The 144,179-nt window shown below is 46.5% G+C and overlaps 2 protein-coding genes, 1 long non-coding RNA gene and 1 pseudogene across 6 annotated transcripts; 2 read left to right on the forward strand and 2 right to left on the reverse strand.

Annotated features, from left to right (window-relative positions):
• The first annotated feature begins 3,202 nt into the window (after window positions 1-3,202).
• LOC116462744 (rho GTPase-activating protein 21-like) lies at window positions 3,203-4,593 on the forward strand (annotated as a pseudogene).
• A 24,249-nt stretch (window positions 4,594-28,842) lies between these two features.
• Window positions 28,843-79,121, forward strand: TVP23A (trans-golgi network vesicle protein 23 homolog A). The gene is made up of 8 exons (XM_032144758.2): window positions 28,843-28,958; window positions 29,277-29,356; window positions 72,665-72,809; window positions 74,235-74,324; window positions 74,920-75,048; window positions 76,563-76,691; window positions 78,020-78,079; window positions 78,880-79,121. The coding sequence occupies exons 1-7, from the start codon at window positions 28,950-28,952 to the stop codon at window positions 78,077-78,079; spliced, it is 642 nt and encodes a 213-aa protein (XP_032000649.1). The 5' UTR covers window positions 28,843-28,949; the 3' UTR covers window positions 78,880-79,121.
• LOC131382380 (uncharacterized) lies at window positions 47,510-52,006 on the reverse strand. The gene is made up of 3 exons (XR_009211806.1): window positions 51,720-52,006; window positions 48,620-48,846; window positions 47,510-47,709 (listed from the first exon to the last, which is right to left on the reverse strand). It is a non-coding gene; the product is annotated as an uncharacterized LOC131382380 (long non-coding RNA).
• On the reverse strand, window positions 79,006-104,190 carry NUBP1 (NUBP iron-sulfur cluster assembly factor 1, cytosolic). Of its 4 annotated transcripts, XM_032144754.2 has the most exons (11): window positions 104,146-104,190; window positions 103,963-104,067; window positions 100,743-100,876; window positions 95,232-95,300; window positions 92,135-92,167; window positions 91,115-91,205; window positions 89,870-90,024; window positions 86,413-86,523; window positions 86,021-86,123; window positions 80,322-80,405; window positions 79,006-79,313 (listed from the first exon to the last, which is right to left on the reverse strand). In XM_032144754.2, exons 1-11 carry the CDS (start codon window positions 104,162-104,164, stop codon window positions 79,255-79,257), a joined length of 963 nt encoding a protein of 320 aa, XP_032000645.1. In that variant the 5' UTR covers window positions 104,165-104,190; the 3' UTR covers window positions 79,006-79,254. The 4 variants fall into 4 exon arrangements, with proteins under 4 accessions (XP_032000645.1, XP_032000646.1, XP_058290064.1 ...); XM_032144755.2 differs by lacking the exon at window positions 92,135-92,167; XM_058434081.1 differs by lacking the exon at window positions 80,322-80,405.
• Between the last annotated feature and the right edge of the window lie 39,989 nt (window positions 104,191-144,179).

A 144,179-nucleotide genomic window follows, 5' to 3' on the forward strand; every position in this document is an offset into this window, starting at 1 on the left:
TGGTAGTGCAAGCCTGTAATCCTAGCTACTGAGGCTGAGGCAGAAGAATCGCTTGAACCTGGGAGGCAGGGGTTGCAGTAAGCTGAGATGGCACCAGTGCACTCCAGCCTGGAAGACAGAGCGAGACTCCATCTCCAAAAAAGGAAAGAAAGAAAGAAAGAAACAAAAGAAAAGAAAAGAAATGAAAAGAAAAGAAAAGAAAAGAAAATGTCTGTGGCCGGGTGGCTCTCACCTGTAATCCCAGCACTTTGAAAGGTGGAAGTGGGAGGGCGGCTTGAGCCCAGGAGTTCAAGACCCACCTGGGCAACATAAAGAGCCCTAATTTCTACCAAAAAAAAAAAAAAAAGTTCAAGTCCTAACTCTCCATACATGAGCAAACTTAATTCGAAATAGAATATTTGCAGATTTCATTAAGAATCTCAAGATGAGATCATCCTTGATGTAGATTTGACACAGGTCAAAATCCAACGACTTGTGTCCCTATAAGGAAAGTAGAGGTAGATTTGAGACACAGGAGAGAGAGGAGAAGGCCATGTGAAGATGGAGGCAGGGACGCCCGGGGTGGTGGCTCACACCTGCAGCCCCAGCACTTTGGGAGGCCGAGGTGAGAGGATGGCTTGAGTCCAGGAGTTCCAGACCAGCCTGGGCAACACAGAGAGACCTCGTCTCTACAAAAAAAAATTCTAAAAATTAGCAGACACGGTGGTGTGCATCTGTAGTCCCAGCTACTCTGGTGGCTGAGGATCGCTTGAGCCTGAGAGGTCGAGGCTGCAGTGAGCTATGATCGTGCCACTACACTTCAGCATGGGTGACAGAGAGACCCTGTTTCAAAAAAAATAACAAGTCTCCAGCATTTCATTTTGGGGAAATTGGGTTCAGTTCATGCTGGTCTCTCTTCCCTGTTGCAATGGTTTTACTGAATGAAATCTTCTTCAGTGCATTAGCTAGTGGTGGGCTCTGTTTATCTTTGATGGACAGAGCCAGAGGTATAAAAACAGCATGCTCATTCTCCTCCACCTTCCAATATCCTGTCTGGGCCCCGCATTGGCCAATGGGAGCCTGTGGGTGGTGGGCACCACAGCTGCCTGCTGACTGGGGCTGTTATGGTCAGCGCCTGTGCAGACGGCAGGTGGGGAAGGGAAGAGAAGGGAGGGGAGCCCCTCTGGAGGCAACAGAAGCTAGCCAGCACATCCTGCTTCCTGGGGGCTTCTCGTGGCATCAGCAATAGTCTTGTCATGACTGTCCCTTAAAACATTCCAAGGCTGGGTGCGATGGCTCATGCCTGTAATCCCGGCACTTTAGGAGGCTGAGGTGGGCGGATCACTTGAGCCCAGGAGTTTGAGACCACCCTGGGAAACTCGGCAAAACCCCATCTCTACAAAAAATACAAAAATTAGCTGGATGTGGTGGTGTACTACTGTGGTCCCAGCTACTCGCGGGACTGAGAAGCGGAAGGATCGCTTGAGCCCAGGAGGTCAAGGCTGCAGTGAGCCAAGATTGCGCCACTGCACTCCAGCCTGGGTGACACCGCAAGACCCTGTTTCCAAATTAAAAAAAAAAAAATCGAAAATGTCTCACTTCTTCTGGGCAATGTGCTCTGAACTTCCAGCTTAGGTCTCAGGACACACCTAAGACACAGGGGCTCTCCAGGTGGGTTCTAATGTCAGACAAAGACATGCATGACCCTGCCTGTTGGGTCATACGGCTGGCAGGATGGCTCTGAAGGCCTCATGTGTGTCTGGCCTGTGCTTAAATCCCAGCCAAGGGAAGCAGCTGCCCAGTCCCAAGGCCTGGCTTTCGGTTTCAGGCTGCCTGTGGTCACACCAAACTCAGGGACTCTAGAAAATATTTTCCTGGTTCTGCAGCCTCTGGAAACCCCCTAAAATTCCCAGCAGGTGGGAAGGTGCAAGGGGCTGTGAGGAGGAAGCCCCAAAGGCCCCAGCCCCCACGCTTCGCTGGGGTGCCTCTCTCCTTCTAGGATCTGGGAATAAGGTTTCTCTTCTGACGTCCTCAGCCTGGCCCTCCTGCCAGCCTCCACCCCTCACCAGGAATGGAGAATACTCATTTATTTTATTTATTTATTATATTTATATATAATTATTTTTTATTTTTACAGACAGCATCTCACTTTGTCGCCCAGGCTGGAGTGTAGTGGCATCATCATAGCCCACTATAGCCTTGAACTCCTGGGCTCACGTGAACCTCCTGTCTCAGCCTCCCAAGTAGCTGGGACTATAGACATGCACCACCAAGCCCAGCTAATTTTTTAATTTTTTGTAGAGACGAGGTCTCACTCTGTTTCCCAGGCTGGTTTCAAACCCATGGGCTCAAGCAATCTTCCCACTTTGGCCTCCCAACGTGCTGGGATTACAGGTGTGAGGCATCGTGCCTAACCTGGAGAATATTTAAAATCCAGAAAGGAAACAGAAACTGTGCTATTAGGAGGCAGGACAATGGTTCCTCTGGCAGGGGAGTGGCTGGAAGTGACTGACCCCCACAGGGGCTTCTGGGGGCTGCAAACATCCTGTTTCTTGGTCTGGATGCTGGATCTCCGGGGGTGTTCAGTTTGTGAAAATGCATTGAGTTGTACATTTATGATTTTGCACTTTATATATGTTATGCTATTGTTTTAAAAATGTACTTTTTTTGGATAGAGTGAAGCTTTGGAAAATAGCCTGCCAGTTTCTCAAAAGGTACAAAGGGAGCTGGGCATGGTGACTCACACCTGTAATCCCAGCGCTTTGGGAGGCTGAGGTAAGAGGATCATTTGAGACCAGGAGTTGGAGATCAGCCTGGGAAACATAATGAGACCCCCATCTCTACAAATATAAAATTAGCTGAGCATGGTAGTGCACTCCTGCAGTCCCAGCTACGTGGGAGGCTGAGGCAGGAGTCCAGGAGTTGGAGGCTGCAGTGAGCTGTGATCACACCACTGTACTCTAGCCTGGCCAACAAAGTGAGACCCTCTCTCTATAAAAAGAAAAAGAAAAAAAGAAAGATATTCTAAAATTGACTGTGGTGAAGCTTGGACAACTTTATTTGTATACTAAAAGCCAGTGGCCGGGCACAGTGGCTCACACCTGTAATTCCAGCACTTTGGGAGGCTGAGGTGAAATGATGACTTGAGCCCAGGAGTTCTAGACCAGTCTGGGCAACACAGGGAGACCTCATCGCTATAAACAAATTTGAAAAGTTAGCAGACATGGTGGTCCAGCTACTCGGAGGTGAGGTGGAGAATTGCTTGAACCCAGGAGGTGGAGGTTGCAGTGAGCCGAGATCGCGCCGCTGCACTCCAGCCTGGGTGATAGAGTGAGACTGTCTCCAAAAAAAGAAAGAAAAGAAAAAAAGCCATTGAATTGTACACTCTTAATGGATGAGTTGTATGGTATGGGAATTATACCTCAATAAAACTGTTAAAAGAAACTCAGCAGGGCATAGAAACAAAACATAGTGAGTTTTTGGCCAACGTCAGCACCATCACCTCAGATTATTCCACCACATCGTCTGCTACATACATGACCAGCCTGAACTCCAGGAGACTGAGCCCTGAGGTGCAACAGTGGCAGAGAGCAAGGGGGACGAGGCAGACGACGAGAGAAGCGAAGTGATCAGCGAAGGGCGGCCTGTGGAAACCGACAGCGAGAGCGAGTTTCCCATTTTCCCCACAGCTTTGACTTCAGAGGAAAACTGCAAAAAGTGACTAAGAGCAGCTGGAGAAATTCTGAATGAAGTGAAGTAAGTTGCACCGAGGGAAGTTTAACATCAAGTTGAGATAGCCGGAGACAGCTCTTCAGTTCCCATAAACTCATCGAATGTCATATTCTCTCCAGGAAAAAATCAGCTAGATTCAAGTCAGACAGTGGAAGTCTAGGAGATGCCAAGAACGAGAAAGAAACACCTTCATTAACTAAACTGTTTGATGTTATGAAAAAAGGAAAGTCAACTGGGAGTTTACTGACACCCACCAGAGGTGAATCCGAAAAACAGGAACCCACATGGAAAACGAAAACAGCAGATCGGTTAAAACTGAGACCCAGAGCCCCTGCGGATGATGTGTTTGGAGTAGGCAATCACAAAGCGAATGCCGAGACTGCTAAAAAGAAAAGCACCCGGCGCAGACACACGCTAGGAGGGCACAGAGATGCTACTGAAATCAGCGTTTTGAATTTTTGGAAAGCACATGAGCAGAGTTGGGAGAAAGAATCTGAACTTTCAGCTCTAAACCGGTTAAAACCAAAATGCTCAGCCCAGGACCTTTCCATCTCAGACTGGCTGGCCAGGAAATGCCTACACACGAGCACCTCTGACCTTAGCAGAGGGGAAAGCGGAGATCCCCAGACAGAGAACCCAAGGGCACGAGAAATAGCCACGACCGACACACCTTTGGCTTGTCAGTGCGACACAGGCAGTTCTTCCAGCACCTTGGCTTCAACAAACAGGCCCCTTCTTTCCATATCACCGCTGTCACCTGACGAAATAAACGGAGAAAGCTTCCAGAACGTGAGCAAAAATGCTAGTTCTGCAGCCAATGCCCAACCTCATAAACTGTCTGAAACCCCAGGCAATAAATCACAATTTCATCCCTGTCTTTAAATTAGTGGGGTTATGTCCACTCTAGCAAGTAAAAAGCTACTGTTACACGTTCCAGTAACTCTGTCAATATTTTCTTGTACCAGAATTGTTATTATGCAGCCTTCATTTGGGCTGGTTTCATCATTTTGCACGTAAAATAGCTTTACAGTGCATTGCTACAGCCAGAAGAACATATGTATATATTTAAAAATGTATCGGATAGTCATATACAAATGAGCGAGGCATTTGTTGCAACTTACTACATAGAATATACCCCAAGTCACTGAAGAAAATCGCTGGCATTAGTGTGCAGCAAATTTGTTCTTTTAGTTTCATCACAAACAGAAGTGCTTCATCATAAAAATACATTTGTTTTTTAGGGTGCCATATTGTTAAAATTAGACAACTTACATTGAATAAATGAATGTGTTTTATCGGTAACACATTTCATTACATTTACCAGTTTTCACACAGGTGGATACAGAACTTCCATTCTTTAGTCATTCCAGGGGGATCTGAGTTTTATATTCAAACGTTTAATACAGTTTTTGAGTTTTGCGTGACTTGAATTTTTAATCTTTCTGTAAAATACATAAGTTAAATGAACATATTAAGTGTGTATCTTTTCTTCAGATACCAGATATGATAGAAATGTTGTAACATAGGTGTGTAGATAGCGGATCCTGGATGGAACGGGCTTCTTTATCAAGAAGAATATAATTCTGCATAAGGACTTAATGAATCCAAACCTGTGTCAAGCCTGTGTGCGTACCCAATTAAACACTGGAAATAAAAATCATTTTGGTGACAAAAAACAAGAAAAAAAAAAGACAGAAATTCAGCAGGGCATTAGCATTAGAAAGAATACCAGACCAATCCGAATGAATGCCAGACAGATGGCCCCACCCACAGGGCTGCGCCGGTGCCCACCAGCTGGGCTCCAGCCACCGGACCAACATAGACAGTCTGTTGGCTTCCCAGGCTCAGGAATACTCCAGATCATAACCTGGTGCAGAGAATCTTGAAGGCAGGAAGTACAGGCAAGATACAATGCAATCCTTGGGTTCCCTAGAAACAGATCCTGAGATAAGGATGTGGGTGGGAATAGTTTATTTGGGGAGGGATCCAGGAAGGAAAGGAAGTCAGAATAGGGGATGAGCAACTGAGGCTCAATCCCACTTTGGGGCGAGGCAGATGGGGCATTTATCCTCCACCCGGACCATCACTGCGGGGGGCTGCTCCTGGGGCATTCACTGCCTCCTTCTCACCCTGGCCCCGGTGGATGGAGCCCACAGGTGCAGAGTCACAGCTTGCCTGGGACATTGGGCATGTGCTGGATTTCCGAGTGCCAAGGAATATGGGCAGGGCAGCCCCAACTCCACCTTACCTGAGCAGCTCTCAGGTGCTGTGAAACCCCGAGTAAGTCCTGGCCCCCACAGGCCTCAGTTTTCCCTATCTGGAAAGTGAAAGTGATGAGAGCAGTGTTCTCAATGGGGCATTTGGCCATGTCTGGAGACATTCTGGGTTGTTACAGCAGGGAGGGAAGGTGTGTCTGGTATCTAGCGGGTGGAGACCAGAGATGCTGAATCCTACAGTGCACAGGACAGAATTTCACAACATAGAGTTACCCAGCCCAAAATGTCAGCAGTGCCTCAGCTGAGAAACCTGGGCTAGGATCCAGCCACCGCGGCCTCCCAAAGTGCTGGGATTACAGGCGTGAGTTACCGCGCCCGGCCGAGAAAGTCTAAGAATGATTTTCAACTTGAACATGCGAAGCTCTGAGTATATCCCAGAGAAGGCTTATGCCAACCTCATGCCAGTCAGGGGCCACTGCTCCTGTACCACTGAGGGCCCCAGGCTGCCCCTCAGAAGCAGACGAGCCCGGGCTCCCTGGCTCCAAATCTGCTGCAAGCCTCTCCTGGTTCTCCTGTACAACACTGGGATACCCCTCAAGAGCTGTGGGAGCAGAAGCCAGGACCATCCTAAAGGCCTGGAGGCAGCCCTATAAGTCCTCAGTCCTCAACCCAAACCCTCAGATTTTTAAAAATAGATTCTACTTTTTAGAGTAGTTTTAGGTTCACAGCAAAATTGAACAGAAGTTAGAGGCTTCCCTTGTACACCCTCCCCCAAAACATGCACAGCTTGTCCCATTCTCCACATCCCTCTCCAGAGTGGAACATTTGTTACAGCTGATGAATCTATATTGACACATCATCACCCCAAGTCCGTGGTTTACATTAGGGTGGATGAATGTGCTCCAGGTACATTCTTTGAGGCTGGGCCAATGGGTAATGACATGAATCCACCATTACTGTGCCGTACAGAGGTTGCACTGCTCTAAAAATCCCCCGTGCTCCACCCATTTATTCCTGTCTCCCCTCAACCCCTGGCAACCACTGATCTTTTTGCTGTCTCCGTAGTTTTTCCAGAATGTCATAGAGTTGGAATCACACAGAGTATGGCCTTTTCAGATTGGCTTCTTTCACTTACTAAGATGCATGTAAGTTTCCTCCATGTATTTTCATGGCTCGATAGCTCATTTCTTTTTAGCACTGAATACTATTCCATTGTCTGGATGTACCTCGGTTTTTATCCATTCACCTGCTGAAGGACATCTTGGCTGCTTCCAAGTTCTGACAATCATGCATAAAGCTGCTATAAACATCCATGTGTAGTTTTTTGTGTAGACATGAGTTTTTAGCTCATTTGGGTAAATGCCAATGGGCCTGATTCCTGGGTTGTATGGTAGGAGTATGTTTATTTTATTAAAAACTGCCAAGCTGTCTTCCAGAGTGGATTCACCATTATTGCATCCCCACCAACGATGAATGAGAATTCCTGTTGCTCCAAAGGGGGGAGGTACTACACACTTTTAAACAACCAGATCTCGCAGTAACTCACTCACTCACTCACTATCAGAAGGACAGTACCCACGGGATGCTGTTCATGAGCACCCATTCATCAGAAACTGCCCCCCGATCCAATCACCTCCCACCAAGCCTCACCTCCAACACTGGGGATTACAATTCAACATGAAATTTGGGTGGGACACAGATCCAAATCCTATCACAGCTGGACTTAAGTCCTAGCTCTGCCACTTACCAGTGGGACCTTGGTCAAGCTGCTTAACCTCTCTGGGCCCTGGGAGAAGCAGCACAGTGCAAAGTAGCACTTGTGTTTTGGGGTGTCTGCCCATGTAGCTCTTACATTGGGGCACCTATGGAAACTACCATTTTTTATGCTTAGTATCTTAATACTGATGTCCTTTTGTCTTGGTCCATTTCATGTTGCTATAAAGGAATAACTGATGCTGCGTAATTTACAAAGAGAAGAGGTTTGTTTGGCTCATGATTCTGCTGGCTGGAAGTTCAAGACTGGGCATCCAGTGAGGGCCTCAGCCTGCTTCCACTTGTGGTGAGAGGTGAAGAGGAGCATGTGTGTAGAGATCGCATGGACAGAGAAGAAGCAAGAGTAGGGGCAGGTGCCAGGCTCTTTTTAACAACCAGCTCTCTTGGGAACTAACAGAACAAGAACTCGCCCCATGGGAGGGAGAGATCCATCCCCATGCCCCATGCCCTAAACACCTCCCATTTGGCCCCACCTCCGACATTGGGGATCAAATTTCAACATGAGGTTTGTAGGGAACAAATATCCAAGGCATAGCACCCTTTTCCCACTGGCAGTCCTGAGAGCCTCTCTTCGTGCCTAGTTTCTACTCCTCTGTACCCTGGGTGAGTGCTTATGTCTTTAAGGGGCTTCCCCATGCATGAGTCATGGAGCCAATGTCTTAAGCCAAACGATCTCAAACACAACACCACAGTGGACGAATATCCATCTACCCATTTTTTGCATGATTCAAAATAAGGTAAGATACAGGTATGGCTGCTGTGACAAAGGCCAATGAGAGACAAATGTATTTCTTTCTTGGGTAACAGTCCAAGTATCAGCTATTTAGAACAGATAAGGAGGCTCTATAGTGCAGGGTCTCAGCCTCCCTCTCTTTCGTGGTTTCCCAATCTTTATTCATGACTCGCACCTCATGATTCAACATGGCTGCTCCAGCTCCTACCATCACAATGGCATTCTATCAGAGGGAAAAGTATAATCCCAAAGTGGCACAACTTACTTTATTAGCTTTACTTTACATGACCATACTCACTGCAGGGGAGGCCAAGAAGGGCGATCTTTAGCTGATAGGACCATGAGCCAGCCAAAAATCCTCATCTGATGTAAGAAGATATTAGGGTCAGCTGGTAGTTTTGCCCTACATAACAGAACAGATAAAAGTTTAATTTTATTCATGTGGTTGGATGAATACTCAGACCAAGGGGTGTGAGGAAAAGGCCCTCAAATCCCCAACAGAGTAATGGGCAAGAGGCTGAAGTGAGACAGAAGCCTGTTTGGAAAAGCTGTCAATGTTTTCTTTTGTTCAATCAACTAACAGGCATTGAGCATCTCCATTGTGTCTGACACTATAGCAGACACTGGGTGTGTGCAGTGAGGAAAGTGGGTGAAAAAGCTTGGTCGTTCCCAGCTGACATGGTGATCAATTTCTTGCATGCCTTTAGTATTTTGCCTCTGTTTACTGAGCACCTAATATGTGCCAGGCCTGGGTAGGGGATAATGAAGCGGAAACAAATCCAGCCTGACCCCAAAAGACTCTCACAATGAATAGGCACTGCCCACAAGCCACATGGGAAAGCCCAGCTCCCTCTGTTAGAATCACACCTGCCTGGGGTGGGGTGGGGGTGAGGAAAGGAGGAAGGATGGCCTGATCTTCGTCAGCTTCAGTTGCCTGAGCCGTGGTTCCAATCTCACCCCCATGCTGTCCGTCTGTGGCCCTTTCCCCTCCTCTGATGTTCAAGGTCTAGAGCAGGATTCATGGCCCTCTCCTCAAGGCAGTGGGGATCTCAAGAGACTTGGACCTCTAGAAGTAGCCAGGGCAGGGGTGTGGCTGGCTGGTCTGTTATCCAGGTGGCATGGGGAACACGTAGAGTGACCCACTCATCCTGGTTTGCTTGGACTATCCCAGTTTTAGCACTGCAGAACCTGCCTCCTGAGAATCCCCTTGGTCTGGGGAAACTAGGAGAGTTGGCCACCCTAGAACCTTGGATTCTGTCTGGGCCCTCCCCTGCTCTCCAACTTCTAAACCAGTGGTTCCTCACCCTGGCCGCACATTGGCATCTCCTGGACAATTTTTTAAGAATGCTGCTGCCTGGGTCCCCCTGCCAGATGAATTCATTCAGAGTTCAGGGTTGAGGCTGGGTGTAGATCTTGTAAAAACAAAAACAAAAACAAAAAAAGCTCCCGGGGATTCAAGGTGGAGCCAGGGTGTGAGCGCCTCCTTGGGGATGGGGCCGAGCCAGGAGATGGTGGAAGGTAGATTTTTGTTTTCTAGCTCCAGTGAGAGCTGAGGAAGAGTGGAGCAGGAGCACTGGATTGGGGTTCATTGACTCCTTCCTTCACCCACTCATTCATTCATTGATTCATTGATTCATTCATTCATTCAACAATTATGTACAGGGGACCTGCTATGCATCAGGAGCTGTCCTGGGGCTGGGGACATGGACTAGGGGAAGAGGGTGATCAAGTACCTGTTTTCAAGAAGCTCACATTCGAGTTGGGGAAACACATAGTCAACAAGTAAGTCGCCTGGATACTTCCAGATGAAGATGGGAAGGAACTTGATGGAGTGATGTGTTGGATTAATGGGGGTACATCAGCTCCTGAAAGTCATTGGTTGGGTGCAGCATCTGGGGGCTTCACCACTCCAGACCTTTGGCCTTGACTGTTGGGTCTTGAGGCTTCTAGAAGACAGAGACAGCTCCCAGGCAGAGTCCCAGGTGTTTGCCAGAGAGTGAGTGTCATAAGGTCCTAGTGTGGCACCAACCGTGGCTCCTCCAGAAAGTGACCTCTGAGCTGCCACCTGACGGACATGGAAGAGCTGGCCATGTGATGAACATGCCAGGGCATGTGGAGGGCATGCCAGGCAAGGGAGATGGTGAGGGCATAGTCCCCAAGGCGTGTGGAGGGTGTGCCAGGCAAGGGAGATGGCAAGGGCATAGTCCCCAAGTCAAGTTTGGTGCATTCCAAGAACAGCCACCAAGGACGGTGGGCAGTGTGGCCCGGGCTGGAGAGGAAGACAGAGTGGCAGGGGCTGAGAGCGGGGGAGAAGTCGCCGGGGCCAGGCCATGTGGCGCTGACATTCAACTGGGTAGGCAGGGAAGCCTCTAGGAAGTTTTGAGCAGGCATCTACAGGATCCAGTTACTTCCGGGCGACAAGCTCACTTCGCGTGTGGTCTGGATACGGGATTGTAGGGAAGGGCACAAGAGGAAAGAGGAGAGATGGTCTCACCCCCCTGGATGTCCTTGGCCAGTCCCTTTTCTTCTCTGAGATTCAGCCGCTTATCTGGAAAATGAGGCCAAGAAGCCCCGCTCCATGTGCTTCAGAGGGTCATTTCAGCTGTGCACAGTGGCTCATGCCTATAATCTCAGCATTTTGGGAGGCCAAGGTGGGAGGATCACTTGAGTCCAGGAGTTTGAGACCAGCCTGGGCAGCATAGCAAGACCCTGTTTGTAAAAAAAAAAAAAAAAAAAAAAAAAAAAAAAAAAAAAAATTTTTAATTAGCCGGGCTTGGTGGCATGCACCTGTGTAGTCCCAGCTACTCGGGAGGCTAAGGCAGGAGGATCGCATGAGCCCAGGAGGTCGAGTCTGCAGTGAGCTGTGATTGTGCCACTACACTCCAGCCTGGATAACAGAGTGAGGCTCTGTCTCTAAAAAAATAAAAAATAAAAGAAGGGTGTTTGGTGACTCCCATGAGTGGAAGTCCCCTGGCTACAGTTGGATGAAAGTCTCCTGGCTGTGGCAGAACACAGGGAGGGGGCTTGACACCACCCTTTGGGTAGAAGTGGCCATGCCTGGACCCACCAAATGCAGACTGGGGCCTTTCTCAAGTTCTCTGCTTTGTGGTTGGGTTTTTCCAAGTGAACTGAGCTAAAATTATGAATGGTGAACACAGTGTCTCGGAGGTATAAAGGCCAAGTGAGGCTGAGAAATGAAAATCCAGTCCTCGAGGTACCTTGGCCAAGCAGCCCTGGGGCTGCCTGGTCATCTCACTCTGAACTCTGGGACACAGGAAGTGTGGCTGACAATTCCTGGCAGCATAGCACCAACTCCACATTCATGTTGAACACGAAGGAAGCTGGACTGAATTCTTTCTTTTTTTTTTTTTGTTTTGAGGCGGAGTCTTGCTCTGTCGCCCAGGCTGGTGTGCAATGGCGCTATCTTGGCTCACTGCAAGCTCCGCCTCCCGGGTTCACGCCATTCTCCTCCCTCAGCCTCCCAAGTAGTTGGGACTACAGGCGCCCGCCATCACGCCCGGCTAATTTTTTTGTATTTTTAGTAGAGACGGTGTTTCACCGTGTTAGCCAGGATGGTCTTGATCTCCTGACCTCGTGATCCACCCACCTCAGCCTCCCAAAGTGCTGGGATTACGGGCGTGAGCCACCGCACCCGGCCTGGAAGCTGGACTGAATTCTGAGAGAAAGGCAGAACTGCAGACACCTGGATTTCCCCACACAGAATCCAAGAGCGATCACATCTCAGTGAAGGTCCCAAATCTTAGTGTATTCAGATCTTTTCTATTTGGCTGCCAGGAAGCTCAGCCCCATTCATAGTTCCCCTCCACAAATATATTCTAGAACCCCAATGGTGGCTACGGAGATTTACTAACACTGAATATCCATTTATCACAGGTTCACTGCCTGCCAGGCACTGTGCCAAGCGCTTAATATGAGGAAGGACTGGTACCATTCCCATTTTAGAGTCAAAGCGATGGAAATCCAGCAACATGAATTCACCTCATGGGAGCCACTAGTAGGTAGTCATTGAAATCAATTTTCTCCATCCTCTGTAAAAATAGAATTCAGGGCATGGTGGTGCTTGTCCATAATCCCAGCTACTTAGGAGGTTAAGGTGGGAGGATTGCTTGAGTCCAGGAGTTTGAGGCTGCAGTGAGCTATGATTGCGCCACTGCACTCCAGCATGGGTGACAGAGTGGGTTCCTGTCTCTAAAAAAAAAAAAATAATAAAAAATAAAAAAGAAGAATGAATAAGGGCTGGGCATGGTGGCTCATGCCTGTAATCCCAGCACTTTGGGAGGCCAAGGTGGGAGGATTTCTTGATGCTAGGATTTGGAGATCAGTCTGAGCAACAAAGTGAGACCCTGTCTCTACAAAAATTTTTTTTTCATTATCTGGGCGTGGTGGTGTGCACCTGTAGTCCCAGCTACTCAGGAGGCTGAGGTGGGAGGATCGCTTGAGCCTGGGAGTTCAAGGCTTCAGTAAGCTATAATGGTGCCACTGTACTCCAACTTGGATGACAGAGAGAAACCCTGTCTCTAGAAAAAAAAAAAAAAAAAAAAAAAAGGATTGTAGTCAAGCACATAACTGGACTACATTTCCCAGCACCCCTTGCATTTGGTGTGGGCAGGTGACTACGTTCTCTCCAGTGGCACCTGTGCCTCTCCTGGGTCCTTTAAGTGAGTAATCTACCTCCTCCATAGTCTTTTCTCTCCTACCTTCTGGATATGGAGGTCAGTGGGTCCTGGGGTACAGTGGATCCCCAAGCTAGAAAAAGTCAGGCTTTTCCAAGTGGAGAACAACTGCCCTGCCACCTGCCAACCCAGGACTGTTGCAATAAACAAGTTTCCATTATGTTTGAAAAGGCAAGGTGTGTTTACAACAGGGCCTAGCCTAGGCTAACTCATGATGCCCAGAGTTGGGGCAGAGCCAGGACGTAAACCAAGTTTTTTGGGCTCTGGGAGTCTCGGCTCTGGGGTGCTGTGTGTGTGGCCTGGGGGTTCTCTCTTGCAGCAGGCCTGGAAGCATGAGTGCCGCCTGAGGCTACCGTTCCACAAGCACCAATGCCCCCAGCACCTCCATTCCCCGACTTCTTCTTTTTTTGAGACAGAGTCTTGCTCTATCGCCCAGGCTGGAGTGTACTGGCATGATCTTGGCTCACTGCAACCTCCACCTCCCAGATTCAAGTGATTCTTCTGCCTCAGCCTCCTGAGTAGCTGGACTACAGGTACGTGCCACCATGCCCAGTTAATTTTGTATTTTTATTACAGGCAGGGTTTCACCATGTTGGCCAGACTGGTCTCGAACTCCCGACCTCAGGTGATCCGCTCACCTTGGCCTCCCAAAGTGCTGGGATTACAGGTGTGAGCCACTGTGCCCAGCCCACTCCCCAACTTCTGCTGGCTTCAGCCTCCCTAAACTGCTAGTGGCTCTATTGTGAAGGATTCAGAGCCACCGTTGCTGCTGCAGGGTGCAGCCCGGGCCGTCCCACTGATGCCACAGCGTATACCTCTAGACAGGGCACAGTTGTCCCTGCTGTTATTGCTGGACAAGCTGGGACTTCTAGCTCAGGCCTGATGCTCTTGCAGGATGAGGCTGTCATCACCTCCAGGCCACCAGTTCCCTCTCCTGGGGAAGAAGTCTGCGTGCTCTCCTGGGCACCCTTGCCACCTCCCTGTTTGTGTGATGCTACTAGCAGGGCCTCCCAGCAGGGCTGCCTGGGTCCCCAGGCTCACTGCACACAGCACTGAAGTGCCAGGCAGCTGGAGCAGGGACTAGTGTTAGCACCGCTGAATGCTGAGCCTGGAGCCCTCACTCCTTCCTGGTCCCAGGCTTTGGAGCTGAGTATAACCTACCAGACTAGGACTCTCTTCCCCTCCTAAGTGGCCTCATTTCTGGCACCCATTGCTGCACACAGAAGCCACATTTCTTTTTTCTTTCCTTTTTTTTTTTTTTTTTTTTTTTTGTGAGACAGAGTCTTGTTCTGTTGCCCAGTCTGGAGTGCAGCGGCACGATCTCGGCTCACTGCAACCTCCACCTCCCAGGTTCAAGCGATTCTCCTGCCTCAGCCTCCCAAGTAGCTGGGATTAGAGATGTGTGCCACCATGTCCAGCTAATTCTTGTAATTTTAGTAGAGATGGGGTTTCACCATGTTGGCCAGGCTGATCTTGAACTCCTGACCTCAAGTGATCCACTCGCCTTGGCCTCCCAAAGTGCTGGGATTACAGAAATGAGCCACCACACCCGGCCCAGATGCCACATTTCAAGACCTGTGTTTGAATATCCTGAGCTCACTCATGGGGAGGGCTATCTGATTTGGGGGTCCTGTTTCTCCCAGGGGCTCCTCAGTCCCTCTGTAAGTGAGTTGATGCTGACAGATATAAGGGCTCTACCACCTCCATCTTCTGACACTCCTCAAGCGTCAGCTGGTTTGGGGTGCACATGGATGGGGGTGAGTGGGCGTCATCCATTCTTTTTCCTAGCAGCTCCGGTCCCAGCTGGTGTGGCCTGTATGTGGAGAAAGTAAGGCAGAGAGGCCAGTGACTCATTTAGGGCCACCCTACTGGTCAATTCCCACCAAGGTAGTGGATGAGAGAGGTGGAGTAAAGACTCTTTCCTCTGTGTCTCCATGATGGTGGTTGGCAGGAGCCCACAGTCCCTCGGATCCTGTCACCATCTTCATTCCCACCAGGTCCTGGTGAGCTTTCACTTCCAACAGCAGCCCCTGCACCTCTTAGCTAGAGACACCCCTCATGATGTTGGAACCCACTTTGCCTGTGTGTGTTCCTAGAGCCAATGGGGCAAAGGCAAGATGGACAGGGGAGTATAAATACCCCAGCTCCCTCCTCCCACTGGAGACTCTGAGAACCCCCTGTGGGGTGAGCCACAGTTACCTTCTGTTAAGGGTTGACTATGTCCTGCATCTCAAAATTCCTACATTGAAGCCCCAACTTCCTGTACCTTAAAATGTGACCCTACTTGGGCATAGAGTCATTGCAGATGTCATTAGAAAGATGAGGTCACACTGGAGTAGGGTGGATCCCTAATCCAATATGACTGGTGTCCTTATAAAAAGGGGAAATTTGGACACAGACACGCATACAGAGAGAACATCATGTGATGATTGGATTACGCAGCCACAGCCTAGAAAATACCAGAAACTAGGAGAGATGCTGGGGACAGATCCTTCCCTAGCGCCTGCAGAGGGAGCAGGGCTCTGTAGACACATTAATCTTGGACTTCCAGCCTCCAGAACTGTGAGACAATGAATTTTTGATTTTTAAGCCACTCAGTTTTTGGTACTTTTTGATACACCTTTGAGGGACTTTGTCTGCTATCATACTCCTGTGTGGCCTCCCTGCCTCTCAGCCCATCTCTCCGTCCCTCCTCAGGGCCCTGCCTAATCCCTAAGGTGCTCATGCACCCTCATGCAGGGTATGCTCTGCTTCTGGGGAATCCCACCTGACAGCGGGTTTTTTATTGTTGTTGTTGTTGTTGTTGTTGTTTGTTTTTGAAACAGAGTCTCGCTTTGTCGCCCAAGCTGGAGGGCAAGGGCACAATCTCAGCTCACTGCAACCTCTGCCTCCCAAGTTCAAGTGATTCTCCTGCCTCAGCCTCCCCAGTAGCTGGGATTACAGTAATGTGCCACCATAACCAGCTAATTTTTATATTTTTAGTAGAGACAGGGTTTTACCATGTTGGCCAGGCTGGTCTCAAACTCCTGACCTCAGGTGATCTGTCTGTCTTGGCCTCCCAAAGTGCTGGGATTACAGGCGTGAGCCACCATGCCCAGGTTACAACAGCAGGTTTTCAGGAGCAATGGCAAACTCGCCAGCGGCAGAGAATGAAGTGAGCACACTGGTCTCTGGGGGTGGTGAGCTCGACTCTGCAACCCCATCTAAGGCGGGATAGCACCGCTCAGCTCCCGCCACAGGGAATTCAGGCTCCATGTCACCTGAGCTTCTTTAAGAAAAAACAGAAATACAGACTTCAAAAAAAAGTGACATCTGATTTTTCTTTCCTTTTCTTTCCTTTTTTTTAAGAGACAGGGTCTCACTCTGTCATCCAGGCTGGAGAGCAGTGATGTGATCACAGCTCACTGCAGGCTTGAACTCCAGGGCTCAAGTGATCCCACCACAGCCTCCCAAGTAGCAGGGACTGCAGGCACAGGCCACCGTGCCCCGCCTGGTTAGTATTTTTTATTTTTATTTTTTGAGACGGAGTCTCGCTCTGTCGCCCAGGCTGGAGTGCAGTGGCGCGATCTCGGCTCACTGCAAGCTCCGCCTCCCGGGTTCACGCCATTCTCCTGCCTCAGCCTCTCCGAGTAGCTGGGACTACAGGCGCCCGCCACCACGCCCGGCTAATTTTTTGTATTTTTAGTAGAGACGGGGTTTCACCGTGGTCTCGATCTCCTGACCGCGTGATCCGCCCGCCTCGGCCTCCCAAAGTGCTGGGATTACAAGCGTGAGCCACCGCGCCCAGCCCAATATTTTTATTTTTTATAAATAGATATGAGGTCTCACTTTGTTGCCCAGGCTGGTCTTGAACTGGCTTCAAGAGATCCTCCTGCCTTGGCCTCCCAAAGTGCTGGAATTACTGGCGTGAGCTACCACACCTGGCCCCAATTTTCCAATACTGGCCATTAACTCCATGAACTCTGCCTTTTTTTTTTTTTTTTTTTTTTTTTTTTAACTATGCAGGTCCAACCCAAACGTGTCTAGAGCCCAGACAGAGTTGACCCTTGGGCAGGCACTTTGCAACCTTGGGTTAAAGGTTTGGCAGGGACTGTGCACCCCAGTTTTGTGTGATGGGAAAAGCTATGGGCAGGGAGCAGGTGCAGACCTGATATCTACTCATGGGTCTACCACTGGTTTGCTGTATGCACCTGCTTCAAAACCTCTCTGAGCCTCAATCACCTGATCTGTAAAATGGGTATCATGCCATGCACTTTACCTCCTGGGGTGAAAATAAAGGCGGATTGACATAATTTATTTAGCAAACACTTACTATGTGCATGCAATGGGCTGGGTATGTGATAAAACATTAACTCCTAGCCAGACAGAGTGGCTCATGCCTGTACTCCTAGCACTTTGGGAGGCTGAGGCAGGAGGATTGCTTGAGTCTGTTCCAGACCACTGTGGGCAACATAGCAAGACCTTGCCTCTACGAGAAATAAAAAATTAGCTGGGTGTGGGGTGTGCACCCGTAGTCCCAGCTACTAGGGAGGCTAAGGCAGGAGGATTGCCTGAGCCCAGGAATTGGAGGCTGTACAGAGCTATGATTGCAGCACTGCACTCCAGCCTGGGTGACAGTGAGACCCCCACCTAAAAAAAAAAGAAAAAAACAAATTTCTCCTGCATTCTATCCAACAGCCCTGTAGGGAAAAGAAAGAGAGATCAGACTGTTACTGTGTCTATGTAGAAAGGAAAGACATAAGAGACACCATTTTTAAAAAGACCTGTACTTTAAACAACTGCTTTGCTGAGTTGTTGCTAATTTGTAGCTTTGCCTCAGCCACTTTGCCCCAGTTACTTTGACCGAACCTGGAGCTCACAAAAACATGTGTTGTATGAAATCAAGGTTTAAGGGATCTAGGGCTGTGCAGGACATGCCTTATTAACAAAATGTTTACAAGCAATATACTTGGTAAAAGTCATCACCATTCTCTAGTCTCAATAAACCAGGGGCACAATGCACTATGGAAAGCCACAGGGACCTCTGCCCTTGAAAGTTGGGTATTCTGAAATATGGCCTCGTGGGATGAGAAAGACCTGACCGTCCCCCAGCCCGACGCCCGTAAAGGGTCTGTGCTGAGGAGGATTAGTAAAAGAGGAAAGCCTCTTGCAGTTGAGATAGAGGAAGGCCACTGTCTCCTGCCTGCCCCTGGGAACCGAATGTCTCGGAATAAAACCTGATTGTACATTTGTTCAATTCTGAGATGGGTGAAAAATCGCCCTATGGTGGGAGGCGAGACATGTTTGCAGCAATGCTGCCTTGTTATTCTTTACTCCACTGAGATGTCTGGGTGGAGAGAAACAGAAATCTGGCTTACGTGCACGTCCAGTCATAGCACCTTCCCTTGAACTTAATTATGACACAGACTCTATTGCTCACATGTTTGTTGCTGACCTTCTCCTTATTATCACCCTGCCCTCCTAATGCATTCCTTTTTGCTGAAATAATGAAGATAATAATCAATAAAAACTGAGGAAACTCAGAGACCGGCGCCAGTGCCCGGTGCAGGTCCTTGGTATGCTGAGCGCCGGTTCCCTGGGCCCACTGTGGTTTCTCTATACTTTGTCTCTGTGTCTTATTTCTTTTCTCAGTCTCTTGTCCCACCTGACTAGAAATACCCACAGGTGTGGAGGGGCAGGCCACCCCTTCACAGCCCTTAAAGCAGGTCATGATTCTCATTTCACACTGAAGGAAACTGAGGTTCAGAGAGGTTTAGTAACTTGTCCAAGCTATTTATTTCCCGGCTGATAAGAGGCAGAGCTGAGATTCAAAGCGTGTTGACTGCAAAGCGTCTGAGTTCACAAACTGCTGTTTTGGTTTTTGTTGTTGTTGCTTTGGATACATAGGAAGGAGAGAGATGGGCGGTGACTCCCCGGCTTGCCTTCTGGGTCTCTGGACAAGCCCACTGGGGAGGAACTGAGCCTGCGTGGGCGACGCTGGCACAGGGCAAAGCTTCCTGACCCAGTCTGGACAGGGGCCAGGGCTGGGCTAAACAACCTACCGCTCTTTCTCCTCAGCAGAGCATTTCCCGTAAGTGGTGGCAGCCTGCCTGCTGGCTCGCAGAGCTGCTAGGGCAGGCAGCCAGCCATTGCTTGGGCTCCTCCTGCAAGAGGCCCCCAGGGCTCCCAAATCGGGGCTTGGGTAATCTGAGTCCTGCTGCCCTCCCCAACCCAACCTCCCTGTGGCGGAGGGCCAGGCATGCTGCAGCGGCTAATCTGGGCTCCCGGCCTCAGAGCTTAAATGCGTCCTCCATGTTGACATGCAGGGCAGGGCGTTTTGGGAGGGGATGGGGACAGGTGGGCCTGTGCTGAAAGGTGGTGTGTGTGTGTGTGTGTGTGTGTGTGTGTGTGTGTGAAAGAGAGAACTGGATTGAGACCAGACGCCCCTGGGAGGCAATAATCCAGGTCTCTGTGTCCCCTGAATTGTAAGGTCCTCATCAAGGGACTCTGCAGAGATTCGCTGCCAGGCGCGTGTCCTGAGTCGCTCGTCCCTTTGTTCACCCACTCTCTGGCCTGCTTGTGGAACGCCAGCTATGTACCTGGCCCATGCTCTATGAATAGAAGAGACGCCTGCCCTTATGGAGACAGTACCCTTGTGGAGGCATGGGGAGGGGAATCTTAACAAACCAATAAGAAAACGAGAGAATTAGAGATGGTAGAAAGTGCTAGAAAGGGAACAAACACGTCGGGCCACAGTCTAGATCCCAGACCCTCAAGAGGGACTGAGAAACTGGGTGGGACATGAGCTGGGCTTCAGGGAAGGCCCCTTGCGGGGAGACCTCGTATTTTCAGCCCTGAGAAAATCAGGAGGAGAAGGGCTCTCCTGGCCGGGGAGTCAGCAGGAGCAAAGGCCCTGAGCCAGGAAGGGGCTTGGAAGTTTCTGAAAATCTTAGAGTCTGGCCATTGTGGTCACAGCATGATGAGTGGTGCAGGGAGAAGTGGGAAAGATCGGCAGGTCCTGACCAAGCAGGGCCTGGCTAGGTCACTTTCTCTAGTGGGGACAAGCTCCAGACCCCCCGGGCTGCTGAGGGAGTGACCAGCGTCATGATCTCCCCAGCCCTGCCCCCATGGGAGGGGCCTGCCAACCTCTGGCTACTCCAACAGGAGGCCGAGGCCCAGGGACCGTCTTGCCCACTGGGGTAACAGCCACTGTCCCCCATCCCGGCTGGCCGCAGAGAAGGCCCTGTTGACCTGACATTTCTGTCTCTTATCCCGTCCCTTGAGTGACAAGAGGCCTTCTCTGGCCTGTTTGCTGACTTCTCCACCGCCCTGGCGGAAGGGTGTGTTTCCCGGGAGGCCAGGCGGGCCACATCAAAACTTGGCTGTCCCTTTTGTTCCCTGGTCTGGAATTTCCCCTCTCTGTGCTTCTGGCATCCTATCTCTACAAAACTGAAATTAGCAGGCCGGGTGCGGTGGCTTACGCATGTAATCCCAACATTTTGGGAGGCCAAGACGGGAGGATCACTTGAGGTCAGGAGTTCCAGACCAGCCTGGCTAACGTGGCGAAACCCCATCTCTATTAAAAACACAAAAATTAGCTGGGTGCGGTGGCAGTCGCCTGTAATCCCAGCTACTCAGGAGGCTGAGGCAGGAAATCGCTTCAACTCAGGAGGCGGAGGTTGCAGTGAGCCGAGATGGCGCCATTGCACTCCAGCCTGGGTGACAGAGCAAGACTCGGTCTCAAAATAGTTAAATAAATAAATAAAATAAAATAAGCTAGGCATAGTGGGCATGTGCCTATGGTCCCAACTATACAGGAGGCTGAGGTGGGAGAATCACTTGAGCCCAGGATTTTGAGACCAGCCTGGGCAACATAGTGAGACCCCAACTCAAAAAAAAAAAAATGGTGAAATTTATTTGCTTTGTCCCCCAGGCTAGAGTGCAGTGGTGTGATCTCCTGGGTTCAAGTGACTCTCCTGCCTCAGCCTCCAGAGTAGCTGGGATTACAGGTGTGCACCACCACACCTGGATAATTTTTGTATTTTTAAGTAGAGACAGGGTTTCACCATGTTGGCCAGGCTGGTCTCAAACTCCTGATCTCAAGTGATCCGCCCGCCTTGGCCTCCCAAAGTGCTGGGATTACAGGCTCGACCCACTGTGCCTGGATGTTTATTTTAATTTTGACAGGCTTTCGCTCTATCACCCAGACTGAAGTGCAGTGGTGCAACCATGGCTCATTGCAGCCTTGACCTGCTGGGCTCAGATAATCCTCCCTCCTCAGCTCTTCGGTAGCTGAGACTACAGGCACACACCACCATACTGGGCTAATTTTTGTATTTCTTATAGAGACAGGGTTTTGCTATGTTGTCCAGGCTTGTCTCTAACTCCCCAGCTCAAGTGATCCTCCCACCTCAGCCTCGTGAGTAGCTGGGACTACAGGCGTGCACCACCATGCCAGGCTAATTTTTTTTAATTATTATTTTTTTGTAGAGACAGAGTCTCGCTATGTTGCCCAGGCTGTTAATTATAATAATACATTCTCTTTAATCCACTGTGTCTAAAAGATTATCATTATAGCATGTAAACAATTAAAACATGATTTCAATATTATTATTTTACATTCTTTTATTCCTACCAAGTCTTTTTTCTTTTCTTTTCTTTTCTTTTTTTTTTTTGAGACAGAGTCTCACTCTGTTGCCCAGGCTGGAGTACAATGGCACGATCTCGGCTCACTGGAACCTCTGCCTCCCAGGTTCAAGCAATTCTCCTGTCTCAGCTTCCCAAGTAGCTGGAACTACGGGTGCTCGCCACCACACCCGGCTAATTGTTGTATTTTTAGTAGAGATGGGGTTTCATCATATTGGTCAGGCTGGTATCGAACTCCTGACCTCAGGTGATCCACCTGCCTCGGCCTCCCAAAGTGCTGGGATTACAGGCGTGAGCCACCGCGCCCGGCCTTTGATTCCTACCAAGTCTTCAATCTCTGTGTGTACTTTGCCCTGACAGCCCATCTCCATCCAGCCTCACCCCATTTCAAAGGCTCAGTAATGACTTGTGGCTCCTGGATTACACAGCACAGTTTGCATGGGGCATTTAGTGCACTTTGACAAGCTCTAGTTTGTTGTTTTTTCACTTGGCTGTATTTATCTGTCTGCGACTAGAATGTTGGCCTAAAGAGTGTCAGCTTACATCTCTTGCTAAGGGCTGCGTCCATGTCCACACCAGCATGCTGGGCACAGCTGGTGTCAGGATTTGCACCCAGGTCTGTCTGGGTAGAAATCCAGGGCTATTTCCATGTACCACTCCCTGCGCCTGACAAGGTGGATGGGGCCCTGAAGGCAGCCCACGTGAGGGGACACTCCTTCTTCCCTTGGCCCTCTGCTGCGCCCTCCTGGGTAACCTGCACTGGCTGCCAGCCTGAAGAAGGACTGGACCAGGTCACCTGAAAGGAGCCTTTGTGAAGCGGGCAGCAGTGTGACAGTCACAGGGGCAGCCATACAAACAGGAGGGTGGCAGCCCCCCACCTCGTGGGCCCAGATGTCCCCTGGCCTGGAGTCATAGTGTAACTGAGTAGCTTGGCTGCAAAATGCTTTTTTTTTTGCTCTGTTTCCCAGGCTGGAGTGCAGTGGCGCAATCTCGGCTCACTGCAACCTCCACCTCCCAGGTTCAAGTGATTCTCCTACCTCAGCCTCCCAATTAGCCGGAATTACAGGCACCCACCACCATACCCAGCTAATTTTTGTATTTTTAGCAGAGATGGGGTTTCATCATGTTGGCCATGCTGGTCTCAAACTCCTGACCTCAAGTGATCCACCTGCCTTGGCCTCCCAAAGTGCTGGGATTACAAGCATGAGCCATCGTGCCAGGCCTCAAAATGCATTTTACACTTTTTTCCCTTTTTCTCTTTTCTCCTTAGTCTCAAGATGTAACGTCAAAACAAACTGCAGAAACCTTTTATTTCCTCCTTAGTCTTTTTTTTGAGACAGAGTCTCGCTCTGTTGCCCAGCCTGGAGTGCAGTGGCATGATCTCGGCTCACTGCAACCTCCACCTCCTGGGTTCAAGTGATTCTCCTGACTCAGCCTCCCAAGTAGCTGGGATTACAGGTTTGCACCACCATGCCCGGCTAATTTTTTGTATTTTTAGTAGAGACGGGGTTTCACCATACTGGCCAGGCTGGTCTCGAACTCCTGACCTTGTGATCCACCCCCCACCCCCAGCCTCCCTCCTTAGTCTTAAAATATAGCCTTGAACTGTACTTTCAAACTCTGTCTCTCTCCCTTATCCCATGCACATTTATGTGGCTGTATGCTTGTATTAATTATGAGTTCACTTAGAAGTTCCAGGAGCTAACCTTGAAACACACCAGGCTTGGAGACCCAGCTGCAAAATTCCAGAGATTATCTCTAGGTGGTTTCTCAACAACCCGGCCATGGTTGGGATGATGCCAGGCTATGCTTCAGGTGGAGCAAGGCTCGAGATAGCTGCTGGAACAAGACAAACTGGCTTCGTAGCCGGCACCACTCCCGTTCTAACTTCCCTTTTTAAAATGTTTTATTTTTTGAGACAGGGTCTAGCTCTGTCACCCAGGCTGGAGTGTAGCAGCACAAACACACCTTACTGCAGCCTTAACCTCCTGGGCTCAAGTGATCCTCCTACCTCAGCCTCCAGAGTAGTTGGGAGTACAGGTGTGTGCCATTGTGGCTGGCTAATGTTTTTATTTTTTTAGAGACAGGGCGTCACCATGTTGCCTAGGCTAGACTCGAAGTCCTGGGCTCAAATGATCCTCCCGCCTTGGCCGCCCAAAGTGCTGGAATGACGTGTGAGCCACCGCTGTGCCCAATCTTCCAATTGTCCTTTTTTTAAGTCCCTCTCCCCAGCCTAAAGTTAGAAATGGTTCCTGTAAAGCACAAGCCTGGGCCATTTCCCCACCACTAGCCCTGGAATAAAGTCACTTTCCTTTCACTGCATCTGGTCCTTGTTATTGGTTTTGTAAGTGATCAGCAGCCGAGCCTGTGTATGGTTACAATAGGACTGCCAGAAAATAGAGGCCACCCAGATACATTTGAACTGGAAATAAACAAGTGATTTTTTTTTTTTTTTTGAGACGGAGTCTTGCTCTGTCACCCAGGCTGGAGTGCAGTGGCACAATCTTGGCTTACTGCAAGCTCCGCCTCCCTGGTTCAAGTGATTCTCCTGCCTCAGCATCCTGAGTAGCTAGGACTACAGGCGCATGCCACCAAGCTTGGCTAATTTTTTGTATTTTTAGTAGAGATGGGGTTTCACCTTGTTAGCCAGGATAGTCTCGATCCCCTGACCTCGTGATCTGCCCGCCTCAGCCTCCCAAAGTACTGGGATTACAGGCATGAGCCACCATGCCCAGCCACAAGTGATCATTTTTAAGTATAAGTATGTCCCAAATATCGCATGGAACATACTTGCACTAAAAAAATTGTCATTTATTTCAAATTCTAATTTAGCTCAGTTTCTTTATTTTGTTTTTTTTTTGAGACAGGGTCTCACTCTGTCGCTCAGGGTGGAGTGCAGTGGGGCAATCTTGACTCACTGCAACCTCTGTCTCCCCGGTTCAAGCAATTCTCCTGCCTCAGCCTTCCTGGTAGCTGGAATTACAGGTGCCCACCACCACATACAGCTAATTTTTGTATTTTTAATCAGGATGGGGTTTCACCATGTTGGCCAGGCTGGTCTTAAACTCCTGACCTCAAATGAATGGGCTGCCTTGGCCTCCCCCAAAGTGTTGGAATTACAGGCGTGAGCCACCATGCCCTGCCTGAGTTTTTATTTGCTTATTTTTATTTGCTAGATCTGGCAACCCTAACTGGGGAGAAATGACAGGATCATCATCAGATGCCAGGGACTGGGGTGCAGATCTTAGGGGCCAGTGGGATCGTAGGGAGTGCCACTCATAAGAATGCCGGGGTGAGGGTGATGAGCAGCTGCTGGCTTTGGTGTGACAGGTTTGGGGGCTGCCACTTCCATCCTGCCTGGTGGGGACACGGAGGGCATCTTGGGCCTTTTCAAGCCCCAGATGTAGTCAAACTCCTTCCACTCCCCACTGACCCTCTATGCCAACTGCCCTTTGCTCACAACTAAAGAGTCAAACACCCTGGGTGACTTACAGCCTGCCATGGTCCTGCCACACTGACGTCTCCTTCCTCCCCTGGCCGAACGTTCTCCTCCAGCCTTTAGGCTCCAGCACCCTGACCTGTGTTTGCTGGAATTCACACCCAAGCCTCTGCCTCCTGGTTCAGGACTCCTTGGGTCACGGGAGAGAAAGACTGTGTGTGTACCTCTGTCCAGGTGCCCTTTGTCCCGGAGGCACGCAGTGTGAGGCCAACAGGAGCCATTCAGGAAAGGCCAGCCCTGTTCTGCCGGGAAGACAGATATCCCCAGCAGAGGCCCCTGACACGAGGCTCCTGTCCTGTGTGCTGCTGGCCCACAGGGGCTCCTGACCCGAGACCCCTCTGCTGATGACCTTAAGTCACGGTCAACAAGGTCGCTGTTTCCTGAGCCCCTATTCTGAGAAGGGCATTTGACATGTTTTCTCTAGTCCTTCATCATCCTTGCCAGGTAAGGGGAAAGTATGGCCCCACTTTACAGATGTGGAGACTGAGGCCGGAGAGGTGAAGTCTCCTGCCTAAGGCGACCTGCCCCCTCCCCAACAAAGCCTGCAGACTCCAGATGTTGACCTCCAAGGTCATCCAGAGGCCAGTGGCTACCTGAGCCTGGACCTCCTTCCCTGGGGTTGTTCTGGCTTCAGGGTCCCAAGCCCACCTGCAAGGATCAGAGATGGGGTTGCTTCTCACAGGTCTGCTCCCCAAATCCTTCAGGGGCCAAGACCAGTGGGGGTAGTGGGAGGGGAGAGGGTCAGTGTTTCCCAAAGGTCGGGCTTCCAAGCCCTCTCAGCGGCTCTTATTAAGGCAGATCTCCAAGCCGCAACCCTGGAGGTTCAGAAAACCTAGAGTGAGATCCTAAAATCTACCCTTTTGTTTGTTTGTTTTTTTGTTTATTTTCCAAGACTCAATCTCACTCTGTGGCCCAGGCTGGAGTGCAGTGGCGCAATCACAGCTCACCACAACCTCTACCTCTCCGGTTCAAACGATTCTCCTGCCTCAGCCTCCTGAGTAGCTGAGATTACAGGCTTGCGCCACCATGCCCGGCTAATTTTGGTATTATTAGTAGAGACAGGGTTTCGCCATATTGGCTGGGCTGATCTCAAACTCCTGACTTCAAGTGATCTACCCACCTCGGCCTCCCAAAGTGCTGGGATTACAGGTGTGAGCCACTGTGCCCGGCCTAAAATCTACCTTTCAACCAGGTGTCTCTGCCGCAGCCAGTTTTGAAACCAAGATGAGTTCTCTGTGCAACCCTCAGGCCCTCTGCCCACCCCCCAGATTCAAGAAGGTGAGCCCGCAGAGGGCTGTCTGGGCCATGTGTAGAGGGAGGGTGCTTTCTTCCAAGGAGGGAATAACAGGGCTTCATATATGGCCCCAGTATCTGTATCCTCAGCCCTGTGCCCCATGTGGACAGGTCAGGAGGGAGAGAAGTGACTCTGTATTTATAGAGCCACCTCCAGATGGCAGGAGCTGAGGATATTTCTGGAGGAATCTCCAACTCAGTGGCTGAGAATGACAGTTGGTCCTGAGTGGGGATTCCAAGGGGGTTTTCCCATGACTGCAGGAACCCCAACTCAACAGACACCAACAGCTGGTGATTCTTAGGGTCAGAGAAAAAGCCCCTAAATGTTCTGCAACGGCTTCTTCCCTCCAGCTGCCCTCCTGCCACCTTCCTCCCAATATCCCCTCCCAGGCTGCTGGGGCCCGGCTGGGAGTGGGCCTCTCCGTTCACCCTTCTGGGCAGGAAGAGCTCACAGGCCTTTCTAGAAAACCAGGCCTTGGTGGTTTAGATCTTTACAATTCAAAGGGTGGTCCAGGGAGCAGCAGCATCAGCTTCTCCCAGGGGCTCTCAGAAATGCAGGATCTCAGCCAGACGCGGTGGCTCACACCTGTAATTCCAGCCTTTTGGGAGGCTGAAGCAGGTGGATCACTTGAGGTCAGGAGTTGGAGGCCAGCCTGGCCAACATGATGAAACCCCCTCTCTACTAAAAATACAAAATACAAAAATTACCCGGGTTGGTGGCAGGCGCCTGTAATCCCAGCTACCTGGGAGGCTGAGGCAGGAGAATTGCATGAACCTGGGAGGCAAGGGTTGCAGTGAGCTGAGATCGCACCATTGCACTCCAGACGGGGCGACAAGAGGGAAACTACATCTCAAAAAAAAGAAATGGCATAGGAGAAAGCACTTTCCCTCCACACACACCTGGCAGGCCCTTGTGGGGTCAGCTTAGGGAATTGGGGTGGGGGCGGAGGGCAGAAAGCCTGGGACCCAGGCCCAGGATCAGAGATGAGACAGCTCCTGCCTCCACCTCTGCCCATAACCAGCAGTGGGGAAATTGTGTCATGGGCTTGTGGCCCAGGAGCCCTCTTTGGGGTCACCAGGGGCGGGGGACACGTATCTATTGCCCATGGCGGGAGGGCAAAGGGCAAGATCAGTGGCTTTGGCATCTCGATGCTCATCCCTCTGCCCGTGGGTGGGGGATCAGAAGAGGGAGAGGGCACGCAGGAGAGGAGAGTCACTGTGTCCTGGGCCAGGAAAGACCCTCAGGTGACAAGTTTTCTTTCCTGGGAGGTACCCAGGAAGACTTTCACATCAAGAAACACTACTATTACTGTCAATAATAATATTAATACTACTAATAACTTTGTGCTTAATAAGTGCCTGGCATGGCAATGCACGCAGATCTCACTGTGGTTCTGAAGCTGTGGCTGTAGCAGTGTCACCCCTTAAAAGGCAGATGAGCCCGGGTGTGGTGGCTCACTCCTGTAATCCCAACGCTTTGGGAGGCTGAGGCAGGAGGAAGGCTTGAACCTAGGTGTTCAAGACTAGCCTGGGCAACATAGTGAGACCCTCCTCTCTACAAAAATAAAAATTTAGCCAGGTGTGGTGGTGCAGCCTGTGGTCCCAGCTATTCCGGAGGCTGAGGCGGGAGGATTGCTTAAGCCCAGGAGTTTGAGGCCACAGTGAGCTATGATGGCACCACTGCTCTCCAGCCTGGGCACAGAGACTGTTCCCAACAGTCTCTGCGCGCAAGAAATTCCCAGGAACCTTGTGAAAAGCAGATTCTCAGGCCCGGCCCAGGGGATGTGGAAGGCCTGGAGTGGGACCCTAGAATCTGCCTTCCCCGCCCCACCCCCCCCAAAAAAACCAAACAGGGCCCATCCTAACTGCATTTTGTTGGGGGGATTCTAGGGTCCCCCTCCGGGCCTTCCACATCCCCTGGGCCGGTCCTGAGAATCTGCTTTTCACGAGGTTCCTGGGAATTTCTTGCGCGCAGAGACTGTTGCAACTCTGAATGCGGCTGCCCACCACTGACATTCATTTATTGCCTTATCATTCCCTCCATCCACGTTTATGCGCCGTCCACACCATTCGCTGACGCAGCCGCCCCCCGCCCCCAACTCCCATTCCTCCCAGTATCTCTGTCCGCAGCCCCCCAGGCCGTTCCCTCCCTGCCGCCGCTTTCTCTCCCGGGCGCGTCCCCGGCGAGCCGAGCCCCCTCCCCAGCCCGCGACTGCGCCCTGGGCCCCGAGCGCCCCGCCCCACCCGAGAACGTGCGCTGAGGCGGCCCCACAGGGCGCAGGCCCCGACCCTCAGCGTCCACCGCCTGCTGCCCGCATCCGCCTGCCCGGCGTCCGAGCCCTTCAGCGGCGACGGGCGGAGCTGGAGCCCCGGGCCTGGGCGCCAGGTGGGCTCCTGGGAGGGTGATGAAGCAGGTAGGGCCGCGGGGATGCTGGGGCTAGAGGTGGGGCGGGGACGAGAAGAGCCTGCGGGAGCACTGGAGAAGCCCGGAGGAGTAGGAGGGATGCGCCGGGGCCTGGGGCTCGGCTGCTCCCGGTGGTCGGGAGGGTGGAGAGGGCTTTGCCACTGCGGCCGCAGCGGAGGGGCCCCGCCAGCTCGGAGGGAGCCCCACCAGCACCCCACTTGGGAACCCAGTGGGGTGCGAGTGGAGTCCAAGCCCAGGAGGACAGGGCAGGTGGGGTCGAGGTGTGCGCCGTGCTTGGGTCTGCCACATGCCCTTGCTCTCCCCCCAGGCCCTGGTGGACGATACCGAGGATGTGTCCCTGGACTTTGGAAACGAGGAGGAGCTGGCCTTTAGGAAAGCCAAGATCAGGTGTGTTGGGAAGGGGCTTGGGTCAGGCGTTCCCCAAAGCTGCAAATTCATTCATTTACTCACTCATTCATTCAAAATATATTGAGCACCTACTGTGTGCCAGGCCTGGGGCTGGGGACATATCTGTGGACACATCAGACAAGGTCCCTGCCCTCCTGGAGCCTGCATTGGGAGAGGCAGGAAGAAGGGGTGGAGCTGACGTTGAACTGGCAAGGAGATTAATGAGATAATTGAATGTATGAAGAAAATCAGCCCTGTGATGAAAGAGAAGGTAACTAGAGAAGGCCACTTGTTTTAGTGCAGCCATAGAGGGCCTCTCTGAGGAGGTGGCATTTGAGCTGAGACCTGAATGATGAGAAGCAGCCAGCCATGGGAGACTCCACAGGGAGAGTGTTCCAAGCTGAAGGAACAGCAAGTGCAAAGGCCCTGGGGCTGTGTTGCAAGATCAGAGAAAGCCACTAAGGCCAGAGGGGAGCAATCTTGGCAGTGGGCTGGACAAGTGGAAGAGAGCTTGGAGTTTTATTCTAATCCCTGCTGAGTCTAGCTAGACAGACTTGTCCTGGGTCAAGTCACTTAACTGCCTGAGACCTCTAGCATCCCAGAAGGTGGCAGGACCAAAGCATGAGGGATGACCTGTGAACGTGGTTGCCGATGGCCCAGGTGGCAGCCACTTCTAGAAACATCCACAGCACAGCCTCACTCACCCACCCAGTTCTGCTTCCAGCTATCAGAGCCAGTAGGCATGGGACAGGCCCTGGCACCCAAATGCCATTCCTTGTAAAGTCTCTGTTTTTAAAAACAAACTCTCTGATTCAAACCTAATAAACCCCAGAAAGTAATAGACTGTGTTAGTTTCCTATGGCTGTTAGAACAAGTTACCATTATCATTTTGGCTTAAGACAAAAGTTTATTCTCCTGCAGTTCTGGAGGCCAGAAGTCCACAGTCAGTGTTCCTGGGCTGAAACCAAGCGCCACACTCCCTTCCAAAGAATTAGGGGAAAATCTGTTCTTTGCCTTTTCCAGCTTTTGGTGGCTGCTGGCATTCTGTGGCTTGTGGTCTGTTCCTCCGTCTTCAAGGCCAGTGTTATAGCATGTTCAGATCTCTCTCTGTTCCATGGTCAGGTGATTGTGTGTGTGTGTGTGTGTGTGTGTGTGTGTGTGTGTGTGTGTGTAAGTTTCCCTGTGCCTCTTTCTTATAAGGACTGTTATGATGGCATTTAGGGTCCACTCAGATAATCTAGGATAACCTTTGCATCTCAAGATCCTTAATTATAGGCTAAGTGCAGTGGCTCACACCTGTAAGTAATCTCAGCACTTTGGGAGGCCAAGGCAGGCAGATCACTTGAGGTCAGAAGTTTGTGACCAGCCTGGCCAAGATGGTGAAACCCTGTCTCTACAAAAAATACAAAAATTAGCCAGGTGTAGTGGCATGCACCTGTAGTCTCAGCCACTCAGGAGGCTGGGGAAGGAGAATCACTTGAACCTGGGAGGCAGAGGCTGCGATGGGCTGAGATCACGCCACTACACTCCAGTCTGGGTGACAGAGTGAGACCCTGTCTCAAAAAAAAAAAAATTCTTAATTAAATTACATCTGCAAAGTCCCTTTTATCATATAAGGTGGCTGTCACAATTTCTGGGGATTAGAACCTGGATTTCTTTTTTTTTTTTTTTTTTTGAGACAGGGTTTTGCTCTGTTGCCAAGGCTATAGTGTAGTAGTACAATTATGGCTCACTGGAACCTCAAACTTTTGGGTTCAAGAGATCCTCCTGCCTCAGCCTCCCAAGTAGCTAGGACTATAGGTGTTTCCACCATGCCCAGCTAATTTTTTAAAAATCTAATTTTGTAGAGATGGGGTCTTGCTATGTTGTCCAGGCTGATCTGGAACTTCTGGCCTCAAGTACTGTTCCCGTGTCAGCCTCCTAAAGCCTTGGGATTACAGGCATGAGCCACCACCGCACCCATCCAGGACCTGGATATTTTCAGAGGCTATTATTCATCCCACCATAATGGCCAATGATTGTCTTTAAGGGAAGACACTGCAAATGAAGATTCCAAAAGAACTGGAATCCTGGGTAAAGAATCTTCTAGAACATCTGAACTCATATGTGTTCAATTTCTATTGAGCATCTACTGTATGCTCAACTCTGGGCTAGTGGCTGGGGATATGCAGTGTTCAGGACTCCACTCCTGCCTTTACGGATTGCCCCATCTAGGGCATGGTTGCTTAATCTCAGCACTCCTGACATTTTAGGCCAGATACTTCTTTGCCATAGGGAGCGTCCTGTGCACCGTAGGATGTTTAGCAGCATCCCTGGCCTCTATTCACCAGATGCCAGTAGCAGCCCATCCATAAAGTCTCAGGCATTGCCAAATATCCTCTGTGGGGCAAACTTGCCCCCGGTTGAAAACCATTGGTTTGCAGGGTGGGAGTAGGCATACCAGTGGCTGTTACAACTCAGTATTTTTGTTTTGTTTTGTTTTTGTTTTTGAGATGGAGTCTCACTGTCACCCACGCTGGAGCACAGTGGTGCAATCTCGGCTCACTACAACCTCTGCCTCCTGGGTTCAAGCAATTCTCCTGCCTCAGTCTCCCAAGTAGCTGGGACTACAGGTGCATGCCACCACGCTTGGCTGATTTTTATGTTTTTTGTTTTGTTTTGTTTTGTTGTAGTAGAGATGGAGTTTCGCCGTGTTGGCCAGGCTGGTCTCAAACTCCTGATCTCAGGTGATCTACCTGCTTCAGCCTCCCATAGTGCTGAGATTATAGGTGTGAGCCACTGCGCCCGGCCAGAATTCAGTATTTTAAATGCTGGGATAGGCAGAAGCTGGGGCTCTTATCCTGGCCAGAGAAGGAGGTACCAGCTAAGCTGGTACCCACAGGTAGGGTAGGAGTTGGTTAGGCTGGGAAGGGTAGCTATACCATGGGAAGGCTTGGAGGTAAGGTCATGAACTTAGGGTGATTCCATGTGGCTTAAGACGCAGGTGCTGGGAAGTAGCCTGTGTGGAGATTGGGGCCAGACCCTGCAGCACTCAGCAACCAAGCTCCAAGCTCTGGAGATGCATTGTCCACTGAACCTTCTACGAGGATGGGGCTGTGCCTTTATCTGTGCTGTGCAGCACCGTGGCCCCAGCCACCTGTGGTGATTAAGTATCTGAAATGTGGCCAGGGCGCCTGAGGGACAGATGTTTTGATGTTATTTACTTTAATTAATTTGAATGTAAATAGCCACATGTGGCTGTGGCATTGGGCAGGGCAGTTCCAGAGTTCGGTCACCATGGAAGGATTTTGCTCAGGGCAGTGATGTGAGGATTGCGGGATGGAGGCTGGGTTATTGGGGTGGAAGGAGGATAGGAGATCAGACCAAGGCACTGGCAGGGATGATGGAGGAAAGGCGCCCAGAGGCACAGGGGAGGTAGAATCAGCCTGCCTTGCTGGTGGTCAAGATATGGGGTGGGGACAGGGACCATCAGGGTGACACTCAGGCTGGTGGTCTGGTGACTCAGGTGAAGAAGCACTTGTGGGGGAAAGATGTTGAACTCAGAGTGGTCTTTGTTAGTCTGTGTTGGAACATTCTAGTAGCCAGTGGACAGCTGGGAGGAGAGGCCAGGAGCTTGAGAGTCACCAGGGCTGCAATCAGAGATCTGGGAGGCAGCAGCTCATGCATCCAGGTGGGTATGTTTGAGAGCCACCCATCCCAGAATCCTCGGTGTGCCTAATGCAGATCCCTGGCTCTGGCTCTGGACTTATATAACCAGACTCACAGGGGAGGGGCCTAGGAACATGAATTCAAAATAGCACCCCATTGATTCTGATGCATAGGAATGTAGAGATGGCTCTAAAATCCTGAGAACAAATGAACTTACCCAGATTGCAGTGTAGAAAGGGAATTTTTTTTTTTTTTTTTTTTTGAGATGGAGTTTCGCTCTTTTTGCCCAGGCTGGAGTGCAGTGGTGCAGTCTCGGCTCACTGCAACCTCCACCTCCCGGGTTCAAGTGATTCTCCTGCCTCAGCCTCCTGAGTAGCCGGGATTACAGGTGCGTGCCACGATGCTGGCTAATTTTGTATTTTTAGGAGAGACAGGGTTTCATCATGTTGGCCAGGCTGGTCTCGAACTCCTGATCTCACATGATCCTAGTGCCTTGGTCTCCCAAAGTGCTGGGATTACAGGTGTGAGCCACCATACCCGGCCTAGAAAGGGGATTCTTAACTGAGGTCTACAGTTAGGCTTCGGGGGTTCAGGAAACCTCTGAAAACTATTATCTAAGTTTCATATGTATGTTGTTTTAGGAAAAGGATCCAAACTTTATGTATTTATTTGTTTGTTTGTTTATGAGACGAGGTCTTGCTGTGTTGCCCATGCTGATCTCAAACTCCTGGACTCAAGCGATCTCTCTGCCTCATCCTCCCAAAGTGTTCCCAAAGGATCCAAACATTAATTGGATTATCAAATGGGCCCATGATCCAAAAAAGTTAAGAATCACTAGTATAGAGTGAAAACGGTTATTTGTAAATCCCTTGTTGAAATGGATTCCAGGCTGACATCGAAAGGAGGTGATGCTGTGGAAGGGGGCCTGTCACAGGAGTCTGGGACATTGGGTTCATCTCTTCCTTTATCACTTTCTGGCTTTGTGATTTTTGGACAGGTCACCTTGCTTTGCTGGGCCTCCATTGGCCAGTCTATAAAATGGGGATAATTGTATCAGCCTGACTTCACCACGCAGTTACTATACAGTTTATTTAGTAAATATTTATTCAGCATCTGCCAGGGGCAGGTGCTGGGCTAAGCCCTGGGGATGGAACTCTGGTCTCTGCTCTTTCTGTCCCTGGTTCCAGGTCAGTGAGGTGCAGTGTTGTGGTGGGGGGCCTGGGAAGTACATCACATCTTGCAGGATCAGTGGAGGGTGTGATTCCACAGCAGAGCTGGGCACATAGAGGAAATGTTAGGCATGCTGTGTGTGTTTTTCCCCAGTGGGCAAACTTTTTATTTCTTTTACTTTTTTTTTTCAACTTTAAAAAACTGTGATTAAAAAAACCCCACAGCGTAAAATTCCATCTTAGTCATTTTAAATTATACAGTTTAGTAGTTTAAGTATAGTCACATGGTTGTGAAACAGAGCGTTTTCATCTTGCAAAACTGAAACCCTGTACCGTTTAACAACTCTCCTTCCCCCAGCCCCTGGTAAACACCATTCTCCTTTCTGTCTGTATGCATCTGACTATTCTAGGGACCCCATAAAACGGTCATACAGTGTTTGTCCTTTTTTGACTGGCTTACTTCACTTAGCATAACGTCCTCAAGGTTCATCCATGTTATAAAATGTGCCAGAATTTCCTTCCTTTTTAAGGCTGGATAATAGTTCCATGATATGAATAAACTATGTTTTGTTTACCCATTCATCCACTTGGGTACACTTGTACCTCTTGCTGTTGAGAATAGTACTGCAATGAACGTGGGAATGCAAAGCTCTCTTTGAGATTCTGCTTTCAATTCTTTCGGCCATATACCCAAAAGTGGGATTGCTGGATCCTATGGTAGTTCTATTTTTAATTTTTTGAGGAACTACCGCACTGTTTTCCACATCAGTTGCACCATTTTACAATCTCATCAACACTGTACAAGGGTCCCAGTTTCTCCGCATCCTTGCCAACGTTGTTATTGACTGTATTTTCGATTGTAACCACCCTCATGGGTGTGATAACCATGTTATCTCATTGTGGTTTAGATTGGCATATCCCTAATGGTTAATGATGCTGAGCATTTTTTCATGTGCTATGTGTCCATTTGTATATCACCTTTGGAGAAATGTCTATTCAAGTCTCTTGCCCATTTTTTTAATCAGGTTATCGGATTTTTGTTGTTGAGTTCTTTATGCTGGATATTAATATTTTCTCTTATTTTATTGGCTGCCTTTTAATTCTGTTGATTGTGTCTTCTGATGCACAAAAGTTTTTAGGTTTAATGTAATTCCATTTGCCTATTCGTACTTTTTTTTTTTTTTTTTTTTTTTGGGACGGAGTCTTGCTCTGTCCCCCAGGCTGGAGTGCAGTGGCATGATCTTGGCTCACTGCAAGCTCTGCCTCCTGGGTTCACGCCATTCTCCTGCCTCAGCCTCCCGAGTAGATGGTACTACAGGTGCCTGCCACCACCCCCCTGGCTAATTTTTTGTATTTTTAGTAGAGATGGGGTTTCACCATGTTAGCCAGGATGGTCTCGATCTCCTGACCTCGTGATCCACCCACCTCGGCCTCGTAAAGTGGCCTATTTGTACTTTTTGTTTCCTTTGCTTTTAGTGTCTGTCTGTGTGTGTGTGTGTGTGTGTGTGTGTGTGTGTGTGTGTGTGTGTGTTTAATTTAATATAATATAATTCATGGCCAGGCACTGTGGCTCATGCCCGTAGTTCCAGCACTTTGGGAGGCTGAGTCGGGTGGATTGCCTGAGGCCAGGAGTTTGAGACCAGCCTGGGCAACATGGCAAAACCCCTTATCTACAAAAAATACAAAAAGTAGCCAGATGTGGTGGCACACACCTGTAGTCCCAGCTACTTGGGAGGCTGAGGCAGGAAGATCGCTTGAGCCTGGGAGGTCGAGGCTGCAGTGAGCCATTACCACACCACTGCACTCCAGCCTGGGTGACAGAGCAAGATGCTGTCTCAAAAAACAAAATAAATAAAAAGAAATATAATTCACATTCCACCAATTTATTCTTTAAAAGTCTACAATTCAGTTTTGGTTTTGATACATTCACAATGTTGTACATCCATCACTACTGTGTAGTTCCAGAAGTTTTTCACTGCGCCAAATGGGAACCCTGTACCCATTAAACAGGCCCTACCCATTTTCCCCTTCCCCAAGCCGCTGGGAACCACTAATCTACTTTCTGTTCCTGTGAATTTGCCTATTCCGGACATTTCATTTAAATGAAATCTGGGTTAGTCAGGGATCTCCAAAGAAACAAAACCAATAGGATATCTATAAGTATGTAGAAAGAGATTTATTATGAGGGATTCATTCATGCAATTATGGAGGCTGAGAAGTCCCACGATCTACCATCCACAAGCAGCAGGCCCAGGAATGCTGGTGGCGTAAAACCCATCTTAGCCTGAAGGCCTGGGAACCAGGGGAGCCTACAGTGTCTAGTCTGAATCTGAAAGCCCCAGAACAGAAGGGCCGACGTGTAAATCCTAGTCTGACTCCAAAGGCCCCAAAACCAGGAGGTATGTCTGAGAGGAGATGAGGACGGCTATCCCAGCTCAAGCAGGGAGAGGAAATTCCCTCTTCCTTTCTTTGTTGTCGTATTCAGGCCCTCAAAGGTTTGGATAATGCCCATCCAGATTGGAAAGGGAGGGTCTTCTTTTTTCTTTTCTTTTCTTTTCTTTTTTTTTTTTTGTTTTGAGACAGGGTCTTGCTCTGTCACCCATGCTGGAATACCATGGTGTGATCTCAACTCACTGCAGCCTCCACCTCCTGGGCTCAATTGATCCTCCTGCCTCAGCCTCCTGAGTAGCTGGGACTACAGGCATGCACCACCACGCCTGGCTAATTTTTCTATTTTTTGTAGAGCCGGGGTCTCACTATGTTGTCCAGGCCGGTCTTGAGCTCCAGAGCTCAAGTGATGCTCCCACCTTAGCCTCTCAAAGTGCTGGGATTACAGCCATGAGCCACTGCATGAGGGTGGATCTTCTTTTCTCAGTCCACCAATTCAAATGCTAACTTTTTTCCCAGAAACACCTTCACAGACCCAGATGCGATCTGGGTATCCCTTAGCCCAGCCTAGGTGACACATGTTTTGTACAATATGTGGCTTTTTGTCTGGCTTCTTTCACTTAGCATATTTTCCAGGTTCATCCCGGTTTTGGTGTTTATCATTATTTCATTCCTTTTGATGGTCAAATAATCACCCATTGTGTGGACATACCACATTCTGTTTATCCATTCATACGTTGATGGGCATTTGAGTTGTTTCTGCTTTTGTGTTGTTATGAATAATGTTGCTATGCATGTTTATGTACCTGCTTTTTTGGGGGCATACGTTTTTGGTTCTTTTGGGCACATACCTAGGAGTGGAATTGCTGGGCCATATGGTAACTCTGTTTTAGCCATGCCGTGTTGCAGACCAGCTGTGAGTGAGTGTTGTGGGTTTCCAGCTGCCTTGGGATGCAGGAGGAGCCCGGACTTTAGGTCAGACAGACCTGGATCTTGATTCTACCACTCCCCAGCCAAGTGACTCCACCCCCACAGTATAGTTCTGGGCCCAAGCTGGCAGATGCAAATAGGCTTTGATATAAAACTATGTTTCCTCAGCTTTATAGGAAGGCAGAGGTAGGGCATCTTCAGCTCACTGGGAGATCTCGCCCCTGCACCCACATAGCTCCTTTTGCTCTACCACTGCAAGAATTGTGTCTGGCTGCCACAGGCGAGAGCCAAAGCACTATGGGTTACCTTGAATCATAGAAGCCGTAGCCTCCGTTTCCCACCAACCTATTCTATGACTCTGTTTACCCAGACCCAAGGCCTGCTGGCCAACTCAGTCCCTCCAGTGCAGGGGTAGTGGGTGGCAGATACAACAGTCCTTGTGGACCCTCTGTGCTACGGGAGGCCAGGGTCATTCCCAGGCAGGCCCCCATCAGCCCAGGCCCGATGTTAACCCTTGACTCACAGTGACCTTGAACTTGAACAGTGACCACGGCACCTTCTGGGTCCCCAGTTTTCTCTTCTGTAAAATGGGGATGATGTTGGCTATATTATAATGTTGTAAAAAGATGATTAAATGAGGTGAACAATGTGTTTAGGGGACCTGGCAGGGCTCCTGATGCCCCTTGTGGGCTTCATAAGTGGCACCTGTTATTCTGATCACGAATGTGACTTCCACATCCTGGGCTGTAAAGAGGCATGTTCTCAGCTCACGCCATCACACTGGCATTCCCCCTGGAGTTGGAAACTGTCTTCCTATGGAAAGTTATTTTATGCTTTCAAGGCACTGTTTTCACGGAATTCCTCTGAACCCAAAGGTCATGGGCTCCCATGAATTTCCACCCAAAGCAGGAGAGTCTCTTCCTGCCACAGACAGATTTCTTAGATCTAATTTTGGTCTCAGTTGTCAGAGCTGGTTTTGTTTGTGGGGTTTGGCCAGTGTTTCTTTTTCTTTTGGGGAGTTGTGGGGGCATAAGGTCTTGCTCTGTTGCCCAGGCTGGAGTGCAGTGCTGTAATCATGGCTCACTGCAGCCTCAACCTCCTGAGCTCCAGCAATCCTCCCTTCTCAGCCTCCTCAGTAGCTGGGAATACAAGCATGCACTACTGCACCCTGCTAATTTTATTTTTATTTTTTGTAGAGACAGAGTCTCAAAACTCCTAGCCTCAAGTGATCCTCCTGCCTTGGCCTCCCAAAGTGCTGAGATTAAAGGTATGAGCCACTGCCCCCAGCCTGATTAGTATTTCTTGGTTGGTCCTTGTTCAGCCTAGCGAATGTCATATTGAGAAGATCATTGTCCTGTGGTCTCACACACTACAGGAAGTCACGTGTTAGTGGGCCCAGGTCATCAGGCAAACATGTGAAGTAAAAATCACCCCTGAAAATCCTTAACTAGCCAATCAAGTAACTTTTGTCTTTCAAGAAGTCTTTAGCAATCACTTTATCTGCCATTGGATACAAAAACAGTCCTGAACATGAGCCCCACTTGAAATTGTTGGCTGCTGTTTGGGGGGAACTTAGGTTGAATGAAAAATAACAATAGCAAACACTTCCCCAGCACTTACTATATGCAAGCACTATTCCAGGGTTTTTTATTTAGCATAATTCATTTCATCTTCATTACAAACCTAGGCACTATTATTTTCTCAGAGTCAAGATTAAAAAGACTGAGGCTAACAGAGGAGTTGAGTGACTTGCTCAATGTCACACACCTATTCACCTCAAGGAAGGGATTTGAGCCTGACACAGTGGCATGCACCTGTAGTCCCAGTTACTAGGGAGGCTGAGGTGGGAGGATGGCTTCAGTCCAGGAGTTCGAGTCCAGCCTGGACAACATAGCAAGCACCCACCTCTAAAAAGAAAAAAGGAGGAGATTTGAACCCTTGGAATCGGGCTCTAGACTCCATATCTTACATTACATTGTGCACAGATACTCACAGGGCGAGACACTCAGCGTGAGCTTTGCTGTGAGAACAGCAGATTCAGGGCTTCCATCTTAGGCTTACCCTGGGGAGTACTGTATATTTTCCTCCTGTAAATGCTAATGCAGAATTGACCCCACTCTTTAGAGCAGCTTTGCAGCCTTGGCACTATGGATATTTGAGGCAGATCATTCTATGTGGTGGAGGCTGTCATATGTATCATAGGATGCTGGGCAGCACCCCGGCACCCACCCACTACATGCCAGTAGCTTCCAACCCCTCAGCTGTGACAACGAAAAATGTCTCCTGACGTGGCCAAGTGTCCCCTCGCAGCCAGATTGCCCCTGGTTGAGATCTCAGATTTAGATTAGCCCCTCTCTGTCTGGGGTTTGGATTTGGATAAGTGAAATTTGTATTTGAGGGAACTCAAAGCACCTCTTAACACTTCTGTGTGTGACATTGACCCAAGAGAAGCCGGAGGTGTGGGGGGCAAGGAAGGAGAGGGCACAGGTGACAGTACTGATGACGCCTTGGTGGGCACTCATCCTCTAAAATCAACATTAGCACATCTCTAATTGGTACCCACGCACAGATATGCACACACTTCATGCTCCCACACACTAAGGAGAAGACTTTTAGTTTTTCTTTGTTGATTTTCCAGGAGTTCTGCTCACCTTAGTGAGTGAGGACCCCTTATCGAGACCTCTGTCCCCTGAGCTTTTGGGGAACAAAGTTATATTGTCACCAGCTCTCTAAAATCTATTTTGAAATTATAGAAATATGACACATAAGCAGGTCCCATCAAGAGCTGATTGTTTAATTTTAAGGAAGGTCCATGATTACCAAGGAAAATAACCCACAGAATCAGGGAACTAGACAAATTTCAGTTCTCTTTGATTAGGGCACAGAATTACATATTTTGAAATTAACTCCTTACATCTAAGGCAGCTTAACTTCCTCTTATTTGTATTTCTTGTTCACATGAAATTATTGCATAAGCTGTGCCCACAATAAAATCACTGAAGGGCCAGGTGCGGTAGCTCATGTCTGTAATCCATGCACTTTGGAAGGCTGAGATGGGTGGGTTGCCTGAGCTCAGGAGTTTGAGACCAGCCTGGGCAACATGGTGAAACCCTGTCTCTACTAAAATACAAAAAATCAGCTGGACGTGGTGGCAGCTGTAATCCCAGCTATTCAGGAGGTTGAGGCACGAGAATTGCTTGAACCCAGGAGGTGGAGGTTGCAGTGAGCTGAGAATGTGCCACTGCACTCCAGCCTGGGCAACAAAACGAAACTCTGTCTCAAAAAAGTAAAATAAAATAAAGTAAAATCACTGAGGGGTGATTTCTGCCGATCTGTGACCCACGTAAGCTGGGAAGGCATTTGGGAGAGGACATTGGCCAGGTTCTTTGATGTTTTATCTTGGACAGCAGCTTGACTGCATGGACCTGGAGTATTTAGTTCTTTTATTTTTTTATTTTTGAGACAATCTTGCTCTGTCACCCAGGCTGGAGTACAGTGGCACAACCTCAGCGTACTGCAACCTTCGCCTCCCAGGTTCAAGTGATTCCCTGCGTCAGTCTCCTGAGTAGCTGGGATTACAGGCATGTATCACCATGCCTGGCTGCATTTTGTATTTTTAGTAGAGATGGGGATTCACTGTGTTGGCCAGGCTGGTCTCGAACTCCTGACCTCAAGCGATCCACCCGCCTCAGCCTCCCAAAGTGCTGGGGATTAAGGGCGTGAGCCACTGCATCTGGCCAAATATTTAATCATTCATTTATTTCAAGGTTGGCACTTTTGCCATTTGGGGCCAGGTTCTTCTCTGTCCTGCGCATCACAGGATGTTTTGCAGCATCCCTGGCCTTATCTTGTAGGTGCCAGTAGCAGCCCCCATTGTGACAACCAAAATGTCTCCAGACATTGCTGGGGGACAGTCCAGATCGCCCACCTCTTTGAGAACCACTGGCTTATTCTTTTTCTCATTGGTTTATTCATTAAACTAACAAACATTTTATAGCACCTTTGTGTGCCAAGCACAGTTCTAGGGGCCACAGAGAAAACCAGATAGGCTTGGTCCCTGCCTTCCTGGAGCTGACATTTTTCTTAGGGAGAAGACAATAAACATATAAGCAATGATCGAAACAAAGTAACTTGAGAGAGTAAAGTGGAATGTGATAAAAAAAAAAGCGTCCAGGGGCCTTTCTTCAGCCCTGAGGAGTCCTCTTCACGTGGAGCCCAGCCTCGGGGGTTCCATGGCCCCCTGCTAACCCTTCACTCGTGACAGGAGCAAGCTGGCTTCCGAGAGGACTCCGAGACAGCCACAAATCATGTTCATGGATTCCCTGCGTTAAAATACAGATGTATCTCTCCCCCGGACTTTAAGATACTTTAGAATAAAAATTGCAAAGTGACAGCCAACTGACTCCAAGCCTCAGCTATGCTCTTGTCGGCCAGGGAGATATTTTACATTAATTTGAATTTAAAATTTAAAATTAGAAAAGATCACATTAGGCCGGGTGCAGTGGCTCACACCTGTAATCCCAGCACTTTGGGGGGCTGAGGTGGGCAGATCACTTGAGGTTAGGAGTTCAAGACCAGCCCTGCCAACATGGTGAAACCCCGTCTCTACTAAAAATACAAAAATTAGTCAGGCGTGGTGGCGCACACCTGTAATCCCCGCTACTCGGGAGGCTGAGGCACGAGAATCGCTTGAACCCAGCAGGTTGCAGTGAGCCAAGATCACACCACTGCACTCCAGCCTGGGCGACAGAGTGAGGCTCTGTCTAAAAAAAAGAAAGAAAAAGAAAAGATTACATTAAAAATCTGGATTGCTCAGAATAGATGAACACACTGAGACAGAGGCAGATTGGTGGCTGCCAGGATCTGGGAGGAGTGGGGAGAATGGGGAGAATCTGCCCAAGAGGTATTGGGTTTTGCTTTGGAGTGATGGAAATGTTTGGGACAACAGTATGAATTGTTCTCTTCGTGCCACTGGAGTGTATACTTTAAAATGGTTAATTTTGTGGGATGTGAATTTCACTTCACTAAATTGGTTTTTAAAAATATGATTGCTGGCTTTTTTGTTTGTTTGTTTTGAAGACAGTGTCTAGCTCTGTGGCCCAGGCTGGAGTGCAGTGGCATGATCATAGCCCTCAGCAGCCTCGAGCTGCTCAAGCGATCCTCCCCACTCAGCCTCCTGAGTAGCTGGGACTGCAGGCATGTACCACCACACCGGCTAATTTTTTTGTTCTTTGTAGAGATAGGGTCTCTCTAGTTGCCTAGGCTGGTCTCAGACTCCTGGCCTCAGGCAATCCTCTTGCCTTGGCCTCCCAAGGTGCTGGGATTCCAGGCATGAGCTACTGTACCCGGCCTGCTGGCTTCTTTTGGAAATCTGTTAGAGCCAGAAGAACGGGCTGGAGTTGCCGGGAGTTGCCTATGGGTGAGCTGCGGCCCTCACCCACTCAGTTGACTTATTTCCCAGCCTTGCCTGGCCCTATGAGCACCTGAGGTTGCAGCCCCCGACCCCAGCCCTGAAAACAGTGGTGAGAAAATATCTCAACGAAAGCAGTTTCCAGAGGCCCAAGAGGCCTTGAGTTGGAATTCCTCCCTGATGCTGTGGTTGTCTCCCTAAACCTCTTGAAGCCACCTCCAGGGGCCTGAGGGGCCTGTGTGGATAGGCCAGCCCCAGGGTCAGGCTGTGCATATGGACATCTGAGACCATCCAAGGCCACTCACCCACAACCCCGTGTTCCTGGTCAGCCCCTGGCGTTTGTATACGCTGCTCTCTTGCTTCCTAAATTTGTCCTTAGATCTTTAAAACAAAATTTAAAATAAATTTTTAAATTGAGATAGATTTAATGTATCATAAATTCAAAATTCACCCCTTTAAAGTATTTAATTCATTGGTTTTTAGTATATTTACAAGGTTGTACACCCATCACCAGTGTCTAATTTCCAAACATTTTCATTACCCCCAAAAACCCCATGTCCTGTAGATCCTATTCTACATCACTGCTAAGCAGTGTTCTGTAAACGAGGCATCTCTCCTTAGCCCCCACAACCCCAATGTCTACCCAGGCCTGATGGTCGGCTGTTGTGTCCACCTCTTGGGTCCCTGTGTTGGTTAAAATGTTGATAAAGAGCCGAGAGCCTCATGGATACCCTGCCGGGACAAGCTCCCACAACTAAAGGGTCAGAACCCCGAACACCAGGACCAGCTGATAGGACCCAGCACCACTGGCCATTCTCATTGAACAGTGGTCGTCCCATATCAGTTGTTGAATATTTTGATTGTGACTCTGTTTACCCATTGATGACACTGTGCACAGTGGGTTGAAACCACTCCTCAGCTCCTTTCCCTCCCTGCTAGAGATGAGTAACATCTGGGAGGGCAGGATTTTGTCCAGCCTGTTCACTGCCTTCTGACCTGGCCCTCCACCTGGTAGATGGGAGGTTCTCCACACATGTGTTGTCGTTGCTCTAAGCTCAATTTATGTGTTTTTGTTGTTGTTGTTGTTCTGAGACGGAGTCTTGCTCTGTCGCCCAGACTCTGACACACACACACACACACACACACACACACACACACACACACAGTGGCGCAATCTCGGCTCACTGCAACCTCTGCCTCTTGGGTTCAAGTGATTCTCCTGCCTCAGCCTCCTGAGTAGCTGGGATTACAGGCGCCTGCCACCACGCCCAGCTAATTTTTGTATTTTTAGTAGAGACGGGATTTTGCCACATTGGCCAGGCTGGTCTGGAACTCCTGACCTCAGGTGATGCATCCACCTCAGCCTCCCAAAGTGCTGGGATTACAGGCGTGAGCCACTGTGTCTGGCCTCTAAGCTCAATTTATTAAACTCAGTGTTTCTTAAGCAGTGTTGAAAATCAATTAAAAACGTTTATATGTTGATCATAAACTTAATTCTATATCCTTGGGCAATTTAAATGACATTTCAAATTTAGCATTCGTGATTATGTGGAGCACCAAATAAACATGCAACCTAAAATACACACAGCAATGACAAAACTTACTGTTTACAGAGTGGTGGGGATTTTTTAGTGGTTAATGAAACCCCAAATGAAATAAATATGTAAAATACAGCAGCAAGATATGTTGAATTGGAAAATAATATTTTGAATTAGTGTCCTTAAAATAACTTAAAAAAAAACTTTTTACTTTGAAATAATATCAGACTTACGGGAAGGTAGCAAGAATAGTACAAAGAACTGATGTGTACATTTTACCAAGATTCACTAATTGGACGAGTGCACTGGCTCACACCTGTAACCCCAGCAATTTGGGAGGCCGAGGTGAGAGGATCGCTTGAGCTCAGGAGTTGGAGACCAGCCTGGCCAACATGGCGAAACCTCGTCTCTACTAAAAATACAAAAATTAGCCTGGCATGATGGCACATGCTTGTAATCCCAGCTACCCTGGAGGCTGAGGCAGGAGAATCACTTGAACCCAGGAGGCAGAGGTTGCAGTGAGCCAAGATTGTACCACTGCATTCCAGCCTGGGTGACAGAATGAGACTCTGACACACACACACACACACACACACACACACACACACACGTATCATATAAACTCATGGATGCAGACATATTGTTACTCAAATTGTCCCATTGTTGACCAGTAGGAGCCTCTTCCAGTTGGCTTCTGAGTCTTCCTAATTGTGTGTGTGTGTATGTGTATTTGTTCTCTAAAGTGTTTGAGAGTAACACATCATGCCTGCTTACCCCTGAATACTTCAATGTGCACTTTTTAAATTTATTTTTTATTTTTTATAGAAACAAGGTCTCGCTATGTTGCCCCAGGGCTCCTGGGCTCAAGCGATCCTCCTGCCTTGGCCTCTCCGAGTGCTGGGATTACAGGACTAAGCCACTGTGTCCAGCCATCAATGTGTACTGTAAGAAAAGGACATTCTCTTATGTAAGCAGAGTGTGATTATGGAAGCTAAGAGACTATATAATCTATAGTTCATATTCCATTGTCCTTTAGAGTAGTTTTTTCTCTCAGTTCGAGATTCAATCCAGAGGCTGGGCGGTGGCTCATGCCTGTAATCTTTTGGGAGGCCGAGGTGGGAGGATCGCCTGAGCTCAGGAGTTTGAGACCAGTCTGGGAAACATGATGAAACCCCATCTCTACTAAAATACAAAAATTATCCAGGCATGGTGGCATGTGCCTCTAATCCCAGCTACTCAGGAGGCTGAGGGATGAGAATCGCTTGAACCCAGGAGGTGAAGGTTGCAGTGAGCTGAGATAACACCACTGCACTCCAGCCTGGGTGACAGAGCGAGACTCAGAAAAAAAAAAAAAAGACTCAATCCAGGATCTCCAATGCATTTAGTTATTCTGGAACTATTCCAAGCCTTTCTTTATTTCTCATGACATGGACATTTTTGGAGAGTAAAAGGGCAGCAATTTTGAGGAATACCCCTTAATTTGGGTCTGTCTGATGTTCCTCCTGATTACATCCAGGTTATGTTTCTTGGCAGAGATATTTCAGAAATGATGTTGCATCCTAAAAGGACATTTTCTTTTTTTGAGCTCTGTCACTACTAAAGATGGCCCAGAAATCGCAGTTTTTTTTTGTTTTTTTTGTTTTTTTTTTTTGGTCATCCACCACCTCTTACCTACAATCCCAGGCCCCAGATTTTGGTCTTTCATTCTCTTTGCCATTCAAAGAAGCCAGGACTCCTTAGAAAGGAGCTGATCCTAAGTCTTGAGGCAGAAACCAGTCAGACTGGATCTGGGACATCCTTTTGTTGACAAAAAGCAGGAATACTGTTTTTTTAACAAAGTATATTTTTTGAGACAGGGTCTTGCTCTGTTGCCCAGGCTGGAGTACAGTGGCGCAATCTTGGCTCACTGCATCCTCCGCCTTCCAGGCTCAAGCGATCCTCCCACCTCAGCCTCCCAAATAGCTGAGACCACAGGTGCATACCACCATGCCTGGCTAATTTTTTAAAAAATTATTTTTAGTAGAGATGGGGTTTCGCCATGTTGCCCAGGCTGCTCTTGAACTCCTGAGCTCAAGCGATCCACCCACCTCAGCCTCCCAAAGTGCTGGGATTACAGGTGTAACTTTTTAAAAAGTTATAGTCTGTTCAAAAAGAATAAATAAACTAAAGAGCCTCCCACAGGCCAGGTTGCAGTAGTGATTCAGTATTTGCTGAAGGAGTTAATATGACCACTCAATTCTCCCATTAAATAACCACTGAGTTAGGGTTTACCACTGATGGCCGTAGTTTCTAGAATGCCGTACATTTTAGGGTACATTGGTTTGGTTATAGCTTTTAAGAAGTAGAGGTGGGGCCAGGCGCGGTGGCTCACGCTTGTAATCCCAGCACTTTGGGAGGCCAAGGCAGGCGGATCACGAGGTCAGCAGATCGAGACCACGGTGAAACCCTGTCTCTACTAAAAATACAAAAAAAATTAGCCGGGCGTGGTGGCGGGCGCCTGTAGTCCCAGCTACTTGGAGAGGCTGAGGCAGGAGAATGGCGGGAACCCGGGAGGTGGAGCTTGCAGTGAGCCGAGATCGCGCCACTGCACTCCAGCCTGGGCGACAGAGCGAGACCCCGTCTCAAAAAAAAAAAGAAGTAGAGGTGGGAAATAAACACCATATTAAATATTTGCAACCTTTAGTAGACACACCCTGGTTCCAGAAATATTAAAATGGTCAAAAATAAAAATGCAAGGGAAGACAAGATTCTCTCTCCATTTTGCAGATGAGGAAACTGAAGCTCCTAAGAGCCAGGTAACAGATACAAGTGAGTATCTGCTGCCTTCAGATCTTGTCCAGTTTCTAGCAGAATCTAGAAGCTCTTCAGAAGAAAAAGCACAAGGCCAAGCACAGTGGCTGACACCTATAATCCCAACACTTTGGGAGGCCAAGGTGGGCTTGGCCCAGGAGTTTGAGACTACCCTGGACAATATAGCAAGACCCTGTTTCTAAAAAAAAAAAAAAATGTTTTTAGTTAAAGAAAATGAAAAGCATGTAGCTGGGGGAATACTACTTTTTACTTCCAGTGCCAAAAAAACAAACAAAAAAAAGAACCCCACTCAGGGTGAAAACAGAAACAAGAATAAAGGCTCCATAACTTCTGCAGTCTCTGTGAGCCACTCCCTCTTTTCATGCCATCTGGCTTGCTGGTTTCTGCTCCAGACTTCTGGAAAGTCAGTGTTGGGCCTCTCTGCTCTTTACTGTCCATCAGTTAATAACTCCGAGTCCCCTGTTTTAAAAAGGTAAATGTGAGTACAGCTGTCCTCATGGTCTCATCCACTCACCCCCAGCTCTCCTCAAGCCTGGGACCCCTCATTTCACCATCTGCTCCTAAGAGGAACCTCACTTTCCTTGTCTTTCCTGCCCCTTGAAACCACCTAACACAACAACATGCCTTATGCAGAGTTAAACTTCTTCAACAGGCCAGGCGCGGTGACTCACATCTGTAATTCCAGCGCTTTGGGAGGCAGAGGCGGGAGGATCAGGAGGATCACCTGAGGTCAGGAGTTTGAGACCAGCCTGACCAACATGGCCAAACCTTGTCTCTACTAAAAATACAAAAATTAGGCAGGCGTGGTAGTAGGCACCTGTAATCCCAGCTACTTGGGAGGCTGAGGCAGGAGAATCGTTTGAACCTGGGAGGTGGAGGTTGCGGTGAGCCAAGATCCCGCCACTACATTCCAGGCTGGGTGACAGAGTGAGACTCTGTCTCAAACAAACAAAAACAAAAAGAACTTCTTCAACATTAGAGCCTGTAGCAGGGAGCTTTTTTTTTTTTTCTTTGAGATGGAGTCTCGCTCTGTCGCCCAGGCTGGAGCACAGTGGCGCGATCTCCACTCACTGCAAGCTCCGCCTCCCGGGTTCAAGCCATTCTCCTGCCTCAGCCTCCCGAATAGCTGGGACTATGGGCGTCCGCCACCACGCCCGGCTAATTTTTTGTATTTTCAGTAGAGACGGGGTTTCACCATGTTAGCCAGGATGGTCTCGATCTCCTGACCTCGTGATCCGCCTACCTCGGCCTCCCAAAGTGCTGGGATTACAGGCGTGAGCCGCTGCGCCCAGCAGCAGGGAGCTTTTGATGCATGACAGATCTCCACCAACTTAGCAGCTACAGATAACAAACATTTATTATCTCACACCTGAAGTTCAGGAATTGGAGCAGCTCAGCTGGGTGATTCTGGCTCAGGGTCTCCAGAGGTTGTAGTCAAGAGGTTGCCCAGAGCTGCAGTCATCCGAAGGCTTGACCGGGGCAGGAGAAGCTGTGTCCAAGATGGTGTCCTCCCATGGCTGTTGGCTGGAGGCCTCAGTTCCTTGCCATGTGGGCCTCTCAACATAGTGCTGCTCCCAACATGGCAGCTGGCTTGCCCTAGGGAGAATGAGGGAGAGAATGATCAAGACAGAAACAGAAGCGGCCGGGTGCGGTGGCTCACACCTGTAATCCCAGAACTTTGGAAGGCCGAGGCAGGTGGATCACAAGGTTAGGAGATCGAGACCATCCTGGCCAACACGGTGAAACCCCATCTCTACTAAAAATACAAAAATTAGCTGGGCATGGTGGTGTGTGCCTGTAATCTCAGCTACTTGGGAGGCTGAGGCAGGAGAATCGCTTGAACCCGGGAGGTGGAGGTTGCAGTGAGCCAAGATCGCACCATTGCACTCCAGCCTGGTGACAGAGTGAGACTCCATCTCTGAAAAACAAAAACAAAAACAACAAAAACAAAAACAAAAACAAAACAGAAGCTGCCATGTCATTGATAACCTAATCTCAAAAGTAACATACAATCACTTCTGATATATTCTCTTGGCCACTCTGATGACCAGGACCCCTGCTTCATTGTGAGATGTGACTACGCAAGGGTATGAGCACCAGGCAGTCAGGATCACCGGTGGCCATCTCAGAGGCTGGCTACTGCAGGTCCCATCCCAAAGAAGGAACAAACGCATGGGTATCTACTGTGTCCACTGTGCTCCAGGCCTTGATGTTAGGTAGATGTGATTATCTCCATTTTGCAGGTGAGGAAGTAGGCCCAGAAAGGTTGACTTACTTGCTTAAGGTCACACAAGTAAATGGCAGAACTGTACTTTGAAAGGAAATAGTCTGCTTCCCTAATTACTTAGAAAAAGAAAAAAAAGGCCGGGCGCGGTGGCTCACACCTGTAATCCCAGTACTGTGGGAGGCCGAGGCAGGCAGATCACAAGGTCAGGAGATCGAGACCATCCTGGCTAACACGGTGAAACCCCATCTCTACTAAAAAATATATATATATATAAAAAATTAGCCGGGCGTAGTTGCAGGTGCCTGTAGTCCCTACTATTCGGGAGGCTGAGGCAGGGGAATTGCTTGAAACCGGGAGGCAGAGCTTGCAGTGAGCCGAGATGGCACCACTGCACTCCAGCCTGGGCAACAGAGCAAGACTCTGTCTCAAAAAAAAAAAAAAAAAAAAAAAGATTTACTTTAGAGAATTCCAAACATACAAAATAGAATAATACAGTGAATCCCATGTCCCTATCACCCTGATTCAATGATACCCAATTCATGACCAATCATTTTGCATTTCTATCCCAGCTTTTCCCCTTCCCCAGATCATTTTGAAGCAAACCACAGAGATCACATCACATCAATTCAAATATACAAATTTTGATATCCCTAAGAGACAAGAATGATTTTTTGTTTTTGAGACAGTGTCTCGCTCTGTCATCAAGGTTGGAGTTCAGTGGCATGATCTTAGCTCACTGCAACCTCCGCCACCCAGGTTCAATCCTCAGTCTCTCAAGGAGTTGAGATTACAGGTGCGCACTACCTCACCTGGCTAATTTTTGACAAAAATCCTTTTTTTTTTTTTTTTTGAGATGAAGTTTCTCTCTTGTTGCCCAGGCTGTAGTGCAATGGCGTGATCTCGGCTCACCACAACCCCTGCCTCCCAGGTTCAAGCAATTCTCCTGTCTCAGCCTCCTGAGTAGCTGGGATCACAGGCATGTGCCACCGTGCCCGGCTATGCTTTTTTTTTTTTTTTTATGTTTTCATTTTTATTAGAGATGAGGTTTCTCCACGTTGGTAAGGCTGGTCTCCAACTACCGACCTCAGGTGATCCGCCCGTCTTGGCCTCCCAATGTGCTGGGATTACAGGCCATGAGCCACTGCGCCCGGCCAAGAATCATTTTTAAAAATAAAACTACAATAGAATTTTCTGAACTTTCAATCTTTTTTTTTTTTTTTTTCATATAGGATCTTGTTCTGTCACCCAAGCTGGAGTGCAGTGGCATGATCATGGCTCATTACAGCCTCGACCTGCCCGCTCAAGTGAGCCTGCCACTTCAGCCTCCTGAGTAGCTGAGACCACAAGTGCATGCCACCACGCCTGGCTAATTGTTTGATTTTTTTGTAGAGATGAGCTCTCACTATGTTGCCCAGGCTGGTCTCGAATTCTTGGGCTCAAGTCACCTTCCTGCGTCAGCCTCCCAAGGTTTATGAGCCACCGTGCCCAGACTCCAGTTTTCTAAACTTTAAAATAATTGACAATACCCAAATGGAATGAAATATCTAGCCAGTGTCCCTATCCTTGATTGTCTCATAACTTTATTTTTTTACAGCTTATTTGAGTCGTGATTGGAATAACATCCACACATCACAATATTGCAGTTCGTTGCTCTATAAAATCCCTTTTATGGGCCGGGCGCGGTGGCTCACACCTGTAATCCCAGCACTTTGGGAGTCCGAGGCGGGCTGATCACAAGGTCAGGAGATCAAGACCATCCCGGCCAACATGGTGAAACCCTGTCTCTACTAAAAATACAAAAAAAAATATTAGCCGGGCATGGTCGTGGGCACCTGTAGTCCCAGCTACTCGGGAGGCTGAGGCAGGAGAACGGTGTGAACCCAGGAGGCAGAGCTTGCATTGAGCCGAGACCATGCCACTGCCCTCCAGCCTGGGCAACAGTGCCAGACTCCATCTCAAAAAATAAAATAAAATAAAATCCCTTTTACTACATAGGCTTCCCACCCTCTCCTCTCTCTCGCTCTCTCTTTCTTATCTTTTAAATTGTTCTTTTTTTGAGACAGGGTCTTGCTCTGTTGCCCTGGCTGGAGTGCAAGTGGCGTGATCACATCTCACTGCAGCCTTGAACTCCTGGGCTCTAGTGATCCTCTCACCTCAGCCTCCCACGTGGCACACACCACCACGCCTGGTTACTTTTTATATTATTATTATTATTATTGTTATTGTAGAGATGAGGTTTCACCATGTTGCCCAGGTTGGTCTCAAACTCCTGGGCTCAAGCGATCCTCTTGCCTCAGCCTCCGTAAGTGCTGAGATTACAGGCATGAGCCACCGTGCCCAGCCCATCTTTTAAATTTTTTAAATTTTTTTGCTTTGCAGGCGAATTGTTTTTCTGTGAGGCTTGCTGGTTGCATCCTGTTGCATCCTTTAATATTTTCCTTGGTTCTCTGTATTTCTTGTAAATGAGTAGTTAGAGGTACAGTCCTGATGTGATTCAGATCTGAGTGTTTTCGGCATGTGGTCTTCAAAGGAGGGGGTGTGTTCTTCCATCAGGAAGCTCCCAGCACCTGGCGGTCTCTCAGGAACCCTTGGTGCTCAGTCTTCCATCCTTGAATTCTTCAGGGATTGTGACAGGGCAGTGGTGTTCTGACTCTATCATTTGTGAGCTGAAGTGATCCAGAAGGAGAAACTCCCCTCATCGAATGTGTGGTTCTTGCACGGTACACTTTGTAGAGAAGAGGCATAATGCGTGCTTGAAACTTGTCCTTCGTGACTCGATTTTCAAAGTAATGAGTTAGGTCCCCTGCGTCTTCCATGAGATGAGCAATGAGGGTTTTTCTTAAGTATCAGATAGGCCGGGCACAGTGGCTTACACCTGTAATCCCAGCACTTGAGGAGGCCAAGGCAGGCAGATCACCTGAGGTCAGGAGTTCGAGACCAGCCCGGCCAACAAGGTGAAACCCCCATCTCTTCCAAAAATGCAAAAATTAGCCAGGCGTGGTGGTGCATGCCTGTAATCCCAGCTACTCGGGAGGCTGAGGGTTAGCCAAGATCATGCCACTGCACTCCAGTCTGGGCAAAAGGGCGAGACTCTGTCTTAAAAAAAATGAAGTATCATATAAACTCATAGATGCAGACATATTGTTATTGCTACTCAAATTGTCCCACTGTTGGCCAGTGGGAGCCTCTTCCAGTTAGCTTTCACCATGTTGCCCAGGTTGGTCTCAAACTCCTGGGCTCAAGCGACTTTCTTAAGCTGACTCTCATGGCGTCTGGCAGCTTCCTTGCTATCTGGGATGTTCCAATGTCCCTGCCCCACTGTGTGCATTTCTCCATCTGTACCTGGAATCTGCCATTTCTCCAGGGAGCCCGGGCTCCTGAGTGGAGACTGGAGTTCAGAGGCCACTGTCTCGGGTCGCCTGTCTTATTAGCTCTCTGTGGTTCAGCCTGCTGATCTGAGTGTTCCAGGGGCAGCCTGGAAACCCTGGGCTGAGAGTGAGTGGGGACCTAGGACCTCCTGTGGATTCTGCCACTCAGAGCAGCTGCTAGCCCACAGGACGTTATCCTGAAAACTAGGACAGGTGGCCCCCTCTCAGACAGACACAGACCCCCACCAGGTACCTAGCTGGGGAGTGGAGCACGGACAGATTTCAGCACTTGCCCCCCACCCCCATCTCAGCCAAGCACCCTCACCCTGCACCACCTGCATACATAACTGCTTCTTTACTCCCACTCCGGGAAGCTCATGTCACCTCTCTGAGCACCAGTGTCCTCATCTGTAAAACAGCACAGTGTCCTCTTCCTACCTCACTTATTTTCTTTGGGCTCATTTGACCTAAGGCAGATGTTATAGGTTGAGCTGGGTCTTCCCAAAAAGATATGTTTACATCCTAACTCCCTCAAAAATTGAACCTTACTTGGAACTAGGGTCTTTGCAAGTGTAATTAGTTAACATGAGGTCATACTGGAGTAGGGCAGGTCCCTAATCCAGTATGACTGGGATCTTTATAAGGACATGTGAGGATAGAGACACAGGGAGAGGGAGAGATTGGAATGATGTGGCTACAAGCCAAGCAATGCCAAGAATTGCCACTGTTATGGTTTGAGTGTTTGTCCCCTGTAAAATGCATGTTGAGATTTGATTGCCATTCTAACACTATTAAGAGCTGGGACCTGCAAGTGATGATTCGGCGGTGAGGGCTGTGCCTCATGAGTGGGTTTCATACCTTTATAAAGGGGCTGGTGGGAGTGAGTCCTGTCTCAGGGCTCTTCTGCCCTTCTGTCATGTGAGGACAGTGTTCCTTCCCTCCTGGGGGTGCAGCATTCAATGCATCATCTTGGGAGCAGAGACCAGACCCTCACCAGATATCAAGTGTGCTAGCACCTTGATCTTGGACTTCCCAGCCTCCAGAACTGTGAAAAATACTTTTTTTTTTTTTTTTTTGGTGAGACAGGGTCTCACTCTGTCACCCAGGCTGGAATGCAGTGGTGTGATCACAGCTCACTGAAGCCACAATCTCCTGGGCCCAATCATTCCTCCCACCTCAGCCTCCCACATAGATTGGACCATAGGTGTGTGCCACCATGCCCAGCTAGGTTTATTTTTTTTATTTTGTAGAGACAGGGTCTCCCTATATTTCCCAAGCTGGTCTCAAACTCCTGAGCTGAAGTGATCCTCCCACCTTGGCCTCCCGAAGTGCTGGGATTACAGACGTGAGCCACCATACCTAGCCAAAAGATAAATTTCTATTGTTTGTAAATTACTTGGTCGATGATATTCTGTTACAGCAGCACAAAATAGGCCAAGTCAGAAATTGGTACCAGAGAAGTGGAATGTTGCTATAATAAGTACCTGAAAATGTGGCAGAGATTAGAATGATGCCACTACAAGCCAAGCAGTGCCCAGAGGTGGAGGGTGAAGGGTGAGAATCCGCACACAGGGCCCAGCCTGAGCCTGGCATCCAGAGGCACCCCCCCAACTTGTCCCTGGGGCTCACACTTTCATTTTGATGCTGAGCATACCCAGACTCTAAAGTTGATATGTCTCTTTATTTTTTTATTTTTATTTTTTTGAGACAGAGTCTTGCTGTGTCACCCAGGCTGGAGTGCAGTGGTGCGATCTTGGCTCACTATAACCTCCAAGTCATTCTCCTGCCTCAGCCTCCTGAGTAGATATGATTACAGGTGTGTGCCACGACGCCCGGCTAATTTTTGTATTTTGAGTAGAGACAGGGTTTCACTATGTTGCCCAGGTTGGTCTTTAACTCCCAGCCTCAAGCGATCCACCCACCTCGGCCTCCCAGAGTGCTGGGATTACAGGCAGGAGCCACCATGCCCTGCTGGGTATGTCTCTTTAAAAAGAAATAAAGAACAGAAACAAGAGGAAAAAACTGTGGCAACCAGAGGGAAGTTTGTTCTTTTATTCACTTCTACACATGAACCTCTATTGTGCTGACCTTTGAATGGAAACTGAGCACTTGGCAATCAGCCTCTACTCAGACATCCCAACAGTCCCAAACCCTGATCTCCGGGCTCAGATGTCGGGAGAGTAAGAGGATGTGCTGTCTTTTGAATTAAGAAGCCCGTTTCAGAAGGATGATGGAGCTAACATTGCATCTAGGTCACTCTGGAAAAGAAAAATCAGATCAGCCCAGATGGTTCGTCCCCTGGGTTAGTGCAGGCCCCACAGCGTTCCTGAAGGGTTTATAGGGACCTTTGCTTTTTTAGGCTTGGGTTTCTTAAGTCCTTTCTGCTTTGTTGCTAAAACTGATTTCATCTGGAAAATGGAAGAGAGGAGAGCACCTCAATTGTCCCACACAGAATAGTCACTTGGGAGTCTTGTTAAAGTGCAGATTCTAGCCCAGGAGGCCTGGGGGTGGGGTTGTGGGTCCTGCGTTTCATAACTCCCAGGAGGTACGGTGGAACTAGTGGATGGAGAAGTGGCTAAGAATGTACTTCTTCCTGGGCTGCCTCCCCTGACACCTGGGGATCCCTTGCCCAGCATCGTCTTGGTGGCATGCCGCTGCTAGTGAAGCGGTGTTGTCTGTGGTAAATACCTAGGGTTCATTGTCTCATGCCAAGAAGATTAAGGACATGGACACACATAAGGAATGAGTTTAGAAGCAGAGGTTTAATGGGCAAAAAAAAAAGAGAAAGGAGAACAGCTTTCTTCCTAGTGAGAGAGAAGGGCTTCCGAAGGGAAAATCTGGTGGGCGGTGGACCACAGCAGATTTTATAGGCAGGTTTGAGGAGGTGGTGTCTGATTTACATAGGGCACACAGATTGGTTGGATCAGGTGTGATGTTTACATAGCACTCAGGGAAGGCTGGCCACCCCACTCTAATCTTATTACACAAATGGGCTTTGGACTTGGCCCGTGCCATGTGGTTTGCTTCTTACTGCACACATGGCTGGCAAAGAGAAGGGAAGATGCTCACACCTGTAATCCCAGCACTTTGGGAGGCCAAGGCGGGCAGATCATGAGGTCAGGAGATTGAGACCATCCTGGCTAACATGGTGAAACCCTGTCTCTACTAAAAGTACAAATAAAAAAAAAAATTAGCCGGGCATGGTGGCACGTGCCTGTAGTCCCAGCTACTCGGGAGGCTGAGGCAGGAGAATCGCTTGAACCCAGGAGGCGGGGGTTGCAGTGAGCCGAGATTGTGCCACTGCATTCCAGCCTGGGCAACAGAGCAAGACTGTCTCAAAAAAAAAAAAAAAAAAAAAAAGAGAAGGGAAGATGGAGCCTCTATGTTGGACATGCCTGGTCCCAGGTAGCCTTTTCCTATTGGCAGAACTGCTGGCATTCACCCTGGAAGCTTCCAGCTTGCTTGTCTATGTCTGCAGCTGGATTTTACAGGCTGCTCTTTGTTAGAAAAGAAAATAATTTTGGGGCTGATTTTCATTAAAAGGAAAACCTTACTTGGTACTCCTGTACCCTATTTGCCTAAGTAATTTCTTCTGAACTCCTACATCAGCAGCAGAGAAGCCACCTGAGTGTAAGTGGGTGTCAGGGCCAAAGAAAGAAATAGCAACACCCTACTTATTTTTAACAATGGGGAAAAACATTCGTCTGACAAAGGATGTCCAAAAAGAGCATTACTGGTCATTGTTTTTTTCTCTTTCTTCCGTTCTCAAAAATGTTGACTATTAATGAGTCAAGCAATAAGTAGAGTGATAGGAACCACAGCCGCTGGAGGACTGTCTCTGATCTGGCATGGTAGGTTTTTATCTCCCAGAAGACAGTAAACCAAAAATAAAAGTCTAAGCCCCCCAGCCAACTGAATGGACCCCTCCTCTTGGCCAAGGGCATTCCAAAGTTAACCTGAAGAACTAGATCAGGCCATGATGGGAAGAAGTGGGGGTCAGACATGACTCATTCTACCCTCCTCCTGTTGGAATCCAGGCACAGCTGACCAGCATTAACATTAACACAGGGACCTTAAGACTGGACAAACAGATTGTTTGTAGCAATAACATCCCAACAGCACAGATAGCAGGCCCTGAAAGAAATTTAAGTATTTTACCCCAAAATACATTTGAGAAGTAAACTCTATTTTTTTCCTATCTTGCCCAAATTCCTATCTAAGGGGTCTGGGGATTCATGCCCTACAAACCATAAATTTTCATCTGATGGGTTTTATTTAACCCTATGTATCATGACTTACTTTCCAACCTGATTCTAGGGTAACATTACATGACAAAGAAGAAAATCAAAATATTTTACCCCACGATGGCCGGGCGTGGTGGCTCGCACCTGTAATCCCAGCACTTTGGGAGGCCGAGGCGGGCAGATCACGAGGTCAGGAGATCGAAACCATCCTGGCTAACGTGGTGAAACCCCGTCTCTACTAAAAAATACAAAAAATTAGCTGGGCGTGGTGGCGGGCGCCTGTAGTCCCAGCTACTCTGGAGACTGAGGCAGGAGAATGGCGTCAACCTGGAAGACGGAGGTTGCAGTGAGCCAAGATCACACCACTGCACTCCAACCCGGGCAACAGTGCCAGACTCTGTCTCAAAAAAAAAAAAAAAAATTGTACCCCAAGACATGTTTCTTTGCCATATTTTGAAATGGTCCTGCAAAGCTGTTCTTTGTGGGGGAAAATTTACATCTGTAAAGAATCTCTATTAACATAGCTGGATTTTTTCTTCCAGGCCCTCCTAATCCTAAAGAGATTAACTGAGAACCTAGCACCTTTTAAAGGTCTGAATAGGAAACATTTGTCTTCTATTGTCTCTAAGGGCTGCCACTATAAGACTTCAAAAGAACCTTGGTCTCCACAATCTTTTATCTTCATCTGAATATTCCCTTTCTGTTGATCCCAGGTCTTTAGATTCAACCATCAACCAGAAAATTTTAAAATTTATCTATAGCCTAGAAGGTCCCTACCAACCAGCCCCCTCCTCCTGCCCCTCTTTGAGTTGTCCCGCCTTTCTGAAACAAACGAATGTACCATTGTACTTTTTTTTGAGACAGAGTCTCACTCTGTCACCCAGGCTGGAATGCAGTGGCACAATCTTAGTTCATTGCAACCTCTACCTCTTGGGTTCAAGCCTTTTGCCTCAGCCTCCCAAGTAGCTGGGATTATAGGCACCTGCCACCACGCCCGGCTTTTTTTTTTTTTTTTTTTTTTTGTATTTTTAGTAGAGATGGGGTTTCACCATGTTGACCAGGCTGGTCTTGAACTCCTGACCTCAGGTGATCCACCAGCCTCAGCCTCCCAAAGTGCTGGGATTACAGGTGTGAATCACCACACCCAGCCCCAATGTATATCTTGAATGTATTTGATTGTTGTCTCATATCTCCCAAAAATATATAAAACCGGGCTGTACCCCATCACCTTGGGCACATGTTCTCAGGATCTCCTGAAGGCTATGGCAGGGGCTATGGTCACTCATATTTGGCTCAGAATAAATCTCATCAAATATTTTACAGAGTTTGACTCTTTTCGTCAACACATTTTTTGAACGTGTTTTGAAAGAGCCCTACAGAGCTGTGGGGAAAATCTGCAGTCTGTTGAGAACCCCCTTCCCTTTCCAGATGCTTCCCCTGATCCAGGAGAGAATTCGCTAAGAGCAGCGCCTTTTTAAAGCTGGTAAAAAACATTTGCCATCTGTTCTCTCTGAAGCTGGCTACCGGGAGGCATCATCTGTGATATAAAAACCTTGCTCTTGTCCAGGTGCGGCAGCTCACGCCTGTAATCCCAGCACTTTGGGAGGCTGAGGCAGGTGGATCACGAGGTCAGGAGTTCGAGACCTGTTGGGAAAAAGGCTTGTGGGGTGCCTGCATAAACTGGCCGTAAAAATATGGGACAATAAGTTGTGGAAAGCCACAAGAGGCCGCTGAGGAGGAAAGCGTCCTAATTGCCATCAAGTTCCCATGCTCAGAGCGAGACCTGCTCTCTTATCTGCAAACACTGTGTTCAGGGAGAAAGACACTCCTTTGAAGCATTGGAATGTGGACAGACGTGCAGGCTCCTAGTTAAGCCCACTTCCACTAGCTACTCTCCGCTAAGTTAAAAATACGCTGTTTGAGCACAAAGGAGATTTGTTTAAACCGCTACGGCTACAGTATGACATACTGTCTCCCTTTCCCCGTTTCACCCCTGAACATCTGCTTCTCAGATCTAAGTGACTGCACTCAATAAATAGTGTGGAGACCAGAACTCTGAGCCCTTTGTAGCCTCTGATTTGCTCTGGCCCCCTGGCTCCCACCTTTATGAACTCTTAACCTGTCTCTTCTCATTCCTTTGTCACCACTGGACTTTGGGTACCCTACAGGTGGTGTTGAGGCTGGTCCCCAACAGAGACCAGCCTGACCAACATGATGAAACCCCATCTCTGCTAAAAATACAAACAATTAGCCGGGTGTGGTGGCAGGCGCCTGTAGTCCCAGCTGCTCAGGAGGCTGAGGCAGGAGAATTCGCTTGAATCCGGGAGGTGGAGGTTGTAGTGAGCCGAGATCACACCACTGCACTCCAACCTGGGTGGCAGAGCGAGACTCCATCTCAAAAAAAACCAAAAAAAACCTTGCTCACAACCCCTTATCTTAACCCAGACACTCCTTTCTCTTGATTCCGGGTCTTTAGATAATAACCAATTGGCAATCAGAAAATCTTTGAATTTACCTATGACCCAGAAGCGCCCTCCCTGTTTGAGTTGTCTCGCCTTTCCAGACCAAACCAATGTACATCTTGCATGTATTGACTGATGCCTTTGTCTCCCTAAAACGCATAAAGCCAGGTTGTAGCGTGACAACCTTGGGCACATGTTCTCAGGACCCCATGGGGCTGTGTCATGGGTCACGGTTCTCATATTTGGCTTAGGATTAATCTCTTTAAATATTTTACAGAGTTTAACTCTATTAGTTGAAAGCCTCCGGCATCTGATGCAAATGTTACTGTCTCATTTTACGGATGGATAATGTGAGGCTCAAAGTGAAGTGGCGTCGTTGTCTGGGGTAAATACCGTGGGTTTGTCATCTTGCGCCAAGAAGATTAAGGACACGGACACATACGAGGAGTGAATTTAGGAGGGGAGGTTTAATAGGCAAAAGAAAGAGAAAGGAGAACAGCGCTCTCCCTTGTGAGAGAGAGGGGCTTCTGAAAGGGAAAAAACCAGCCCACTGCAGACTGCACCAGATTTTATAGACAGGCTTGAGGAGGCGGTGTCTGATTTACGTAGAGTCCACAGATTGGTTGGACCAGGGGTGACATTCACATAGCGCTCACGGAAGGCTGCCCTCCCCACACTAATCTTATTATGCAAATGAGCTTTCCACTTGGCTGGCGCCATGTTCCCTGCCCCATGTTGCCTGCCCCTTACTGTACACGTGACTGGAAAGGAGAAGGGATGATGGAGCCGCCATTTTGAACATGCCTAGTCCCAGGTAGCCTTTACCTATTGGCACAGCTGTTGGCATTCACCTGTGCAAGCTTCCAGCTTGCTTGTCTGCAGCTAGATTTTACAGGCTGCTCTTTGTTAGGAAAGAAAATAATTATGGGGCTGCTTTTCATTAAAAGGAAAACCTTACAGAGGACTCTCATATCCTCACTATCTGCCTAAATAATTTCTTCTTAACTTCTATATCAAAAAGCATTTAATACTTTGTCCAGGACTGCATACCCAGCAAGCATGGAGCAGGAGCGTGAGGCTGGACTCTCTGGCTTTCCCCGCACCACGCTGGCCAGGTGCAGGGAGGGTTGGGCATTTGTACTTCATAGAGGGGTGGCCTCTTTTTTTTTGTAGAGGAACTGGTAAGCCCAGAAGAAAGGACCTGCTTTCTGGAATTTTCTTCATGCATCCAGCTCTAATGGTCCATTACTCAATGGGGGATTTTTAGGTCTAAATTTTTTTTTTGTTTGGACCACAGCTGGGCCATCTAGGCACCCCGAATATCAGCCCCGTGAGCTTGGTTTATCCCAAAAGGCATCTGGCCTCAATGCAAAGTCAGGGCTGCTTCTGCCTATTTCTTTCTTATTCTATTTTTAAATTCAAATTTACGTAAAAGTACAGAGAACAATGAACCTGATGTTCCCATTGCCCATCCCCAGTCATCACCAGGATGTGCCTCGTTTCATCTTCACCCCCTCCCACCCCTGCACACTCAGGTTATTTTTAAGCAAATTCTAGACATCATCACAGAGCAAAGCAAACCAAGAAGGGAAGAGAATGCCTTTCTTCAGGCCTGCCATACTGAGAAGCAGGAAGGTTTCCAGAGTGTCTGAAAGAGGACACAGAATTTAAAATGTGATGTTTCATGAGGAATTCTCGTTGGAGATGGGCTTAAAAAAAAGAGTATGGTTTTCAAAGTAAAGAGTATTTTTTTTTTTTTTTTTTTTTGAGACAAGTTCTCCCTCTGTCCCCAGGCTGGAGTGCACTGGTTTGATCATAGCTCAGTGCAGCCTCAAATTCCTGGCCTCAAGTGATCCTCCTGCCTCAGCCTCCCAAAGTGCTGAGATTACAGGCCACTGCACCTGGCCACAGGACAACTTTTAAAGACATTGTTAGATCACTGCTGAATTTAGGATGGACTCACCTTCCCCTGTGGATGGAAAATAAATCTTGGGGCCCCCATATCACTAAGCTAAAGGGAAAAGTCAAACTGGGAAATGCTTAAGGCCAACCTGCCTCCCACTCTGTTCAAAGTCACCCCGCTGCTCACTGAGATAAATGCATATCTGATTGCCTCCTTTGGAGACGCTCATCAGAAACTTAAAAGAATGCAACTATTTGTCTCTAATCTACCTATGACCTGGAAGACCCCTCCCAGCTAATTGTTTGTATTTTTAGTAGAGATGGGGTTTCATCATGCTGGTCAGGCTGGTCTCTGTTGGGGACCAGCCTCAACGCCACCCGTAGGGTACCCAAAGTCCGGTGGTTAAAAACGAATGAGAAGAGACAGGTTAAGAGTTCATAAAGGTGGGAACCAGGGGGCCAGAGCAAATCCGAGGCTGCAAAGGGCTCAGAGTTCTGGTCTCCACACTATTTATTGAGTATAGTCACTTAGATCTGAGAAGCAGATGTCTGGAAAGGTGTTCCGCCTTTCCAGACCCAACCAATGTTCATCTTACATAAGTTGATTGTTGTCTCCTATCTCCCTGAAATGTACAAAACCAAGCTGTGCTCTGACCACCTTGGACACATGTCATCAGGACCTCCTGAGTGTGTTCTCAACCTTGGGAAAATAACTTTCTAAAATAACTGAGACCTGTCTCAGATATTCAGGGTTTACACCCCCGAATCAGACCTGCTTTAGAAGTTGTGGGACGGTGATGTTTGTGCCTCCTCCCAGTTTCTCTGTGTACTCTGTCTAGACAGAGCCTCATACCTATGTCCACCCACCTTTATAAATTCTGGCTCTTTTTTTTGAAATGGAGTCTTGCTCTGTCACCCAGGCTGGAGTGCAGTGGTGTGATCTCGGCTCATTGCAACCTCCACCTCCCCAGTTCAAGTGATTCTCCTGCCTCAGCCCTCGAGTAGCTGGGATTACAGGCTTCCGCCACCAAACCTGGCTAATTTTTGTATTTTTAATAGAGGCGGGGTTTCACCATGTTGGCCAGGCTGGTCTTGAGCTCCTGACCTCAGGTGATCCACCCGCCTTGGCCTCCCAAAGTGCTGGGATTATAGGCGTGAGCCACCACGCCTGGCCTGGCTCTATTTTTTTTTTTTTGAGACAGAGTCTCACTTTGTCACCCAGGCTGGGGTGTAGTGGTGCAATCTCAGCACACTGCAACCACTGCCTCCCGGATTCAAGAGATTCTCCTGCCTCAGTTTCCCAGGTAGCTGGGATTACAGGCGCCCACCACCACATTCAGCTAATTTTTGTATTTTAGAGATGGGGTTTCACGATGTTGGTCAGGCTGGTCTCGAACTCCTGACCTCAGGTGATCCACCTGTCTCGGCCTCCCAAAGTGCTGGGATTACAGGTGTGAGCCACCACGCCTGGCCCTGGCTCTGTTTTTAGAGCAGTTTCAGTTTTGTAGCAAAGTTTGAGGAGAAAGTTCATATAATTTTTATATACTCCCCTTCTCCCCCAATTTCTCCGTTTTAAACATCTTGCATTAGTGTGGTATATGTGTTAAACTTGATGAACCAATACATTATTATTAACTAAAATCCATAGTTTCGATCAGGGTTTACTCTTGGTGTTGTACATTTTATGAGGTTTTTCTTTCTTCTTCTTTTTTTTTTTTTTTGAGACAAGGTCTTGCTCTGTTGCCCAGGCTGGAATGCAGTGGTGTGAGCTCGGATCACTGTAACCTCCACCTTCCAGGCTGAAGCCATCCTCCCACCTTAGCCCTCCAAGTAGCTGAGACTGTAGGAGTGTGCCACCATGCCTGGCTAATTTTCTTTCTTTCTTTTTTTTTTCTTTTTTTGGTAGAGATGGGGTTTTACCATGTTGCCCAGGTTGATATTTTTTCTTTTTTTTTTTGAGACAGAGTCTTGCTCTGTCGCCTAGGCGGGAGTGCAGTGGCGAGATCTCGGCTCACTGCAACCTCTGCCTGCCGGGTTCAGGCAATTCTCCTTCCTCATCCTCCCAAGTAGCTGGGATTACAGGCATGCACCATCTGGCTAATGTTTGTATTTTTAGTAGACACAGGGTTTCACCATGTTGGCCAGGCTGATCTTGAACTCCTGGGCTCAAGCTATCTGCCCCCTAGGCCTCCCAAAGTGCTGGGATTGTAGGCAGGCATGAGCCACCACGCCTAGCCCATTCTATGAGTTTTGGCAAATGTGTAATGTCATATATCCTCCATCACAACAGCATGCAGAGTAGTTTCCCAGCTCTAAAATCCCCTCTGCTCCACCTATTCATCCCTCCCCACCCTCTGGAACTCCTGGCAACCACTGATCTTTTTACTGTCTCTAGAGTTTTGCCTTTTCCAGAACGTTGTATAGTGGAAGTTGTCCATACACAGCCTTTTCAGATTAACCTATTTCACTAAGCAATATACATTTAAGGTTCCCCCATGCCTTTTTGAGGTCTGATAGCTAATTTCTTTTTAGCATTGAATAATATTCTGTTGTCTGGATGAAGCATATCTTATTTGTTTGTTTGTTTTTTGAGACAGAGTCTCACTCTGTCACCCAGGCTGGAGTGCAGTGTTGCCATCTTGGCTCACTGCAACCTCCGCTTCCTGGGTTCAAGTGATTCTCATGCCTCAGCCTCTACAGCAGCCGGGACTACAGGCACGCGCCACCACACCCGGCTAATTTTTTTGTATTTTTAGTAGAGATGGGTTTTCCCCATTTTGGCCAGGCTGGTCTGGAACTCTTGGTCTCAAGTGATCCACCCACCTCGGCCTCCCAAAGTGCTGCAATTACAGGTATGAGCCAGCACACCTGGCCAATTGAAGGACATCTTAGTTGCTTCTGAGTTTTGGCAATTATGAATGAAGCTGCTATAAACATTTGTGTGTTGCTTTTTGTGCAGATGTACGTTTTCAGCTCACTTCGGTAAACACTTGGGATTGTAGCTGCTGGATTGTATCACATGTAAAATGTTCAGAGTGACTTGCAAAGGCTGGCTTTGGTCAGCGGCTTCCAACAGGAGATTCATATGGTTCAGTGAATTTTTACACACATGTAGTCATTAGATAAAGATACAGAACATCCCAGCATCCAGAATTCTCCCTCATATCCCTTCCCAATCACTACCCCCCTCACCCACTCCAAGAAAGAACACAACCCCTTGGGATTCTGCCAGTCAGGCAGCAACCACCCCACAGCTTTTGAAAGCAGATTTTTTTGGGGTGTGGGTTTGGGGAGCAGGTAGGAGCAGTTTGCTTCATTTTGGGTTGTTTTGAAGGGAGCCTAATGTCATCACCAATTTGTTCTTGCTGGTCTGGAGCAGGGGTTGGCGCACTCTCTGGGTATTTTGGGCTTGGTCGTCCAGCAAATGAGTGGGTGTGACTGTGTTCCAATAAAACTTGATTTACAGGTTGGGTGCAGTGGCTCACACCTGTAATAGTAGCACTTTGAGAGGCTAAGATGGGAGGATAGCTTGAGCCCAGGAATTTGTGACCAGCCTGGGCAAAATAGTGAGATCCCATCTCTACAAAAAATTTTAAAAATTAGCCAGGTGTGGTGGTGTCTGCCTGTATTCCCAGCTACTTGGAAGGCTGACATGGGAGGAGTGCTTGAGCCTGGGAGGTCGAGGCTGCAGTGAGCCTTGATCACACCACTGCACTCCAGCCTGGGAGACAGAGTGAGACCCTCTCTTAAAAACAAACAAAACAAACAAAAACAAAAACAAAACCAACAAAACTTTATGACACAGGTGAGCGGCAACTACCTGGGGCTGGTGGCACAGGGTTAAGAAGAATTTACCAAGACAGTTATAGGTAAAGACAGGCAGATTTATTAGAGAAAGTATGGAAGTACATTTCAAAGGAGCAACGGGCAGGCCAGCAAGAGAGGAGCTGACTGCCAGGAAACAAAGGCTTGCTGGGGATTTTCTAGGGTAGTGCTTGTGCTGTGTGCTGAAGAGGGCTTTGTGAAGTACTGATAATGCCAAGGTTGCAGTGAGTTCACTTGTGATTTTTGTATCAGCTGAGGGTCTGATGACAGCTGGGTGCAGGAAGGTTGTGTTATTTGGCCAGGTACGGTAGCTCACACCTATAATCCCAGCGCTTTGGGAGACTGAGGCAGGTGGATCACCTGAGGTCAGGAGTTTGAGACTAGCCCGGCCAACATGGTAAAACCCCGTCTCTACTAAAAATACAAAAATTAGCCAGATGTGGTGGCATGCACCTGTAATCCCAGCTACTCAGGAGGTTGAGGCAGGAGAATCGCTTGAACCCGGGAGGCGGAGGCTACAGTGAGCCGAGATCATACCGCTGCACTCCAGCCTGGGCAACAGAAAGTGAGACTCTGTCTCAAAAAAAAAAAATTATGTTATTTGTGAAGGAGGGCTGTGTGTTCTGGACCATGAACAGAGGGAGATTTATAGCTTATCTGCCTTTTCTTTTTGCTTTCTCTCATTTCTGCCAAGCTGACTCTCCCTAATTAAGACTCCACACTTTATTTACAAAAGCAGGCCGTGGCCAGATTTGGCCCTTAGGTTGTAGTTTGCTGAACCTGGGTAGAGCTGTGCTTTTTCTTTGTGAAATTCATGTCCAGGTCCCACCTGAAATCTGAATCCTTGTGTCTTGTGCGCAACGTGAGACCTCCTCAGGTGGCTTTCACGCACATTCCAGGTTGAGAATCTACTGTGCTTCCCTCCAGGGAGGAAGACAATGGGTGACAAGGGCCCAGAGCTGCATAAATGGATCTAGAAAGAGAGGAAAGTTGAACAGAAGCCCCCATCAGGACTCTCCCTGCCTTGACAACACTTTACTTGAGTAATCCCATTTCCCCCTTTCATCCCTGTGTGATTTTCTCACCTCTTCTTTTTTTTTTTTTTTTTTTGAGATGGAGTCTCACTCTGTCACCCAGGCTGGAGTGCAGTGATGTGATCTTGGCTCACTGCAACCTCCACCTCCCAGGTTCAAGCAATCCTCCTGTCTCAGCCTCCTGAGCAGCTGGGACTACAGGCGTCTGCCACCATACCAGGATAATTTTTGTATTTTTAGTAGAGATGGGGTTTCATCGTGTTGGCCAGGCTGTTCTTGAACTCCTGACCTCAAGTGATCTGCCCACCTCTGCCTCCCAAAGTGCTGGGATTATAGGCGTTAGCACCCAGTCTCCTCTTCTTGAAACAATGGTTTTCTACCTGGCTGGGGTTGGGGATGTTGGATACTGTGTGGAAATAGCACCTGTTCAAGTTGAACATGATAAAGGTTCGTCTGGGGGAATGTGAGGGGCCCAGGAGTCTTGGGAGATCCCTGCAAAGACAAAAAGTAGTCCCCTCAGGAGTGAGAGAAAGTCGTGGTCAGAGGGGGAATTTCACAGTTTGGCTCTTGGTGGTGGAACTGTTGTTTCGAGTGACACGGAGGACTGAGATGGTAATGGCTGTCACCTATTTTTGAGCATGCTGTGTGTTTCAGGCACTTTATATGTACCACCCTCACCTGATGTTTTCAGTATCTTAGGAAGTGGGTCCTGTTGGCATTCCCATTTTGCAGAAGAGGAGACCGAGGGATCATAGAGTTAAGTAGCTTAGGGGAGACCACAGAGCTACTCAGAGGTTAGAGCCAGGATTGGAACACTGGTGGTCTAGCGCCTAAGCCCATGGGTGGCACACCAGGTCTCACTAACATAGGCCTCCATAACAGCTGTCTCAACACTGACTGAGTGGTGAAGTTAAATAGTAAAAGCTGAGAGAGCCAGTGCCCTTATACAAAGGCTGGAATGTGACAAAAGCCCACCCAGAGTTGTGCCCAGGCCTTTCCGGGGCCTTGAAGTATAACAAGATAACGAAGGAATTCTTAACAGGACCCATTTAGGATTAAATAAGTTTATTGGGGGGTCCGAAGAAACTCCCCAGGCCTGCACAAACAAGTTTATTGGGGGTCTGAAGAGACTCCCCAAACCCCCATGATTTAGCAGGAGACAAGATAAGGGTAATCACCCCAGCACCTGGACCCATTTAGATTAAGTAAATTTACTGAGGCTCCAGAGGAAGGTCTTCAGGACTCAAATGTTAGTTATAGATTAAAAGAAGTTTATTTTATTTTATTCATTCGTTCATTCATTCATTCATTCATTTGGAGATGGAGTCTCGCTCTGTCGCCCAGGCTGGAGTCCAGTGGCACGATCTTGGCTCACTGCAACCTTTGCCTCCTAGGTTCAAGCAATTCCCCTGCCTCAGCCTCCCGAGTAGCTGGAATTATAGGAGCGCACCACCACACCCGCTAATTTTTGTATTTTTAGTAGAGCCGGAGTTTTGCCATGTTGGCCAGGCTGGTCTTGAACGCCTGACCTCAAGTGATCTGCCTGCCTCATCTTCCCAAAGTGCTGGGATTACAGGCGTGAGCCACCGCCCCCGGCCAATCACTTATTTTAGATGAATGCAAACTTACCCATGACATATAGCTCAGAAGGTATATAAGCTCTGGAAAACTTGGTAATTTTAAGTTGGCCTGGCGATATTTTCTAGGTCTTCTCCCTGTAACTGGCTACAGAAATAAAAACTTCCTCTCTCAGTTCATCTGCATCTCGTTTTTGGGCCACAAGAATATGCCGTCTGATTCTCAGTTGGTCATGGAACACACGCAGCTGGTGCCATGCCCACTATGCTGTTTGCCTCTCAAGGGGCAACCTCCCAGGTTGGTGCCTGGGAGGGCGGAGTTGGAGAGCAATGGCGCTGGGAACTGGAGGTGATTGGTGGGGTGTGTGTGTGTGCTCCATGTTGCCGGGGAGCAGGAGGATGGAGGACCCAATGGCAGAGACGAGTGGACAGGACTTAAGCCATGACTTTCAAAACTCTCAACACTGGAAAACTGTTCTGAGATGACACGGTATTAACTAGAGGCACAGGCTGGGCAAACTCCAGATAGGCACTGAATGAGGACGTGGAGGATGCTGATGGAGCAACCTGCAGGCACTGAATGAGGACTTGGAGGATGCTGATGGAGCAACCTGCACGAAATAGGATTAAAGCAACATTTAAAAGGGCAACCGGCATCCTCTTCTACTTGCTTTGGGCTTTGAACTCTGTTTGAGTAACACCACTTTCCATTGAGTTAATCGGGGCCCAGCTAAGTGGAAGCTATCGACAACTGGAAATTTTTCTGCATTTTATTTTAGGAGAGCCACAGCCAAAAAGAAAAAAGAAAAGAAGTGGGTGGGCAGGGGATTTATTCGAACGCATTTACTTCCACATTTTACCATGGGTCGGCGCACACTTGGCTCACACTCTGACATTTTTTTGAGATCTATCTATTTTGTTGTTTTGAGATGCAGTCTTGCCCCGTAGTGCAGTGGTGCGATCTCAGCTCACTGCAACCTCTACCTCCCAGGTTCAAGCCATTTTCCTGCCTCAGCCTCCCGAGTAACTGGGATTACAGGCGCCTGCCATCGGGCCTGGCTAATTTTTGTATTTTTAGTAGAGATAGGGTTTCACCATGTTGGCCAGGCTGGTCTCGAACTCCTGACCTCAAGTGATCCAGCCGCCTCAGCCTCCCAAAGTGCTGGGATTATAGGTGTGGGCCACCGCGCCCGACCCTCTATATGTTTTTACATTTGTATTGTTCTACAAAGAGGACAGATGTTTCCAGTGATTCTAAGTGACTCGATTACAAGGTTCAACATAACAAATATGTTTGCCGAGAATCTTAAATACCAGGTGCTTTTGGGGATATAAAAATATGTTAAACATGGTCTGTGCCCTCAAAGAACTTTCAGTTATTGAAAGAGCATTTATTTATCTCCAGGGGCAAGGGACAAAATTTTATTAAGTTAGGAAATGCTCAATAAGGTTTACAGCAAAAAGAGACACCCGAGAGTCTTACCTTCTGGAACACTCCAGGAAGTTTTTAAGTTCTATGTGATCCTGTCTAATTCTTCTTAGAGACAGAGATTTGCTTTGTTGCCCAAGCTGGAGTGCAGTGGCGTCATCTCGACTCACTGCAACCTCCACCTCCCAGGTTCAAGCGATTCTCCTGCCTCAGCCTCCTGAGTAGCTGGGATTACAGGCGCCTGCCACCACAACTGGTTAATTTTTGTATTTTTAGTAGAGACAGAGTTTTGCCATGTTGGCCAGGCTGGTCTTGAATTCCTGACTTCAAGTGATCTGCCTGCCTCGGCCTCCCAAAGAACTAGGATTACAGTTGTGAGCCACCACGCCTGGTGATACTGTCTAATTCTTCTTCTTCTTTTTTTTTATTTTGAGACGGAGTCTTGCTCTGTCACCAGGCTTGAGTGCAGTAGTACGATCTCAATTCACTGCAACCTCCGCCTCTCAGGTTCAAGCAATTATCCTGCCTCAGTGTCCCGAGTAGCTGGGACTACAGGCGCCCACCACCACGCTCAGCTAATTTTTGTATTTTTAGTAGAGATGGGGTTTCACTATGTTGGCCAGGGATGGTCTCAATCTCTTGACCTCGTGATCTGCCTGCCTCAGCCTCCCAAAGTGCTGGGATTACAGACGTGAGCCACCATGCCCGACCTGATCCTGTCTAATTCTTAAATTCTGGGTGCACTTCCTGGGTTGGTTTTCATTCGGGTCACCAGGAGAGCCAACAGCCTGACAGGCTCAGATGAGACCCATCCTGGTGAATAGTTGGTGCTTTGCCATGCAAAAAGTCACTATGAAGTCTGCTTCTGAATCCTAACATTCCCCTGGGGGTCGGAAACCCCACAGTTTTATAGGCGCCTATTGTTTGTTGACTCTGACTCCATTTCTTCTTGGGGAGAATGAGCAGGCTCTTTCCCCTGCAGTTCTGTGTGGACCTCTGTGACCACCCCATTCTGCCTCTCATTTTCCAAAGCCCACAACATTTTGTAACTCTAATCCAGAGGTTGCAAGCTCACTGCTTGCAGGCCAGTGAGAAACATAGACTGTGATATTTCAGTAAAAGAATTAGTGGCCATCATTTAAAATCAGATTTCCCATTGCAAGTCTTGATTTCTGACTTCTCATGAAAATCTTGGATCTGGCAGTACTGGGTCTGGTTTGCACAGCTGCCTGGTGCTGGGAAGAGTCCCTTTCATCCCTCCCTTTTCCTCCCCGGCCCTGAGGGGCAGGTTTCATTCTCATCCATCACTGTGTCAGAGGCATGTGAACCAGAGTAACTCCATCTTGAAGAGGGGCTGGGTAAAATGAGGCTGAGACCTACTGGGCTGCATTCCCAGACGGTTGAGGCATTCTAAGTCACAGGATGAGATAGGAGGTCGCACAGGGTACAGGTCATAAAGACCTTGCTGATAAAACAGGTTGCAGTAAAAAAGCTGGCTAAAACCCACCAAAACCAAGATGGCCATGAGAGTGACCTCTGGTCATCCTCACTGCTACACTCCCACCAGCGCCATGACAGTTTACAGATGTCGACGTCATGGCAACGTCTGGAAGTTGCCCTATATGGTCTAAAAAGGGGAGGCATGAATAATCCACCCCTTGTTTAGCATATCATCAAGAAATAGCCACAAAAATGGGCAACCAGCAGCCCTCAGGACTGCTCTATCTATAGACTAGCCATTCTTTATTACTTTACTTTCCTAATAAACTTGCTTTCACTTTACTCAATGGACTTGCCCTGAATTCTTTCTTGGGTGAGAGCCAAGAACCCTCTCTTGGCGTCTGGATCTGAAACCCTTTCTGGTATAACAACTGGGCTCGTGCCATTGATTTCCTGATCATAATTGAGTATCGTTCTCTACCTGTGTGCTCTATTTAAACTGGGAAACCACAGAAAGAAACCGAAACCCACAAGTGTCTTCTGTCTGGCCCACATCACCCACTGCCATCACCTGCTCTATACAATTTGGTAACCTTTCTTTTCTTGTTTTTTTATGTTTTATTTTTTTATTTTTTGAGATGGAGTCTAACTTTCTCACCCAGGCTGGAGTGCAGTGGCGCGATCTTGGCTCACTGCAAGCTCCGCCTCCCAGGTTCTAGTGATTCTCCTGCCTCAGCCTTCCGAGTAGCTGGGGTTATAGGCGGCCGCCACCACGCCCAGCTAATTTTTGTATTTTGAGTAGAAATGGGGTTTCACCATGTTGGCCAGGCTGGTCTTGAAGTCCTGACCTCAGGTGATCCGCCCGCCTTGGCTTCCCAATGTGCTGGCATTACAGGTGTGAGCCACCGTGCCTGGCCTATATCAGAGTTACATTAAAAAAATAAAAAAAATAAGGCCGGTCGTGGTTGCTTATGCCTGTCATCCCAGCACTTTGGGAAGGCGAAGCGGACAGATCACCTGAGGTCAGGAGTTCGAGACCAGCCTGGCCAACATGTTGAAATCCTATTTCTACTCAAAATACAAAAATCAGCTGGGCGTGGTGGCAGGCTCCTGTGATCTCAGCTGCTTGGGAGGCTGAGGCAGGAGAATTGCTTGAACCCGGGAAGTGGAGGTTGCAGTGAACCGAGATCATGCCACTGCACTCCAGCCTAAGCAACAGAGCTAGACTCCATCTCAAAAAAAAAGAAAAAAAAATAAGGAAAAAAAGCAGTTTACATAGGATGAGCATGTTCCCCTTGGCTCGCCCTCTTCTTTCTGGCCAGGTTTGTGTCTAAAGGCACAGTGAACAAGAACCACCTTCCCTTAGATTAAATGCCGGGATTCATGTGCCATTCACCACTGAGCAACTATGATGAGTTAGACCTGCCATTCACAGGTCACATGTTTCCCTCTGTCCAGGAACACACATTCCCTGATGACATGAGACACCTGCCCCGTGGGCTGCGTGTGAGCTTGGAGCTCAGTGACCGGCGGAAAAACCCAACCTTTACCTTTAGGGAACTGGCCGTCATCTCTGCTAGGCGGGAAGGCAGTGATTGCTGTCACGTTTCACTTCAAAGATGACCGTGTTTCGAAGAGGGCAAGTGATATTTGGAGTCAAGTGGCGGGAAAGTACTGGATTCTTCGAAGGGGAGGAAAAAAAACGGTGTCAGCATGACTGTTTGGGGACTGCTGACCTAATGATGTGTCCCCAGGGCTACAGCCTGAGTTTCTGCTTCATATGCACCAGGGAGAACATTCTATTGAGCCATGCTAATGCCCCCAGCAAAGTCTGAAGTGGTAAAGGGAGTTCGGTGACCATCCGCTTGGCTCTTGGAGTGAGGGCGCCTTCTGGGTCCTTTCCTAGACACCCCTTGGCCACCTTTTTCCACCTGTTTTTCCGAGTGAGTGCCATCGTCACCTACGTGTGCTGCGACTGGTTCAGCAAGAGCTTTGTGGGCTGTTTTGTCACGGTGCTGTTCCTCCTGTCCCTGGACTTCTGGTCTGTGAAGGTGAGGCCCTTTCCTGTGATGTCACCACTCCTGAAACACGAGGCTTCTCCCCTATGTGCGTGGGACCAAGAGGTACTTTGGTTTAGACTCCTGAGACATGCTTAAGAGTGCTGAGCAGTGTCACTTAAAAGGGGAACGGAGAAACCCTGTCTCTACTAAAAATACAAAATTAGCCGGGCACAGTGGCGCATGCCTGTAATCCCAGCTACTCGGGAGGCTGAGGCAGGAGAATCACTTGAACCCAGGAGGCGGAGGTTGTGGTAAGCTGAGATCGTGCCATTGCACTCCAGCCTGGGCAACAAGAGTGAAACTCCGTCTCAAAAAAAATAAATAAAAAAAAAATAAAAAAAAGGTAAGGGGAAAAATGCATTGTTTAGCATTTAATAAATGGCTTTTGTCAAATGTCAGTTGTCATTCTTGCACGTGACAACCCCATATGACTTTGCATTTTTTTGTAAAACTTATTGTATTAGTCTGTTTTCACGTTGCTGATAAAGACATACCCAAGACTGGGTAATTTATAAAGACAAAGAGGTTTAATGGACTTACAGTTCCACGTGGCTGGGGAGGCCTCACAGTCATGGTGGAAGGCGAAAGGCAAATCTTACATGGTGGCAGATGAGAGAGAATGGAAGCCAGCTGGGCGTGGTGGCTCACGCCTGTAATCTCAGCACTTTGGGAGGCTGAGGCAGGAGGATCATCTAAGGTCAGGAGTTCGAGATCAGCCTGGCCAACATGGAGAAACCCTGTCTCTACTAAAAATACAAAAATTAGCCGGGCGTGGTGGCGCGTGCCTGTAATCCCAGCTACTTGGGAGGCTGAGGCAGAAGAATCACTTGAACCCGGGAGGTGGAGGTTGCAGTGAGCCGAGATTGTGCCATTGCACTCCAGCCTGGGTGACAAGAGTCAAACTCTGTCTCAGAAAAAAAAAAAAAAAGAGAGAGAGAGAGAGAGAGAATGAAAGCCAAGCGAGAGGGGTTTCCCTTATAAAAACCATCAGATCTTGCAGCACTTATGTGCTACCATGAGAACAGTGTGGGGGAAACTGCCCCTATGATTCAATCATCTCCCACCCGGTCTCCCCCACAACACGTGGGAATTATGGGAGTGACAATTCAAGATGAGGTTTGGGTGGGGAGACAGCCAAACCATATCACTTGTATATGAATTAATACATATATTTAAAACATATGATATGAACATATAAATTATATATGTTTTGTGGGGGGAGTGTATAACTTTTTAAAGTGAGCTTAGTTGAAAACTAGAAGCCTTGACATCTGAGAATCCACTACAATTCAATGCCTTTTTTCTTCCTGCTCCCAGTACAAGTCTGAAATGAATCACGGAACTTTTATGTATCAATACAGTGAATAAGCCTCTTTGCCTGTGACCTGCTCAGAGTCCTTTGTCTCTTGTCCTCAGAATGTAACCGGAAGACTCCTGGTGGGCCTTCGATGGTGGAACCAGATAGATGAAGATGGGAAGAGCCACTGGATCTTTGAAGCCAGGAAGGTATTCTCCATGACGAGCTGAACTAACCAGAGCGGGGATAATGGGTGTGGAAAGTTTCTGTGGGTTCCTTTGGAGTTTTGTGCATATCTGATTCCTGCCCTACACAAAAGCCACCACTGCCGGTGCCCTGGTGAAACATGGGTGTGGCAAAAGTGTCTGCAAAATAGACCGGGCGCGGTGGCTCACGCCTGTAATCCCAGCACTTTGGGAGGCGGAGTTGGGGGGATCACTTGAGGTCAGGAGTTTGAGACTAGCCTGGGCAACATGGTGAAACCCTGTCTCTACTAAAATTACAAAAATTAGCTGGGCATGGTGGCAAGCACCTGTATTCCCAGCTACTCCGGAGGCTGAGGCAGGAGAATCACTTGAACCCAGGAGTTGGAGGTTCCAGTGAGCCAAGATCATGCCACTGCACTCCAGCCTGGGTGACACAATGAGACTTTGTCTCAAAAACAAAACAAAACAAAACAACATCAACAGTAAAAAACCCCACAACAACAAAAGCATCTGCAAAATAAAATAAATGAAAATGCGAGCACACTTGTTTGCAACCATTTCCACTTGTTTTGACATTTCAATTACTTTCCTTTAACAGGTCTCTCCGAATAGCATTGCTGCCACAGAAGCTGAAGCACGAATCTTCTGGCTGGGCCTCATAATCTGCCCCATAATATGGATTGTGTTTTTTTTTAGCACCTTATTTTCCTTGAAGCTAAAGTGGCTGGTAAGGCCAGACCTTGACTTCCACATTGCTTTGATGTCTCTGCAAAACCAGTGTTTGCACCACTAGGCTTTTGTTGTTCTTTGTTATTGATTGATTGATCAATTATAACAAGTTTATTGAGATATAATACACATTCCATACAATTTACCCATTTAAAGTATACAATTAGGGGCTTGGCAGGGTGGCTCACGCCTGTAATCCCAGGCCTTTGGGAGGCCAAGGTGGAAGGATTGCTTGAGCTCAGGAATTCGAGACCAGCCTGGGCAACATAGCAAAACCCCATCTCTGCAAAAAATGCAAAAATTAGCCAGGCATGGTGGTGTGCACGCTTGAGCCTGGGAGGCCGAGGTTGCGGTGAGCCAAGATTGTGCCACTGCACTCCAGCCTGGGCACTAGAGTGAGACCCTGTCTCCAAAAAATAAAATAAATAAATACTAAGTGTGAAATTCAGTGGCTTCTAGTGCAGTCACAGTGTTGTGCAGCCAAAATCACCATCAATGTTAGGAAATTTTCATCACCTTAAAAAGAAGCCTTGCACCCTTTTGACATTGCTTCCCTGTGCTTCTGTTCCTCCAAGCCCTGGCACCTAGTAATTTTTCTGTTTCTATGGATTTGCCTATTCTGGGCATTTCATATAAATGGACTCACGCAGGCTGGCCCAGTACCTCACATCTGTAATCCCAGCACTTTGGGAGGCCGAGGCAGGTGAATCACCTGAGGTCAGGAGTTTGAGACCAGCCTGGCCAACATGGCAAAACCCTGTCTGTACTATAAATACCAAATAGCCAGGCGTAGTGGCACACGCCTGTAATCTCAGCTACTTGGGAGGCTGAGGCAGGAGAATCGCCTGAACCCAGGAGATAGAGGTTGCAGTGAGCCAAGATCGTGCCACTGTACTCCAGCCTGGGTGACAGAGTGAGACTCCGTCTTAAAAAGAATAGAGAAAACAAAATATCTGTAGATAGTAGAACAACAGTGTCATTTAATGAAAGTGCGGGCCCTGGAATTTGGATCCCGGCTCGACCACGCTTCAGCTGTGTGACCTTGGGCAGCTTTCGTCTTCCTGAGCCTCAGTTTCCTCTTTGTAAAATGGGATGACGACGGTGTTAACCTCTCCAGTTGTAATGATTCTGAGGTGTCCGTGGGTATTTGCAAATGCTCAGTAAATGTTGGCTGTTACTATTCTTAGGTGCAGGCTAGAGCACTTCTACTTGGCTTGAGAGGTGCATTTCTGTAAATGCTCTTAGAAAGTGACCTTTGCATCAGGAGATCGAGACCATCCTGACTAACACGGTGAAACCCCGTCTCTACTAAAAATACAAAAAAATTAGCTGGGCCTGGTGGCGGGAGCCTGTAGTCCCAGCTACTTGGGAGGCTGAGGCAGGAGAATGGCGTGAACCTGGGAGGCGGAGCTAGCAGTGAGCCGAGATGGCGCCTCTGCACTCCAGCCTGGGCTACAGAGCGAGACTCTGTCTCAAAAAACAGTGACCTTTGCTTTCTTTGTCTGAATGCAGGCTCTGGTGGTTGCTGGGATCTCTCTCCAAGCTGCAAACCTGTATGGCTACATCCTTTGTAAGATGGGAGGCAACAGTGACATTAGCAAGGTCACAGCCAGTTTCCTGTCCCAGACAGTGTTCCAGACGGTGAGTAACTGAGGTCTGACTCCTGGACCACTCCTCTCCAGGTAGTCAAAGTCAAGGTGGCCTCCTGGCAACTGCGGTTTGTAATGTAACATATCAGCCAGGCTGCCATTGTTTTATTGTTTATTTATTTTTTGGGAGACAGGATCTCGCTCTGTCACCCAGGCTAGAGTGCAGTGGTGTGATCGCAGCCTATTGCAACCTCCATCTCCTGGGCTCAAGCGATCCTCCCACCTCAGCCTCCGGTGCAGTTGGGACTACAGGTGTGTACCACCATGCCTGGCCTTTTTTTTTTTTTTTTGTATAGACGAAGTTTTGCCATGTTGCCCACGCTGGTCTAGAACTCCTGAGCTCAAGCAGCCCGCCTGCCTTGGCCTCCCAAAGTGCTGGGATTACAGCCATGAGCCACTGTGCCTGGCAGTTTTGCTGTTTAATTGTAAGATTTACATAAAATGTACCATTTTAACCATTTTAAAATGTATAGTTCTGTGGCATTAAGTATAACCACTTTGTTGTGCAACCTTCACCCCACCCAGCTCCAGAACTGCTTTCATCTTGCAAAACTTAAGCTCAGTACCCATAAAACATTAACTCCCCCTCCTCCTCGCCTCCTGGCCCTAGCAACCAGCATTCTGCTTTCTGTATCTATTGGTTTGACAGCCCTAGGGACCTCCTATAAGTGCAATGATAGTTTCTGTCCTTTTGTGACTGCCATTGTTAGTTTTCAGTGATTTTTAAAACTATAGAATTAAGGAAAGAGTCACAAATGGTTTTTCAATTTTTTATTTTTTGTTTTTTTTTTTTGAGATGGGAGTCTCACTCTGCTCCCAGGCTGGAGTGCAATGGCGTGTCTTGGCTCACTGCAACCTCCAGCTCCTGGGTTCAAGTGATTCTCCTGCCTCAGCCTCCCGAGTAGCTGGGATTACAGGTGCATAACACCATGCCTGGCTAATTTTTGTATTTATAGTAGAGACGGGGTCTGGCCATGTTGACCAGACTGGTCTCGAATTCCTGGCCTCAAGTGATCTGCCTGCCTTGGCTTCCCAAAGTGCTGGGATTACAGGCGTGAGCCACCATGCCCGGCTTGTTTTTTTTTTAACTTAATAGATATTTCTAAAAGTGAGAGACAGAAGTCTTTGAAATTTGACCAGGTTCATCCTGAAATGGGTTGAACCGTCTTAAATTTGAACAGCGCTGCTTTATGCCAAGACATCAAGCAACCAATTCCGCAGGTTTTCTGTGTTTTGTGGGTTTTCTCTGGCCTTCCATCAGCAGGATTGCCCCACTCGCGTGTAAGAACAGAAAACCATGGTTGACTTTTCCCCTTGCAGGCCTGCCCAGGTGACTTTCAGAAGCCTGGCCTCAAGGGGCTGGAGATTCACCAGCATTAGGTGAGAAATGGATCATGGCACCCGTGTAGAGGAGCTGGGGAATTCTGAAAAATGCAGCTCTTGGGGCACAGGGGCCCGGGGTCTGGGTGGGCTTCCCCTGTTCCCTGGGGTGGCCAGGTACGTGACCAGGCAGGAAGCAGACTGGGCAATGGGCCTGCCCTGGGCTGTGCAGCCTCATTGCTCTTGGGGTGAGGAGCTGGGGGCGGGGACGGGGGGCGAAGTCACACTTTCCTCACACTGAACATGTGCAAATCTGACCATATGTGTGGTCCTAGGGAAGGGCGGGGAGGGAAACGAGACAAGGGAGGGAAAGAACAAGGGGATTTGTTCTTGTTTCCCACCCACCCACTTTTATGCCCCAGAGTGGAGGGAAAACAGGAATTTACTCTTCTCCCATGTGGTCTCAGATCCTGTGTGTCTCAAACAGAGCAAACACCTCATGGCAGTGAGGATGATCGTAGAGTTTACACCTGTCCCTCTTTTTTATATAATTAAAAAACCTGAAAATTGGTTTGCATGACACTGGACATTACTGGATATACTGTGCACATATTACTACACAGGGTATTTACACAGACCCCAAATTCTGTCTTACGGGGTGATTCAAGCACTCTTCAGGGGCTTTTTGATTTGACCCAGCTGCGTCATATGCAGTGATTTTAGAACGAACCCCAGCGTGAGCTCTGTCGCTTTTAGATTTTTCCTCAATCTGAAGAAGAGCATTTGGACTGTGGTGTTTGAAAACATGCCTGTGTGTTCTGCAGTGAAGCCGCACACTCACCCCTTTGGTTCTTTTCTAGGCTTTCTTATCTTCAGAGGCAGAAATGGCTTAAACAGGAGTTTCTACAATCGACTAAGCTTCCGACACAGCAGAATCCCACGGTCCCACAACCCGTTTGTTTTTTACGTGAAACAGGCCTCGGGGGAGAGGTTTGAGGGGGTTTTATTCTTAAAACGGCACATGTGTAGAGAATGCCCTTTATATAAGTTCTAAAGAAAAGTGTACAAATACTCAAGGATTAAAGTGTCTCTGAGAAAGTGGCTTTGGACCACACCAGCATCTGGTCCCTTTTTGCTGTGACCCGCCCCATCCTGGAGCTGGTCGGGTCTGGCTGGATGTGCTGCCCAGTGAGTGCCTCGCTCCGTAACTGCTTGGTCCTGAACAGTCTCTCGTTTCAGGAACTGATGAGGTTCTCTTCTTTTGACTGATGGAGATTACAAAACTCTTGGATTCCTGGAAAACAAGACCACAGGCATAGAGTGCTAATGGCTTGTCTACCCCTTGACAGCCCTGTCCGGTGCTGGGGAGGGCTGTGTTTTGACAGGGATGGAATCCTCTGGCTAGTTCCATAAAAAGCCGTGTCTGTGATGCCGAGTCTGTGAAAGTGACCGGAATACCTCACACTACCCATCTTGGTCATAACCAATGGCTGAGGCCTTCCTCACACCATCTATAGATGGAGGATTCTGGGAATGCTGTTTCGTTACCCTTGACATCATTCTTCTAGGCAAGTAAAACCTAGCCACAAACTCAGACACCACAGCTTTAACAAACACACCTCTGCCTTAACTCTGGGGCCTCTGATGGCTGCCACTGGCTGAATGTGGCCTGCACGTGGGTTTGGTCTGGCTCACCGAAGTTTTTATTTTTAATCTTTTTGAGACACGGTCTCACTCTGTTGCCCAGGCTGGAGTGCAGTGGCGTGATCTCGGCTCACTGCAACCTCTACCTCCCAGGTTCAAGCGATTCTCCTGCCTCAGCCTCCTGAGTAGCTGGGACTACAGGCACGCACCACCACACCCGGCTAATTTTCATATTTTTAGTAGAGACAGTGTTTCTCCATGTTAGCCAGGCTGGTCTCGAACTCCTGACCAGCCTCAAGTGATCTGCCTGCCTCCTCCACCCAAAGTGCTGGGATTCTAGGTGTGAGCCACTGCACCTGGCCTTTTTTTTTTAATCAGTTACTTTTAAAAATGAATTACTTTATCGCTTTATTGGGATGTATTTTCTAAGTCATAAATTTCACCCTCACCATGTTTTTTAAACTATGAATTAATTCACAACACTCACACATTGAGAGATTTCTCATGGACTCCTGGCTTCCTTGGCTATGGGGGCCACTCTGTGGTCATCACAGACACCACCACCCACCCGTCCTTCCACACCCCCCACACCCTTGGCTCCTTTATGTTGCTTCCTGCCCCACAGGCATCTGCATTTAGTACTCATGGAAATACTTACTCTGAATTATACTTCTGTAGGCTAACGTGGCTGGGGAATCTGGGGCGTCAATGAAAAAAGACTGGCCTTTGTCACAATTCTTACCTTAAAAAAGAAACAAACGGAAGACAATTCAGTCCAAGAGGAAAACAGAGTGGCCACAAGATCTTGGGGCTCTTTCCGTGCTGGTGACAATGGGAAGATCTTGAGCCAGCTTCACTCATAATGAAGGACAAAGTAGAAAAGACCAGTGGGGTCTCAGGGACCTTCCTTCCAGCAGGGTCCCCAGCCAGCATTTCAGCGTGGCTAAATAATCAGGTGGTGTACAGAAAATGCAGGTTCCAGGGCCCCACAGAGAACTGATTCAGCAGCTTCCAGATGGGCCCAGGAGTCTGCATTTTAAGAGCTCAGCTTTTGAGCGAAAGGATCATGAATGCACATGGTTAAAAAAAAGTACAGAATACAAAAGGATGTGGCATGAAAGGCCAAGTCCGAAAAGGGCTACTAGTGTTCTAGGTGTTTTTCCAGAAAGATTATGCGCATATAAATGTGTACGCTCGCATGTGTGCACACACACATACACACACTCTTCATATACCTAAAATACGAATGGGAGCACATGGCACACACATTCTGCCTGCTGCTTTGTCTGTGTATAATTTTATCTTCCAGGTCATCTGTGCTGGTGTCTATCGGTCTGCTAGTCTTTCCCTGCCATGTGGCCATTGTTCCAGTCCCCTCCTATGCACACCCGTTTCTCTAGGACCATGTTATCCCAGAGCCAGGTGGACAGGACACAAGGGGCTTGGGGTCATTGGGGGTGTTCTCGCCTCCAGTCTGCCCTGCTAGCCCCCAGTCATGGGTGGACCTGCCATCAGCTTGCTCTGCCCACTCCCCAGGCCCTGAGCTGCTGGAGAAACAGGCAAGTGACTGCACTGCCCATGGCCGGTCACCAGCCTCAGGTGAACCCCAGGAGGGGTTCCTACCTTGCACTCATCACTTCCTCAACTTCACTACTGTGTCGCCCTGTGGGACAGGGAAGTCCAAGAAGCCTGTGGGGAGGGGGTGGTGGGAGATGGGGAGCCCAGATGGCCCAGTGAGGCAGGAAAATAGGGTCTGCAGGCAGGGAACATAAGGCCAATTCGCACTTGAGCCGTAACAGGAAATGTCCTCTCCATAGGACGTATGCCGTAAATGACTTTGTAACTTTACTTCATCCTCTTTGTTTATATAGGGCGTACCTCAAGTAGAGGGATTTAAACACAAAAACTCTGTAATGGGGCCTTTGAGCCCCTATTCTCAGGACCGTTCTCCTCCCACACCGTGGAAGTTGACTTTCATTTTCTCTTTTTTTTTTTGAGACGGAGTCTCGCTCTGTCGCCCAGGCTGGAGTGCAGTGGCACGATCTCGGCTCACTGCAAGCTCTGCCTCCCGGGTTCACGCCATTCTCCTGCCTCAGCCTCTCCGAGTAGCTGGGACTACAGGCGCCCGCCACCACGCCCGGCTAATTTTTTTTTTGTATTTTTAGTAGAGACGGGGTTTCACCATGGTCTCGATCTCCTGACCTCGTGATCCACCCGCCTCGGCCTCCCAAAGTGCTGGGATTACAAGCGTGAGCCACCGCGCCCGGCCGACTTTCATTTTCAATAAATCCCTTCATTCCTTCCTTTCTTTGTGCGTTTTGTCCGATTTTTTGTTCCAGACACCAAAAACCTGGACACCCTCTGGCGTTAACACTGGGACCATGAGACCATGTGGAACTCGCTAGGGAGGCCTCTGAGTGCACGTTCGCTGGGCCAGACCTGGGAGGTTGGGGATCCCAGAATAGTCATGCTGGGGCTACTTTCTGTCCCTGACTTGCACCCAGGTCTCCCTTCCCCAGAGGGCTCCCCAGCCCCCACACACAAACATGCTCTAGCATTTTCCCATCCTAACTGCATTTCCCCCTGGGCTCCCACCTCTCCAAGAACGGGCAGCATTATCAGAACAGCTGGTGTGAGCACAGCCCTGTTCCAAGAGATCCCAGGCATCCTCTCGCCCCACCCTGGCAGATCCCTCTCACTAGACACCACTGTCACCTGCATTTTACACACAGGGCCATCGAGGCTGACAGAGGTTAAATGACTAGCCCAAGTCCCACAGCTAGTGGTGGTGGAGCAGGGCTCTGAGGCCAGCCCTTCCTGTGATCCTCAGCACATGGGGGCCAGGACCCACAGCACCAGAGCGCTGGCATCTGTAACTCTTTGCCACCATGTCCCCAGAGGAGACTGAAGTGCTGTCCTCATGCCTTCCTGTCTGTTCCTAGGAAGGTGGGTTTGCCTCCACTCTGTCCCCAGTGACCTTGCCAGATGCGTGTCTGTCACTTGGCCCTCACGCTCCACCCTCTTGGGTGTGTGACAGTGTTAACCACCCCTTCCTTTCTGGCACTCCCTGGCCTTGCTATCTGTGGTTTCCCCTCAAGGTGAGATTCTGCAATGTGCCATTTGACACACAGGACCATGCCCACTAGAAGGCACTTAATGTTCTCAGCTCAGAATGAGCCCCGCAGCTGTCACTGGCGGCTCCTCTGCTTTGAAATTAGCTCTTGTGAACCACCTGGAACTTTGTTTCTTTGTGAAAAGTGGCCCTGAAAGGAAAGACCAGGGCCAATGCCAGGGCTTGGTGTGAGGGAGGTGGGAAGATGGCGGTTGGTGGCTCTTTGGAAGAAAAGCCACATCAGGATCTAACAGCCCCAAGGTCACTTCCGGATCTGTCAGACAATGGCAAGGGCAGGCCTGTGGCTGGGCCCATGGACATATTTGGGTGGGTCAGCAAGCATGCCATTTTTTTTTTTTTTTTGGAGACAGGGTCTTGCTGTGTTGCCCAGGCTGGAGTACAGCGGTGCGATCATGGCTCACTGAAACCTCAACCTCCCTGGGCTCAAGTGATCCTGCTAACTCAGCCTCCTGAGTAGCTGGGACCACAGGCACATGCCACCACACTGGGTGAATGGTTTTTCTTTTTTTTTTTTTTTTTTTTTTTTTTAGAGACGAGGTATCTTCCTGTGTTGCCCAGGCTAGAGCATGGGGTGTGTGTGTGTGTGTGTGTGTGTGTGTGTGTATTTAATGGAGTTAATTGCTATCATTTAGTAATCCGGAGACTTTGGGTAAGGATATAGATTTCTAGCTCTTCATTAAACCTTGGAAAATGTGGCAATTGTGATGGCCATAAGGACACACCTCTTGGATCTCTGACAGCAGCTGCCATGCTCTGAAATCCATCACCACATTTGTGTTGAGGCAATGCCGCCCCCAGGCTGCTCCTAGCTAGTGACTGAGACGAGCATGGCACTTGGGCAGGCACGCTTCTGGGAGATGCAGCCCCTCTGATGGGTAAGTGGGCTCAGGAATGCCCTGGTGGCTGTGCCCAGCTTTCCTCGACAGCAGCCAAGACACTCCAGCAGACTGAGATGCTCCAACAGACTGGCACACTCCAGCAGACTGAGATGCTCCAACAGACAAATATTCCAGCAGACTGAGATGCTGAAAAGTAAAGTACACTGAGGTGCTCCAACAGGCTGAGATGCTCCAGTGGGCTGAGATGCTCCAGTGGGCTGGGATGCTCCAGTGGGCTGGGATGCTCCAGTGGGCTGAGATGCTCCAGTGGGCTGGGATGCTCCAGTGGGCTGAGATGCTCCAGTGAGCTGGGATGCTCCCATGGGCTGAGATACTCCTGTGGGCCAGGATGCTCTTTCGGGCTGATAGGTTCCTTCCCCCGCTCCTTCATCGTGGGCTAACGCTCTCCCTTGTCATTTTCTCCCACAGATGTTTCCCCTGACAAATGTCCTGCCCACCAATCCCATCTCGGCAGAGCTGAACTGCGGCAGAGGTGCAGGCTGGCAGGAATGGATGTGCCCTGGGCTGCTGCAAGCTCCTGTCCCCAATCACATCCATTCATGCAGCCCAGCTGCCTCCAGGGGCCTCAGAGGGCAGCTCTCATCACCACTTCTGGCCACTGCAAAAGCTGCCTGGTGAGTGTTTTATAATGCTGGGGCAGGTTGAGAAAGCGGCTGTACTTTTCTGCATGTTGCTGGGGAAACCACATGGCAGAGAAGTATTGTGGGATGTGGGAATAAGGGAAAAAGCATTTGGGGACACAGCCTCCTGGGCACATGGGGTCTCTGGCGTTCTCCTGGGCTGTTCCCATCTGCAGAGTAGCCCTTGCGCGCCACCCCCTACCACTTCCTCGAGGCAGCCATTCCCCAACACTGTCCTCCTGGCTCCCGCTTTCTGCACGGCCCCTTGGCAATCCTGTCCACGTCCTGTGGCTTCAAAACTCGACTGCACGGACATGAACCACATTCTCCTGATGAACCCCAGAACCTGCTGACAACCTGAGCCCCCGAGCCCCTTAGCCGCAGCACCCCAGAGGGCCCGGCCTCCCTCTACCACCCCTGCTTCACTGTCTCTGAGGGACGGACCCTCCTCCAGGTGACTTGTACTGGCAGCAGAGACAACCTCGACCCTCAGATGCCGTCACTTTCTCTCTTGTGTGTGTCCCTTCCTTTCTACACCAACGCTGTAACCCAGGGCCTCATCCTGAACCCCTATCCCAGGGCAGCCACCCCTGAGCCTCCTGTTCTCAGGCACGTGACACTGACACTCACTGACACTGGCAGCCGTTTCCCACAGGCTCCCTTTCTCCCCATGCAGCCCTTCCCCAAGGCTCCCCACGTGGCCTCCGCCCTCCCCACCTCCAGGCTCTCCACGGCCCCGCCCTCTCCCCAAGCACGCGGCCCCCACCGTCTCCTGGCCAGGCCATTCTTCACCCGCCCAGCCCCTTGCTCCCGTCCCCGCACAGACACCTTGCACTGGCCTTGGTTCCCTGACAAATGGAGTAGAAGTTCTGAGGCATGGGTGCAGCCGGCACTCCTGGATCCTGGCCTCCCCTCCAGCCTTCTCTCTCTGTTCTCCCCTCAGACCTAAAGGCGAGTGCTGGACGCCTCACAGGAGCCCCACTGCAGGGCCCCAGTAACGGCGGCCCGCCCGGCTCTGCGGTCCTGGGGGACAGCAGCCTCCTGGGGGAGCAGCTTCAAGTGTAGGCCCTGCCCAGCGCCCCGCGGCGAGTGGGCGCCCGGGGGGCGTGTGGGTGGAGACGTGAACCCCCATCCCTCCTTCAGTCTCAGGGCCACTCAGGGAGCAGGCATCTCTTGGGATCCTGGGGGACCCAGGTACTTAAGAAGAGCATTTTCTGGGAACTTGGCCCCTGCTCGCAGGCCAGTGATCCGCGTTCCCGTCTGTCCCGGTGTTGGAGACAAAGGGGCCTCATCTGTGCCGTGCTAGCTTCTCGGGGCGCAGGAGGCTGGGCCCCTTCCTGAGGGATTTTCACCTCAGGCTGCCTTCCTCTGTAACCTGGACACATGCCCATCCCCTGGAGCCGCCCCTCTATCGGGCGCCCTCCTCAGTCCCCTGCCACCACCACCCTCACCAACTTCTACCTCATTCTTCCAGGCCTCACCCCTCTGCCTGAGGCCTGCTTGCTCCCGCTACCTGCCCGCAGGGGTCTCGGCCTCTCTGCCGGTGGCCTCTTGGGGTGCCAGCTGGAGGGTGGGTCTGGCTCCAGCGCCCCATTGACCCTCCTCCTTCCAGTGCCCCTCTCCGTAGCCGCCCCCTGTTGTGCCTGACCCATGCCTGTGGGGCTGACTGAGGAGTGAGGTCCCGCCCCACGCCGGGGTCACCCACCTATGAGTGGATCCAGGGGCACTCTGCCGAGGAGAGGAACCTCCAGGTCCTGGCACATGAGCTCCGCGCCCCCAGTCGTGGGAGGGAATATCTGAGATTCTTTCTGCAAGGCAAATTCAAAGGGGAGGAAACATAATTTTTTTGCAGAATCACAAGGATGGACCACATTTTAAAGAAACTTACAAAAAAAAAAAAAAGGCTTAGTTTGAATGTGGAACACTTAACACCTAAAGGACTTTCCTTTAGTCAGCAGAAAGGGATTTTAATTGTGATTCCACTTCCCAAAATGACAGGGAAAGCAGAAACAGTTTACAGAGCAGCCTTCCGATCACTTCCTCAACCATGACAGCAGGATCTTGTTGGGCTCGCCTGGCGGCCCCACGCGCCCTCACCTTGCACTTAGGACAGATGAAGCCACTCATGTTCTCCACCACCCCGATGATGGGCAGCTTCACCTTGTGGCAGAAGTTGATTTCTTTCCGGACATCCTGGAGTGACACCTCCTACGAAGGTAAAAAGACCAGTGATTCTAGCATCAAAGTGAGAGACAGGGAATGTCTGTGCAACCGAGGGGATGACTGCAATGCAGTGGATCTGCGATCATAAAGCCTTAGAGGTTTCTGCCCTGATAGGGTTCGGCTCTGTGTCCCCATCCAAATCTCAGCTCGAACTGTAATCCCCATCATCCCTACATCCCTACAGGAACAGGCAGTTCCTGGTGGGAGGTGATTGGATCATGGGGGCAGTTTCCCCCATGCTGTTCTCGTGATAGTGAGTTTTCACGAGATCAGATGGTTTTGTAAGTGTTTGACTGTTCCTCCTACACACTCTCTCTGTCACTGCTGCCACTGTGTAACATGTGCCTGCTCTGCCTTCCACCATGATTGTAAGTTTCTTGGGGCCTTCCCAGCCATGCGGAACTGTGAATCAATTAAACCTCTTTCCCTTATAAATTACCCAGTCTCGGGCAGTTCTTTATAGCAGTGTGAAAATGAACTAATACATGCCCTCTGCCAAATCCATATTTATTTAGTGCCTACTAGTGCTAAGCCCTGTTTGTTTGAGGTGCTATTTACTTCCCACACAGCCAAATAGCAAGAAATCAACCTAAAAGAAATGACTTTTTTTTTTTTTTTTTTTTTTTAGAGACGGGATCTCACTGTTGCCCAGGCTGGAGTGCAGTGGCACAATTATAGCTCACTGCAGCCTCGACCTCCTGGGCTCAGGCAATCCTCCTGCCTCAGCCTCCTGAGTAGCTGGGACTACAGGCATGTGCTACTCCGCCTGGCTAACTTTTTAATTTTTTGTAGAGATGGTTGTTGCCCAGACTGGTCTTAAGCTCCTGGTGTGAAGTGATCCTCCTGCCTTGGCCTCCCAAAGTGTTAGGGTTAGAGGCATGAGCCACTGTGCCTATCTGAAAATGACCTTTTAATGCATCTGCATGCTCCATGTCATCATACTATACTATATTAAGCCAGAGTGTGCACTGTTTTCTAGACCAGAGCTTGGCAAACCCCAGCCTGGGGGCTGAATCTGGCTGGTTTTACAAAGTTCCTCTGGAACCAGCCATGCCCATCCCTCTAGGCACCGTCTGTGGCTGCTTCATGCCACAGTGGCACGGCTGAGGGGCTGGGACAGGGACCGTGGGGTCCGCAACGCCTACTTACTATCTGGCCCTTTACAGAAAAGTTTGCCGATCCCTGCTCTAGATAATTATAAACACAAACAACTGACTAAAAGGAAATAAGGAATACTGCCCAATGTGGACAACTTTGCATTTCCTTCTAAACTCTGAGTTTTTACAATGTGATTACTGTGTATAAACACCACTCAGTGGCTCTCTATTTTCCTCAGTTAATGTTATCACAGATCCCTGTGCCCAAGTCCTGCTGTGGCTTGTCACTGTCAGGTGTAAGGACTCCTTAGCACCTGGGGCTTCACCACTCACGTGAGCCCGAAAGGCTTGCAGCTTTGGGCCTGTTCTTTTCCTGAGATGCCTGTTTGGCTCTTGGCACTGAGGCTGGGATGCAGAGGAAGAGGCGTTCAGCTAGAAAGTCAATGGGCTGCGACTCAGTCTCTCATTTCTTTCTTTCTTTTTTTTTGAGACAGAGTCTTGCTCTGTCACCCAGGCTGGAGTGCAGTGGCATGATCTCGGCTCACTGCAACCTGTCTCCCGGGTTCAAGCAATTCTCCTGTCTCAGCCTCCCAAGTAGCTGGGATTACAGGTGCCCAGCGCCACACCTGGCTAATTTTTGTATTTTTTTGGTAGAGACACGGTTTTGCCATGTTGGCCAGTCTGGTCTCGAATTCCTGACCTCAAGTGATCTGCCTGCCTTGGCCTCCCCAAGTGTTGGGATTACAGACATGAGCCACTGTGCCCAGCACCAACCACTTTTTAAAAATGTGACAGAAAACATTCCTAAGGACAAATCCACTTTCTCTCCACTGCCATCACCCAGGCCAGGCCATCCTCCCTCCAGTCCAGGGTCCCAGCTGGTGTCCTGCTCCTCCGTGCGCCCCCATGTCCCCTCTCTTGCAGGATGCCACAGTGGACACGAATCTTGCACCATTTTCTGACCCAGACACCCTTCCCATGGCCGCTGGGCCTGCCACTCCATTGGCTGTACCCTCATGCCGGTGTCCAGCACCTGTGTTCCTCAGGGAGCCACAGGGGCCACCAGGGAGGGCCAGGCCTTTTTACTGCCCTGGTGCCTGGCATGTCAGAGTCAGAGCTCAGTGAGTGCTGGATAAGGGTGAGACTGTGGGTAGTCCTGACTGACTGTGGCCAGTAAGATCAAATCAAACCTCCTTTGCTGGGCTTTCTTAAGTGTGGAGGAGAACGTCATGAAGAGAAGTCAAGCGTAACTGTGGAGATGGAGAAGAGCCCTTGGTTTCTCAGGCCCCCGAGATGGATAGCATCATGGTCCTGCCTGCAGTTGCTCTCTGCAGGGCTTACAGAGAGGAAACTTCCTATCGCTCTCCTCTCAGCTCGGGCTCATCATGGGCCTTGGGGCACAGCCACTAGGTGACTGCTACAGAGGGTCGCTGGGTGTCCCTAAGGAAGGAGCAAAGGCACCCAGTGGCTTATCCCGAAATCCCTATCTGCACCCAGCTGGTTCTGTTGAAAACTGGAGAGATTTCCTAAATCATTCCGTGATGTAAATGGAAAATCCACTGTAGGCTGGGGGACCGGACACATGGACACGGCAGGGCTGACGGGGTCAGGCAGCACAATATGAATTATAACTGCACTGGTGGTTTCCCTGGTTTCCTCAAGGAAAGTTCAAAAAGCATTCTTGACCCACTATTGTTTAATCCGTGGACTGAAAAAAACAAATTGTTGAATGGTTGCCAGCTGCAAATGTCTAGACCAAAGATGAAGTTTTTCTTATTTTTATCTTTTGAGACAAGGCCTCACTCGGTTGCGCTGGCTGGACTGCAGTGGCGTGATCATGGCTCACTGCAACCTCCTTTCCCCGGGCTCAAATGATCCTCCTACCTCAGCCTCCCAAGTAGCTGGAACTACAGGCGGGAGCCACCATGCCTGGCTAATTTTAAAATATTTTTTGTAGAGATGGGGTTTCGCTATGTTGTTCAGGCTGGTCTCAAACTCATGGGCTCAAGTGATCCTCCCTTCTCAGCCTCCCAAAGTCCTGGGATTACAGGTGTGAATCATTGTGCCTGGCTGAAGTTTTCAACAAGAGGTTTCTGCAGATCCACATCGGATGCAGCTGTGGAACACACACTGGGAAGAGCCTTGGTGAGACCAGAGTATGAGAGGCAGGTGGGAGAAAAATCTCACAGTGTGGAGCACAGTTTGGACCCGGCTCCAGCTGGGGGCTTGCTCACCTGGGGAGTGGTGATGATCACTGCTCCATCGATGTGTGCCGCGGCCAGGTACTGGACGACCGAGAGGTGTTCATCCGATGTCCCAGGTGGGGTGTCCACAATGAGGTAGTCGACCTCTCCCCAGTCCACATCTCGGAGGAACTGCTTGATCATGCCTAGAAAGAGGAATCCACAGGCGATGCTTACTTTTCCTTTCTTTTCTGTACTTTCAACTCCCTCTTTTTTTTTAAAGGATGGGGTCTTGCTATGTTGCCCAGGTTGGCTCTGAACTCTCAGGCTCAAGCAATCCTCCCACCTCAGCCTCCCAAGTAGCTAGGACTATAGGTGCGTGCCACTGTGCCCAGCTCATGGAGAAGCATGATCTGATCTTTTTCTGCCTTTGGTCTATGCTGTAAATCGCTGGCTCTCAACTGAGCGTGAATTGCAATGTCTGGACACATTTTGGGTTGTTGCAAATACAGTAGGGGGTGCTACTGGCATCTTGTGCCTAGAGGCCAGGGACACTGTTTAACACCCTATGATGTAGAACATGGTCTACTCCTCCCCCAACAAAGACTTATCTGGCTCAAAATATCAATAGTGCTGAGGCTCAAGCTTGCCCTGATAACACTTTCACATTATTACCTTAAGTCTCAGTACCAGATCAACCTGCTGTTGATCTCACCTCTCTGACCCAAATAAGCCACTATAAAACCATGATAAAAATAACTTCAGGGTTCTATAGCTTTTTTTTTGAGACAAAGTCTCGCTCTGTCCCCCAGGCTGGAGAGCAGCGGCATGATCTCGGCTCACTGCAACCTCTGCCTCCTGGGTTCTCCTGCCTCAGCCTCTCGAGTAGCTGGGATTACAGGTATGTGTCACCATGCTTGGCTAATTTTTTATGTTTTTGGTAGAGACAGGGTTTCACCATGTTGGCGAGGCTGGTCTTGAACTCCTGACCTCAGGTGATCCGCCTGCCTCGGCCTCCCAAAGTGCTAGGATTACAGGCGTGAGCCACCACACCCAGCCAGGGTTCTATAGCTTTTAAGGAGAGAAAAACTCACAGCAGATATTTATAATTATGTAATGGAAACTGGTATTTCTATTAGCTCTTTTCAACCAGTGAAGAAAGAGGCACTGGATGCTTAAAAATAATAGACTGTGAAGTCCAGCAGGCTGAGACTGGCAGGACAGGGAGCAGATAAGGCCAAGAGCCACAATGCTTGTGGGAGAATGTGAGAAACAAAAAAAGGCAGCGTGGCAAACCGTTTTTCTTGGGTCCCCTCCAGATAACAGCGTCATCAGGACTGCTGAGCAGGAAGCCCACTGACATCACCCCCAGGTTGTCTTCCAGGTACTGCAGAGGGAACAGGGGGAGGGCAAGACATGCTTTACTCAAAACCACACAGTGAGGCCCTCCCCCAGGTCTTCTGTTTCAGCTCTGACTGAAAAAAAACATTTTCAGGACAAAACTACCATATGACCTATGAGCGTATTCACTCTTTGCTCCTAAATCATTTTTGTAGAAAATAAAAAAAGGGTACCATGTTGGGGGATTTGAAAGAGGTGCTGTATGTCCATGGGCTGCAATGACAGGGCAATGACAGGGAACTCAGCGAAAATAAGTAAATGTCATCTCCTTTACTTTTTTTTTTTTTTTTTGAGATGAAGTCTGGCTCTATTGCCCAGGCTGGAGTGCATGGTGCAATCTCGGCTTGCTGCAGCCTCTGCCTCCTGGGTTCAAGCAATTCTCCTGCCTCAGCCTCCCGAGTAGCCGGGATTACAGGTGCGTGCCACCATGCTCAGCTAATTTTTCTATCTTTAGTAGAGATGGGATTTTGCCATGTTGGCCAGGCTGGTCTCGAACTCGTGGCCTCAAGTGATCTGCCTGGTTTGGCCCCCTAAAGTGCTGGGATTACAGGTGTGACCCACTGCACCCTGACTCCTTAACTCTCTTAACCAGAGATTTACAAACTATGGCCTTCAGGGCCAAATCTGGCCCACCATCTGTGTTTGTAAATAAAGTTTTATTGGAATACAGTACTGGTTGTTCAGTTACATATTACTACTTTTGTGCTACGACAGCAGGGAAGGTAGGCCCACATGCTGAAAATCTTTACCGTCCCACACTTGACAGAAAAAGCCTGCCAATCACTGGTTTTAATCACATCCTCTGTGCCTTGAAAAGTACCCCAATAAATACCCATGGACCAACAAACCACAAACCCATTATGTACACACAACCACACACTACTGTGAAAATAGGGCAAAGAGGTGAAAACTCACCACTGGAGACCAGCCTGAGCCACTCTGGTGAACCTGTGTGAACATGAGCACCGATGTTCGTTAGTAGAAATCATGTACTCTGGTCACATTTCATGCGCAGACAATTTGTACAAAGTAAGAAGATGGTTTTATAAAATATAATTCATTGTCTTACATGGTACCACGAAATTCCTAAAAGGAGGTGAACAGCTGGGGCGTGGGAAATAAAGATGCAACTCAACTCCCTTTGTGACCTAAGCTGGGTTATTTGGAAACTCTACTTGGGTATCTAGATAGGGAACCAAAGTTACTCAAGTTCAAATATGATGTTGTGTCTAAGGTATTTTAAAAGAGTGATAGAAATCGGCTGGGGACTGATGAGAAAATGCAGGTACCTGTGGAGCAATGAGGTGGCTTTTGTAAAAGCACAGGAGTGAAGGGAATGAGCTCTCGCAAAACAGCTGATTCAGAACCTGTCCCGAATCAGCTCCAGCCGCTGCCCCCAAGGGCAAGGGCTGGGGGTCAAAGGGGAGCTCCCTGGGGCAACAAGATTCAGACCTCTTCCCCCCAGCAGGTGTCCAGCAGCACACAAAGTGCACACTGAAAGTTTAATTTTCTTGATGAAGCCTTACTTTTCTCAACAGATTTACTGAGACATGATTCATAGACAATACGACTCACCCACTGAATGAGAGGCTTTCTGTACAGTCACAAGCGTGCAGCCATCACCACAATTTTATTTTTTATTTTTATTTTGGAGATGGGGTCTTGCCCTGTTGACCAGGCTGGAGTACAGTGGCGTGATCTTGACTCACTGCAACCTCCACCTCCCAGGTTCAAGCGATTCTACTGCCTTAGCCTCCCAGGTAGCTGAGATTACAGGTGCCCGCCACCATGCCCAGCTAATTTTTGTATTTTCTGTAGAGACGGGGTTTCACCAAGTTGGCCAGGCTGGTCTGAAACTCCTGACCTCAAGTGATCTGTCCGACTTGGCCTCCCAAAGTGTTGGGATTGCAGGTGTGAGCCCCTGTACCCAGTCATCACAATTTTAGAACATTTGCATGATTCTTAAGAAGAATCCCTATACCCCTCAGCTGTCACCACCCCCCAAAGTCTCTCTCACATCCTCCCAGCCTTAGGGGACCCCAATCCACTTTCCCTCACTGTGGACTGACCTACGCCACACATTTCATGTAAGTGGAATCATACAACATGTGGTCCTCTGTGGCTGACTTCGAAGTTCTATTAAAGGAAACCCAGCCAGGTGCAGTGGCTCACACCTGTAATCCAAACACTTTGGGAGGCTGAGGCGGGAGGATCACCTGAGGTCAGGAGTTTGAGACCAGGCTGGTCAACATGGTGAAACCCCACCTCTACTAAAAATACAAAAAATAGCTGGACTTGGTGGCATGTGTCTGTAATCCCAGCTACTCAAGAGGCTGAGGCAGGAGAATTGCTTGAGCCTGGGAGGCGGAGGTTGCGGTGAGCCGAGATCGCGCCACCGCACTCCAGCCTGGGCAACAAGAGCGAAACTCCGTCTCAAAAAAATAAATAAATAAAAATAAAATAAACCCCACAAAACCATTCATTCCTATTTATACTCGTTTGCTAACTCCACTTGTCTTAAAAGAGGGGTAAACAGGATGATCCAATAGTGCAGGAGAAGAAAATGGGGAAACTTCTGTTTTATTTTCTTTTATTTTAAAATTTTCTGTTTCTATGAAATAATTCCGTGTGATGACAGTAGCTTATACCCTCACTGGGGCGTGTGCTACCAAATCCACTGGGGTATGTGACCAAGCCTCAAGGGATGCCATCGCTCTCCTTCCCTACTCCTTCGGAAGCAAACCCCAAGGCCTTAGAAGTGCCTGCAAGGCCTGGCCCCATCTGCCTCGGGCCACCCTCCAGCCCCTGAAGTCACTCCACTGAGGACACAAGGACACTTTGCATCAGTGGCCCATGCAGTTGCTCCCTTAGCCCAGAATGCTCTTCCCCCAGCTCTCCCCTCCCGTCATCCTCTGCTCAAATGCCATCCCTCAGTGAGGGCACCTTTGATCACCCCTCAGCCCCTCTGACCCTTCCCTACTGTCTATCTCCTCACTCTGGGTTGGTTTCACATTATCTAGCACCTGCCTTCTCCCACCCAGATGGGGGTCTTCACGGACCTTGTTCATCACTGCATCCGCAGAACAGGATTAATGCATTCCTGGCACTAATTAAAGAAAGAACCAATCTTGAGACTCTTGGGACATCCCAGCACCCCCAGCCCCAGCTTCCATGCACTGCCCTTGGGGGAATCCTCTCCTGGAGGGCTTCTTGCTAGCAAGAAGAGGCCAGCAACTACATAGACTGCTACAGCCCTGCCCCCAGCCCACATCACTCACCCGCCCTGCAGTCTCAGTTCCCCAGGGGAGACCACAAGGGCAGAAACATTCCCTTGCTTCCAGGGTACAGACCCCTAGCAAGCCCTGGTCTAATGTTCCCAGTCAGAGCTAAATTTCCGTGTCTTACTTCTGCATTTCACTGGCTGTTTCCCTTCCCCTCTGAGGAGGCATCGAAACCAATACTTCTCCAATGGTGTAGACAGACTTCATATACAATCCCGCCCCTCCCCCACCAAGACTCGCAGTTGTTGTTAAAAGTAGACAGATGGACCACTGAGCATGTATCTGAGCTCCTCATGTCCACATAAACATCTACGGGCCAGGTGCGGTGGCTCACGCCTGTAATCCTAGCACTTTGGGAGGCTGAGGCAGGCGATCACTAGAGGTCAGGAGGTAGAGCCCAGCCTGGCCAACACAGTGAAACCCCGTCTCTACCAAAAATACAAAAATTAGCTGGGCATGGTGGCACGCCCCTGTAGTCCCAGCTACTCGGGAGGCTGAGCACAAGAATTGCTTGAACCCAGGAGGTGGAGGTTGCAGTGAGCTGAGGTCGCACCACTGCACTCTAGCCGGGGCGATAGAGTGAGACCTTGTCTCAAAAACAACAAAACAAAACAACAACAACAAAAAAACCTTTATGGGCTCTGCATGCCTCTCTGTTGAGGTTTGACAGTTCAGTGCTACAGAGTTTGCCTTAAGAGGATAATTTCCTGAGTTCTGTAACCGGCTATTACCTGCTCTCCTTCCAATCCCATTATCTTGGGAATCGACGGCCCACATATATCGATGTCTAGAAGAGCAATCTGGGGAACAAGAAGAGACCAAAGCGGTTATATAACTGAATGCACACACTCCAGATACGCACAACTGGGAGGGGAGCGGGGTTAGAGGAAAAGGACAGGGGAGAAGACAGAAACTGGGTCAAACTTGGAGCCATCAGATTCTCCTGAGGAAGAGTCCTAATGCTGATCTCAAGGTTCATAAACACTGATGCCCCCATTCCCCTACCCCTCAGTCTGGCTGAGCTCGTCAAGGGTGATCTTACAGACCTGGCTGTCAGGTCACTTGGAGGCTCGGGCTCAGACCCTGTTTACTGAGCCTTGCTTGGAGGAGACAGGGAAAGGGGCCTAGCGCCTTTTTGGCTTGTGTGAGAGAATGGATGGAACAGCCAAGAGACAGCTATGTTGGAGCCACCCTAAACAGCTCTCTTTTGCTCACCCCCTCACCAAGTCGTGGTCTCTGCATCTAAAATTTTTCTCAAACTCATCCTACCTTGTTCAGGAGTCTCAGATACAAGCCAAATCTAGCCTATTTAAGCAGAATATGAATGTATTTAAAAAATATTGGGGGCTGGGCGCAGTGGCTCACGCCTGTAATCCCAGCACTTTGGGAGGCTGAGGCAGCCATGTGCCTAGAAGGTAAGTATCATTATCTCTGGTTTACAGAGGAGGAAACTGAGGTTCAGAGGGGACCAGTTCCATAAGCAGGGAACAGAGCTGGGACATAAACTGAGGTCTTTCGGCCCCAACTAGGGCTCTTTCCAGTACACGACGGGCCTGCTGTGGAGGACCAGAGCGGAGCCTCTAGCTGAACCCTGACCAAGCCCTGTTTTCCTTTGATCCTGAAGATGAATGATGGTTTAGGCTAAACTTTCAAAACAGAAACTTAAAGTAAGATGGAAACCTGGAAAAGCTCTTTACTTGTGGCTCAGGTGCAGCTTCAGGCGACCCCTTCCACCCCAAGCCTTCCCCTCTGATATAGGAGGTCTGAGGCGGCCTTCAGGAACCTTCTGAGAACAGGGCTAGTATTCATCTTGAAAGCTGCAATGACTCGGATCCAAAGTGCTGCACCTCCGGGTTACTTTTTAACTTGCTCCGAATTAGTTTCTTGCCTTTTTCTTCAATCCTCTCAACAAACCCAGCCTCCTACTTCCTCAGCACCCAGCGCTGCCTCAAACCTGTGCATGGGAAAACGCCATCCACAGACCAGCGCTGGCCTCAGGCGCCCTCTATGGGGCCATCTGAGGAGAACAGCAGAACGACATCATCGGAAAACCTGACTTGCTCTCTCTGGACCTTGATACTTGGGACTGATGTGTCAATGATCCACGGGGAAATGACACTATCACTATGACTGTGATACAGACTTTCCTCGATACTCTCAGGTTTCTAGCGACTCTGTCTCCATGCCCTTCCTTCAGGGAACAATTTAATCAATTCCCTTTAGAGGAATTTCACTGCCTTGGGGAGTGAATCTTGAGCGAAATGATGTAAGGATATGAGAAGCAGATCTAGCGCACTCAACTCACTCCCGTGGCAGGCCTGGGAGGCTGTTGACAAGCTCCTGCTACCCAGATGGCCAGGACGGCCCTGGGTCCTGTCTGTTCAGACTTCCTGTTGATCCTATTACTACCCCCAAATCTGTCCAATTAATTTTGCTTAGGTTAGGCCAGAAAAGCAAAGTTGAGAGCAACGCGCCTGCGTTCCTCCCAGCAGGACCTCTGCGCCTACGTTTGCAGCTGATGGGAAGAGGCTGCGTTTGCTGCAGAGGTGGAGACGCTGCAGGGCTGTCGGGACCCAAAGCGTCTCCTTTAATCAGCATCCCAAATTGCCCCGATGAGGAGGGTAGGGGAAGAGGGATTTAGTCCTAACTTTTAGTCCTTGCATGAGTTGCTTCTGCTTTCTAAGCCTTGGCTGTCTGGGCTTCTGATCTGCGAGACGAGTGCTCCGGGGTCATCAAGGCCCCTCCCAGCTCTGCAGTCCTAAGACCCGGAGGAGGGCCTTGCACACTCAGTGTGCTGACCCTAGTGCTGACCTAGGTTGGAGGAGACAGGGAAAGGGGCCTAGCGCCTTTTTGGCTTGTGTGACAGAATGGATGGAACAGCCAAGAGACAGCTATGTTGGAGCCACCCTAAACAGCTCTCTTTTGCTCACCCCCTCACCAAGTCAGCACCTAGTGCTGACCTTGTAATGATAGTTTGCCTTTCAGATCACAAAGATCATAAATGTTTAATTTATGGTGGCTGGGTGCGGTGGCTCACGCCTGTAATCTCAGCACTTTGGGAGGTTGAGGCAGGCGGATCACCTGAGGTCAGGAGTTCAAGACTAGCCTGGCAAACATAGTGAAACCCTGTCTCTACTAAAAATACAAAGATTAGCTGGGTGTGGTGGCACGCGCCTGTAATCCCAGCTACTCCGGAGGCTGAGGCAGAACTGCTTGAGCTCGGGAGGCGAAGGTTGCAGTGAGCTGAGATCACGCCACTGCACTCCAGCCTGGGCAACAGAATGACACTCCGTCTCAAAAAAACAAACAAAAAAAGTTTAATTTATGGAAGTTGGTGACTTGTTATTTATTCATTGTTTTTGAGGTAGGGTCTCACTCTGTTGCCCAGGCTGGAGTGCAGTGGCGCAATCACGGCTCACTGCAGCCTTGACTTCCCAGGCTCAAGTGATCCTCCTACCTCAGTCTCCTGAGTGGCTGGGACTACAGGTGCTCAGCACCACGCCTGGCTAACTTTTTCTATGTTTTATTTTTTGTAGAGACAGGGGCCTCACTTTGTAGCCCAGGCTGGGAGTCGGTGACTTTTGCAGTGGAAGACAGTGTGTGACTCTCGGCTGTCTCACGGCTCAGGCTTATGCTACAGAGGCTCCTTCTGCCTTCACCACAACTTACACACTCCCTGGGCAGCCTGTGACTCGTCAGGGGTGTTTTGTAATTCTGCTCTCTCTTGATCCAAGGCCCTTTGTGCCAATGAGATGACAGGCACCTGCCTGCCTCAAGCGCTAACATGGAATGGTCTTGCATAGAGTTAGAGCCAAGCGTCCACCAGATGGCAGGCAGAAAAGGGTCAGGACATGTCCCACCATCCTGCTGGATTTAGGGCAGGGAGAAATCTGTGCTGCTTGACTTTAATCAAGACATATTCAGCATTTTCCATGTGTTGACACTTTGCAGATAGTGATGTCACTGTCATGAGTATGTTTGCCTGGGGAAAACACACTTTCCTAAATGCTGACTTCTTTTTTTTTTAAACCACCGCTGCATAAATAGAGCTGATCTAGACATCTTTCCACACTGAATGGTGTGCTTTCCTCTATATATTGCAAAGTCTAGACAGGCATGCAGCAAAGACTTCAGAACGTAATTACATGACAGTGAATGATATAAACAGTTGTCTATTCACAAGTGGTTACTTGCAAGTGGTGAGATGAAAGCCCATCTCCAGTGAGCTGTTCAGGAATATTCCTGACAGCTTCGAAAAGCGAAGATTATTCTAAACGATACAGACACTCTGAGAAAGCAGATTTCTTGGCCAGCCCACTAGGCCAATACAGATTTGACCCTCAAATGGCAAGAGATTGCTGACTAACAGAATGATGAATCAACAAGTGTGTATGTGTGTGTGTGTGTGTGTGTGTGTGTATCTATCTATATACTTTTTTTTCTCTAAACAGAATCTTGGCCTGTCACCCAGGCTGGAGTGCAGGGGGGCAATCTTGGCCCACCGCAACCTCTGCCTCCTGGGTTCAAATGATTCTCGTGCCTCAGCCTCCCGAGTAGCTAAGACAACAGGTGCGTACCACCACACCCAGCTAATTTTTGTATTTTTTAGTGGAGACACGGTTTCACCATGTTGGCCGGGCTGGTCTCAAACTCCTGACCTCAAGTGATCCGCCTGCCTCAGCCTCCCAAAGTGCTGTGATTGCAGGTGTGAGCCACCATGCCCGGCCTAACAAGTGTATTTTGAATCTGCCCAGTACTATATACCTTGGGTAGGCTACAAACTCATCTCTAAGGCAGATGTAATCATCATCCCTTCATATCCAGTGAGTGAAATAAAGTAATAAAAATGGTGGCCATCACAGACATCTACTGAGCATTTACTATTCGTCAGGCCCCGTGCTAAGTGCTTTACATGTGCCATCTCATTCAGTCCTCGGAGTCCCATTTTATAGATGAGAAAACGGAGGCAGAGTAAGCCTGGTAACTTGCCCAAGGTCACAGCAGTGGTGTAGAAGGAGCTGGGACCTGAGTTTGGGCTGTCTGACTCCAGAGTGTGTGTTCTTAGCGACCCACAACCCCTTTTATTAAAGTTGAGATCCAGAGGGCAGCAGTGGGTAATTTGAGTTTTCATGCTCGTCTGTATACATGGGTGGAAATGAATAAGCTCGTCTAAGGGCCAGCAAACATTTTCCACAAGGGCCAATAGAAAATATATTATTAGGTTTTGTGGGCAAAATCAAGGATCATATGTAGGTACTTAGGTACTAATTTAAAAATTGCAATTTTAGGCCAGGCGCGGTGGTTCATGCCTATAATCTCAGCACTTTGGGAGGCCGAGGCTGAAGTTCAAGACTAGCCTGGGCAACATGGCAAAACCCCACCTCTACAAAAAACACAAAAATTAGCTGGGCATGGTGGCAAGCACCCGCAGTCCCAGGTACTTGGGAGGCTGAGGTGGGAGGATAGCTTGATGAGCCCAGGAAGTAGAGGTTGCAATGAGTCCTGACCATAGCAATGCACTTCAGCCTGGGCGACAGAGTGAGATCCTGTCTCAAACAAACAAAAAGCATTTCAAAAATGTGAACATTCTTAGTCCACAGGCCATAAAGACACGAGATGGGCTGGATTTGGCCCACTGGCTATAGTTTGCAGGTCCCCGGCTTAGAGAAAAGCAAAAAGGGGTTAATAAAGAGGAAAAAGAAGCGTGAACGTAATGTAATAAACTATCCACATGTAAGGAGAGATATACATCTGCTAGCCATTTTCTTGGCTACGGAATCCAGTGAAATGCTTCATTTGACTACTGGGCATTTCTTTGCTCTCTGCAGGATTGAGATTCCAAAGAGGCCAATTCAACTTAGTCTAAGGAATCTTTTTTTTTTTTCTTTGACAGTCTCATGCTGTTGCCCAAGCTGGAGTATACTGGTACAATCTTGACTCACTGCAACCTCTGCCTCCTGGGCTCAAGCGATTCTCATGGCTCATCCTCGCGAACAGCTGGGATTACAAGCCTGCGCTACCACGCCCAGCTAATATTTTGTATTTTTAGTAGAGACAAGGTTTTGCCATGTTGGCCAGGCTGATCTCAAACTCCTGGTCTCAAGTGATCTGCCCGCCTTGGCCTCCCAAAGTGCTGGGATTACAGGCATGAACCACCGCGCCTGGCCTAGGACTCAGTTATTTAGTAGCCATCACGACCCTCAGACAAAACGAGCATCTCCCAGTGGTTCCGGAGGTCTCACCTGTGTGTTTTCATCCTCTGCTAGGCCATGGGCAAGGTGGGCGCTGAATGTGCTTTTCCCAACACCGCCTTTCCCAGACAATACCAAGATTTTGTGTTTTACGGTCTTCATTTTCTCTTTGATTTCCTCTATAGCTGCAAAGAAAACCAAAGTTCAGGGGATGAGGTCCCTGACCAAACTTCGAATGTCATTCTTCCAGTCAACTAGAAAGAGCTAAGTCCTAGTCCTAGTCCTGGGGCTGTTTAAAACGATCCTCCGAAATACCTCTTAGACAATGGTAGAAATAAGTGCTAGGAAGAAAATAAGGCTATTATCACACTTGAAGGTGTCTCATTTACTGGTATACACGTTTGTCTCCCCCAACTAGAACATACTCTCCACAAAGGTAGGAAGTGTCTGAAGCTTTCAGTGCTGTATTCCCAGCTCCAGAAGAGAACTTTCCATACAGGAATGGCCCCCAACTTGGGGATAAAATCCCCCAGAGACATTTGGTAATGTCTGGAGATACTTTTCTTTCTTTCTTTTTTTTTTTTTTTTTTTGAGACAGAGTCTTGCTCTGTCGCCCAGGATGGAGTGCAGTGGCGTGATCTTGGCTCACTGCAACCCTGCCTCCTGGGTTCAAGCGATTCTCCTGCCTCAGCCTCCCAAGTAGCTGGGATTACAGGTGCCTGCCACCATGCCCGGCTAATTTTTGTATTTTTAATAGAGACGGTGTTTCTCTATGTTGGCCAGGCTAGTCTCGAACTTCCAACCTCAAGTGATCCACCCACCTTGGCCTCCCAAAGTGTTGGAATTACAGGCATGAGCCACCACGCCCAGCCTGGAGATACTTTTCATTATCACAGGAGAGGTACTGCTGGCATTTGATGGGTACAGGCCAGGGATTGTGCTAAATGTCCTACAATGCACAGGACAGCCCCCCACAACAAAGAGTGATCCTGCCCCAAATGTCACCAGTGCTGAGGTTGAGAAACTCTGATAGACAGCAGGCACATACTAAGTATCTGCCAATGAAACTATCTTATTTCAAATCCTTAAAACAATACACGAGGTATAAAGGAAATTAAAAAGTCTCATGACTGGCCAAACTCAAGTGAAAGTTAAGCCTGGAAACCTCCCAACACTGCTGTCCTCCTCCCCATCAACAGACAGCTGTTACTTCCCAACTTTGTGTCAAAGCATTCTACATTAACCAGACCCCCGCAAAAGGCCAAAGGCCCCATGCATCTCCATCGTGGGATGACTGCCCTCACAAGCTGCTCCTAAGGAACTTCTTTGCTGGCCCCTAAATCTTTGAAGATGAGTATCCTCCCATAAACAAGGACATGTCAACTTTAACTTTAGGACTGTAACTTCAGTCTAACTCCTTCCCTATTACTGATGTCTGTTAAACGTCACACTGACAACGTCCATTACAAGCTTATCTTCCCACATGCCAAACAAAGACGGGGTGAGATCAGTCCTTCCTCTCCTACCCTGAGACGTCTGCCTAATTAATTCTTCCTTTACTCCTTCTTTTGAATGTTTACTTTATTTTCTGTATAGTGTAGATATACTGGGCACAAATTAAAACCTCACAAGAATGTAACTACCTGCCTCAAGGCCTACTGCACTTTTTCCTGCATGCTTTTTCCCATTTTAACGAAATATATAAACACACGCCTTCTGGAACCTCTCCAGGGAGCACAGGCCACAGATGTTTCTGTCACTTGTATTTTCCAGGGCACGCCCTCAAGCTCTGGCCCAATAAACCTCCACTGGGACTCAGTTCGGTCTCTCCATTGGATTGACAGAGGTAACTATTTTTCTCTTCATTATTATTATTTTCTTCTTTGAGACAGGGTCTTACTCTGTCACCCAGGCTGGAGTGCAGTGGCATGATCTCAGCTCACTGCAACCTCCACCTCCTGGGTTCAAGTGATCCTCCCACCTCAGCCTCGAGAGCGGGCATGGACCACCACACTGGCTAATTTTTGTATTTTTAGTAGAGACAGGTTTTACCATGTTGGCCAGGCTGGTCTCGAACTCCTGACCTCAAGTGATCCATCCACCCGCCTCAGCCTCCCAAAGTGCTGGGATTACAGGCGTGAGCCACTGCACCTGGCCTGTCTCCATTTTTGATGAGGAACCAGAAGCTCAGAGACGTTAGGACTATTGCTGAAGGTCACACCGCATGGACCCAAGAATCAAATCCAAGTCTCTGTCTGAACTCCTTCAAGATTATCCCCCTTGGCCAAGTGCAGTGGCTCGCGCCTGTAATCCCAGCACTTTGGGAGGCCCAGGCAGATGCATCACCTGAGGTCAGGAGTTCGAGACCAACCTGGCCAACATGGTGAAACTCTGTTTCTACTAAAAATATAAAAATCAGCCAGCCGTGGTGGCAGGCGCCTGTAGTCCCAGGTACTTGGGAGACTGAGGCACAAGAATTGCTTGAACCCGAGAGGTGAAGGTTGCAGTGAGCCGAGATCGCGCCACTGCACTCCGGTCTGGGCTACACAGCAAGACTCTGTCTAAAAAAAAGGGGTAAAAAAAAGAAAAAAATTCTTGTCCTTCTGCCTCCTGCTTTTTAAGGTCCTTCTGAGCAGGCTCCCTGGGTCCTCTCATCCTGGAATCTGTGCTTCACAGCACTTAAAGCTGTGGTGGTTTAGGTGCTAGCTCACGTGTTTGTTTCCCCTGTAAAGCTAAACTCCACTAGCGCAGTGACCACGCCTGATCCCCAGCTGTGTCCCCAGGACAGCACCATACCTACGAGGCGATCAACACATTTCTGTTGAATGAATGGGAGAATCACTCCTCAAAAGGAAGAAAATTGTGTCAAGAAAGTAGCTGGCAGAGCCAGGATGTAAGTCCGAAGACTCCCCGACTTCGAAGCTTATTCCATTTTCTCTGCGGTCGGTTATTGTCACTCAAACCTCTGGCCCCGACCCTCTTAATTAATGTCCTTTTTCGACTCCGCGCCGGTCAGTCTCCACCCTCTGTCCGCGCCAGGTCCTTCGCGCTCGCCTTCCAAAGGCCTCGTTCCTGTCAGTCATTCCAAGCTCCTCCCTCACCCTGCCCACTTCCCACGCCCCGCCCCCTCTGGGCCCCACCCCTCTCCGAATACAATACCTTCTAGCCCGCCCCTGTCACTGATTCTGCAGATCCCGCCCCCTCCCCCCACGCCCCGCCTTTTCCGGGCCTGCGCCTCTCAGTTCCTGTTGAGGCCTTGCCCTTTTCTCACCCGGGTCTGGAGTGGTCCCCGCTCCAGAAGCGCACAGCCGCTGGTTGGGGCATCCCTGACATGAAGCCCCTCTGCCCGCCTGGGCGCTGTCGGCCCCTGGACAGTCTGCGCAGAGACAAGACCACAGTTAGAGCAGCTCGCGACACTTTCGCCCCGCCACCCACGCCCCCTCCGCGAGCTCACCGTGAGGCACCTCCTCCATTCCGTCGCCTTTGCCGCCTTCGTGGTCACCGGAACCCGCTGTCGTGCATTTCCGCCTGTGGGCACAATCTGATTCTCCGGCCGCGCGAAATAAGTCTCGGAAAGAGGGGGCTGTGCGCACGCGCGAACCTTGGGCCGAAAGACTGGGACTCAACGTCTGTTCCTTTTGAGAGATTTCCTATCATAAATACTTCGGCAGTGCATCTCCTAAGAACAAAGGCATTCTTCATGACCTCAGTGCCATTTTCATACCCAAGAGATTTAATATTGATGCAGTACTAGCCAATGCAGTATTAGCCAATAGGCAGTTTATATTTCAATTTCAGTTGTTTAGACCCCCTCCCCTGCTGGATTCACTCACTGCCTGGAGTTACTTCTCTTCGGTCTCCTTTAATTCAGATCAGTCCTTCCTTTTTTAGGGAGAGTCTCATCACGTTGATAATTTTGACGGGTCCAGACCAGTTGTCTAATAGAATATCCCATATTCTTCATTTGTCTAATCCTCCCCTCCCTCTTGCCCCGTAATTAGATAAAGGTTTTTTCTTTTTCCTGCAGAACACACTTGGATAATGTCAATTTGTCCCGTTTTTGGTAATGTGAAGCTTGATCGATTGCTAAAGGTGGTATCTGCCCCATTTCACCATTGAATGTTAACTTCTTCCATTTGTAATTAACAAGTTCTCTCTGGGACCGTCTTCTTCTCTATCAGCCTTTCACTCTGATTTTAGCAGCATTTATATATATATATACATGTATATATATATATAAAGCTATAGATTATATATGAGATAAATATCAGTTTTATACCCTCTCTTTTTTCTTTTTTTTCGAAGACCCACTATGGATTCCTGGATTTTTTTGTCTTTTATAATAAATTATTATTATTTCTGGTCAATTTTTTTCCCCCAAATGTGGCCAGTGAAGCCCCTTCAAGACAGTTCTTATGTTCTTTGGGCACTAATCCAGCTTCTTTGAGCATTTTCTTGCTTTCTGATACAAGATATTTCAGTCATCCCTTCTCCCTGCTGCAGTCATTTCTTCAGGGAGCCTTGGTTACTTTTTAGCAGACAACAGTTCAGAAACCAAGATCTGGATGCCACAAATGCTCATTGCTACTGGAGTGTCATTGCTCACAGGTTTGGCACCTGGAATATTAATGAGTGAACAAACTTCACCTAGCCCCAGACACTAAGAATATGGAAACGTTTATTTATTTATGTATTTATTTATTTTTGAGGTGGAGTCTCCCTCTGTCACCCAGGCTGGAGTGCAGTGGTGGGATCTCGGCTCACTGCAAGCTCTGCCTCCTGGGTTCACGTCATTCTCCTGCCCCAGCCACCCGAGTAGCTGGGACTACAGGCCACCACGCCTGACTGATTTTTTGTGTTTTTAGTAGAGACGGGGTTTCACTGTGTTAGCCAGGATGGTCTCTATCTCCTGACCTCGTGATCCGCCCGCGTCGGCCTCCCAAAATTCTGGGATTACAGGCGTGAGCCACTGCACCCGGCCTCGGAAACGTTTATTAAACAGCAGTGTATGAGCTGCCTGTCACTACCACTAATTATGGCCAGCATTTTGTAGAATACTTACCGTTTGGCAGCTGTCATCTTTGTGCTTTCATGTGAATTACCTAATTTATGTCCTTTCATAGTCCTACTGTCTCCATTTTTGGATGAGGAAACTGAGGCTTAAAGTAAACTAGTTTCCTGAGGTCACATGACTGGTAGCAGGGGAAGCAGGGTGATAAACCTGGTCTGTCCGGGTGCAGAGCCTGCACTTAGTAACACATGGTCCCAGCCAGCACTGGGCTAGATGCCAGTGATTCCAGGCTAACCTGACCCCTGCCATCTGGAGCCCAGTCTGGTCGGGAGAAGAGGACCAGAGTGATGGGGCATCAGCAAAGGCCTGGAGAGCAGAGAGGAAGTCACCGATCAGGTAGGGACTGTTGTCATTTCCACTTTACAGGTGATGAGATGGCTGCAAAGATTGACTTGCCCACAGTCTGAGAGGCAGAAAGAGCAGAACTGGGTTTTTAACAAAGTCTGATACAGGGCCTTGGCTCTTAATTACTATACTGCACATTAGAGGGCAGGATGCAAGTTATTCTCCTTTTTATTTTTGTATTTTTGGGATGGAATCTCACTCTGTTGCTCATGCTGGAGTGCAGTGGCGTGATCTTGGCTCACTGCAAGCTCCGCCTCCTGGGTTCAAGCAGTTCTCCTGCGTCAGCCTCCCGAGTAGCTGGGACTACAGGTGCCCGCCACCACGCCCTGCTAACTTTTTGTGTTTTTGGTAGAGACGGGGTTTCACCGTGTAGGCCTGGCTGGTCTCGAACTCCTGACCTCAGGTGAGCCACCCGCCTCGGCCTCATTTCTAGTGTAGGATTATAGGTGTGAGCCACTGCGCCTGGCCAGGGCCGCTTCTTAAGGCGAGTGCTCCCCAAGACTCTGTTCTTGGGCCACTTCCAGTCCCACTTCTCACTTCCTCCTGGGCAAGCAGCTGACAGCCCTGACGCCATCCATCTTCTGTCTCCAGCTCCCGCGCCTCTTGCTCCGTGAGTTCGGATCTGTGGATCCTACCTTGTGCCTATTGGATTTTATTGCATGGACATCCCACAGGCGTAACCAATAAATGTCTACAACTTCTTCTCAAGCCGGTTCCTGCCTCTGGATTTCTTATACCTGGAAAGGGCATGACCCGTGGGCTAAGAACTCAAGCCATAAATCTGAGCGTCAGCCTTGCTTAGTTTTCTCCACCTGCATCAGTGATCAACTGCTGTGTGACAAGTCGCCCCAATATGTAATGGTTTAAACCCACCATAGTTTATTGCTTCCTGTGATTCTTCTGGTTTCACCTGGACTCCCTTAATGTGGCTTCATTGAGCTGGGAGTTGGCTGGAAGGTCTCAAATGGCTTCACTCTCACACTGGCCTTGATTCCCCCCTCATGGCCTCCCTCTCTCATTTTCAGTGGTCTAGCCTGTGTACTTTTAAACGGCAGCTGGGAATGACAAAGCTGGGAAGCGACAGTCACTTTCACCATGTTCTCTCGGTCAAAGCGTCATAGACAGACTCCTCCTGTTGATGAGTGGGGTGGGGTACCTATACAGGGATGGGGGTCAATGTTGTCCATAGAGACGCCCACAGCAGCCCCTGCATCCAATCAGACATCAGGCCAGCAGCTGCACCCCTAGGTGGTAGGCTGGTAGCACACGTGACCACACTTCTCTCCCCATCTGGATCTGTGCCCTTGGCTGCTGAACTTTGCAGTGCCCTCCCACGTGCGGGGAGGGGTTTCTATCCTACCCCTTGACTCTGCTCAGGCGTGTGACTTATTTTAGCAAATGTGATTCAAGCAAAAGCTTGTAATGGGGATTTGCCTGTTTTAATCCCTCTCCGGCTCCCCTGCAATCGCTAGGAGAAGGTCTGGGCTGGCCCATGGGAGGTGAAACACATGGAACTGAGATGAGCCACCCCTGTGCTCTCAGTGAAGGCCGTCCTAAACCAGCGGCCCGAGACACATGAGAAGAGTCCAGCCAAGAGCTGCAGATCCACCCATCCAGACCCACAACTGGCCGTAGATGCATGAGTCCTGAAGAACCACCTAGCCAATGCACAGGCTGGTGAACTAGCTAAACGCTGATGGTTTGACACCGCTGAGTTTGGGGTGGTTATAGACAACTGACACTCCATGCCTTCCAGCATCCCTCCTGCCTCAGCTCAGGCCCCCTCCTCCTCCTGGACCTGCAACAGTGTCTGTTTCAGCCGGGATAGGCTAGTCTATGCTGCCAAAACAGACATCCCCAAACTGAAGTGGCTCAAGGCAACCAAGTTTATTTTGGCACTTGCTCCATATGTAACTTCATGGACAGAGGCCCCTGCTCCCTGTGGTTCCTCAGGGACACAGACTGAAGCTCCACCGTCTCATGTGGCCCCTTTTGAACACAGAGGATACAAGCCAGGAGAATTGTACCCTGGTTCTGAAATGCTTCCACTAGAAATGACACTTATCTGCCCACTTTTCATTGGCTACAATTAGTCACACACATCAGGTGCAGCGGCTCACAGCGATGAGCTATTATCACACTACTGCCCTCCAGCCTGGGCAGCAGAGAGAAAAAAAAAAAAAAAAAAAAAAAAGGCTGGGCGTGGTGACTCATGCCTGTAACCCAGCACTTTGGGATGCCGAGGCGGTTGGATCACCTGAGGTCAGGAGTTCAAGACCAGCATGACTAACAGTGTGAAACTCCATCTCTACTAAAAATACCAAAAATTAGCTGGGCACAGAGGTGCATGCCTGTAATCCCAGCTACTTGGGAGGCTGAGGCAAGAGAATTGCTTGAACCTGGGAGGCAGAGGTTGCAGTGAGCCGAGATCATACCACTGTACTCCAGACTGGGCAACAAGAGCAAGACTCTATCTCAAAAAAAAAACCAAAAAAATTCACATGGTAATGCCTACAAAAGTATAGGAAGTACAGTTTTATATGACTGGAATCATATTTGAGTATAGGAAGTACTGTCTTATATGACTGGAATCGTGTTTGACTATAGGAAGTACAGTCTTATATGACTGGAGTCATATTTGAGTATAGGAAGTACAGTTTTATATGACTGGAATCATATTTGAGTGTAGGAAGTACAGTCTTATATGACTGGAAGTGAAGGAAAACCAGATATCCAGGATCACAGTGATGTCTCCCACAGTTCCCTGAATTGTTTCTCAGTCTTCACATTCTTTCCCCATGCAAGTCACTCTGCTGCTCATAAACCATCAATGGCTCCCTATGGCCCACAGGATAAGGCCCAATTTTCACATGGTGTTCAGTGGCCTCCATGACTCATTTTGACCCTTCCAGCCTGAGTGTCACTGAGAATACCGAGTGTATTCACTAAACAGCTGGCCTTTGCCTGGCACCCTAGTTCATTGCTGTCACTCACACAGGCCCTTCTGCCAGGAATGGCCATTGCCTGTCCCTCGCCTATCTGGCTGTGGCCCAGTCCTCTGTGACAGGCCAAGTCTCAGCAGCATCTCCCCATGGAGGCCATTCCTGGCCTGCAGAACTGAACACAGTGTGTTCCAGAAGTCTGAGTACGGTTTTCCGTTCTAACAACTTCCAAAGTATGAATGCCATAAACTTAACAAAAATTAGCATTTGAAATTTCGTGTAATTTTCCTTTACACTTACTTAGTTCTGTGATTTTGAAAGACTGGATTTTAAATTTAAATTTTTTTATTTCAGTCCCTCTGACTGAAGATGGTGAATAAAGACTAAAAATGAAAGTTAAATTTACAAAGCGAAGTGCCAAGGATTTAAATAGACTTCAAAAAATTTTAAAAATAAATTAGTAAAACTATAGAGTCGGAAGGTCAGGGTTGCTAGGAGTTCAGCGGGTGGGAGGGGATAAGAGGTAAACGAGAGCCCGGGGAACTTTTAGGGCAGGGAAGCTACTCTGTGTGACTCTGTAATGGTGGATGCATGTCATTATGCATTTGTCAAATCCCATAGAACACCCGACACCAAGAGTGAGCCCTAATATATACTATGGACTTTATTTAATAATAATGTGTCAATATTGGTTCATCAACTGTGACAAATGTACCACACTAATGCAAGATGTTAAAAATGGGGGAAACTGGCCAGGCGTGGTGCCTCATGCCTGTAATCCCAGCGCTTTGGGAGGCCGAGGTGGGTAATCACCTGAGGTCATGAGTTTGAGACCGGCCTGGCCAACATGGTGAAACCCTGTCTCTACTAAAAATATAAAAATTTGCCGGGCATGGTGGTGTGCGTCTGTAGTTCCAGCTACTCGGAAGGCTGCAAGGCAGGAGAATCACTGGAGCCTGGGAGGTGATCTCACCACTGCCCTCCAGCCTGGGCAACGCAGCAAGAATCTGCCTCATACAAAAAAAAAATATGAGTGGATGAAACAAGACTAAAACCTGGTTAGAGCGGCTATAAAAATTTAGCTGGTGATTTCAGCCAGACAGGGGCACTTTAAATATTCAAAGCAGGTCTGCGACCACCCTTAGAAAACATAGGAAGTGCCTGCAGTTCCTTAGTTTTACCAGCAGGTGGAGCGCTCCCCCAATCTATGATCAACGTACTCAGGCAATGGAAACATAATTAAGTTTAGGTGTAGACAATTTTCTACTTCTTCCCTGGGATCTGGCAAATTTAACAAGGGGCTGTATACACACCAGGTGCTCAACACATAATTGAGTCGAAAAACAAGGCTCAGATGCATTATATAGAGAGAAACTGCAAAGGACGTGGATCCTTGAGCGCCAGGTGTTCGCGTTCAGGCTCCCTGTCTCAGTTTCCGTCTCTGAAAGATGTCAACAATAATATTCAAAGAGTTATTGTTGGGAAGATTAAACAAGTTAATGAGTAAAACAGTGTTTTAGAGTGTCTGGCACTTTTAAGCCCTATATAGATGTTAGTAATTATCGGTTTATTTCTTTTTTTAATGAGACAGAGTCTCGCTCTGTCGCCCAGGCTGGAGTGCAGTGGCACAACCTCGGCTCGCTGCAACCTCCGCCTCCCAGGTTCAAGCGATTCTCCTGCCTCAGCCTCGTGAGGAGCTGGGATTACAGGTGCCTGGCACCACGCCCGGCTAATTTTTGTATTTTTAGTAGAGACGGAGTTTCACCATGTTGACCAGGCTGGTCTCGAATTCCTGACCTCAGGTGATCCGCCCGCCTTGGCCTCCCAAAGTGCTGGGATTACAGCCGTGAGCCACCATTCCCGGCCAGTTTATTTCGTAAGCTGCTTTGTTGGGGTATACCTGACATACAACAAACTGCACATATTGTAAGTGTACCATTGCCAAGTTTTGGCATATGTATATACCCAAAGGTTTCCTTGTGGTCCATTCTTGTTCTTTAGCAATCACTGACCTGTTTTCTTTCACTGTAGATTAGTTTCAATTTTCTAGAATTTTACATAAATGTAATCATACAGCATGCACACTTTTTAATTTGGCTTCTTTCACTCAGCGTATTTATTTTCGTTTCATCCACATTGTTGCGTGTATGAAGCTCGTTTCCTCTGGTTGCTATTCCACTGTATGATTATACTACAGTTTGTTTATCTATTAATGGACATTTGGCTGTTTCCGATTTTGGGGTGTTACAAATAAAGCTGCCGTGAACATTTTTGTGCAAGTCTTCATAGTGACGTATATCTTCATTTCTCTTGCTTAAATACCTGGGAGTTGAATGGTAGATGTGCACTTAACTTTTAAGCAACTATGAGGCCGCCGCGGTGGCTCATGCTTGTAATCCCAGCACTTTGGAGGCCAAGGCAGGTGGATCACGAGCTCGGGAGATTGAGACCATCCTGGCTAACACGGTGAAACCCCCATGTCTACTAAAAATACAAAAAATTAGCCAGGCATGGTGGCCTGTAGTCCCAGCTACTCGGGAGGCTGAGGCAGGAGAATTGCTTGAACCCAGGAGGCTGAGCTTGCAGTGAGCTGAGATCGCGCCACTGCACTCCAGCCTGGGAGATGGAGCGAGAGACTGTTTTTAAAAAAAAAAAAAAAAAAAAAAGAAACTACGAAATGGTTTTCCATAATGATTATGCATATTCACCTGCAGGATATGAGACTTTTAACAGCTCCATATTCTTGCCAGCAATGGGTACAGACAACCTTGGGTTTTAAATATTTCCATAGATGCATACTGCTGTATTATTGTAGTTTTAATTTGCATTATTTTAATGACTGTGTCAAACATCTTTTCTTTTTCTTTTCTTTTTTTTTTTTTGAGACAGAGTCTCACTCTGTCCCGGGCTGGAGTGCAGTGGTCCAATCTCTGCTCACTGCAAACTCTGCCTCCCAGATTCAAGCGATTCTCCTGTGTCAGCCTCCCGAGTAGCTGGGATTACCGGCATGTGCCACCACACCCGGCTAATTTTTGTGTTTTAGTAGAGACGGGGTTTCACTGTGTTGGCAAGGCTGGTCTCAAACTCCTGACCTCAAGTGATCTGCCCACCTCGGCCTCCCAAAGTGCTGGGTTACAGGTGTGAGCCACCAGGCCCGGCCTGAACATCTTTTCATGTGCTCACTTGACATTACATAATTTTTGTTGAGAGTGTTCATTCAAATCTTCAAGCTCACTTTATAAAATTTGTTAATTTGTTTTATTATGGAGTTTTGATATTATGTATATATTCTGGATGGAAGTCTTTTTTTTTTTTTTTTTTTTTTGAGACAGAGTCTCACTCTGTCGCCCAGGCTGGAGTGCAATGGCATGATCTCAGGTCACTGCAATATCCGCCTCCCGGGTTCAAGCAACTCGTCTGCCTAGGCCTCCCAAGCAGCTGGGGCCACAGGTGCACACCACCACACCTGGCTAGTTTTTGTATTTTTAGTAGAGATGGGGTTTCACTATGTTGGCCAGGCTGGTCTTGAACTCCTGACCTCAGGTGATCCGCCTGCCTCAGCCTCCCAAAGTGCTGGGGTTACAGATGTGTGCCACTGTGCCCAGCTGAAAGTCCTTTATCAATAATGTGTTTGGCAAATATTTTTTCCTAGGCTGTAGCTTGTTCTTTTATTGTCTTAAAAGTGTCTTTTGAAGCCATTCTTAATTTAGATGAGGTTTTATTTGTTCATTTTTTTCTTTTATGTATTGTATTTTTGATATTATATCTAAGAAAGAGTTAACCGAATGCAATGTCACAAAGATTTTCTCCTGTTTTTCCTTCTAGACATGTTATAGTTTTAGACTTTACATTGAGGTCTCTGATCCATTTGCAGTAAATTTTTGTAGGTCATTTTGGTATGTGCCGTGAAACATGGGTTGAAGTTCATTTTTTTCTGTTTGGATATCCAATTGTTTCAGCACCATTGGTTGAAAAGGCTAGCCTTTCTCCACAAAATTAACGTTGTACCTTCATTGAAAAATCAATGGACCATTTCTGGGCTCTCTCTCTCTCTCTCTCTATATATATATATACACATATATACACACACACACATATATATACACACATACATATGTACACATATATATACACACACACATATATACACACATATATATATACACACATATATATACACACACATACCTATATTGAGCCAAGGTCTCACTGTGTTGCCCAGCCTGGTCTTGAACTTTTAGGCTTGAGCAGTCAGCCTGCTTCAGCCTCCTAAATTTCTAGGATTACAGGTGTGAGCCCCTTCGCCTGGCCTGGACTCTTTATTCTGTCCATTGATCTATTTGTCTATCCTTATGCCAATATCATACTGTGGTTTTATAATAAGGCTTGACCATGATCATGCCACTGCACTACAGCCTGGGCAACAGAGTAAGACTCTGTCTCAAAAAAATAATAATAATAAAAATAAAAAATATATATATAAGGCTTGAAGTCAGACAGCCTAAATCCTCCAACTTTTTCTTTCCAAAATTGTTTTCAGCTATGCTAGGTCTTTGAATTTTCATATAAATATTACAATTAGTTTATTAATTTGTACCAAAAAAGCCTACTAGGATTTTGAATGGGTTTGTATTGTCTGTCCATCAATTTAGGAAGAATTGACATCATAACAATATGAAGGCTTCTGGTCCACACATATGACATATCTTTCTATTTTATTTTATCTATTTTAACATTTCTCTCAGTAAAAGTTAGTAGTTTTTTCCTCAGTCTTTTTTTTTTTTTCTCTTTGTTTTATTCTGGATACTTTCTATTGCCATGTTTTCAACTTCACTAATATTTTCTTCTACAGGGTCTAATTTGCATTGTTATGAATGGAATGTTCGTGTCCCCCCCCACAGATTCATATGTTGAAGCCCAAACCAAATACCAATGTGATAATATTTGGGAATGGGGACTTTGGGAGGTAATTAGAGCTAGATGAGGTCGTGAGGATGAGATCTTCATAATGAACTTTGTGTCTGCATAAGAATAGACACCAGAGGGCTTGTGCCCTTTCTGTCTCCATAGGCACACACCAAGAGAAGGCCATGTGAGGGCAGATTAAGAAGCCAGTCTGCAAGCCAGGAAGATGGTCCTCACCAGAACCCAACTATGCTGGCGCCTGGTCTTGGACTTCCAGCCTCCAGAACTGTGAGAAAGTAAGTGTCTGTTGTTTAAGCCCCCCAGACTATTATTATGTTATGGCAGCCTGAGCTAAGACATATTCTTAATCCCATCTTGCATCAAGATGGGATCAATATTTTGCATCTCACACATTACAGTTTTTATCTCTAGAAGTTCAGCTTAGGTTTTTTGTTATTGTTGTTTGTTTGTTTTTAAGTATAATTCATTTTTAAAACTAAATGTGCTGAATCTTTTTTCTAGTTTATTGATCACATAGACTACAGTTATAATAACTTAAAATGTCCTAATCCACTAATTCCATTATCTGTGTTATTTCTGGTTTGGTTTCAATTGATTGATTTCCTCCCCTCATTTTGGGTCATATTTTCTTGTCTCTTTGCGTGGATACTGCTTTTTTTTTTTTTTTAATTGCATGTCAGAGTGCTAAAAATGTTTGTGCTTTTACAAATATCCTTGATCTTTTATTTTTCTAGGACACAGCTAATGTACTTGGAAACATTTTTATCATTTTGAGATTTCCTTTTAAGCTTTGCTAGATGGGGCCAGGCACAGTGGCTCATACCTGTAATCCCAGCACTTTGGGAGGCCAAGGTGGGTGGATCACGTGAGGCCAGGAGTTTGAGACCAGCCTGGACAACATGGTGAAAACCGTGTCTCTACTATAAATACAAAAATTAGCCAGGTGTGGTGGCATATGCCTGTAATCCCAGCTACTTGGGGGGTTGACTTGGGAGAATTGCTTGAACCCACGAGGCAGAGGTTGCAGTGAGCCGAGATCAAGACACTGCACTCCAGCCTGGGCAACAGAGTGAGACCCTGTCTCAAAGGAAAAATTTTAAAAAAAGTTTTGTTAGATGGGACCGGAGTGGTACAAGTCCAGAACTCATTTTCCCCTAATACTGAGGTAAAACCCTTCTGGGATCTGACTTGATGCTACATGAATTATGACATTTTCTATTGCAGTTGTTGGGATCAGGAACTACCCAGCCTTGCATGAGCTCTGGGAATTGTTCCCTTTAAGGCCGGGGTGGTTCTTTCCCCAGCCTAGGGTTGTTTGCTTGCATGCACCTGCTCAACTGAAGACTTAGGGGAGCCCTCTGCACATCTCAGGGCATTCTCTGCATGGCCCTCTGCTGCCTCTGCTCCATCCTTCACACCCTAGCCACATCGGCACTCCTCCTTCCCAGCTCCGTCTCTTGAAGGTCAATGGACTTCCTTTGGTGGACTGTTCCTGTGCCAACGCCTGGAAACTTTCCCCAGGGAGTCAGCTGGGCAATTATAGGACATACTTCATCTCCTTCCCACAGCACGGGGATCGCCATCCTTCAAGACCTGATGGCCAGTGTCTGGAACACCATTGCTTTACGGATTTTGAGTGTTTTCGGAGTCATTTCGGGTAGGAGGGTAAGATCAGTCCTTGTTTACTCAATCTTGTCTAGAAGGTGAAATCTATTAGATTTTTATTGACACACGTATATATGCATATTTATATTTAAACACGTATATATGTTATATATATATTTGCTTTTATGTTTTGGAGGAATAAATATGTAAATAATGGTATGGAAGGGCTTAATTGAAAAGTAAAAGTCTTCTTCTGTGCCCCATTCCCCTCCTCCACACCTGCCCGGCCCCTAAAGATTTCTCACTTTGGCGCTGTTTCCTGTGTATCCTCCCAGAAGTGTTTGTGTGTACAATTCCACATGTATCTGCTTAAGTGGTATCACACTCTATTTGCTGTTTTCTACCTTGGTTTCTTCACTTAATATCTCCTTTTTTTTTTTTTTTTTTTTTTTTGAGACAAGGTCTCGGTTTGTCACCTGGGCCCTGAGGTGGGGCTGGGTGGGGACGTGGCCAGGAGATGACACCATGAAGTTCTCAACTCAGGAGACTCTGCCATGACAGGGGCTCAAAATCCAACAGATGCCATTGCTGCTGCTACCACCTTCTGTACCACCGCATGCACCTTCAGTGCAGTGGTATGATCATGGCTCACTGTAGCCTCCACTTCCTTTGCAGCCTCCACTTCCTGGGCTCAAGTGATCCTCCTACCTCAGCCTCCCAAGTAGTTGGGACTATAGGTGTGTGCCACCATGCCTGGCTAAATTTTTTATTTTTTGTAGAAGTGGAATCTCACTATGTTGTCTGATTTTGGCCTCAAGTGATCCTCCCACCTCAGCCTCCCAAAGTGCGTGAGCCACTGTGCCCCGCCACCTGATACAAAACCTGATACAAAAATCTTTCCTTATCAGCCAACACCGGTCTGACTTACTGTTTTTGTTTTATTTTGTTATGTTTTTGAGATGGAGTCTTTCTCTGTTGCTCAGGCTAGAGTGCGGTGGTGCGATCTCAGCGCAATGCAACCTGTGCCTGCTGGGTTCAAGCAATTCTCCCGCCCCAGCCTCCCGAGTAGCTGGAATAATGGGTGCGTGCCACCACACCTGTCTAACTTTTGTATTTTTGTTGGAGACGGGGTTTCGCCCTGTTAGCCAGGCTGGTCTCGAACTCCTGGCCTCAAGTGATCCACCTGCCTCGTCCTTCCAAAATGCTGGATTACAGGCGTGACGCACTGTGCCCGGCCACTTAATATGAATGCTTTCCTTATCAGCCAATACTGGTCTGCCTTACTCTTTCTGTGTTGCTGAACTTTCTGTAGAATGGGTGTTCTATATTTTATTTAGCTGTCCCTTACTTGGGGATATTTGGTCAGTTCTACCTTTTTTCGCTGCTTGCAGTCAATGCAGCAATGAACATAGTTCTGCGTGTGTTTTTAGCACATGTGCATGTGTCTGCAGGTAGATTTTCTGAAAGATTGTTGAATCACTGGATGCCAACCAGGGCCAGTGCTGTAAACACCAGAGAGATTTCTTCTGAAACTGAAAATGAAAAACAAAATGCTTTGCTACCAAGTATATTTTAGGTTTTGAAGGGTACAAACTAATAGCCGGGCGTGGTGGTGGGCGCCTGTAGTCCCAGCTACTGGGGAAGCTGAGGCAGGAGAATAGCTTGAGCCCGGGAGGCAGAGGTTGCAGTGAGCCGAGATTGCGCCACTGCACTCCAGCCTGGGTGACAGAGTGAGACTCTGTCTCAAAAAAAAAAAAAATTGAATGATACAAATTGAGATGGATGCTGAATTGTAAGCAGAGCAGGTTCTTTCTGGGTTTCCTCTGTCTCGTGTGTGTGTGTGTGTGTGTGTGTGTGTGTGTGTGTGTGTGTGTGTTTGTGTGTGTGTGTGTGTCCCCATTTCCCTGTTTCCTAAGCACTGCTTAGACCCACCTCCAGTCACAAATTTTGGCTTCGAGGAAGGCAAAGTTTAGACAAGCTTCCTGCCTGCCATAGGGTGCGCCAGTGGAGCGCCTGTTGGCTTGAGTGGCACTGACGACTCCTTTGATCTGAGGGGTTCTCCCTTTCTTCCCCTCCTCCTCCTCCATGGAGTATCGCGTTGCCTCCAGCGCTTGCAGGGATCTGGGGCTGGGTGAACAGGGACGAGTCAGGCTGTGTAGCTGCTCCTGGGCTGGTTGGAGGGTGCTGGGTGCCTGCTGTGAGCAGGCCCTGAGTTGGGGCTGGGTGGGGACATGGCCGGGAAATGACACCATGAAGTTCTCAACTCTGGAGGCTCTGCCATGACAGGGGCTCAAAACCCAACAGATGCCATTGCTGCTGCTACCACCTTCTATGCCAAGCCCTTAGGAAACATTTCTCTAAGCACAGCCAGCCCCCCTGAGTCAAACGCCAGCAAATTAAATTTCCACCATCCTATTGTGTGGTTCTCACTGAGGGGTTTCCTCTCCGCCTCCCGCGCCAGGCTGAGCCCTCCAGGGTCGGGGTTTGTGTGTCTCATCTGTCGTTTTCTTCTTCGATGACTCCCATGCCTGATCTCACAGTGCACACACACGTGCACCCACACTGACACACAGCCTCACACCTCTCCAGGCTCACTCTCACACACAGAACTCGTTTACTGTCACACTCACATATACACACACACACACACATACTCTTACAGTGTCACACACACCTACCCCCACTCACACCCATACTCAACCACACACACACACATTCACACACTCACATTTGCTGTTTCTCGCACTCACTGCACATTCTCCCACTGATTCTTTTACAGACTTACCCACACTCACGCATTTACACACACACTGTCCTCTCACACACCCGTCCTCTAACCTATGCACACACACAATTTGCATTTGCATATGCACACACTCATATTCACTCACACACACACTCATTCTCACTCCCATTCTTACACACTCAACACACCTGCACTCACAGTCACACACCCATTCTTTCACAGCTATCCGCGTGCACACTGTGGCCACATCCCCTGACCCAAGACATATACTAAATGCTATAATATGCCCATATAGCATATAATATACCCATATGCTATAATAATACCCAGCAATATTCTGCCCCTCCCCTGCAGCCATTTAGCAATACCTTTCAATGGGTCAATATTTGGAATCAGTAATACATTACCATGGTTCAAAATACAAAATGTTCGAAAGAGCACACCTGGAAACTCTCCCTCTTGCCCTCTGCCAGCTCCTCTCCTGTCCTCGGTCCTTCTGGCGGGATGTGTGCCTCTGCAAACACCACCCTCCACCTCTGTTTTCAGTCAAATGACAGCAGATTGGACCCTTGTCTCTCCTGCACCTCATATATCCCTCTGCATGGTTACTTCACATTAGCACGCATAGATTTTCTAGCCCTGTGCTGTCCAATATGATAGCCACTGGCCACATGTGGCGATTTAAATTTCAATTAAGAGTTGACTAACCACATTTGAAGTGCCGAGTAGCCGCATGTGGTTAGCGCAGAACAGTACATTTCCATTGCTACAGAAACTTCTGTCAGACAGCGCTGTGCCAGTTGTCACCGAAGACGGTCTCCAATGCGTTCCTTCAGCTAGCAGATGGGTTTCACATCAGGTTTACAGATGCAGCGCGGTTTCTTTCCAGCCCGTGGAGCTCAAGCAGCTGTCTCAAAACAATCTGGGCAGGTTCCAGGCAGAGATGGCGGGAAAATGGCCCGGCAACCTTGACCTAGAGCGTCCAAAGTGCAGGAGGCCCAGGTGGGGGCGCAGGATCGGGATTCCTGCTCCTGGGGACAATGAGGTCTCTGCCTCTCCCATCTCCCCGACCCTCCTCCGCTGCCCACGCAGGGTAGGATTCTGCCGGCCATCTGGCATTTCAGAAAGAGAATGTGTTTCCCATGAATACGGTTTAAGAGAGATTGAAAACAATCTTTTGGTGATGGACAAGAGGCCTCTAAGCAGTGATGTAGCTAGGGTATTTGCATTGGAGTAGGTCTTTTGTTTAAACACTTTCCTCCACTGTACAACATTTTCAGTAACAGTTATGTTTTTGGTTAGTTTTATGGTTTTGTAATAATTAAATAAAAGGAGAATATAGTTCAATTTTCTTTTTTCTTTTTTTCTTTTTTTTTTTTTTTTTTGAGACAGGGTCTTGCTCTGTCATCCAGGCTGGAGTGCAGTGGTGAGATCATGGCTCATCGCAGCCTCTACCTCCTGGGCTCAAGTGATCCTCTCACCTCAGACTCCCTGAATATCTGGGACTACAGGCACACACCACCATACCTGGCTAATTAATTTTTTTTTTTTTTTTTTATAGATGGGGTCTTGCCACGTTGCCCAGGCTGGTCTGGAACTCCTGGGCTCAAGTGATCCTCCTCTCCTCGGCCTCCCAAAGTGCTGGGATTACAGGTATAAGCCACCATGCCTGGCCAATGTTTTTTTTTGTTTGTTTGTTTTTGAGATGGAGGCTTGCTGTGTCGCCCAGGCTGGAGTGCAGTGGCACGATCTCCACTCACTGCAAGCTCCGCCTCCAGGGTTCACGCCATTCTCCTGCCTCAGCCTCCCAAGTAGCGGGGACTACAGGTGCCAGCCACCATGCCCGGCTAATTTTTTCTATTTTTTAGTAGAGATGGGGTTTCACTGTGTTAGCCAGGATGGTCTCGATCTCCTGACCTCATGATCTGCCCGCCTCGGCCTCCCAAAGTGCTGGGATTACAGGCGTGAGCCACCGCGCCCTGCCGCCTGGCCAGTGTTAAAGACATGGTTTGGAATCAGTAAAAGATTTCATGGAGGAACTAAAAATGTCATGTTCCAAACAAAAACATCACACCTTGCAGGCTGCACTCTGCTTTACTGTTGGACTCTTGACATAGATTCGTATCTTTCTTTACAGCAGGGAAAAATGCACACGGGTTATACACACATGCACACACGGAAGTAGAGATCATATTTTGTCCATATATATTATATATGCAAAGTCAAATATCAGAAATTTGAGATTAATTCTTTCCTTCAAGGAGCCCCACCTTGCTTAGGAAGATCAAGCAAGAGCCCCAAGTGGATGGTAGATTTTTATGGGGTCTGTCCTCACTCAACTCCCCAAATCACTCAAGCAGCTGACCTGGAGCCCAGGTGTGCAAGGTCCCAGACACTTCCAGCCTGCAGAGAGCAGTCCACCCTGGAAATCACCATAGGACATTTTTTGGCCTCTTGCTGTCCTTTTCTAAGGCTCTGCCTTCCCCTCCACAGCAGCCCCTGCAACTGGCATCAGTTTGAGGGAATCTTGGGAAGCCCCTTTCTAGCCTTGGTGTTCACGCCTGAGCTGCCCCACACCAGAGCACCAGGATCCCAACCAACTCAAACAGGCAGGAGCTGCCACACCTGAGTGGGATCTGTTGGCATCTGAGCCAGGGCCCAAGGAAAACCCTGTATGCTCCCCGCAGAGACCCTTAGAACAGAATATATGCACATAAAAAGTACATAGTGATAAAGTGTATAATAAGAGGTCCGCAGGAGCGAGAAATCATCAAGATGATATATAATCGGGGCCAGGCACGTTGGCTCATGCCTGTTATCCCAGCACTTTGGGAGGCTGAGGGTGGTCGATCACTTGAGGCTAGGAGTTCGAGACCAGCCTGGCCAACATGGTGATACCCCGTCTCTACAAAAAATACAAAAATTAGCTGGATGTGGTGGCGCGTGCGCCTGTAGTCCCAGCTACTTGGGAGGCTGAGGTAGGAGAATCGCTTGAACCGGGGAGGCGGAGGTTGCAGTGAGCCAAGATTGCACCACTGCACTCCAGCCTGGGCGACAGAGTGAGCCTCTGTTTGAAAAAAAAAAAGATGATATATAACAAGTAAAAAATACACATGCTCTTCAATCCTGCAGCTTCTTCTGAAGTTATCTCACATATGCCCAGAAGTGTATATGGAAGGATATTTATTGCTTTTAATATTGTGCTAAGTGAGAGTGCTAGACTCAAAGGACTGCATGTTGTATTATTCCTTTTATGTGACATTTGTGGGGATCAAGGGCCCTATTGGTGGCAGGGGGAAGGGACAGGGAGACTTCCTCGGGTGATGGAAATGCTCTAATCTTGGCCGTGAGTGGGGGCATGCCTGCATGACTTATTCAGGACTCAGGAGCTGTGTGCTGAAGGAGGAGAATTTCACTGCTTGAACATTGTACCTCGATAAACTTGACTTAAAAAATTACACGTGGAAAGATATTTATTGCAGCAATGCTTGTAGTAGCAGAAGTCAGGAAACAACTCAAATGCCCAGCCATAGAGAATGGTCAAATAAATAATGGTATATCTGTACAATGGAGTACTACACAACTACTAAAAAGGAAGAGAGAGATGTTTATAACTCGAAGTGGTATGGTCTCCAAGAGCATTTGTTATGTGGAAAATGGTTTGTATGGTATTAACCATTTATTTTATATATATATATTTTTTATATATATATACACAGATATCATAGATGATATTCTTCATATCATAGTGTGTTAACATTAGGGATATTATAAATATCATAGAGATGATATTAATACCATTGTGTGTTAACACTAGAGGTATTATAAATAAATATAGAGATGATATTCTATTAATATCATCATCATGTGTTAACAACAGTAAAGATTTTATAAATGTCATACAGACAATATTCTATTAATATTATCTTGTGTTAACAACAGTAGCGATATTATAAATATCATGTGTTGAACTAGACAGTATAGATATTATCCAGTGTATATCCAGTATATCCAATATATCCAATAACACACAGTGTTAACACTAGACATTATAAATATAATATAGATGATATTTTATTAATATTGTAGTGAGTTAACACTGGACATTATATTACCTAGATGATATTTTATTAATATCATAGTGTGACAACACTAGACATTATAAATATCTAGATATTTTATTAATATAGTGTGTTAACACTAGACATTATAAATATAATATGGATTGTATTTTATTAATATAGTGTGTTAACACTAGACATTATAAAATTATAAAGATAATATAGTGTGTTAACACTAGACATTATAAAGATCTAGATATTTTAATATCAGTGTGTTAACACTAGACATTATAAATACCATAATGATGATACTTTATTAATATTGTAGTGTGTTAACCCTGCGTGTTAACAGAAGACATTATAAATATATAGGTGATATTTTATTAATATAATGTGTTAATATACATTTTGAATATAATATAGATGATATTTTATTAATATCATGTTAACACTAGACATAAATATATAGATGATGTTTTATTCATATGGTGCTTCAACACTGTGTATTAAAATTAGATGTTATAAATATCTTATAGATGATATTTTATAAATATCTTAGTGTGTTAACAGTAGATATTATATTATATAGATGATACTTTATTATTAGAGTGTGTTAATACTAGATATTATAAATATCATATAGATGATATTTTATTAATATCAGTGTGTTAACAGTGTGTTAACACTTGGTATTATAAATATCACATGGATGATATTTTATTAATATAGTGTGTTAACACTAGCTATTATAAATGTCATCCAGATATTTAATATCATAGTGTTAATATTTGATATTATAAATATTTAGATGATATTTTATTAATACAGTGTGTTAACACTAGATATTATAAATATCATATAGATGATATCCTATTAATATTATAGTGTGTTAACACTGTGTGTTAATAGTCGATACTGTAAATATCGTACAGATAATATATATATTTATTTTGAGACAGAGTTTCACTCTTTTTGCCCAGGCTGGAGTGCAATGGTGCAATCTAGGCTCACTGCAACCTCCACCTCCCAGGTTCAAGTGGTTCTCATGTGTCAGCCTCCCAAGTAACTGGGACTGCAGGCGTGCACCACCATGCTTGGCTAATTTTTGTGCTTTTAGTAGAGATAGGGTTTCACCATGTTGGCCAGGCTGGTCTTGAACTCCTGACCTCAGGTGATCCGCCCACCTCGGCCTCCCAAAGTGTTGGGATTACAGGCGTGAGCCACTGTGCCCAGCTGTTAACACTGTGTGTTAACACTAGCTATTAGAAATATCATCTAGATGATATTTTATAAATATAATAGTGTGTTAACACTGGATGTTATAAAATATCATCTAGATATTTTATTAATATAGTGTATTAACACTATATGTTATAAATATGTAGCTAATATTTCATAGATATTGTGTGTTAACGCTAGGTATTATAAATATATAGATGATATTCACATCATAGTGTGTTAACACTAGATATTATATAGATGATATTTTATTAAAATCATAGTGGTTTGACACTAGAGATAATATAATAAATATCACAGCAATATTTCATTAATACTATAGTGTGTTGACATGAGATATGATATGACAAATATCACAGCAATATTTCATTAATACTATAATGTGTTGACACAAGATATGATAAATATTACAGCAAAATTTTACTAATACCATAGTCTGTTGACACAAGATATGATATCACAGCGATATTTCATTAATACTGTAATGCACTGACAATAGATATGATAAATGTCACAGCGATATTTCATTAATACCATAGTTCACTGACACTAGAGATACGATATATATCACAGTGATATTTCATTAATATCATAGGGCACTGACACTAGATATGTTATGATAAATGCCACAGAGATATTTCATTAATACCATAGTGCATTGACACTAGATATGATAAGATAAATGTCATAGCGATATTTCACTCATACCATAGTGTGTGACACTACATATGACAGTATAAATATCACAGTGATATTTCATTAATAAGATAGTGTGTTGACACTAGATATGAGAAATACCACAGCGATATTTAATTAATACCATAATGCATTGTCACTAGATATGATAAATATCACAGCGATATTGCATGAATACTCGTGTGTTGACATTAGATATGATAAATACCACAGCGATATTTCATTAATACCACAGTGCATTGACACTAGATATGATATGATAAATATCACAGTGATATTTAATATCACAGTGCATTGACACTAGATACGATAAATATCACAGTGATATTTCATTAATTTCATTTATAGTGCATTGACATTACATATGATAAATATTGCAGTGATATTTCATTAATACCATAGTGCGTTGACACTAGATATGATGAATACCATGGCGGTATTTCATTAATGCCATAGTGCATTGACACTAAATATGATAAATATCACAGCGATAGTTCATCAATATCACAAGGTGTAAACACTGTGTATAAACACTGGTTACTATAAATATCAGAGCGATATTTCATTAATATCACAGTGCATCACTGGGTATTATCAATATCAGAGCGATATTTTATTAATATAGTGTGTAAACACTGGATATTATAAATATCACAGCAATATTTCTTTCTCTTTTTCTTTTTTTTTTTTGAGAAGGAGTTTTTGCTCTTATTGCCCAGGCTAGAGTGCAGTGGTGCAATCTCGGCGCACTGCAACCTCTGCCTTCTCTCAAGTGATTCTCCTGCCTCAGCCTCCCAAGTCGCTGGGATTACAGGCGCCCGCCACCATGCCCAGAAAATTTTTTTTGTATTTTTAGCAGAGACGGGGTTTCACCATGTTGGTCAGGCTGGTCTCGACCTGCTCACCTCGTGATCCACCCGCCTCGGCCTCCCAAAGTGCTGGAATTACAGGCGTGAGCCACCGCACCTGGCCCTTCACAGCAATATTTCATTAATATTACAGTGTATAAACACTGGATATTATAAATATCAGAGCGATATTTCATTACTCTCACAGTGTAAACACTGTAAATACTGGATATTATAAATATCAGAGCACTATTTCATTAATATTATAGTGTATAAATTACTGGATATTATAAGAGATACTTATATCACAGTGTGTAAATACTAGATATCATAAATGTCAGACTGATATTTCAGTATTATCACAGTGTGTAAACATGGGGTATTATAAATGCCAGAGAGGTATTTGATTAATATCACAGTGTGTAAACAATGCATATTATAAATATCAGAGCAGTGTTTCATGAGTATCACAGTGTGTAAACACTGGATATTATAAATATTAGAGTGATATTTCATTAATATCACAATGTGTAAACACTAGATATTACTATATATGAGCAATAGTTCATTAAAATCACAATGTGTAAACACTAGATATTATAAATATCAAAGCAATATTTCATTGATATTACAGTGTGTAATCATTGGATATTATAAATATCAGAGCGATATTTCATTAATATCACAGTGTGTAAATATCCTTGAGATATTGCTGCTAATATCATAGTGGATGTAACCCTCTTTTATTATGCATAATTCCTCGAGCTATTACTGTTAGTATCACCGTGGGTGTACACCCTGTGATATTATGCATAATGTCCTTAAGATATTACCGATAATATTACTGTGGGTGTACACACTGTGATATTATGCATAATATATCCTCGAGACATTACTGGTAATATCAAAGGGAATGTATACCCACTGTGATATTATGCATAACATATCCTTGAGACATTACTGCTAAGATCACAGAAAGAGTATACTCTGTTTATGTACAACCCCTGTGATATTATGCATAATATATCTTTGAGAAATTATTGCTAATATCATAGGGGGAGTACGCCCTGTATGTACACCCCCAGTGATAGTATGCATAATATATCCTCGAGACATTACTGGTAATATCACAGCAGTGTGTACACCATGTGTGTGTAAACCCCTGTGATATTATGCATAATATATGCTCGAGACATTAAGGCTAATATCACATGGGGTGTAAACCCTGTGTTATGCATAGCATATTCTTGAGATATTACTGCTAATGTCACAGGAGGAGTACACCGTGTAATATTATTCATAATATTATGGAAAGATGTTACTTCTAATAGCACAGTGGGTGTATACCCTGTGATATTATTTGTCATATTGTAGGGCGATATTACTTATATATCACAGAGGGTGTACACCATGTGTGTACATCCAGTGATATTATTCGTAATATTGAAAAGAGGTATGACTCTTAATATCACAGTGGGGGTACAGCCTGTGATATTATTTGTAACATCATAAGGAGATACTACTCCTAATACCATGGTGTATACCCTGTGATATTATTCATAATATTGTAGGGAGATATTACTCCTGATATCACTGTGGGTGTACACCCTGTGTTATGCATAATATCAAAGAAAGATATTACTCCTAATATCACACTGGGTGTACATAATGTGTGTATATCTTGTGATATTATTTATAATATCGTAGGGAGATATTACTCTAATATAACAGCAGGGGTCCACCCTGTGATATTGCTTGTAATATCATAAAAAGATATTACTCCTAATATCACAGTGGTTGTACACCATGTGTGGACACGCTGTGATATAATTCATAATATAGTAGAAAGATATTACTCGTTTTACAGTAGATGTACACGATGTGTGTACACCCACTGTGATATTAGGTGTACAAATAATATCACAGTGGGTGTACACCCTGTGATATTATTCATAATATGGAGAGATAATGCTACTAATATCATAGTGGGTGTACACCCTGTGATATTATTCATAATATGGAGAGATAATACTACCAATATCATAGTGGGTGTACACCGTGTGATATTATTAGTAATATCATAGGGGGACATTACTCCTAATGTCACGGTGGGTATAAACCCTGTGATATTATTCGTAATATGGAAGGGGGATATTACTCCTAATATCACAGTAGGTGTGCATCCTGTGATATTATGCATAATATCGCAGAAAGATATTACTCCTAATATCACGATGGGTGTACACCCTGTGATATTATTCATAATATCATAGGGAGAGATTTCTCCTAATATCATGATAGGTGTATACCCTGTGATATTATTTGTAATGTCGTAGGAAGATATTACTCCTAATATCACAGTGGGTGTACACCCTGTAATATTATTCATAACACTGTATGGAGATATTACTCCTAATATCACTGAGGGTGTACATTCTGTGATATTATTCATAATATCGTAGGGAGATATGACTCCTAATATCAGAGTGGGTGTACACCCTGTGATATTTTTCATAATATTGTAGGGAGACAGGACTTCTAATATCACTGTGGGTGTACACCCTGTGATAATATTCATAATATCATAGGGAGATGTTACTCCAGATATCACTGTCGGTGTACACTCTGTGATATTATTCATAATATTGTAAGGATATATTACTGCTAATGTCACTGTGAGTGTACACCCTGTGATTATTCATAATAGTGCAGGAAAATATTTCTCCTAATGTCATTGTGGGTGTACACCCTGTGATATTATTTGTAATATCATAGAGAGATATTCCTTTCAATATCACTATGAGTGTATGCTCTGTGATATTAGTTGTAATATCGTAGAGAGCTATTACTCCTAAAATCACTGTGGGTGTGCACCCTATGATATTATTCATAATATTGCAGAGAGGTTTTACTTTAAATATCACAGTAAGTATATGCTTTATGATATTATTTGTAATAGCATAAGAAGATATTACTCCTAATATCACTGTAAGTGTACACCCTGTGATAGTATTCATAATATCATAGAGAGATATTACTTCTAATATCACAGATGGTGTACAACATGTGATATTAATAGTAATATCTTAGGGAAATATAACTTCTAAAATCACTGTAAGTGTAAAGCCCGTGATATTATTTGTAATATTGTAGGGAAATAGTACTCTTATTATCACAGTGAGTGTATACCTTGTGATATTATTCATAATATCACAGAAAGATATTACTCCTAATACCACTGTGATGTACACCCTGTGATATTATTTGTAATATCTTATGGAGATATTAGTCCTAATATTACAGAGAGTTTACAACATGTGACATTATTTGTAATATCTCAGGGAAATATAACTCCTAATATCACAGTGGGTGTACACACTTTAATATTATTCGTGATATTTTAGAGAGATACTCCTAATATTATAGTGGGTGTACACCTTGTGATTTTATTCATAATATACTTAGAAGGTATTACTCCTAACATGGTTAGAAGATATTACTCCTAATGTCACAGTGGGTATACACACTTTAATATTACTCATAATATCCTCAGGAGATGTTTCCCCTAATATCACAGTAAGTGCACACCCTGTGGTATTATTCATAAAGTCCTTGGGAGATACTGCTTTTAGTAACACAGTGGTTGTACACCATGTGTGGACAATGCTGTGATATAATTCATAATATAATAGAAAGATATTACTCCTAATATCATAGTGGGTGTACACCTTGTGATATTATTTGTAATATGTTGGGGAGATATTACTCCTAATATCACAGGGCGTGTACGCCCTGTGATATCATTTGTAATATCCTAGAGAGATATTACTCCTAATGTCACAGTGGATGTACACCCTGTGATTTTATTTGTAATATCCTTGGGAGATATTACTCCTAATATCACAGTGGGTATAAACCCTGTAATAGTATTCATAATATCCTAGGGAGATATTACCCTAATATTACAGTGGGTGTATGCCATTGTGTAAACACTGTGATATTATTCATAATATTTTAGCAAGATATTGCTCCTAATATAACAGTGGGTGTACACCTTGTGATATTATTCTTAAATCCTAGAAAGATACCACTCCTAATATCACAATGCGTGTACAACCTGTGATGTTATTTGTAATTTCCTAGGAAGATATTACTCCTAATAGCACAGTAGGTGTACACCCTGTGATATTATTCGTAGTATCCTAGGGAGATATCATTCTGAATATCAGTGGGCGTACACCCTGTGATATTACTCCTAGTATGTTAGAATGATCTTACTGTCAATATCACAGTGGATGTACACCCTGTGATATTATTTGTAGTATCCTAGGGAGATATTACTCCAAGTTCCACAGTGGATGTACATCCCTTGATATTATTCATAGTATCCTAGGGAGATATTACACCCAATATCACAGCGGGTGTACACCCTGCGATATTATTCATAATATCCTAGGGAGATATTACTCCTAATATCACAGTGGGTGTATACCTTTGATATTATTTGTAATATCTTTGGGCGATATTACTCCTAATACCACAGCGGGTGTACACCCTATAATATTATTTGTAATATCCTAGGGAGATATTACTCCTAATATTACAGTTGTGGTACACACTATGATATTATTCATAATATTCTAAGAAGATATTATGACTAATATTACAGTGGGTGTACACCCTGTGATATTATTCATAATATTTTTGGAAGCTATTATGCCTAATATCACAGTGGGTGTACATTCTGTAATATTATTCATAATATCCTAGGGAGTTATTCCTTCTAATATCACAGTGGGTGTACACACTGTGATATTATTTGTAATATCCTGCAAAGATATTCCTCCTAATATCACAGTGGGTGTAAACCCCGTGATATTATTCGTAATGTCCTAGAGAGGTTTTCCTCCTAATATCACACTGGGTGTACATCCAGTGATATTATTTGTAATATCCTAGGAAGATATTACTCCTTATATCATAGTCAGTGTACATCCTGTGGTATTAGAAGTAATAATCTAGGCAGATATTACTACTAATATCACAGTCGGTGTACACACATTACGAATAGGATATTATTCATAATATCCTAGGGAGATGCTACTGTTAATATCACAGTGTGTGTATACCATGTGTACACACACACTGTGATATTATTTGTAATATTCTAGGGAGATATTACTCCTAATATCACAGTGGATGTACATCATGTCTGCACACTCTGTGATAATATTTGTAATATCCTTGGGAGATACTTCTTCTAATACCACAGTGGGTGTATAGCCTGAGGTATTATTCATAATTTCCTAGGCAGATATTATTCCTAATATCACAATGAGTGTACACCATGTGTGCACACCCTGTGATATTATTAGTAATATCCTAGGAAGATACTACTCCTAGTATCACAGTGGGTGTACATGATGTGTGTTATTATTAATAATATCCTAGTGAAATGTTACTTCTAATATCACAGTGGGTGTAAATTATGTGTGTACACCCACTGTGATATTATTTGTAATATCCTAGGGAGGTATTACTCCTAATATCATAATGGGTATACACCATGTTTGTACACCATGTGATAATATTCATAATATCATAGGGAGATATTACTCCTAATATCACAATGTGTGTACACCATGTGTGTACACCCTGTGATATTATTCATAATATTCCAGGGAGATATTACTCCTAATAGCATAGTGGGTGTACATCCTGTGATATTATTTGTAATAATCTAGAAAGATACTCATAATATCACAGTGGGCATCCACCCTGTAATATTATTCATAATATTCTCGGGAGATTTTACCTCTAATATCACAGTGAATGTACACCCTGTGATATTATTCATAATATCCTCAAAAGATATTACTCCTAATAACAAAGTGGGTGTACACTCTGCAATACTATTCATAATATTTTTGGAAGATATTACCCCTAATATCACAGTGGGTGTACACCATGTGTGTAAACCCTGTGATATTATTCATAATATTCTAGGTAGATATTACTCCTAATATCACAGTGGGTGTATACCATGTGTTTACAGCCTGTGATATTATTTGTAATATCCTCAGGAGATGTTATTACTCCTGATATAATCGTGGGTGTACATCACGTGTGAATGGCCTGTGATATTATTAATAATATCCTTGGGAGATGTTATTACTGCTAATATCAAAGTGGCTGTACACTATGTTTCTACAGCTCATGATATTATTCGTAATATCCTCGGGAGATATTACTATTACTATCACAGTAGTTGTACACCATGTTTGTAAACTTTGTGATATTTTTCATAATATCCTCAGGAGATATTACTCCTAATGTTACAGTGGGTGTATACCATGTGTTTACATTCTGTGATACTATTCATAATATCCTATGGTGAAATAACTTCTAAGATCATAGTGGGTGCACAACATGTGTGTGTACCCTGTGATATTATTTGTAATATCCTAGAAAGATATTATTCCTAACAGCACAGTGGGTGTACACCCTGTGATGTTATTTGTAATATCCTAGAAAGATATTACTCCTAATATCATAGTAGGTGTACACCCTGTGATATTATTCATAATATCCTCCAGAGATATTACTCCTATCACAGTGGGTATACACCGTGTGTGTACACTTTGTGATACTATTTGTAATGTCCTTGGGAGATACTATGCCTAATATTACAGTGTGTGTACACCATGTGTGTACTCCTTGTGATATTATTCGTGATACCCTAGAGTGATATTACTCCTAATATAACAGTGGGTGTGCACTGTGTGTATATCCTGTGGTATTATTTGTAATATCCTAGGGAGATATTACTCCTAATAGTACATGGGGTATGCACAGTGTGATATTATTTGTAATATCCTAGGGAGATATTATCTGTTATATCATAGTGGGTGTACACCTTGTGATGTTATTCTGAATATCATCAAGAGATATTACTCATAATATCACAGTGAGTATACACCCTTTGATATTATTCATTATATGCTTGGGAGACATTACTCCTAATATCACAGTGTGTGTACATCCTGTGATATTATTTGTAATATGTTAGGGGGATATTACTCCTAGTATCACAGTGGGTGTACATTATGTGTGTATCCCCTGTGATATTATTTGTGATAATATTACTCCAATTATCCTGACATGTACACCACATGAAATATTATCTTACCTGTAGGCTCATTTATTTCACTAACAGCAGTAATATTAATAATTTTTATAATCTGAGAAGGAAAGTTCTAACAATTAAACAATTATCTACCAATCTAGAGTGACTTTATGGCTGTCCACCACCTTATTAAACACTTGAAGAACCAGCTTGCGTAAAAACCTAAATGAAAAAGAAGGAATCGAATCTCCAGAGACTGCTTTCAAGCCAATCCCATAACCTCTATGACTTTCTCGATAAGATATTAGTAAAATCATTACATAACTTTGTCAAAGTTAAGTTATACGTTAATACCTGTGTATCTTAATGGCTCATCTAGTTCAGTTAGGCCTTCAAGGTGCTTCATCCCCTATTATAGAAGAACTGCTCACTTTCCATGACCACGCTCTTATAATTATTTTCCTAATTAGTTCCCTGGTCCTATATATTATTTCCCCAATACTCAAAACAAAACTAACTCATACTAGCACCGTAGATGCCCAAGAAATTAAGACTGTTTGAAATCTGATCTACATCCACACTATAGTAATCACTGTAAAGCTGCCTAAGCTGCCTCGCATTAACTTTTTGTTTTGTTTTGTTTTGTTTGGGACCGACTCTCGCTCTGTCACCCAGGCTGGAATGCAATGGTATGATCTTGGCTCACTGCAACCTCCGCCTCCCGGGTTCAAGCAATTCTCCTGCCTCAGCCTCCTCAGTAGTTGGGACTACAGGTGCGTGCCACCACACCTGGCTAATTTTTTTTGTGTATTTTTAGCAGAGACGGGGTTTCACCGTGTTAGCCAGGATGGTCTCGATCTCCTGACCTCGTGATCTGCCACCTCGGCCTCCCAAAGTGCTGAGATTACAGGCGTGAGCCACTGTGCGCGGCCTGCATTAACCTTTTAAGTTAAAGATTGAGAGGATCTACGCCTCTCTAAGGTGAATGCCACAACTACATACTTCCACATGATTCACTGTTATCCTGTCAATAATTATAACTTTATTCTCCATCATTCAGTTAAAATTATCAAGTTTCATTTATTATATATTCCCTACACCAAAAATAATCAAAACGCAAAAGCATAAAACCCCCTGAGAATTAAAGTGAATGAAAATCTATTCACCTTTTTTACTACCCTGACAATCGTAGGTCTACTCATAGTAGTGTTAATTATTTTATTTCCCACCATGCTATTTCCAACCTCAAATCACCTAATCAGTAATCGATTGATTTCAATCCGACAATGATTAGTTCAACTTGTACTAAAACAAATAACAATGACCCATAACATTAAAGGACAAACCTGATCCCTTATGCTGATATCCCTAATTCTCTTTATTGCTTCAACCAGTCTCCTCAGACTTCTACCCCATTCATTTACACCAACTACACAACTATAAATAAATCTAGGTATAACAATCCCCTTATGAGCAGGAACAGTAATCACTTGCTTTCACTTTAAAACCAAAATATCCTTAGCTCACTTTTTACCACAAGGCACAGCTATGCCACTTATCCCTATATTAGTCTTCATTGAAACTATTAGCCTATTTATTCAACAAATAGCGTTGGCTGTGCGATTAACAGCCAACATTACAGCTGGTCACCTACTAATACACTTAATAGGAGATGCCACACTAGTACTGTCAACTATTAGTGTCCCCACAGCTTCAATATCTCTCATTATTCTAATCCTACTGAGTATTCTCGAGTTTGCCGTAGCCCTTATTCAGGCTTATGTCTTCACACTACTAGTAAGCCTTTATTTATATGATAACACGTAATGACCCACCAAACACATGCCTACCATATAGTTAATCTCAGCCTCTGACCAGTAACAGGAGCTCTCTTGGCTCTCCTAATAACATCTGGCCTGGCCATATGATTTCACTTTAATTCTATTACTCTTTTAACCCTAAACCTAGTAACCGGCACACTAACTATATATCAGTGATGACGTGGTGTTGTCCAAGAAAGTACATTTCAAGGCCACCCCATGACAATTGTCCAAAAAGGCCTCTGATATGGAATGCTTCTATTTATTATCTCTGAGGTGTTTTTCTTTGCCGGTCTCTTCTGGGCATTCTACCACTCTAGCTTAGCACCAACTCCAGAATTAGAGGGACGTTGACCTCCAACAGACATTCTTCCCCTTAACCCTTTAGAAGTACCTCTCCTCAGTGCATCTGTGTTTACTTGCATCTTACTTGCATCAGGAGTTTCAATTACTTGACTTCACCACAGCCTGACAGAAGGTAGTCGAAAGCAAATAATTCAAGCATTATCCATCATGATTACCTTAGGTAGCTGCTTCACCCCTCTACAAATCTCAGAATATTTCGAGACCCCTTTTACTATCTCCGATGGAATTTATGGCTTAACATTCTTTATAGCCACAGGCTTCCACGGACTTCACATTATTATTGGATCAACATTTCTCACTATCTACCTCCTCCACCAATTAAAATATCACTTTGCATCCAACCATCACTTTGGCTTTGAAGCCGCCACCTGATATTGACACTTCGTAGATGTACTGTGATTATTCTTATGTGTCTCTATCTACTGATGAGGGTCCTACTCTTTTTGTATAAGCAGTAGTACCATTGACTTCCAATCAATTAGTTTCGATAAGATCTGAAAAAGAGTATTAACCTGACACTAGCCCTAGCAACCAACACTTTACTGGCCCTATTACTAATAATACTTACATTTTGACTTTCACAGCTTAATATTTATATAGAAAAATCCAGCCCTTATGAATGTGGATTAGATCCACTAGCCTCTGCTGGCCTCTCCTTCTCCATAAAATTCTTCCTAGTAGCCATCACATTTCTCCTGTTCGGCTTAGAAGTCGCTCTACTACTAGCCCTGCCATTGAGCCCTTCAAACAAACAACCTAACACTAATAATTAGCACAGCCCTTGTATTAGTTATCATTTTAATCCTAGGCTTAATTTATGAATGAACCCAAAAAGGATTAGACTGAGTTGAATTGATAAATAGTTTAAGTTAAAATAAATGATTTTGACTCATTAGATTATGATAGACCATATTTACTAAATGCCTTTTATTTATATTAACATATTAGCATATGCCATAGCACTGCTGGGAATATTAATCTATTGATCCCACTTAATATCATCCTTATTATGCTTAGAAGGCATAATATTATCAATATTTATCATAAGTACTCTTGTAACTTTAAATATACATTTTATTCTAGCATCCATAGTGCCCATTATCCTCCTAGTATTTGCTGCCTGCGAAGCCGCAGTTGGCCTTGCCTTACTAGTTTCAATCTCCAACACACACGGCCTAGATTACATACAAAAGTTAATTTACTCTAATGCTAAAAGTTATTATTCCAACAATTATACTGTTACCAATAACATGACTCTCAGAAAACTCTATAATCTGAATTAACGTAACTATTCACAGCATATTCATCAGCCTCATTACTCTACTATTTTTTAACCAGTTAAACGATAATTCATCTAACTTCTTATTAACCTTCTCTCCTGACCCGCTAACGTTACCCCTTCTGATCTTAACAGCCTGACTATTACCTCTTATAATTCTAGCAAGCCAATATCACGTGTCCAATGAATCACTTCTGCGAAAAAAACTCTACATTTCCATATTAATTTCCCTATAAATTTTTTAATTATAGCATTCACAGCCACAGAACTAATTATATTTTATATCCTCTTTGAAACTACACTTATTCCTACCCTAATTATCATCACCTGCTGAGGTAACCAAACAGAACTCTTCAATGCAAGCTCATGTTTCTTATTCTATACACTAGTGGGATGCCTTCCCCTACTTGTCACACTTATCTATACTCAAAATGTCTCAGGTTCACTAAGTATGCTAATAATGATGTTTACCACCGAAGAACTATTAAATGCCTGATCTAATAACATTATATGACTAGCATGTATCTTGGCTTTTATAGTAAAAATAGCTCTATATGGACTTCACCTATGACTTCCCAAAGCCCATGCAGAAGCTCCTATTGCCGCCTCAATAGTACTTGCAGCGGTACTCCTAAAACTAGGCGGCTACAGTATCATATGGCTTACCCTTATCCTCAGCCCCCTAACAGAATATATAGCCTACCCTTTCCTCATATTATCCTTATGAGGGATAGTCATGACAACCTCAATATCTCTACCACGAACCGATTTAAAATCACTTATCACTTACTCCTTCATAAGCCATATAGCACTTTTTATTACAGCTATCCTCATTCAAACCTCTTGAAGCTTTACAGGTGCAGTCACCCTTATAATTACCCATGGACTCACTTCATCCTTACTATTCTGCCTAGCAAATTGGAACTATGAACGAGTCCATAGCCGAATTATAGTACTTACCCATGGCCTTCAAAGATTGCTTCCACTAATAGCTTCCTGATGACTTCGAGCAAATCTTACTAACCTTGCCTTACCCCTGAATATTAATCTAGTAGGAGAACTCTTCATCACTACGGTTTCATTCTCCTGATCAAACATCACCATTATGCTTATAGGACTTAATATGCTAATCACAGCCCTTTTACTCCCTGTGTATGCTAACCACGACACAATGAGGTACACTTGCATATTACATTAACAGTATTAAACCCTCCTTTACACGAGAAAATACACTAGTACTTATACACCGTGCACCTATTTTCGTATTATCCTTAAACTCTAAAATTATTATGGGATTTGCACGCTGTAAATATAGTTTAACCAAAACATTAGACTATGAATCTAACAATAGAAGCCCGCAACTTCTTATCTACCGAGAAAGTATGCAAGAACTGCTAACTCATTCCCCTGGGTCTAACAACATGGCTTTCTCAACTTTTAAAGGATAAGAGTTATCCATTGGTCTCAGGAACCAAAAACATTGGTGCAACTCCAAACAAAAGTAATAAACATGTACTTTTCCACTACTATAACAATTCTAATTCCATTAATCTTACCAATTATTATTACCTTAGCCAACTCCTGCAAAAAAGATTCATACCCATACTATGTAAAAATATCTATTGCCTGCGCCTTCGTCATTAGCCTCATCCCTACGGCAATATTTATATAAACAGACCAAGAAATAATTATCTCAAACTGACATTGAATAGCAATCCAAACTCTTAAACTCTCACTAAGCTTCAAACTAGATTACTTAGCCACAATATTTCTCCCAGTAGCAGTATTTGTTCCTTGATCTATTATAGAATTCTCAATATGATAAACTCAGAACCTAAGATTAATCAATTTTTCAAATACTTACTCATTTTCCTCATCACAATATTAATTCTAGTTATTGCCAATAACCTCTTTCAACTTTTTATCGGATGATAAGTTATAGAAATCATGTCCTTCTTATTAATTGGCTGATGATATGGCCGAGCAGATACTAATACAGCAACCCTCCAAGCAGTTCTGTATAACCACATAGATGACATTGGCTTCATTTTAGCTATAGCATGATTCCTCTTGTCCTCCCACACATGGGAGCTTCAACAAGCATTTATTACAGATTCTGCCTCCGATTCCCTTCCGTTAATTAGTCTTCTCCTAGCAGCAGTAGGAAAGTCAGCTCAATTCGGCCTTCATCCCTGACTTCCTTCTGCCATGGAAGGCCCAGCCCCACTCTCATCCCTACTCCACTCCAGCACTATAGTGTAGCAGGAGTTTCCCTGCTCATCTGCTTCTACCCTTTATTAGAAAATAAACTATTAGTGCAAACCTTCACATTAGGCTTAGGAGCTATGACCACCTTATTTACAGCAGTCTGTGCTCCAACACAAAATGGCATCAAAAAAAGCGTAACGTTCTCCACCTCAAGCCAACTAGGCCTTATAATAGTCACAATTGGCATTAATCAACCACACCTAGCGTTTCTTCACATCTGCACCCATGCCTTTTTTTTAAAGCTGTATTATTTATATGTTCAGGATCCATGATCCATAACCTTATTGATGAACAAGACATCCGAAAAACAGGAGATCTATTCAAGACTTCACTCCTCACTTCCTCCTCCCTAATTATTGGTAGCCTCATACTTACAGGTATGCCTTTCCTCAGAGGCTTTTATTCTAAAGATCTTATTATCAAAACCGCAAACACATCATATACCAATGGCTGAGCCCTCTATATTACTCTTATTGCAACCTCCCTAACAGCTGTCTGTAGTATCCGAATTATTTTCTTCGCTCTGGTAGGACAACCCCGCTTTACAACCCTGATCATTATTAACGAAAATAACCCCTTCCTAATTAACTCAGTTAAATGCCTAGTAATTGGCAGTATCTTCGCTGGATTCCTTATCACCAACAGTATTATTCCTACTTCATTCCCCCAGACAACTGTACCGCGTCACCTAAAACTGACAGCACTAAGTGTAACCACCCAAATAAATTGAAAACACTATTAACCCCACGAAAGCCCTACGAAAGTTCAGCACAATACGACAACCTATAGCACCACTAACAATTAACCCTAAACCCCCATAAATAGGAGAAGGTTTCAAAGAAAAACCTACAAACCCTATAACCAAAAGAATACTTAATGAAAATAAAGCATATGCAATTATTCCTACGTGGACTATAACGATGACTAATGGTATGAAAAACCGTCATTGTACTTCAACTATAAAAACACTAATGACCAAAATACACAAAACACACCCACTAATAAAAATTATTAACCATTCATTCATTGATTCCCCATACAATCCAACGTTTCCACGTGAGGAAACTTGGGCTCACTTCTTGGTGCCTGGCTAATTCTCCAGATTATCATGGGATTATTTCTAGCCATACACTATACATCAGATACCTCAACTGCTTTGTCTTCAGTGGCCCACATCAGCCGAGATGTAAATTATGGTTGAATAATCCGCTATTTTCATGCTAATGGCGCCTCAATATTCTTCATCTGCCTCTTCCTACACGTTGGCCGAGGCTTATACTATGGTTCGTTTATATTTCTAGAAACCTGAAATATACGTATTATCCTCCTACTCACAACCATAGCAACAGCATTTCTAAGCTACATACTTCCATGAGGCCAAATATCATTCTGAGGTGCTACAGTAATTACAAACCTAATATCAGCCGTTTCATGTATTGGAACTGACCTTGTACAATGAATCTGAGGTGGATTCTCAGTTGACAAAGCCACCGTTACGTGATTTTTCGCCTTCCGTTTCATCTTACCTTTCATCATTACAGCTCTAGCAACTGTTTACCGTTTATTCTTACATGAAACAGGATCTAACAACCCTTCAGGAGTCTCATCAGACCCAGACAAAATCACTTTCCACCCCTACTGCACGATCAAAGATATTCTAGGTGTAATTTTTCTCCTCTTCCTCCTAGTAACTCTAACACTATTTTCACCTGAACTTCTAAGCAACCCAGGTAATTACACTTTGGCCAAACCCCTAAATATCCCACCCCACATTAAGCCAGAGTGACATTTTTTGTTTGCATATGCAATTCTACGATCCATCCCTGACAAACCAGGAGGTGTACTAGCCCTTATATCCTCCCTTCTCATTCTAGCAATTATCCCATACTTCACACGTCGAAACAACAAAGCATAATATTCCGTCCATTAAGTGAATGCCTATTCTGAATCTTAGTAGCTGACCTGCTTACCCTCACATGAATCGGAGGACAGCCAGTCCACTACCGTTTCATTATTATTGGACAATCAGCATCCATTATGTATTTCTCCACTCTACTCACCCTTATGCCACTCACTGCCCTAATTGAAAATAAGCTACTTAAATTAAACTACCGTTGCAGTATGATTCAATACTCTGGTCTTGTAAACCAGAAATGGAGAATTCCCTCCACAGGACAACTCAGGGAAAAAGCATTCCCACTTCACTGTTAACACCTAAAGCTGAAATTATAATTAAACTGTTCCATGTACTTTTCTCAGCACACATTTTAGCTACCATGTCAGTATTAATAAACTAGCACTAATACATTAGTGCTTCTATGTACTTCGTGCATTACTGTCAGTCCCCAAGAAGAATATATTGTACTGTACATGCTTAATCGCACATAGTACATTCATATATTAAAATATATAAAAAAGTTAGCCCACATACATATAAACACGTATCAAAATTTCTTAATCAACTATAGAGCATATATTATTAACTGTACAATAAAATCTAGCCAACACGAATATTCATCCATATGAAAAACCCTTAATATTACTTAGGAATATTACCCCATGATATGGTTTGCAATATCCAGGAGGGAAAGGGGGGTGATATTACTCCTCATATCGAGGGAGGTGTTCACCCACCCACGATATGGTTCGTAATATCCAGAGGCGGAGGTGGGGAGATATTACTCCCCATATCACAGGAGGGTGATCATCGCCCCACGATATGGTTTGTAATATCCAGGGGGGGAGGGGGTGATATTACTCCCCATATCACAGGGGGTGTGATATGTTTCATAATATCCAGGGGTGGGGAGAGGAGGGTGATATTACTGTCCATATCATGGGGGGTGTGATACAGTTCAAAATATCCAGGGAGGGAGAGGGGGGTGATATTACTCCCCACATCACAGAAAGTGTTCACCCCTCTGCGTTGTGGTTGGTAATATCTTGGGGAAGGGGGGACAGGGCGGTGATATTACTTCCCATATCTCGGGGGGTGTGATATGGTTCGTAATATTCAGTGGGGGAGAGGGTGATATTACTCCCCACATCGTGGGGGGTGTGATATGGTTTGTAATATTCAGGGGGGGAGAGGGTGATACTACTCCCCATATAGCAGGGGGTACACCTTCTTGTGATGTTTGTAGTATCCAGGATGAGAGATGATAATATTACTCCCCATATTGCCGGGATGTACAATGTCTTGTGATATGGTTTTTAATATCCAGAGGGGGAGGGGATGATAGTTCTCACCATAGCGCAGGATGTACACTTTCATGTGATATGGTTCATGATATCCAGGGGCGGAAAGGATGATGTTGCTACTCATACCATAGGGGGTGTACCCCCCTCGCAATATTGTCCGTAATATTCAGGAGGGAAGAGGATGATGTTACTCTCCATATCGCAGTAGGTGTACAGTCCCCTACAATATTGTCTGTAATATCCAGGGTGGAAGAATGTATTGCAGAATATATACACCCCCCTTGTGACATATTTCATAATATCCAGGGGTGAAGAGGGTGATATTACTCCCCATACTGCAAGGGATATACACCCCCCTGTGCCATTGTTCATAACATCCATGGAGGGAGAGGGTGATATTACACCCGATATCGCAGAAAGTATACACCTTGCTGTGATATATTTCATAATATCCAGGGGTGAAGAGGATGATATTACTCCCCATACTGCAGGGGGTGTACACTCTCCTGTGTTATTTTTCATAATGTCAAGGGAGAAAGAGGATAATATTACTCCCAGTATCGCAGGGGATGTACACTCCCCTGTGATATTGTTCGTAAAATCCAGGAAGGGAGAAGATGATATTATTCCCCATATCACAGTAGGTGAACACCCCCCTGCGATATGTTCATAATATCCAGGGGGTGAGTGGATGATATTACTCTGCATATCGCAGGGGATGTACACCCCTAGCGATATTATCCGTAGTATCCAGGTGAAGAAAGGATAATATTACTCCCCATATTGCAGGGGGTGTCTGTGATATAGTCCCTAATAGCCAGCATAGCCAGCAAGGAGAAGGATGATGTTACTCCCCATATCGCAGAGAAATGCTATTCTCCTAATATCACAGTGGATGTACATACCATGCGTACACCCAGAAATATTATTCGTAATATTCTGGGAAGATATTACTCTCTTAATAACACAGGGGGTGTACACTGTGTGTACACCTTGGGGTTTTATTCGTAATATCCTGAGGAACTTCGTAATATCCTGTGTACACTCACTGTGATATTATTCATAATATCTGAGAGAGATATTACTGCTAATACTACAGCTGGTGTACACCATATGTGTACATCCTGTGGTATTAGGAGTAAAATCCTAGGGAGATATTACTCCTAACATCACAGTAAATGTACATCATGCGTGTACACTCTGTGATATTATTTATAATATCCTGGGGAGATATTACTCCTACTAGCACAGTGCATGTACAACATGTATGTACACTGTGCAATATAATTCATAATATCCTTCAAAGATATTACTCTGTATATCACAGTGGGTACACACCCTGTGATATTATTCATAATATTAATAATATATGGTGATATATTACTTCTAATATCACCATGAGTGTATACCCTGTGATATTCATAATATCCTCAGGAGATATTACTTTTAATATCCCAGTGGGTGTACACCATGTGTGTATGCTCTGTGATATTATTCATAATATCCTGTGGAGATATTACTCTAAATATAAAAGTGAGTGTACGCAGTGTGTGTACACTCTGCACTACTATTTGTAATATCCTTGGGAGATATTTAATATCGCAATGGGTGTACACCATATGTGTACACTCTGCGATATAATTCATAATATCCTCCAAAGATATTACTGCAAATATCATAGTGGGTGTATACCATGTGTGTGCACACCGTGATATTACTTGTAATATCGTCGGGAGATGATATTACTCCTAATATCATAGTGAGTGGTGTGTAAAGCCTGTGATATTATTGATAATATCCTCAGTAGATATTACTTCCAATATCACAGTGAGTGTACACCCTGTGATATTCTTCGTGGTATCCTAAGGAGATATTACCCCTAATATCACAGTGGGTGTACACCATATTTGTGTATTATTTATAATATTATTCATAATATCCTCAGAAAATTTACTTTTAATGTTACAGTGGGTGTGTGTACACCCTGTGATATTATTTGTAATATCCTAGGGTGATATTACTCTTAATATCAAAGAGGGTGTACAACGTGTGTACACCCTGTGGTATTATTTGTAATATTCTAGGGAGTTATTAATCCTAATAGGATAGTAGTTGTACACTTTGTGATATTATTTATAATATCCTAGAAAGATATTACTGCTAGTATCAAAGTGGGTGTACAGTGTGTGGTATTATTCATAATATCCTAGTGAGATATTACTCCTAATATCCCAGTGGGTGTACACCCTGTGATACTGATCGTAACATCCAAGGGAAATATTACTCCTAATATCACTGTGGTTGTACACCCTAGGATATTATTTGTAATATCCTGGGGAGAGCTTTCCTTTAATATCACAGTGGGTGTACACCATGTGTCTACACCCACTGTGATATTACTGGTAACATCCTAGGATGATATTACTCCTAATATAACAGTGGGTGTACAACATGTTTGTACACCCAGTGATATTATTTGTAATATACTAGGAAGATATTACTCCTAATAACACAGTGGGTGTACACCCTGTGATATTATTCATAATATCCTAGGCAGATATTACTCCTAATATCACATTGGGTGTGCACCATGTGTGAACACCCTGTGATATTATTAGTAATATCCTAGGGAGATATTACTCCTAATATTACAGTATGTGGACAGCCTGTGATAATATTATTCGTATTATCCTGGGGAGATATTACTCCTAGTATCATGGTGGGTGTACATTCTTTGATATTATTCATAATATCTTAGGCAGATGTTAATCCTAATATCACAGAGGGTGTACACCCTGTGATATTATTTGTAATATCCTAGGGAAATGTTATTAATCATATCTTGGGGAGATATTACTCCTAATATTACAGTAGAGGTACACCCTGTGATATTATTCGTGATATCTCAGGGATATATAATTTCTACGATCACAGTGAGTGTGCATTCTG

Source organism: Hylobates moloch, unplaced genomic scaffold (genome assembly GCF_009828535.3).
Source record: "Hylobates moloch isolate HMO894 unplaced genomic scaffold, HMol_V3 SCAFFOLD_23, whole genome shotgun sequence".
Taxonomy (NCBI): Eukaryota; Metazoa; Chordata; class Mammalia; order Primates; family Hylobatidae; genus Hylobates; species Hylobates moloch.

What these genes read in the sequence shown, in the direction of transcription:
- TVP23A (XM_032144758.2), top strand. An exon ending in TTTAGGAAAGCCAAGATCAG is followed by an intron (nt 29,357 to 72,664) that starts GTGTGTTGGGAA and finishes GTCCTTTCCTAG; the next exon opens with ACACCCCTTGGCCACCTTTT. An exon ending in TGGACTTCTGGTCTGTGAAG is followed by an intron (nt 72,810 to 74,234) that starts GTGAGGCCCTTT and finishes TCTTGTCCTCAG; the next exon opens with AATGTAACCGGAAGACTCCT.
- NUBP1 (XM_032144754.2), bottom strand. An exon ending in GAGGGGACCCAAGAAAAACG is followed by an intron (nt 90,025 to 91,114) that starts GTTTGCCACGCT and finishes TCCTCTTTCTAG; the next exon opens with GCATGATCAAGCAGTTCCTC. An exon ending in TCATCTGTCCTAAGTGCAAG is followed by an intron (nt 86,124 to 86,412) that starts GTGAGGGCGCGT and finishes TTTGCCTTGCAG; the next exon opens with AAAGAATCTCAGATATTCCC.